Source organism: Carassius gibelio, chromosome B2, assembly GCF_023724105.1.
Source record: "Carassius gibelio isolate Cgi1373 ecotype wild population from Czech Republic chromosome B2, carGib1.2-hapl.c, whole genome shotgun sequence".
In the NCBI taxonomy this organism is placed as follows: domain Eukaryota; kingdom Metazoa; phylum Chordata; class Actinopteri; order Cypriniformes; family Cyprinidae; genus Carassius; species Carassius gibelio.
In genome coordinates, this window is record NC_068397.1 from 1223548 (window position 1) to 1363547 (window position 140000).

General features: G+C 40.7%; 4 protein-coding genes across 9 annotated transcripts in view; 1 reads left to right on the forward strand and 3 right to left on the reverse strand.

Moving 5' to 3' along the window:
* Positions 1–1306: 1306 nt before the first annotated feature.
* LOC127950444 (angiopoietin-related protein 1-like) lies at positions 1307–15321 on the reverse strand. The gene is made up of 5 exons (XM_052547504.1): positions 15197–15321; positions 10940–11760; positions 9867–10060; positions 2496–2766; positions 1307–2341 (listed from the first exon to the last, which is right to left on the reverse strand). Exons 2-5 carry the CDS (start codon positions 11727–11729, stop codon positions 2154–2156), a joined length of 1443 nt encoding a protein of 480 aa, XP_052403464.1. The 5' UTR covers positions 11730–11760; positions 15197–15321; the 3' UTR covers positions 1307–2153.
* Positions 15322–27322: 12001 nt separating this feature from the next.
* On the reverse strand, positions 27323–32578 carry LOC127950456 (insulin-like growth factor-binding protein 1). Of its 2 annotated transcripts, none has more exons than XM_052547533.1 (7): positions 32515–32578; positions 31755–31967; positions 31113–31335; positions 29507–30877; positions 28994–29136; positions 28107–28235; positions 27323–28035 (listed from the first exon to the last, which is right to left on the reverse strand). In XM_052547533.1, the coding sequence occupies exons 4-7, from the start codon at positions 30186–30188 to the stop codon at positions 27916–27918; spliced, it is 1074 nt and encodes a 357-aa protein (XP_052403493.1). In that variant the 5' UTR covers positions 30189–30877; positions 31113–31335; positions 31755–31967; positions 32515–32578; the 3' UTR covers positions 27323–27915. The 2 variants fall into 2 exon arrangements, with proteins under 2 accessions (XP_052403493.1, XP_052403492.1); XM_052547532.1 differs by having other exon boundaries at positions 31113–31390.
* Positions 32579–33840: 1262 nt separating this feature from the next.
* LOC127950468 (adenylate cyclase type 1-like) lies at positions 33841–84462 on the reverse strand. The gene is made up of 20 exons (XM_052547550.1): positions 83642–84462; positions 75975–76124; positions 74244–74362; positions 62893–63004; positions 54465–54592; positions 52796–52954; positions 52566–52707; positions 43469–43624; positions 43140–43334; positions 41503–41600; positions 40915–40999; positions 40440–40529; positions 39883–40142; positions 39643–39769; positions 38871–38987; positions 38647–38793; positions 38357–38455; positions 38160–38274; positions 37901–38025; positions 33841–37697 (listed from the first exon to the last, which is right to left on the reverse strand). The coding sequence occupies exons 1-20, from the start codon at positions 84458–84460 to the stop codon at positions 37458–37460; spliced, it is 3483 nt and encodes a 1160-aa protein (XP_052403510.1). The 5' UTR covers positions 84461–84462; the 3' UTR covers positions 33841–37457.
* Positions 84463–131314: 46852 nt separating this feature from the next.
* LOC127950441 (phosphatase and actin regulator 1) overlaps positions 131315–140000 on the forward strand; it is a 22067-nt gene continuing 13381 nt past the window's right edge. Inside the window, exons 1-3 of one of the 5 annotated variants that reach the window (XM_052547495.1) lie at positions 131315–131697; positions 136136–136267; positions 139650–139730. In XM_052547495.1, coding sequence (XP_052403455.1) covers positions 131442–131697; positions 136136–136267; positions 139650–139730 — 469 coding nt within the window. In that variant the 5' untranslated portion in view covers positions 131315–131441. Of the gene's footprint in view, positions 131698–136132; positions 136268–139649; positions 139731–140000 lie in introns of all 5 variants that reach the window. The other 4 variants (XR_008152467.1, XM_052547497.1, XM_052547496.1 and 1 more) reach the window with 4 other exon arrangements.

Consider the following 140000-nt stretch of genomic DNA (forward strand, 5'->3'; position numbering starts at 1 on the left):
GCATTGCATTGTCTTACTATGTGTAACACAAGTGAAACGTTCATATATGTAATTTCTCTGGTAACTGATGAGTGCAGGAAAGGAAGGACACCAGACTGTGTTTCTTATTCTTCTGCCATCAGATATCAGAAGCTTTATGACCAAAGTTCAAGAGTGAGCTAAACTGATAAGCGTCTCTGCGTACACATGCAGAATTAACAAATGTCTGGTTGGACTTTCCAGCTTCCGCAGGTTCCAAAGAGACCAGGGGGAAGGTTTTTCGCAGCATCTTTCCGATTGAGTTCTTTTCCACTCTGAGCTCACAGAAAGACTTCCTTCAGATGTCCAGGACAGGCGTGTGGTCTCTGCACGTGGGCCAAAGATGTCACCTTCACCCACAAGCACCTGGTGAGAGAGCAGTCCCAGCACGTGAACCGCTCTACAGGTCCTGGTCAAACGGTGCGACCGCCAGTCAGACTTCAGGCCGGCTCACGCTATGCCAGCGCTGAAAGAAGTCTTTTCCTTCAGGCCCAGAAACCAGAGCAGTTTCTGGAAACGCTGGATCACACTGGCTCCCTGTGCACCCAACACGTTTATGTTAATTTGAGGTTTGTATTTATGGATCTGGACGCTCTATACGTCTGTGAGAGTGACTTAGAGTATGTGCTGCGTACAGACAGGAGGAACATGACTGTGCTACAAAATACAGTTTACTGCTGTGAATAAGTCAAATGTATATGAACTGTGCATTTAACCTGATGCTTTTACCAAGTGCATCGTTTGTTCTCCAGCCATGAGCCCTACTTCTGCTACTGCACTATGTGACCAGACGGACCGTTTTCATCTGTTGAACCAGAAAACAGAGTCTCATCTACAGACCAGAAGACCAGGAGTTACTCTTTTAATGCCAGACTGGAGGGAAACACCTAGAAACCCCCCAGAATGACCAAAAACACACATGTGCCACACAACGAGATGAACAAACACTGCGATGAAAAAAGGCAAATTAAAGAGGAGAATCTATAAACATTGGCTGATTTTTTTCTTCATTTATATGGCAATAAACACTCCATAAAGAGCTATTAAAGTTGTTATGGTGGTGTGCTATTGGTCTCCTGGCTGTTTCTTTTTTTGTAGTTTTTTACTCGTTGTTTGTTTTTAGGAAGAAGTCTTTAAAACTAGGTTTGATGGATGCTCCGTCCATTCAGACACTGGGATAGATGTGGAGAATGATAGAGGGATGGACTTTAAATCTGTGAGCCTTCCAGAAGACAAAAAGCTGTTATTCTTGCTCCTTTCTGTTAGCTCCATTTTTTAGACAACAAACTGAGGTAAAAATATATATATATTTTCAAATGCTTTTTGTGTCATGATTATAGCAGCAATGAAGCGAGCTAATTAACGGCAAAAGCAGTAGATGCACAGTTTCATGCACTGATGAAGCAGAAGCTAATCTCAGCTAAAGTCAGTTAAACGTCTGCACAGAGAACATTAGCCAGTAGCTGGAGAAGGAAAAACACACAACAACCACAGACATTTGGCCTGTTTCCATCGGTCGCTCTCACCCGCTCTCTCCCCGTCCAGCGCCGTCTGGAGCCCAGCAATATGTTTCTCATTGTGCTTCTGTGCTCTGTTCTTCTGCCCCGTAACGTCTAAAAAGCCACCAAAATAAACGTGAGGTTGGAGAAACTGTGGCGTATGGAGGGCTGTGTTTCACCTAAATGTGTTTTAAATCTATTTTTGAACGAGTCTCTGTGTTTGATCCGATTGAGAGAATGATCAAAACCTTTAAACGAAGCTTCCGATGTTAAATCAAAATCTTATTAAATTACGTTCCCACTGGAAAGCTCATGATGCTTTGCAAAAAAAAAAAAAAAAAAAAAAAATTAACCTAAATACATTCATTTATACCAACAAACTTATTTTTTATGGGTTAAATTATGTAGAAATAGCTCTTTAACATAGAACTTAAATGTAACACTTGTTGCCGTGTAGTCATCACAGATGTCTTTTTAGGATTTATTTCTAATCATAAAAAAAAAAACCTTATCAAACATTGTTTTGGACAATGTAAAATGTGCTCAAAGCATGACACTGAGAAGACTGAAATAAAGTTTCAGCGATGATACACTTTCATTTGTTTCTCTGTCACATCATTTGTAAATCCGTCAGCTTCAGTCGATGGGTCTGATCATCATCCGCACAGACTTCATGGAGTAAAAGCCTCCTCCATAGTCGGCCCAGAAGATGCCGTCCTGGAAGCGGCTGCGATACACTCCTCCGGAGTACCACACACCGTTCAGATTGGCCTGACCGCAGGCGCTGTACCACCAGCCAGCCTTGTGGAAGTGAGCACAGTTCCCTGAGAGACAATCGAGAATCAATATCACTCAATTCATGTTTCTTTATTTATGAATGTTTAGATATTTGCACTGGAAAACAGTTAGAATGAGCCACAGTGACCCTGGGTTTATAATGACATGTGATGGACGATCTCACGTGTGGTGAAGGATCACCTGAGAAGCCGTCGTTGTCGTGGTCCAGCGTGGTGAACTGTTTGCCGTTGTGGCTGCTCAGTGAGTCTCCAGCGTTGCCCTGGTAGGTTCCCAGACGCAGACGGTACGACTGGCTCTCCGGCTCCAGGTAGAAGCTGCTGTAGGCCGCGTAAACCTTCTTCCCCATCCAGTCCTCCAGCTCAACCAGCAGCTTGTAGTCTTCTTGTTTACCCAGGTTATAGATGGTTTCCAGACCCAGCCAGTGTTCCCCGTCCACATCACCAAAGCCTTTCTGGAGGACAAGAAAAAGAGAGCTGAACGTAGCTTTTTACTGCTTTTACCACTGCATTTTACCTTTAAAATACCAGAAATACAAAGTAACCTCAGGCTTCATTGAACAACAGGGCTTTGGGCTGATGAGGGAGGTTAAAGACATCCCTTCTGATTTCAGCTCGTACCGCAGATGATTGTTATTATTTCACTACAGCAATAAGCTTTCGTGAGTTTAGTTACTGCGCAAACACACCTGCAGCTGGAAAGTGTATGATGTTTAGGAGGCTTTGCTGTGTGTCTGTGTGTATGTGTGTGTGTGTGAGTGTGTGGGGGGCTCAGAATGAAAGAACCATTGGCACACGGGTATGAATGCAATCAAAACAAATGGACGTGACTCGCAGATCCTGAGAACCAGATCCAGCTGTTTAGGGGCTCCAAAGTCTTCACCCTCATTACTAGTGTTTCTCTGAGACACGTTCACCAACAACGTCAGTCTGATTCTCTGAGAGCTACTCACAGAGGTCTGCTTGCTGAAGAAAATCATAGAGGTCTAACTCATATAATCGTTCAACTGTCTGTATAGAGGGCTGCGGGTATGAGATGTTTTTGTATGCCAAAACTTGGAAACCAGTTGCAGTTTAGCACCTCCAGTTCCATCATCAAGTCAGTTTTTTCTTTTTTCTTTTTTTTTTTCTTTTAAATGATGGATTTTTGGGTAAATGCCTGAAATGAGGTCTGTGTTGAACACAAGATCAAGATATTTCCATGTTTTATTCTATGGCATAAAATACATCATGATTTTTTAAAGATTTTACTTGTCTTAAGTGTCTGAATGCCATACAGATGAACTTATCCACTAGTCACTGTGTTTCAAATCAAAATATTCTTACACAAACTTTCAGAAATATTTGTCAAAGTTTAATGCTGGTGATGTTGAAGTCATGTGACTGTGGTGTAGTTTGTTTGATTGTTGTTTAGCCAATTGCCTTTAGGCTTAAAAAGTTGTGTTCATTTGTGAATATTATAATGTTGAACAAGCAACCCAGGCTCACTGAAAACATGTGCTTGTGGCAAAGTTTCTGCAGCATTGATATAATGTGTCTTATAGCATGTTTTGTGGAAGTTTTAGAGTAAAATACATTTTAAAATGAAATATCTCGCAACTGGTGCTAAAACACGCACTCAATATGTGACTGTGGCCATGTTTTGAGCTGTTTTGTTGAACCATAGTTTCACATCATACCTACTACATTAGAAAACCCATATATGAGAAGCTGGATAGGCAATGCTTATGTTCAAAACTGCATGTTATCAAATTTCGCAGCATGCTAAAATCATAATATAGGTCATAATATAATATTGTGCATGGGATTGGGTAAAATGAGGCTTTCTTAAAAAAAATCTGGACCTTAGGGGTTAGGGTTAGGTTAGGGTTAACTGTAACCTTGTTCCCTGCGTGCCCGCAACACGGGGCTATAAATAGATACGCCACAGGTGCATCAACAGGAATTTTTGTCTGAAGAGCAGTCCTGGGACATATTCAGTACGGCAATGCAGCGCAGCATCTCATTCTGCTTTCTCAGGGAACAAGGTTACAGTTAAGTAACCAGGAACGTTCCCTTTCGAAAGCTTCAGTTGATGCTGCACTGCTCAGCCCATTGGGAACGAGAATACCCACGCCGCCATGCTTGAAAAATGTCTGGACCCCTAAGGTTTTGAAGGTGTGCTATCAAACCACAAGAAGGCCTCAGACATTAGCTTGTGAAGTTGACTCAAGGACATGAGAGCCCAGAGTAGCATGGACATCCAAACTATAAAATCTTGTGTGCGGAGAGGACCAACCTGCCCCATCACAAACCTGTTGTAAGGGGCGCCCCCTATTGCCATGAGAAAAAAAAAATTTAGAATCAGAAGTCTTATCAGATGCTGATTCTTAAGTTTCATAGGGGGTTTCAACCAGACCCTCGAGAACTATAGCTAAGTCCCAAGAAGGCATCTTGATTTTCACTGTAGGCATCAGTCGTCTGGCCCCACGAAGGAGGCGAGAGAGCAGAGGGTGTCTCCCGAGTGTCAACCCTTCAATCAAGGCGTGGCAAGCCAAAAGAGCAGCCACATAAACCTTAAGAGTAGCAGGGCATGGAGAGCAGGAAGACTGGAAGAAACGCATAAAGGCACATTTTGGGCCATGTGTGCGCCATCGCATCTAGACCCGGGGGGTCTAGGACTGATATTTCACTTGAACGCACTGACTGTACAGTTTAAGCCTAAAAGACATTCTGAACTCTATTGGTGTTAGACAACACGTTTCAGGACCTACTCATTGTCGAAATCATACTCTAGATTTAATACTGTCACATGGAATTGATGTTGATAGTGTTGAAATTATTCAGCCAAGTGATGATATCTCAGATCATTATTTAGTTCTGTGTAAAATTCATATAGCCAAAATTGTAAATTCTACTTCTTGTTACAAGTATCGAAGAACCATCACTTCTACCACAAAAGACTGCTTTTTAAGTTATCTTCCTGATGTATCCGAATTCCTTAGCATATCCAAAACCTCAGAACAACTTGATGATGTAACAGAAACTATGGACTCTCTCTTTTCTAGCACTTTAAATACAGTTGCTCCTTTACGCTTAAGAAAGGTTAAGGAAAACAGTTTGACACCATGGTATAATGAGCATACTCGCACCCTAAAGAGAGCAGCCCGAAAAATGGAGCGCAGCTGGAGGAAAACAAAACTAGAGGTATTTCGTATTGCTTGGCGGGAAAGTAGCATATCCTACCGAAAAGCATTAAAAACTGCTAGATCTGATTACTTTTCTTCTCTTTTAGAAGAAAACAAACATAACCCCAGGTATTTATTCAATACAGTGGCTAAATTAACGAAAAATAAAGCCTCAACAAGTGTTGACATTTCCCAACACCACAGCAGTAATGACTTTATGAACTACTTTACTTCTAAAATCGATACTATTAGAGATAAAATTGCAACCATTCAGCCGTCAGCTACAGTTTCGCATCAGACAGTGCACTATAGACCCCCTGAGGAACAGTTCCACTCATTCTCTACTATAGGAGAGGAAGAATTGTATAAACTTGTTAAATCATCTAAACTTACAACATGTATGTTAGACCCTATACCATCTAAGCTCTTAAAAGAGGTGCTTCCAGAAGTCATAGGTCCTCTTCTGACTATTATTAATTCCTCATTGTTATTAGGACATGTCCCCAAAACCTTCAAACTGGCTGTTATTAAGCCTCTCATAAAAAAGCCACAACTTGACCCCAGAGAACTAGTTAATTATAGACCAATCTCGAATCTCCCTTTTCTGTCCAAGATACTAGAAAAGGTGGTATCCTCACAATTATATTCCTTCTTAGAGAAAAATGGTATATGTGAGGATTTCCAGTCAGGATTTAGACCATATCATAGTACTGAAACTGCTCTCCTTAGAGTTACAAATGATCTGCTCTTATCATCTGATCGTAGGTGTATCTCTCTATTAGTTTTATTGGATCTTAGTGCTGCGTTTGACACAATTGACCACAACATTCTTTTGCATAGACTTGAACACTTTGTTGGCATCAGTGGAAGTGCATTAGCATGGTTTAAATCGTACTTATATGACCGCCATCAGTTCGTAGCAGTGAATGAAGATGTATCATATCGATCACAAGTGCAGTATGGAGTACCTCAAGGCTCAGTTCTAGGGCCGCTACTCTTCACGCTTTATATGTTACCCTTGGGAGATATCATCAGGAAACATGGTGTTAGCTTTCACTGTTATGCTGATGATACGCAGCTCTATATTTCCTCGCAGCCCGGTGAAACACACCAATTTGAAAAACTAATGGAATGCATAGTCGATATAAAAAATTGGATCACGAGTAATTTCTTACTGCTAAATTCTGAAAAAACAGAGGTGTTAATCATAGGGCCTAAAAACTCTACTTGTAATAACCTAGAACACTGTCTAAGACTTGATGGTTGCTCTGTCAATTCTTCGTCATCAGTTAGGAACCTAGGTGTGCTACTTGATCGCAATCTTTCCTTAGAAAGCCACGTTTCTAGCATTTGTAAAACTGCATTTTTCCATCTCAAAAATATATCTAAATTACGGCCTATGCTCTCAATGTCAAATGCAGAAATGTTAATCCATGCATTTATGACTTCAAGGTTAGACTACTGTAATGCTTTATTGGGTGGTTGTTCTGCACGCTTGGTAAACAAACTACAGCTAGTCCAAAATGCAGCAGCAAGAGTTCTTACTAGAACCAGGAAGTATGACCATATTAGCCCGGTCCTGTCCACACTGCACTGGCTCCCTATCAAACATCGTATAGATTTTAAAATATTGCTTATTACTTATAAAGCCCTGAATGGTTTAGCACCTCAGTATTTGAATGAGCTCCTTTTACATTATACTCCTCTACGTCCGCTACGTTCTCAAAACTCAGGCAATTTGATAATACCTAGAATATCAAAATCAACTGCGGGCGGCAGATCCTTTTCCTATTTGGCGCCTAAACTCTGGAATAACCTACCTAACATTGTTCGGGAGGCAGACACACTCTTGCAGTTTAAATCTAGATTAAAGACCCATCTCTTTAACCTGGCATACACATAACATACTAATATACTTTTAATATCCAAATCCGTTAAAGGATTTTTAGGCTGCATTAATTAGGTAAACTGGAACCGGAACACTTCACATAACACCGTACTTTCTACATCATAAGAAGAATGGCATCTACGCTAATATTTGTCTGCTTCTCTCTTGTTCCGAGGTCACCGTGGCCACCAGATCCAGTCTGTGTCCAGATCAGAGGGTCACTGCAGTCACCCGGATCCAGTACGTATCCAGACCAGATGGTGGATCAGCACCTAGAAAGGACCTCTACTGCCCTGAAAGACAGCGGAGACCAGGACAACTAGAGCCCCAGATACAGATCCCCTGTAAAGACCTTGTCTCAGAGGAGCACCAGGACAAGACCACAGGAAACAGATGATTCTTCTGCACAATCTGACTTTGCTGCAGTCTGGAATTGAACTACTGGTTTCGTCTGGTCAGAGGAGAACTGGCCCCCCAACTGAGCCTGGTTTCTCCCAAGGTTTTTTTCTCCATTCTGTCACCGATGGAGTTTCGGTTCCTTGCCGCTGTCGCCTCTGGCTTGCTTAGTTGGGGTCACTTCATCTACAGCGATATCGTTGACTTGATTGCAAATTAAAACAGACACTATTTCAACTGAACAGAGATGACATCAATGAATTCAATGATGAACTGCCTTTAACTATCATTTTGCATTATTGAGACACTGTTTTCCAAATGAATGTTGTTCAGTGCTTTGGCGCAATGTATTTTGTTTAAAGCACTATATAAATAAAGGTGATTGATTGATTGATTGAAAAGACCCAAGATTGGGCGCACTCCCCCACCCTTTTTGGGAACCAGGAAGTATCTACTGTAATAGACCAACTCTCTCCTTGGACGAGGAACATGTTCTATGGCCTCTTTGCCCAGAAGAGTCTGAGCTCTCAAGACAGTACCTGCATCAGCTGGAAGTGGAGACCACGCTGTTGAAACGTGGAGGCTGACGAATAAATTGGATCCTGTATCCTATCCGTACTGTGCTCAATACCCATGCAGAAATGCCTGCCAGAAGTTCTACGCTGCCAGACTCTCTGAGAGTGGTACCAATTTTAACATTTCCTTTCAAGAGGATGTTAGATGTTCCATGTCTTTTTTTTCAGGTTTTGTGAGTGTAACGGGGAGGGTTGAACACTCCCTTGTGCGCCTAGAGCCACTATCTCAGTGCCCTGAATCGGTGGACTGGCAGGGGAAGACCGTACTAGCTGCTCTAGAGACCTCCGTAGAGGTAGTGAGCCTCTTAGCACCGCTAGTTTCCAGGAGGCAACTGAGAGATACGCTCACTGGAGATTGCTCCGCCTGAAACACCGGCAGGGTTGGCAGAATGGTCTGAAGGCACTGTGGAGAGATGTGCACTGTGTTATACGGTGCCAATGGCCCCTCCCCATGAGACAAATTCATGTCTTGACGAAGCTCAGCAACCACTTCCTCATGTGCCCAGAGCCACTAGCTTAGTGCCCTGAAGGCAGCGGACTGGCAGGGGATGACTGTGCTAGCTGCTCTAGAGACCTCTGTAGAGGTAGCGAGCCCCTTAGCACCGCTAGTTTCCAGGCAGTAACTGAGAAAATCGCTCATTGGAGATTGCTGCGCCCTGAAATTCCAATAGGGTTTTTGCAGAACAATCTGCTGTTTTTATCTAATACCTTGTTGGAAATCACCTCCCCCCGAATCACACAAAGTGGCGGGGATGGAGGAGTTTTGTGAGGGTAATAGGGCGGGGCGAAATGATCTCAAGCATGCAACATTCCCGTGAGGGAATACTCCACCAGCAAGGGCGCCACAGCATCAGGACTTCCTCTTCTTATCAAGGACAGTCCTGATGTCTGGCCTGGGAGGTTGCTGAGCATGGCGAACCTATGCCCAATCTCTACGAGGGGGAGCACGGTTCGCCATGCTCTGCTTCTTAACCTCCCTGGTTTTTGAAGGACTGGGGCCTGGCTGGGTGGCTGACAGCCCCTCCCTTTGAGTGCGGCGAGGAAGGATCTGAATGAACGCTTCTTCATGTTTCTTCACCTCCCTAAACCTGTTGACAACCATATTAACTGAATTGCCAACAGGCCCGATGGAGAAATAGGAGAGTCTAAAAAAAACAAATGTTTGTCAAATTAAACCACAGATGCCTCTCCGTGCTGACTAAAGCTGACAATGTTCGGCCAATGGCATGAGCCATCTGCTTGGTCACAGCCTCCTCGAGCAGTTCCTCAACCGATTTCCTCTCACGAGAGGAACGCTCAGAGGCGGGCTGCCCATGGCCGAAGACCCAAGAGATATATCATCCTCCTCATGAACCGAAGAAGCACCGGAGCGCGCTTCGAGATCATGAGAGAGGATTGCCAGATCCGGTGAAATTTTCATTGTAATATTGACAATTATATCTCTGTTTTTAATGACAATGTAATGATGACCGAATCATTCAAAACAACTGGTCCAAAAGAGTGATTCATTGTGAATCAAACATCGCTACCTTATAGCTGTCCCAGTTCCTGAAGAAGTTTACAGATCCATCTTTCCTCCTCTGGATAAGCGTCCAGCCACCTCTGTCCACGTCATGCTCACACCAGGCCTGTACAGCTGTTTCCGTCCCGTCCGGCTTCAGAAGATACGTCCCACTGGTGGAGTGTCCAGCCTGCATCACCTGAAGACAGTCCCGAAAGGGACCTCGAGACACCAGCACACACAAGTGAGTGAACACAAGCCACTGATCAGCATCAGTAGAGCTCTAAAATACTGACATATATCTTCAGTTATGGTCTTCTGCCTTTCAGATTTAGATTACCAGATATCTGTTAGCGGCTAACTAGAGAGAACTAGCTCAGTTTTCTTGACTGAGTAATATTCTTCACAGGCCTATGGTTTAAATGTTTTATTGTCCTACTGGGCTTTTGTATGTTACATATTGCACATTTCTGATATGCTCTTGATTTACATTTATTCATTTGGCAAATTTTTTATCCAATTAATTAAAAGTAAACATTTTATTAGTTTTTCCTGGGAATTGAACTGATGAACTTGACATTGCAAGCAACTTGACATTTCTCTACTCTTTGAGGTACATAAGTTTGAAAAACAGAGTTTTGCACAGCTAAAACAACTGGAAGCTACAAACACCAAAAGCCTTGCACATCAAAGTAACAAATGGCTGTGCTTCTCTTACATAAAGAACAACTACAAAAAAACAGAAATGAGATGAGAAGACTATTTAAAATATAAAACTAATGGGTCTAGTCTTTGCACCTGTTTGTTTCAGGTTAGACACAGGACTGATGGAGTAGAATTGACTTGGTGGCACTGTTACAAATAAACAAGGGTCCTAGAAATACAGTCCTGATACAGCAGCCTCTGGTATTTCAGGACGATTCTACTGCTTAAACTAATTCTTTAAATGTTATGTGTTCGGTGTGCATATGAGTGTTAATGTTACATTTTCATACATTTTCATTTTCATTCATACAATACATTTTCAAATAGTGGAAATGATGAGAGTTTTGGTTGGTAAACACAGATGCTGTGTGTTTTGCTGTGTAATAGCTTCATTACCCTCCAAGCTGACGTTCCCCTGGGGAGAACCTCCTGTGGGTGCCGGAGCCGTTCTGGGAGTCCTGTCCTCTGGAATGGGCCAGCTTTGACTCTTCTGGATCTCATTGGAGAAGCGAGGAACATACACAGGGATGTTCTCAGGTACGACCTGCACAAGAGGTGGAGGCAGCGGCTCTCGTCTGTGATTTCCATACACCTGCAGACATCGCTCCTCCAAAGTTGCGATCAGCAGTGACTGGCTATTGACCAGCGCGGCCAGCGAGGAGAAGCGCACCTCCAGCTCCTTGTAGAGAGCGGACAGCCTCAGTGCCTCGGCCGTGCTGTTGAGGATCCGTGCCTCCAGCTGTGTCAGCTCCAGGGAATTATCACGCTTACGAATAATTTCGTGCAGCAGCTGCATGTACAGCTGGGTGACGCGGGAGTTCATGTTGCGTGACTCTTTGCGTAAAAGTTTCATTTCATTGACCATGTTTCCATCCACGTCCACAATCATCCGGAGCGTGTCCGTTTCACGTCTCTGCTTGCTCAGGAGCTCCCGGACGTCAGCTATATCCAACTTTGTCACGCGCTCTTTATCTGGCAGAGAAGGGCCCTGGCTGGCACAGATCGGCCCCGTGATCTTCTGCTCTGGGACCAAGAATGTATAAGAGCACTTCCTCTGGGCCCCATCGGCTGCATCCTCTACCAGTCTCCGCTTTCGGCTCAGGAAAGGCCCTTTATATGCACTCTTGCTCCGTTCAAAAGTGAGGACACAGAGAAGGGCACAAAAGATCCAGGCATGAGGACTCATAGCAGCAGAGAGCAGATCTGACCCATGAACCCTGAGACAAAACAACAGCACAGAGTCATATACAGTAGACTGTGATTTGACAGGGTTGGATGGTAACACAATAATTACAAACATTATCGTAAATTATAATTCATCATTATACATTTAATTCCAAAAATTAGGGTCTGTAAACAATATTCATGCTATGTTTTCATGCAATGACAACATTTTTGTCAAGCTCCAAAATTGGTGACTTGTGCTAACAGCCAATTGATTCTTGGGGATTTTAACACCAGTCCAACTGTGGTCATACACTAGACCTTGTGTGTTAGGGTTTTTTTTTTTTTTTTTGAGAAGATTTTAGAAGGTTATTGAGCCATATATGTTTGACCCCTATCCAGTTGTGTTTGAATCTGACTGCTCTCACCCTTTCTCTCCCTTAATCCAACAGTTCCTAACTTTGTGCTATTCTAAATTAGATTTTTAACCTGTCCAGTTAGCTAATGCTGTCTAAGTATTCTGGCTCCAAGTTTGATATTGTTATTGTTGGATATTAAACATGTTTATTCTATTATTAGTCATATGGTGACAGCTGTAGTAAAGATATATCTCTAGTCAAAGTTTTTTGTGCCAGCTAGATTTAAACATGCAGTTGTGTACTTGATTCTGCATCCGAAAGAAATGTGTTTGAAAATATTTTTGTCTTTTAAAATTCTTTTAACTTTTTGGTTGTTTCAATCTGGTTTTAGATTCCTATATAACCACAAATTATATTGTGATTGCTCTGGATTCAAACTCATGCGCTGCTTTAGTTTTGTTGGATCTGAGCATGGCATTTGATACCACTGACCTTTATATTCTTCACTAATGTCATATGTTAGGTATCTAGGGCATTGCACAGGGCTTGCTTTTTACCTTGTGAACAGGACCTTTTTTGTACATTTTCCTCATCATCTGCTGTATTACTGTGTGGCTTACCCCAGGGATCAATTTTGGGACCTTTATTATTCCCCCTTTATATACTTCCTTTTTGGCTACATTCTTCAGGGAAATTATTTTGATTATCTCTGTTATGCTAACGATTCCCAGTTGCACCTTCCAGTAAGGCCTGGCACTACATTTTCATTTAACTTCTTGTTCAAATGCATTAATTATAGTGAGAGTTGGATGGTGAACATTTTTTGGCAGCTTAATGAAGATAAAACAACTCTATGATTTTAGGTTGTCCCATCTCTTCTTCCCCTTTCTTTCTTTAGAGTTAGTTCCTTTACTTTACTTTACTTTATTGGTTTATAGTACAATGTGGACAATGTAGTACAACCTCTTTTAATGAAAAGAGCAGCTTTAGCCTCTACGGCTAATTTCCAGCTGTAAATGTAAATTGTACCAAAAATGGAGTGATCTTTGAATTCTTTGACAGGACTCTATTGCAAAACTAAAGCATATTCTGCCAAGCAAAGATTTGGAATTAGTCATTCTTTACTGTAATCCAATCTACATCATCTCGCTGGCAAGTTATTCAAAATCCAGACACAAGGCGTCTGTCACATTCTAAAAACAGGGACCATACATTCCTTTTATTAATGTTCCTCTACTGGCTTAAATTCAGGGTTGAGTAGGCCAGATTTTCTTATTATTTACATCTATCTGTTCCACTTTGAATCAGTTTTTTTTAAGGTGCTGTATAAATGCGGCTGTTCAACACTGTTATCGGTCAACAGTGTTTAGCGTCATTAACACTAGTGTAAGTCTGAATATGCTCAGGCACAAATGAGATCTGACAGCTGGGGTGGATGGTGTTATTTTTAGTTTAACAAACAGAGACATTTTTGCACAACATCATCTTTTGTGTTTCACAGAAATACAAAGCTCAAATGATGACAGAATGTTTATTTGAACTATTTGTGTTTGAGGGTAGATTTGGTGCCAGACAGTTCTGCAGACTTGATTCTGTGGTTTGTTTCCCGGTCACGCCACACTCTACCTCACAGCTCAGGGTCAGGTGAATTTGCTTTCCATCTCATTAGTGGCCCAGTTTTTCCCTTCTAAGCCCCTCAACCATGAATAGTTGGGTTTCTCTATAATAAACTGAGTGACATCTTCAGCGTACATATGGATTTGAGTCTTTCAAAAATAGAAATTTGTCTTCAAAATGATTCCTAGTTCATATTCTGTATTTAATATGTAATATTTCACTGCTTAATGCTGCTTCACTTATAAGAACTGGGTTTTAAACGTCAGTAATGATTTAGCATCTATAATGCAGATTTACTTAGAGATGAATTTAAAAAGTACAGGCTCACTGAGCCTTTGAGAGAAATGAGAAAAGGAGAAGGTGATGTAGTTGCAAGCAGAAATGCAGCCTTAAATAGAGCAGGACTATCATGACTGATGATTCAGTCCCAATGTTACAAACACTGAGCAGCATTATTCCTGTGGTTTGGTGAAAATGTTCAGGACTGGCTGCTTTAGCATTTTCCATTATATAAACTGTTTTGGCAGCAGTGTGTGTTCTTACACAAATTCAAGAAAACAGGAGGAGTGAGGAAAGTGTTCTGTTACCATCTTGGGTCAAAGAAAATAAGTTAGGTCAGATTTTCTATAACGTATTTCTCTGTCCTGGGGCAGTAAATCAAAAGCTTCTTAGCTTATAGGAATACATGAACTATTAAAGTGTTTCTCAGACATGAACAGTTTGAGTCTCAGAAGCTTTAGTAACACGATCAGTTTTGGAGCCTAACTGCTGCTGAATTAGGACAATCACATGAAAAAGGCCGTATTTGCAGCAAATAAAGGAGGGTTGTGATTGTCAGCAGTACAGCACGTATGGGGTGGATATTATAAGACTACTATGAGAATATGAACCAAATTCAACATGAACACTGACTTTTCAGACTTTGTTTCACTAGTTGAATTTGACAGAACTCTGATGGAAACTAAACTGTGATTCTACCAAACAGCCTTTCAGAAGTTTTGTAATGGCACATTTTTATTATTATTCAACAATACCAGAATGCAAACAGGCTTCCAAACCAAGACAAAACATTGGAAAAAGTTACTCAGGGTAACAGAAGTTGAGAATTAGATGAAGAATCTGCGGTCTCAGTGGAAAATACCCAATCGCATAATATTACATCATTCTGAAGCTACTTTCTTCTGATTTCTGAGGATCATGCGATACAACAGTTTGTTTAGTAACACTTCAGCCTAGATTGAGGCTTATACATAATACACTTACAGATGTTTTAATAGTGCATAATAGTTATAATGCTTTATCAGATTTTCTTTCTATGTATTAAAGTCATGAAGCATGAACCAAATAACTACTAATAAATAGAATTAAGCTTTTAATGAGCAAATGTTTTAGCTCTTACTTTATAAAGCATTGTAGATATACAATCTTTAATTTCTTTGTCTATTACAAAAGCAAAAGAAGTATGAATAGACCAGTTGTGTAAAATCAGCAGAATAAAGTTCCAGTCACTGACCTCTGCGTTCTTTCTGACAGACTGACAATCCTACGACTGTTGGAGTCTCTCCTTCTGCAGATGAGCGGCAGACGCCTGCCTCTTATACTGCTCTGTGTGTGTGTGTGTGTGTGTGTGTGTGTGTGTGTGTGTGTGAGAGAGAGAGAGAGAGAGAGACCTTTCAACATACTCCATAACCACTCTACTTTTTACCAGAGCTCTAAACATGTTCAAAGGATCAGTATCACTGTTAAGCAGCATTTTTCTCATTCTTCTCAGCCAAACTGCCATTTTTGCCTTACCAAATAAAAAAAAAAAGAATCAAAACAATTGTTCTTTTGTTTGAGGCACTAGATTCTGGTCTAAAAATGAATAAACTATTGGTAAAAAATAAAACCAAAATTATTGCTCAAGTCTCTCAACACACAAAGAATTCCTAATAGCCTTGAGTTCACTCTTCCGTGACTGCAGCACACCTGCAAAGCGTTAGCACTCGTTAGCTTGTCATTAGCGTTTTCTTTTCTCCTCTCCTCTCCTCTCTCACGCTGCAGTTTTCCACAAGTTCATCAAACAACCGCAGTAAGAATATTTCATCAAGCACGGTGAGTAATGGCTTCTCCTACAATTGTTATTTGCACCTCTTGCCACATGTACAGTTTATCTATCTCTGTCGCTGATGAGGGATTCACATGTGATAAATGCAGGGAAACAGTTAGGCTGACAGAGAAGATTTCAGAATTAGAGACACGCATCCAAACTTTAATTGAGGACAGTAAGAATGTTAGGGCTCTAGATATGGTTTTGGATGCGTCTAGCTCAGGGATTCCTGTACATTGTCCGGTTCCAGCAGAGCCCCTGCAGCAGGGCAACTGGGTGACGGTGAGGCAGCGTAGTCGTGGGTCAAAACACCGCTCTTCTGTTCCGATCAAAACATTAAACAGGTTCTCCCCACTCAGTGATGCACCCACTGAGAAACCTGATGAAAGTGCTCTAGTTATTGGCGATTCTATTGTACGGAACGTGAATATAGAGACACCAGCCACCATAGTCAAATGTTTACCGGGAGCCAGAGCGCCTGACATCTTGGCAAATTTAAAAGTGCTGGCTAATGCTAAACGTAAATACAGTAAGATTGTTATTCATGCCGGCGCTAATGATGTTCGACTTCGCCAGTCGGAGATCACTAAAAATAACTTTAAAGAGGTGTGTGAACTTGCAAGCACGATGTCAGACACTGTAATATGCTCTGGTCCCCTCCCTGCTTACCGTGGTGATGAGATGCATAGCAGATTGTCATCACTCAATGGCTGGATGTCTAAGTGGTGCCCACAGAATAACATAGGTTATATAGACAATTGGACGAGCTTTTGGGGCAGACCTGACCTGTTTAAAAGAGATGGTCTTCATCCCTCCTGGGGTGGTGCCACTCTTCTGTCTAGAAATATGGCAAATAGTCTTAGTGTTTATACTTGACTAACTGGGGCCCAGGTCAGGAAGCAGACAGACTGGCTAAACCGACCGTCTGCTAGCTGCCTCCCGTCACAGAGGTCAGTTAATTCTCAGCACATAGAGACTCTTTCACCTAGATATCACACTATAGAGACTGTGTCTGTTCCACGAACTAGAAAATACAAAAAACGTCCTAACCAAGTTAAGGTTAACAATTTAATTGAGGTTCAACAAATAAAAAACAAATGCACTATGGATAAACAAATGATAAAGATTGGCTTATTGAATATCAGATCCATTTCTACGAAAACACTTTTTGTAAATAATATGATAACTGATCATAATATAGATGTGCTCTGCTTGACAGAAACCTGGCTAAAACCTGATGATTACATTATTTTAAATGAGTCCACCCCCCAAGATTACTGTTATAAACACGAGCCGCGTCTAAAAGGCAAAGGGGGAGGTGTTGCTTCAATTTATAATAACGTTTTCAGGATTTCTCAGAGGGCAGGCTTCAAGTATAACTCGTTTGAAGTAATGGTGCTTCATATAACATTATCCAGAGAAACCAATGTTAATGATAAATCCCCTGTTATGTTTGTACTGGCTACTGTATACAGGCCACCAGGGCACCATACAGACTTTATTAAAGAGTTTGGTGATTTTACATCCGAGTTAGTTCTGGCTGCAGATAAAGTCTTAATAGTTGGTGATTTTAATATCCATGTCGATAATGAAAAAGATGTATTGGGATCAGCATTTATAGACATTCTGAACTCTATTGGTGTTAGACAACACGTTTCAGGACCTACTCATTGTCGAAATCATACTCTAGATTTAATACTGTCACATGGAATTGATGTTGATAGTGTTGAAATTATTCAGCCAAGTGATGATATCTCAGATCATTATTTAGTTCTGTGTAAACTTCATATAGCCAAAATTGTAAATTCTACTTCTTGTTACAAGTATCGAAGAACCATCACTTCTACCACAAAAGACTGCTTTTTAAGTTATCTTCCTGATGTATCCGAATTCCTTAGCATATCCAAAACCTCAGAACAACTTGATGATGTAACAGAAACTATGGACTCTCTCTTTTCTAGCACTTTAAATACAGTTGCTCCTTTACGCTTAAGAAAGGTTAAGGAAAACAGTTTGACACCATGGTATAATGAGCATACTCGCACCCTAAAGAGAGCAGCCCGAAAAATGGAGCGCAGCTGGAGGAAAACAAAACTAGAGGTATTTCGTATTGCTTGGCGGGAAAGTAGCATATCCTACAGAAAAGCATTAAAAACTGCTAGATCTGATTACTTTTCTTCTCTTTTAGAAGAAAACAAACATAACCCCATGTATTTATTCAATACAGTGGCTAAATTAACGAAAAATAAAGCCTCAACAAGTGTTGACATTTCCCAACACCACAGCAGTAATGACTTTATGAACTACTTTACTTCTAAAATCGATACTATTAGAGATAAAATTGCAACCATTCAGCCGTCAGCTACAGTTTCGCATCAGACAGTGCACTATAGACCCCCTGAGGAACAGTTCCACTCATTCTCTACTATAGGAGAGGAAGAATTGTATAAACTTGTTAAATCATCTAAACTTACAACATGTATGTTAGACCCTATACCATCTAAGCTCTTAAAAGAGGTGCTTCCAGAAGTCATAGGTCCTCTTCTGACTATTATTAATTCCTCATTGTTATTAGGACATGTCCCCAAAACCTTCAAACTGGCTGTTATTAAGCCTCTCATAAAAAAGCCACAACTTGACCCCAGAGAACTAGTTAATTATAGACCAATCTCGAATCTCCCTTTTCTGTCCAAGATACTAGAAAAGGTGGTATCCTCACAATTATATTCCTTCTTAGAGAAAAATGGTATATGTGAGGATTTCCAGTCAGGATTTAGACCATATCATAGTACTGAAACTGCTCTCCTTAGAGTTACAAATGATCTGCTCTTATCATCTGATCGTGGGTGTATCTCTCTATTAGTTTTATTGGATCTTAGTGCTGCGTTTGACACAATTGACCACAACATTCTTTTGCATAGACTTGAACACTTTGTTGGCATCAGTGGAAGTGCATTAGCATGGTTTAAATCGTACTTATATGACCGCCATCAGTTCGTAGCAGTGAATGAAGATGTATCATATCGATCACAAGTGCAGTATGGAGTACCTCAAGGCTCAGTTCTAGGGCCGCTACTCTTCACGCTTTATATGTTACCCTTGGGAGATATCATCAGGAAACATGGTGTTAGCTTTCACTGTTATGCTGATGATACGCAGCTCTATATTTCCTCGCAGCCCGGTGAAACACACCAATTTGAAAAACTAATGGAATGCATAGTCGATATAAAAAATTGGATGACGAGTAATTTCTTACTGCTAAATTCTGAAAAAACAGAGGTGTTAATCATAGGGCCTAAAAACTCTACTTGTAATAACCTAGAACACTGTCTAAGACTTGATGGTTGCTCTGTCAATTCTTCGTCATCAGTTAGGAACCTAGGTGTGCTACTTGATCGCAATCTTTCCTTAGAAAGCCACGTTTCTAGCATTTGTAAAACTGCATTTTTCCATCTCAAAAATATATCTAAATTACGGCCTATGCTCTCAATGTCAAATGCAGAAATGTTAATCCATGCATTTATGACTTCAAGGTTAGACTACTGTAATGCTTTATTGGGTGGTTGTTCTGCACGCTTGGTAAACAAACTACAGCTAGTCCAAAATGCAGCAGCAAGAGTTCTTACTAGAACCAGGAAGTATGACCATATTAGCCCGGTCCTGTCCACACTGCACTGGCTCCCTATCAAACATCGTATAGATTTTAAAATATTGCTTATTACTTATAAAGCCCTGAATGGTTTAGCACCTCAGTATTTGAATGAGCTCCTTTTACATTATACTCCTCTACGTCCGCTACGTTCTCAAAACTCAGGCAATTTGATAATACCTAGAATATCAAAATCAACTGCGGGCGGCAGATCCTTTTCCTATTTGGCGCCTAAACTCTGGAATAACCTACCTAACATTGTTCGGGAGGCAGACACACTCTTGCAGTTTAAATCTAGATTAAAGACCCATCTCTTTAACCTGGCATACACATAACATACTAATATGCTTTTAATATCCAAATCCGTTAAAGGATTTTTAGGCTGCATTAATTAGGTAAACTGGAACCGGAACACTTCACATAACACCGTACTTTCTACATCATAAGAAGAATGGCATCTACGCTAATATTTGTCTGCTTCTCTCTTGTTCCGAGGTCACCGTGGCCACCAGATCCAGTCTGTGTCCAGATCAGAGGGTCACTGCAGTCACCCGGATCCAGTACGTATCCAGACCAGATGGTGGATCAGCACCTAGAAAGGACCTCTACTGCCCTGAAAGACAGCGGAGACCAGGACAACTAGAGCCCCAGATACAGATCCCCTGTAAAGACCTTGTCTCAGAGGAGCACCAGGACAAGACCACAGGAAACAGATGATTCTTCTGCACAATCTGACTTTGCTGCAGTCTGGAATTGAACTACTGGTTTCGTCTGGTCAGAGGAGAACTGGCCCCCCAACTGAGCCTGGTTTCTCCCAAGGTTTTTTTCTCCATTCTGTCACCGATGGAGTTTCGGTTCCTTGCCGCTGTCGCCTCTGGCTTGCTTAGTTGGGGTCACTTCATCTACAGCGATATCGTTGACTTGATTGCAAATTAAAACAGACACTATTTCAACTGAACAGAGATGACATCAATGAATTCAATGATGAACTGCCTTTAACTATCATTTTGCATTATTGAGACACTGTTTTCCAAATGAATGTTGTTCAGTGCTTTGGCGCAATGTATTTTGTTTAAAGCACTATATAAATAAAGGTGATTGAACATCCAATGAATATATGAAATAATGTCCTCTGAGGGGTTGGCATCATCACTTCTCAGGTGTTCTGGATCCAGACTGTAGCTTGTGGCAAAACAGAGAAATAGATAGAGATACAGTATTGTTCAAAATAATAGCAGTACAATGTGACTAACCAGAATAATCAAGGTTTTTCGTATATTTTTTATTGCTACGTGGCAAACAAGTTACCAGTAGGTTCAGTAGATTGTCAGAAAACAAACAAGACCCAGCATTCATGATATGCACGCTCTTAAGGCTGTGCAATTGGGCAATTAGTTGAATTAGTTGAAAGGGGTGTGTTCAAAAAAATAGCAGTGTGGCATTCAATCACTGAGGTCATCAATTTTGTGAAGAAACAGGTGTGAATCAGGTGGCCCCTATTTAAGGATGAAGCCAACACTTGTTGAACATGCATTTGAAAGCTGAGGAAAATGGGTCGTTCAAGACATTGTTCAGAAGAACAGCGTACTTTGATTAAAAAGTTGATTAGAGAGGGGAAAACCTATAAAGAGGTGCAAAAAATGATAGGCTGTTCAGCTAAAATGATCTCCAATGCCTTAAAATGGAGAGCAAAACCAGAGAGACGTGGAAGAAAACGGAAGACAACCATCAAAATGGATAGAAGAATAACCAGAATGGCAAAGGCTCAGCCAATGATCACCTCCAGGATGATCAAAGACAGTCTGGAGTTACCTGTAAGTACTGTGACAGTTAGAAGACGTCTGTGTGAAGCTAATCTATTTTCAACAGGCAGTTTGTGAGACGACCCCCAAACTCTGAATTCAAGCCACAGTACACAGTGAAGACAGTGAAGCATGGAGGTGCAAGCATCATGATATGGGCATGTTTCTCCTACTATGGTGTTGGGCCTATTTATCGCATACCAGGGATCATGGATCAGTTTGCATATGTTAAAATACTTGAAGAGGTCATGTTGCCCTATGCTGAAGAGGACATGCCCTTGAAATGGTTGTTTCTACAAGACAATGACCCAAAACACACTAGTAAACGGGCAAAGTCTTGGTTCCAAACCAACAAAATTAATGTTATGGAGTGGCCAGCCCAATCTCCAGACCTTAATCCAATTGAGAACTTGTGGGGTGATATCAAAAATGCTGTTTCTGAAGCAAAACCAAGAAATGTGAATGAATTGTGGAATGTTGTTAAAGAATCATGGAGTGGAATAACAGCTGAGAGGTGCCACAAGTTGGTTGACTCCATGCCACACAGATGTCAAGCAGTTTTCAAAAACTGTGGTCATACAACTAAATATTAGTTTAGTGATTCACAGGATTGCTAAATCCCAGAAAAAAAAAAATGTTTGTACAAAATAGTTTTGAGTTTGTACAGTCAAAGGTAGACACTGCTATTTTTTTGAACACACCCCTTTCAACTAATTGCCCAATTGCACAGCCTTAAGAGCGTGCATATCATGAATGCTGGGTCTTGTTTGTTTTCTGACAATCTACTGAACCTACTGGTAACTTGTTTGCCACGTAGCAATAAAAAATATACTAAAAACCTTGATTATTCTGGTTAGTCACATTGTACTGCTATTATTTTGAACAATACTTTATAATTAGCGTAGCTGCTGTTCCACCAGAGTAAAATTAATAAGTTTAACCCAAGCTAAAGAATAAGAACGTGCATTTGATCAGATACAACTGCAGTCACAAATTATGAAATGTATTTTTCGAATGCTTGGCGAAAGAGATGCGTTTTTAATCTAGATTTAAACAGAGAGAGTGTGTCTGAACCCCGAACATTATCAGGAAGGCTATTCCAGAGTTTGGGAGCCAAATGTGAGAAAGCTCTACCTCCTTTAGTGGACTTTGCTATCCTAGGAACGACCAAAAGTCCAGCGTTTTGTGACCTTAGGGTGCGTGATGGGTTGTAGCGTGGTAGAAGGCTAGTTAGGTACGCAGGAGCTAAACCATTTAGGGCCTTATAGGCAAGTAATGATAATTTGTAACTGATACGGAACTTAATAGGTAGCCAGTGCAGAGACTGTAAAATTGGGGTAATCTGATCATATTTTCTTGACCTGGTAAGGACTCTAGCTGCTGCATTTTGGACGACCTGTAGCTTGTTTATTGACGAAGCAGGACAACCACCTAGAAGTGCATTACAATAGTCCAGTCTAGAGGTCATGAATGCATGAACTATCTTTTCTGCATCAGAAACAGATAACATGTTTCGTAGCTTGGCAATGTTTCTAAGATGGAAGAATGCAGTTTTTGTAACATTGGAAATATGATTTTCAAAAGACAAATTGCTGTCTAATATAACACCCAGATTTCTGACTGTAGAGGAAGTAACAGTACATCCGTCTAGTTGCAGATTGTAATCTACAAGATTCTGTGTAGTGTTTTTTGGTCTAATAAGTAATATCTCTGTCTCCATCCAAATTTAACAGGTGAAAATTATTGGTCATTCAATCTTTTACATTTTTAACGCATTGTTAACTTATAGATAATTTAAAGTTTCATTTGGTCTCGTTGAGATATATAGTTGAGTATCATCAGCATAACAGGGCAAACTAATTCCGTATATTACCAAGGGGCAACATGTATATTCGAAAATAGAAGAGGACCTAGGACAGATACTTGTGGCACTCCATATGTTGTTGGTGATAAATGACATGACTCCCCATTTAAATAAACAAAATGGTAGCGATCGGACAGGTAGGATCTAAACCATCTTAGAGCCTGCCCTTGAATACCTGTATAGTTTTGTAATCGATTTATGAGTATGTCATGATCTATGGTGTCGAACACAGCACTAAGATCAAGTAAGACTAGAAATGAGATGCAGCCTTGATCTGACGCAAGAAGCAGGCCATTTGTAATTTTAACAAGTACAGTTTCTGTGCTATGGTGGGGCCTAAAACCTGACTGAATTTCTTCATATAGGTTTTTTTTTAATTTTTTGCAGGAAGGAGCTCATTTGAGCAGACTCAACTTTTTCAAAACATTTTGACATAAATGGAAGATTTGAAATGGGCCTATAACTGGCCAGTTCACTAGGATCTAGTTGCGTTTTTTTAATAAGGGACTTAATTTTATTTTGGTTATTTTCAATGAGTTTGTGGATATGCTCATCCCTGGCAGTTTTTAGGGCCTGTCTATAGCTGGACATACTGTTTTTCCATGCAATTCTAAAAACATAAAAAAAGTTAGTTTATTTTACTTTATTTGGTTGAATCACGATAAGATTTTTTCTAGATCCTACATTCAATTTATATTTTGACCTCACTATTCGGGGAACAGACACAGTCTGATAGATTGGACAGTGCAAGTACTTCTATAATTTAAGTGGGTGGAACAAAAGTCATCATAATAGTTATTTGAGAATTGACTTACTAGTCACCTGGAGCGAAGTGTCCTGGAGATGTTGACAGAGAGCAGCTCCGCTCCGACTCTGCTGGGGGTGCAAGCTCTGGGTCTCTCGTCCGCCTTCAGGATCGCGGGTATCTGCGCATCGAGAAACATCGAGAACACGAGCACCAGGGAAACAATAAGTGTGCACTTTACCTTCGGCTAACGTAGCACGGACGTCACGGACGTGTTGGACGATGGAGTCTCCGATGATCACAGCGTTGTGTCCCGTCTCGCGGAGGGGAGCGAAGCGGTGTCTGGGTGGAGATCTCAAAGACCGGAGGGGGAGAAGTCATCGCCCAGGGCCTGGCTCACATCCTCCGCTGTGGATGCACCCAGGGTCTGTGGTGTCCCAGCGCCGGAGTGAAGGACATCTGGGAAGATCGCATTCTGGATGCACCGGGCCTGTGCAGAGAAACACATGGAGTAGACGTGGTGGGACTGTTAGCAGCACGCTATATACTTACCCCGGACTTGTGATCATCAGCCCGAGAGGTTTCCAGTGTGGCTCTCCGGTCTCTCAGCTAGGCCTGCCTCACCTTCACGTCACGCACGAGTCCTTACCTGCAATCAAAGGTAGACATACATCTGCAATTAAAGCAAGTAACAGTAAGTAAAGCAATGGTAATGTGTGGGGATAGTGTATTAGCAATGCAAGCAGGATTTGCGTCAACCACGCTGGCAATGATAATGCTCTATAAGCTAAATAGTGGACCCTGGAAATCAAAATAAAACTAGTGATAACAAGGCACTCAGATTTTTTTTGTTGTAGAATACGATAGAGGATATATTATTTTTGCTTTGATCGGTTTGCTCATCATCATTTCTAGCACTGTCTTCATTTTCTGATTGCTTCTTATGCAGACATGTGAACTTCTTGTGCCCCAAATCAACACATTCAAAACAATGTAAACTATCTGTCGTTGCAAAATTTAAATTTAATCATTTAGCAGATGCTTTTATCCAAAGCGACTTACAAATGAGAACAATAGAAGGAATCAAACCAACAAGAGAACAACAACCGGATTACTAGTTTCCTGACAAGTCTCAGTTAGTCTAGCACAGAACCCATAGCTAGGTTTTTTTTTTTCCTTTTTCTTTTCAAGAATAGGATAGACAAGAAAATGTCCTGGAAGGAGTTATGGTTGACGAACCCAGCTGTATAGAGAAGTTGAAATTATGGGTTAGCTGGAACCACCAACAGTTCTGTCTTAGTAAGGTTGAGCTGAAGGTGATGGTCATTCGTCCAGCTAGAAATGTCACTCAGACAGGCTGCAATGCGAGCAGCTTCCATCTGATTATCTGGCTGGAATGAGAAGTAGAGTTGAGTGCCATCAGTATAGCAGTGATAAGAAAAGCCATGCTTCTGAATGACAGATCCTAACAACATCATGTAGATGGAGAAGAGAAGTGGTCCAGGTACTGAGCCTTGAGGAACCCCAGTAGCAAGTTGTTGTGACTTAGAAACATCACCCCTCCAAGACATGCTGAAGGACTTCAACCACAGGAGTGCGGTTCCAGAGATGCTCATCTTTCTGAGGGTGGACAGTAGAATCTGGTGTTTAACTGTGTCCGAAACAACAGACAGATCCAGCAAGATGAATACCAATGATTTGGAAGCTGCTTTTGCCAGTCGTAGGGCTTAAATTGTAAATTTATTTTGTGGTAGTATGATGTTTTAGCAGTGAAGACATTTGTAGATAAGGAAGAGAGGAGAGACTGATACACACTGAGGTCTGTAGAGTTTCTTGATTTATGCCATTTCCTCTCTGCATCCCTGAGCTTAGAGCGATGTTCACGGAGAACCTCGGACAGCCAGGGGGCAGATGGGGTGGTGCGTGCTGGTCTAGATGACAGTGGGCAAAAATCATATAGGAACCGTCACTGTGTTGAATAAGAAATTAGATATCCACAGACCCAGACTGCGCATTTAAAAACATGAAAACTTGCCTTCGAAAAGACATGTTTTAAAATGGCATTTTTACATCTGAGAAGAACCATCTTAATGGATTCAGCAACCTTTCCAAAACGAATCAGTTCTTTTTGAATTTGCTCATTAGAAATGAATGTAGGCGCGTTTGAAATGGTGACCTTAGTAGCAGGTGCACACAAATGCATTACTTGCAGCAGTGTATCGTAAACAACAATTCCTTTTTCAGCAAGGCTGTTTACGAGTTTCTCATCTTTAAAAAAAAACACCACCACAGCCTTGTTCATTCTAGAGACCGACACCATATTTGCATGCCCGACCAACTTATTGGTATTAGCATGTCTTCTACTGTAACTGCTTGATCCGAAAAAACTTTACATCCATTCCTGATAGAGAACCGCAGCATTCCCTCACCTGAACGAGATGCCATGGCTTCCCTTATAATGAAAGGAAAACATACCAGTGTTTTTCATAAACTAAATAATAAACCAAAAACGTGATAAATTAACCCCCCCCCCAAAAAAAAAACACAAATAGAAAAACAAAAGATATTAACCCTGAAAGCCAATTCAAGCATACCACTCTCACACCCGACTCCCCATTTCTTCTCCCAGCATGCAATCCACACACAAGAGAGAGAGAGAGAGAGAGAGAGAGAGAGAAATCAGAAGAGAGAGAGAGAGAGAGAGAGAGAGAGATATCAGAAGAAGCTTGGCAAAGATCTACCTTTATTGCTATTAATTTCTCAGCAAAACTAATGAGAAATAAACGGACATATTATGCCTCTTCATCTTCAGAGAGTAATAATAATGGTAACGAGTGACTATGAGGAACAGATTGGAGAGACTGAGGGTTAGCAGATCTTCTAATCAACTTCCAGAGAAACAGGACATTAGTAAACATCCTGAGCCCCCTCATCAACAGAAATCTTTATGCTACAGCAAATTAACTTCAGGATTAGCTAACAGAAGCCTTGTTAATACATACTTCAGTAGATCAAAACATCCATAAACCTGAGGTCATCACAATGCCCAAAATTTCCCCGTCACCTGTAGTTTTATTAACTCACTCCATGCACATGACTATGTTTAGCTTGAAATGTTATAAGCAGCAGCTATGCAAACTATTTTCCATTTGCTTTTCTGTTTCTATCTCAGGACGTCTAGAACTAGAGATCAGAAAGGTAATATCATTTCATCCAGTGATCTTTGTGTTTTCTGTCTTATGAGGTGTACTGCACAATGACTTATGTTCAGAAACTGTGAGACCACTGCGACTGCTGAACTCACAGCAGGTGAAATGAAAGGAATGATTTCATCAATATTTTCATTAATATCTGATAGTATTGACAATTTTAAAATAATTGCAGTGGTACAATAGTTTATGCTTGTGTTGTGCATATCTTCTTAGACCATCTAATATGTATTTCAGAATGAATGTGTAATATACCAAAAAAAGATTAAAACTCCTGTGCAATCTGTACAATCTCACACTTTATTGAAATAAACTCATGGGGTTATATGTACACATTACATTTATATCCAATAAATTAATAGTTTGAGAATAAATAGAGCAGCACTCTTAAATATGTGAAATGCATACAGGGAGTCCATAAAGACATCATGTCTAAAGTGAGGTAGACAACTTATTTTAAACACATAGTCAAATAAAATAGCAATTAAAACTGGGTTTACGGAAAACAAACCGATGAAACTGTTTACAGACTATCCATGTCCAAATAGGTTCACTCTGGACATATGCTGTGCAAAAATGGTTATACGGAACTAAAGTGGTCAGGAAAAACCACAGCGAACAAAGAGAATCACAGATTTGTCGTAAAATATCATACTGTTGAATAAACGTCATCGTGGAGCACAGATTTAATCTGAGTTTGTCAAGTTCCAGATCTGGATCTCGCTGAGGTGGAGTTTGAAAAACATCATGTTTTCTAGTGTCTGTTTCATTCATTCTGGTAGAATTCGGTCAAAAACTAGTTCAGAAATATTAATTAGGTAAGAGCCATATACATAATAAATATGGTACATGAGTGAAGTGGTTGCAGTTTGGTTCAGTGCGTGAGCTCCTGAGGACACTGGGACTCAGACGCCAGATCCTCATGGATTCTCTTCCCGTTCCAGGACGACACACACCAGCAGCGGGGGGGCTGGCCCACCAGAGACGTCTCACACTGACAGACAGACAGAGGAGAGTTAGTGTGCTGTTTCAGCTCAGGTCGGGTCAGTCGGGACACACACACACCTGTTTGGTCTTGAAGAACCCGTGCTGGTCACAGTTGGGCAGGTAGAAGCTGGTGAACTTCTCTCCTAACGTCTGCTGGGCTTCAGTGATCAGATTCAGAGACGCTCGCAGCTCAGTGTGACACGGACCCTAAATCACAAACACAGCACGAGTCAACCAATCACAGATGGCCAGTACACTTAGATATATCAGGCCAACACTCAAGATCTGTGTATCTGAATTAGATATCCAACAATCTGGAGTAACAGAGACTTATTTCTTCAGCACTGAGTTCTGTAATAGTACTAATGAACTGAATAGTCTTAAAATACACAATAACCAGGTTTATATATTTATCATCAATAAATCAAATTTGTTTCCATCTCATACATTGTAGCTAATTGACCTCACAATGAACATTTGTTGATTCTTAACAAATGAATAAATGAATTTATATTATATATATATACTTTATATATATTAAATATGATTTAAAAACTTTATATATTTTAAAGATTAATAATAAACCATAAGCCATATTTTTTGTATGACTGATTAAACAGTGCTATGTTAATATATAACTATAGATATTCAATATTTGAATTACATTTAATAAACAAATACATTTTAAAGTAATTTAGTTTTTGTCATTTTTATTATGTTTTGTTGTTTTAAAATGTCTATAGTTATTTTTTTATTTCGGTTTCAGTTTTTTTTATTGTAGTTTATATTAGATATTAGTGGTAGTTAACTGTAGTAACCCTGTGGCAAAAGGTAACATTTAAATTTATTGGTGTATTTTAAAACGGTGTAATTCAAATGGATGAACATTTTACATATGACTCAGAAACTGAACCGTGCATGTGAGGCTGTTCCTGGAGCATTACTGGATCTGCTGGTTTCAGTACCTGTGGGATCAGTTTCTTCTGGATGGCGTTGACTTTGGCCTTGATGCTCTCCTGAGCCTCCGCTGCGTCCTGCGCGTCCAGAGACCGGTGGAGCCCCAGCAGCTGAAGCAGGGAGCCCTGGTCAGACGTGATGTCCAGCTCATCTAGAGACAACACATGAGTCCTCTATCACCATCGTAAATACTCAATTTTGATATATATGACGGAGTTGCTGAATCCAACCGTCAAACGGTTGACCCCTGCCACGTGTGTATGCGGTCACAAAATACAGTGAAAAGTCCTACATGACAGTACTCGTGTGATTAAGGTGTGATCAAGTCTATACTGCACTTCAATAATGCGACGGAAATATTAATCCTCCACATATTGTGTTTACTCTGAGTATGACTTCAGCCGGATTGAGGTAATCAAAAATCTGTTGACATGGTAGCTTCTTAATCAGAGTAGTGTCTTGATGGTGATAAAATCTGAATATATGTGTCCATGTAAATGTACTGGCTGATGAGAACGCACCTGCTGTCGGGTCGTCCTCGGTGCAGACGGCGTGTCCGCGGGTCAGAGCGTGCAGCGGCCGTGGGTCACCGGGTCTCGGGACACAGCGCAGGCCAGCGCCGCAGGGAGCCGTATAAACACCGCAGGACTCTCCTTTCTTCAGCGCACAGGACATACAGCATCCACAGCCCGGCTCTCGCAGCACCTCTGGACAGTCCGAGGACACGGTGGGGCAGGAGTCCAGCTGCTCACGAGAGCATGGAGCGCAGCGGATGGGTTCAGACCCGATGACCGGAGAAAGATCCGCCGGACAGACGAGGACGCTCACCAACAACACAAACACACACAGCCTTCTCATAGCAGAAGCAGAGGTGTGCTGCTGTGTGTCAGATCTGCTCTCGCTGCGTGTGTGCTGGGCTTTATACCCTGACACGATGACCTCAGAGGAGCACAGGTTTGCTCTGGTTGCGCAGACATCAATATTTACTCTAGATGACTCAACATCTGTGACCGGTTTCACCAGAAACAGGTTCATGATGCTGCTGTTTATCATCTGCACTCTCTGAGGAGGTGAAACAAGTGCTAAAATGTAACTACAGTAATACGCACCTTTAGGGCTTAGTAATGTACCAAGGTGTATCTTTTGAAAATGTTTCATCCCAGTGACAGCTCTTGTAGTCGGATTTCTGAGCATATATAACATTAACGTAGCGTGTAAACACACATTTGCTGGTCACACAGCAGGAGTTATGCGAGCATATCTCAACCATGTGTTTGACCACACTTTGAGTTGGGTCACAAAAACAAGGTCATGTGGTCATTGCATAACAGGACGGGTTAATCTGAGGTCTTCCGCCATCATAACATGTTTATCTTCAGGTGCCTGAGCAGTTATTAAGAGTTCCTGGTGTAGTATTAGTTCAACTTTGGACACTTTGGAGGTCAACCAATAGTTCAAGTCAGTTTTTCAGACACTACAGGATTGTGACTCCAGAAGCATTAATTAAATCAAGCTTTAATGGTAAGCATATCTTATGAAATCAAGCTTTGTTTGCCTGCTGGAACAAACACGGCGGATGTTGTTCAGGATCGCTTTAGGTCCATCGCTGCCTATACGCACACGCCACGAGCAAATCATTTACATCCCACCCACACTAGTCCAGCCATAGATTGTGCAAGAAGAACAAAAACAGACCCCCGGAGATGGAGAATTCAACTTCAGAAAAAGGCATTTAAAAAAAAAAAAAACACCAACGATGACCTCAGGTGTCGAGAGCGCTGAAGATGTGCAGAAGCTCACTGTCTGAGGGATGTTCACTCAACGGTCAGCTCGTGTGTCGTGGCCTCCTCGATGTCTCGCATCAGATTCACCAGCCACGGAGACAGATTCATCTGTGAGACACGGAGTCAACCATCAAACCAGGACCATGCCATGATAGCACAAGACCAGAGGAAATACATACATTCTACTATAAACTTTTACAAATATTATTCCTCACAGCATTTGGCTAAGCTTTTTAACCCCTAGATATTGCTGTACAGCGTGTACACTAACAGAGGTGAAGCTGTTACCGTTGGGTTACGTGTGTTTCTATATGAATAGCGCAGCTGGTTTTAAACTCTTCACCTTATGAGACGGTGACTTGCTTGTTCGTTTAGTTGTCTGTCTATCATGGTGTCTGGTAGGCACTCGAAGCTCTTCGAGGGTTAAACTCCAGTCTGTGCTGGTCTGATGGATGCTCTGAGCTCCAGACACCAGCTCCAGAGACTCGTCAGGCTCCACCAGCTCTGAGATGGTGTGTAAGGAGCTCATGAAGAACACCGCGAGTCTGTTCTTCAACAAGAACCTCCTTTAGCCACGGAGCAGATGGATAAAGTCAAAAACTTCAGGGTGAAATGACTGTCCTGAAATTATCAAATTAAAAGTTAAATTCCTGAGAATGATAGAATTCATTATTGGCATAATCATTTATTTTTAATTCTTGAAAAAATAGAATAAAAAAGATAATAATAATGTTGCAGACTCAAAGTCATGTGCTGCAACTACTTGAAAGATGCCTAAAACACAGCATGCACAAAAAGTGATTTGAAGGAAAAGAGCTATTTATGACTCGGCAAATGAAGCTCAGTTAAGAGGGTTGTGCAACATTTTCTTAAAAATGTTATAAAAGCATTTCAAAACCACAGTGAAAACAAAAAGTGCATTTCTGAGAACTTGGCACATAAAAAGGTTCTAGTTTTAGCATGGAGGCTTGTATAAATCACTGACCGGATTGCTCTCTGTCTAATCTTGCTTCTGTCTAGAAGAAACAGTTGAGATAATCCAGAGATACTTTTCCACCAGGCCACACAGATCCTGGATGTGCTGTAGGTTACTCTGTTACCTGCTACTAACACACATCACCTGACATCACCTGATGACCGTGGTCACCTGGGGACATCATCAGATGCAGACAGAAGAAGAAACACTGCGTCCACTGGCCTGGATGAAGGAAAACACACAGGTGAGTCAGGACTGTGTACATGCTTTTGATGACTGACACAAGATACATTTACAAATAGCCTTTTCTTCTGTATTCATTTCAAATTTAATAATGCATGCAGAATCTAATTAAATGTGACCCTGGAGCACAAAACCAGTCTTAAGTGTCAGTTTTTCGAAATTGAGATCTATGCATCATCTGGAGCTGAATAAATGATCTCTCCATTGATGTGTGGTTTGTTCGGAGGACAATATTTGTCTGAGATACAACTATCTGAAAATCTGGAATCTTGAGGGAGCAAAACAATCTAAATAATGAGAAATTCATCTTTAAAGTTGTTCAAATTAAGTTCTTAGCAATGCATATTACTAATCAGTTTTTATATATTTATGGTAGGAAATTGACAAACTATCTTCATGGAACATGATCTTTACTTAATATCCTAATGATTTTTGGCATAAAATAAAAAAATTATAATTTTGATTAAGAAGAGGTTGTTATTTTTATTTATTTATTTATTTTTTGACTATTGCTACAAATATACACCTGTGCTACTTATGAGAGCTTCTGTGCTACAGGACACAAATATCTGCAACATCACAGCATGATCATTTCTGATTTAGTGCAGTGGTTCTTAACTCTGTTCCTGGGAACACATGTCTCTCTTATAAGACACACCTGATTTAGATCCTCAGCTCGTTAGGAGAGTCTCCATCTCAAGAACATCTCTCTGCAGGAAAGTAATGGGAGTTACCAGATCAGGGTGTTCTTGCACATGATACCTGATTGGCTGAAGTCATAGTGATGTTAGGTTTAGGGGGTGGGGTTGGGTAAGGGGGATCATTTTGATTGCATGATTTAGAAACACCCAGCAGTTTGAAAACACCCACAAGGTTATAAACGCCCACTTCTGCTCTGCAGAGACCTAAGTCTCATCTCCATGAACTGATCTGAGTGTGTCAAATAATGCAGACCGGAGCCTTGTCCAAATACTCACTCGTCTCTGCACTAGACTACTTCTGTGATGTGTTTCCTGTATTTGACCAAGTGTTCAAGTGAGCATGAAGACCACAAGTGTGTGTAGAACTGTTCATCACCTGATAGGATGCACTTATAGTACTGTAAAAATGCAAGTGTTTACATAGCTTTACTTTAATTTTAATTCTAAATGTCTTTTCAGTGGTCTCTATAACATGACCATTTTAATTTGTGGTGTTTTGAATTAAATGATAAAAAGCAGTTCCAAATGTTGTACAAAATAAATAATTAAGCAAAAAACGTGTAGCACTTTGTTTTACTACCAATTCATAAGTAATACCTAATTATTATTAATATTTAACAAAAAATGGAAAGGTTTCGTGACCTCTCGCAATCTTGGCAAAAAGTTTTTTTTAAATTTATTTCCACAGCATGATGCATGATGGGATACACTAAGCCTTGAATACCGCTCCGGAGATAGTGTGGATGTAGTGTGTGTTAAGGGCAATGCGCTTTGGAGTTTTTAAGATCTGGAAAGTCTTGCACGCTCACTTCCTGTCGCACGCAAACACACTCTCAAGTGACCAAGAGCCCATGTGTGGGTATTTGGACAAGGCACAGGATTAAAAACCACTGATCATGTTCTCATTAGGAATGTGGAAGGATGTTATCTAATGACTAGCAGAAGAATCCCTGACATTAATGCAGAGCAGATGACCAAATTGAGCTCGAGGAGAAGATCAAGACAGGACCAGGACAGAACAAGTGACTAGGGGAACTCCAGAGAGACCTCGAGGTTTAGGATTGCTGGACTGGACTGGGACCTCAAAGAACGCCCCCCCACCCCTTTTATGAGCATCAGCACATAAAAAATACAAATACAATGGTCAAAAGTTGAGAACAGTTGTACTTTAATACTTTCTTTATTACAAACTTGTTTTGCTCAGGTTTACACTGTACAAAGGACAGTATATCATTCATCGCTGTATTTACAAATACACTTCTGTATATCAAAGAGCTAAAAGGCAAATGACTTTAAGCACCACAAGCGTGTCAAATAAGGCAAGAATACTGTTTCGACAGTACAGAGAGCGACTGAGAGATCGATTCATACCCTGAAGAAGAAAAGCATCATGATTCAAAACATCAGAATGAAAATAAACATCTGCCATAGAAATATAAAAAGAGTCATTGTTTCTCCTCACAAACAGTCTCAGAAATGTACAGAATCAGAGAATGAGTTTGTGCTTGTAAACACACACCAGTCTACAGAGATCTATACACTGTGTGTGAGTGTTTTCCTCGTGGACGGGTTGTTGACCTCAGTGTCAGTAGATGGTCACTGTACTCTTGTGCCCACATAGACTACACATTACTGACCTCTTTAACATCAAACCATCCGCCTGGCTCAGGTAGAAGCCCCAGAAACACACCACACATTCATGAGTGAAGTCCTCTTGTGCACAGAGTATTTGATCGTGTCAGTCATGTCACACTGTTATTATTACGGTGAGTGCTGATGACAAAATCAGATCCAATCAATACACCTACATTTACATTTAGTCATTTAGCAGATGCTTTTATCCAAAGCGACTTACAAATTAGGACAATGGAAGCAATCAAAAACAAGAGAGCAATGATACAAATGCTATAACATGTCTCTGTTACCTTAAACGCAGTGCATGGAACAAGGGCTTTTAAATAATAAACAACACAATAAACAAGATCTTCTTGATGTTGAATAAAGCAAATCTGCAGGATCGGACAGTTTTAGCAATGTGGTCTGAGAAAGTCAGCTGATCATCAATCATAACTCCAAGGCTTCTAGCTGTTTTTGAACAAGTTATGGTTGATGTGCCTAACTTGATGAAACAACGGGTTTGCTGGAACCAGAAGCAGTTCTGTCTTGGCAAGGTTGAGTTGAAGGTGATGGTCCTTCATCCAGCAAGTATGAAGATGCGAGTAGTTACCGTCGGATCATCAGGATGGAATGAGAGGTAGAGTTGAGTGTCATCAGCATAGCAGTGGTATGAAAAGCCATGTTTCTGAATGACAGAACCTAATGATGCCATGTAGACAGAGAAGAGAAGTGGTCCAAGAACTGAGCCCTGAGGCACCCCAGTAGTTAGATGTTGAGACTTGGACACCTCACCTCTCCAAGATACTTTGAAGAACCTATCTGATAGGTAAGACTCAAACCATTGAAGTGTTGTTCCTGAGATGCCTTTTGCCAGTAGGGTTGATAGGAGGATCTGGTGGTTAACTGTGTCAAAAGCAGCGGACAGATCAAGCAAGATAAGTACTGAAGATTTGGATTCTGCTCTTGCCAGTCTTAGAGCTTCAACAACTGAGAGCAAGGCTTCACACTTCAGACTGAGATTTAATTTCATTGGCACATATTCAGCACGTTGAGGTTTGTCCCTGTTAATCACACACTTTATCACAGCACACACACACAGTGGGGTCCACATGCCTGACACCACACTGACAGTCTAAGACACAAAATATAGTTTAAATCTGCAAAGAAACATTGTTTAATAAATCAGCAGCTGACAAAAGCTAACTACATCTCTGTGACGAGTGGGGCGGGGCTGAGAGCTGTGGGAATGGTGCGAGGCCGGTGGAGTGATTGGAAATGAGCGACACCTGCTCGACCCACCACCGATCTCGAGTCCCATGGAGGAGATGGAAGGATATAAAACAGGAGAGAGAGGACCAGACCTGGATTTTAATTTAGTTTTGATTTTGTTTGTGCGTTGCAGTCGTCTGTGAGGGGCTGCCGCGCTGCTTTGTCTATTTTTTTATTATTTACATTTTTTTCTTTTTTTGTCCACCAGTTCCCGCCTCCTTCTTCCCATGAAAGAACATTGTTACATTGGTGCCGAAGCCCGGGAGGAAGGTGGGACGTGCTGCCGAAGATCCCTCGCCGCTGAAGTGAACCCGTGGTGCCATCGAGCGAGCGTAGCAGCGTATTCAGTCATGAGAATGTGAAACTGAAGCTTTTTCAGTGCAGTGTCATATGATTTGGACTCCACTTTATAAATTAATATAAATATCAGGTTGTTATTTATAGTGTCAGGACAGTCTATCAGTGTGACTACAGCTGAGGATGATGATGAGGATAAAGCTGTTATCAAACTCCCTGATTTCTCTAGTTCTATATACACAAATAGTGTATTGATATATAATGTCAGTATATGATATAACTGCAATTTTGGAACACCATGAATATGAATTAGAATGTGCTTTTAACATACCATCTCTGTATTTAAAAACAAACTGTATTTAGTCACACTTGAGTGTACTAGTGTATGAAAGATGGTTCACTTGTACTACAAGTGGTAAATTATTATATATTTTTTATAAAACAAAAAGATACTGGACCTTTCATACACCCGGCGCAATGTGATGCAAGGTGCAGTGCAAGTGTGTTAGCTAGTTTCAGTCCGGCGCCGTTCGCATTTTCCTGTCCAGAGCCACGTCGTTTAATTAGCAAATGCATTAAACAATGCAATGCTTAAAAAGAGGTGTGTTCAGGCGCTTTTCTATTTTAAGGAGCTGAAAATAGACTGTGCCATAGACCAACTCAAACCAACTCAAAACTCTGAAGTCTAAAGTCAATGGCACAATATTTTTTTGTTATTTAAAGAGCGTGTTGGTAGAAAATGCACGTCTGGGCGGGTCCACAGTGTGCACTAACTTTGCTTATTACACACAGGGATGCACATCACACAAACATGCCAAAAATTAAAAACAAAAGGATTACAGTGTAAAAGAATATTATTGTGTAGGCTACATAAATACAAAAATGATTAAAAATACAGACATTGCGTGTATTAGAATTAGGCTACCTATTTGCAATTCAGCCTATTACTACTTATAATAATGAATTAAATTCTACTTCATCCTATAACTTCTTCACCTCGGAAAGATTTGGTGGATTCCTGCTTGTCCGGTAGATGATCTGCTCGAGCGCTTTAACTTCGCACATGAGCAGATCGGTTTCTTCGTTCAGCTTTTACGCCAACATATTCCGCCATTTAAATAGGAAGAATTGGAGATGACACTCTGATTGGTTTATTGAACGTTATGCCCCGGCACACGGACTGCTTTTGCGTCGTTAAAATAGCAGAAGTGGATTTGGACGGCCTGAGTGCACCTGCGCCATGCACTTTACACTTTGCATTTAGATCGTTAAAATAGGGCCCACTATGTTAAAAGCACATTTTAGTTCATATTCATAGTGTCCCAAAATAGCACAGTAGAGTACACTTAGATGACCTTAAGTTTATAATAAGAAGCACTAAAGAATCATTTTTTAGTATATTAAGTAAAAAATTATTGCATAAAGTACATTATGGAAGTGAACATAGGTGTTCCTGAATAAAGGGAAGAGGGTTAATTCTTTCCTCCTGCAGATGATTGGTCCTACATCCCCCCCTTGACCTCCTGTTCTTCTCTTAGCATAGGCACATTAGCGGTGGTGCTTCATGACCCCGGAGTGCTGCTTCTCACGCTGACCCGGCCACGGACACGGTACCGTCGTCTTTGGTGTGTGTGCTGCTGGAGCGGGCGATGGCGTGAACCCTGCGCTCCAGGCCCCCGGTGTGATGCGGCGCTCGGCTCCCAGGGTCCTGCGCTTTACCCTCCAGGAAATATGTGAGCATCTGACCTTTGCCCTTCACGCTGACATTGCCACGGCACACCAGATCATAGTCGCTCTGAAGCAGACGGTTGACTTCCTCCGTCACCTGGAAGATCAGCCATGCTCAAATCAATATACTGTACATACACATTTGCATCGCATCAAATTGCATAGAAAAAAATAAAATAAAATAAAAAAAACTAGTTAAGACGTATACAAGGATGTTTCTAATGCAATAACAATCACTTGCATTACAGAGTGTATGAATTATTGTGATATTTCGACAGTCACAGAATTATCTAGGCGTACCTGTATCTTCCCAGGCTCTCCGGTGCTGTCCATGCGGCTGGCTACGTTCACCGTGTTTCCCCAGATATCATACTGTGGCCGACGGGCCCCGATGACCCCAGCCACCACCGGACCCACATTAATACCTGAACAATCAGAAATAAATAATCAGAAAACATCATCCACCACCGCTTCTGTATTCACTGAGAATAAGACGTGACGACACAGAGCTAGAAACAGGTTCGGAGTCAAACACAGCAGTACATGCGTGGAAACATACCCACTCTCAAGACGAAGTCATTATATGACTGGTAGTTGATTTCATCCAGAACGTCAAACATCTCGATGGCGAAGTCTGCGATGGTGCTCAGGTGCTCTGATGTGGATTTCTTTTCCTGTAAAGGAGTAAACGAATGCTGTTCTTAGATGTTCTGTATGTATTACTCTCATCGTGTCCTGTGTTGCTGGTTTATTGACCTTGGTTCCGATGGTGGGCACCAAACCCACCGCTGCCATGTACGTGCTGCCGATGGTCTTGATCTTCTCAATGTCTTTATAACACTCTTTATCCAGGAGCTGCAATGAAATGGACATAGATTGGATCATCATTGCTTGAGATAAAAAAAGCAATAATCGAAACAGTATTATTTTAATATAACTGAGATAGTATTATAATTTGTAATATTTTGGAAAAAAATATATTTGTATATTTTCTGCTTCATGTAAATTTTTAGTTAAATTTTAAGTCTATGTTTAGGAGCAATGACCTCGTCGAAGTCGGCGATGATCTCGTTGAGCAGCCGCAGACACTCCACACCCATGTTGTTTCCATCCAGCTCGATGTAGAAGTCATTAAAGTTGGGGATGGAAGCGAACAGAACACCAACCTGAGCGTAGGACTGGTAATACAGATCCTGTAACACCAGAAGCACACCGTCAGCTCGTGTTCATGACACACATCACGTCACACAGCGCTGCGGCGAACTCTCACCATGTCTCTGGGGTTAGACAGCAGGAAGTGTTGAGCCACGTGAACCGGCAGCAGGTTGAACAGGATCCTCTTGTTGTCCAGTTTAACTTTCTCCATGCCATCTCTCTCCTCCTCCGCCTGAACACACACACACACACACACACACACACACACATGTTTGTTTTTGTGTAAAGTGTGTTCATCCCATAGGTGTAATGGTTTTTATTCTGTACAAACTGTATATTCTATGTCCCTTCACCAACCCTACACCTAACCCTAACCCTCACAGGAAACTTTCTGCATTTTTACTTTCTCAAAAAAACTCATTCTGTATGATTTATAAGTGTTTTGAGAAATGGGGACATGGGTTATGTGCTCATAAGTCACACTCTCCTTGTAATACCTGTGTCATCCCCATGTCATTATACAGAGTTGAGTCCTGATATGATACACACACACACACACACACACACTCACACACACACTCTCACACACACAAACACACACACACTCACACACACACACATGTTGGTTCTTATGGTTTATGAGGACTCTCCTTGGCGTAATGGTTGTTATGCTGTACAAACTGTATTTTCTATCACTCTATACCAACCTGTTCATTTTTTGTTTCAACTATAATACCCTGGTTTTTACAGCATGTTTGATCAATGATTACAGTCTTGGTAAGCAGAAGAGACTTCTTTTCAAAAAGATTCAAACATTTTAATGTCCCAGCGACCCTACAGAGGATGAGTGTGACTGCAGTATCAGGTTCGGTGATGTTCTCCTGTACCTGTGTGGCCCAGAGGAAGTCCAGGCGCAGCTTGAGCTCCATCAGTCTGGAGTGAAGGGCGAGAGCGGTGGAGAACAGCAGCAGAGAGAGGATGGGCTCCAGACCGCGAGCGCTCATCAACACCGTCCTGCACACACAAACACACAGCATCTCAGAGAAAGGCTTATGTTCTGAGCTTATCTTTCACTGATAGTAGTTGTGATGGTGTGTGTATCCAGTGCTCTGTGGAGTGTGTCTCACCCCGAGGAGCGTCTGAATCCGCTGAGCTCCAGCACGGTGATGTACAGCAGCAGCAGCAGCAGCAGCAGAAAGAGTTTGGACAGCCAGGACACTCGCAGGAACAGCACCACGGTCAGCGTCCCCAGCATGCAGCACAGCAGGGCGTACGGCGCTCCTTCACACGGCAGCTCCGCCATGGTGCAGTTCAGCCCTGCGGACACATCGATGATCACGATGGAGTGTGTGGAGTTAGACGGCCAGAGCCACGGCATGCAGCCCACCTGACACACACACACACACACAGAGATGGGTTTAATGCACTGAGAATGAAAAGAAAACTGCGCTCATCAAGATATTTCATGTGTTGTGAATCTCTGTGATACTTCAGTCTGGATTAACTGAACCTGAGCACTAATGTTAAGTCAAGTCACCATTATTTATATTGCACTTTTTACAATGCAGCTTTACAGTATTAAAGAGGTAAATAGTGCCTCAGGACAGACGAGAGCAGCAGTTTAACTCTAGGTTCTGAGTATGCAGCAGGTTCAGCTCCAGTAAAGTGATGTTAGAGTGATTACCACACAGGCCTGGGCCACGGCGTGTATTAAGAGCACTATAGACACACACAGGACGGTGCGGATCCGTACGCTGAGGCACCCTGGAAAACACTGACACACACAGAGATTAATGACGACTCGCACAGTGGAAGATCAGCTTACAGATAGGAATTAGTCAGCTTCTGAAAAAAATATACAATGAAATAAAATCAAATAAAAACTTTTACCACAGTACATGCTAAGGAAATCTTAATATTTGCAAATGTTAACATATTTATGGCCAGATTTACTAAGAGCATGCTCCAAAACAAACCTTTTGGTGTTAAAAACCCAGTGTCAGGATTCACTGAAGACACACAGTGAAACATCAGTGATGAAGAGACGTGCTCACAGATATTATTGCTTCTGCATAGTTAGTATACTCCCTTTCAGAGGAGAGGGAATCTAAAATGAGGTGACACTGAAGATGACACATGATGGTGTTGAGTGATCTTACCTGAACTCTAGAGATGTGCAGGTACATGATGCACACGACCAGGAAACAGATGCAGAAGACCAGCAGCACCAACACGAGCCTCCGCCTGAGAACAGATGATAACAGTCAACACGCTGTGTGACGAGGACGCCTGCTCATCTCACTCCAACTCTCAATAGGAACGTCCACACATCAGCATGAACACACATTATTCATCTTTAGTCAAACTATCTGGCTTCAGTATCACTGTGCGATTGAACATTTTTAGAGTTGAATTAATTATTAAATAAATATATAAAGTGTGATTTTTGTCATGCAATTCTGACTTTTCTCAGATTTTTTAGTTTACATCATGCAATGGAATACAAATTAAAAAGTTGTAATAAGCAAATTTATATCTAAAAATTCAGACTTTTTTCTCTTCCAAATTATTACTTCACATCATGCAATTCAGTTTTTCTTTCTTTCAAAACATGGATAAAAAATAAAAGGCAATCCTCTACAAACTACGGTTTGAATGTCTGAAACACTGCATTCTCTAGGATATCACTGTCTGGTGTATGTTGTGGGTGTTGTTTTTATTCTCCTCGGTGTGATGGAGGGACGTACTGAGGCATGATGAGCAGGTAGAGGATGGCGATCAGAGCCGTGAGGACGAGAGACAGAAGCACAGCGCCGGTGAAGTACTCGTCATTCAGCTGATGATACTGGAGAAACACAGCACACAACACACTCAAACACACACAGCTTACACTGCTGAACAACCCTGAGCTCTTACAGCTGATCAAATACACACGCTCATCCCAGCCAACATTCACATATGGTTATTTTTGGGGAACCAAAAAGGGATGTTCTGGGAACATTCTCAGGAGCTTCTTTTAATTTTGACCTAAAACCAACCTTTCCAGAATATTGCAGGGAGCTTGTTTTTACATTTTATGATGTTGTTGTTTTTGTTTTTGTTTTGTTTTTTGTTGTAAAAAACTTTTAAAAACCCATACAAAAACTTTATAACCTACAGTTCAAACACTGTAGATGGGAATGTTCTGCACACCTAAAAATAACTTTACTCACTAATCAGAAACAAATATTTTGTTCTGAACCAAAACATTTAGCCGGGATGTCCTAACCCAGGGGTAGGCAAGTTCGGTCCTAGAGAGCCACAGACCTGCAGAGTTCAGTTTCAACCCTAATCAAACACACATGAACAACTCATCAGTCCATTCAGGATTTTAATGTTGAAATCATTTTAATTAGTTTTAACTAGGCCTGAATAATGGGAGCAAAATTATACAGTGCCTCACATTTTACTAAAATGAAGGAAATAATTTATAAAACACGCAACCATTTCTTAATCAGAGTACAGACAGATGTATTTTCCCCAATAAGTTATTTGATAAAATAACGGAAAAGTAACGAATAACAAAATTAGTGCATGACAAAAATGCATGTTGTTTTATTAAAGGGATTTTAAAATATAAATTTAAATATAGGCCTAATATGTGAGAATATTGACATTTTGCATATTAATCCATGTAGCCTAGCTCACTAAAATAGGCTACCACTTTTAATGCTCGATGCAAAGTAAACCACAATTTCTTTAGAATAATATAACACATAATTCATATTATATAAATAATACGGCACACCTATTAAATGTGTCGAATCTAAAATATGGTGTAATACTGTGCAGCTTAGAGATGATATAAGCACAGGCTCACAGGCTTGACATTTATCCTGCTTGAATTCGTTCTAAGAAACGTACATAACTTCATAAGTACTAAACTTTCATCTTTGAATATTAAATATTTTAACTACAGTGTTTTTCTTTCATTTTCCGTGACTGAAGCCGTCAAATGAAACACATCGGTGAGGCAAAACTGGCGTCTATTTGTGAAAATGTGCTTTGATGCGTTTGTTTGGTAACTTGTGGTTAAAGCGCCACTCAGTGGTCAAAAGCTGCAAATGCACTTTGCACTCGTGGCCGCAGAAAGCTCTTTTTGGTTGGCCATCTACTGTATGATTACACATTTAGCAGATGCATTTATCCAAAGTGACTTACAGTGCATTCAGGCTATACATTTTTTTCACCAGTATGTGTGTTCCCTGGGAATTGAACCCACAACCTTTTGCGCTGCTAACACAATGCTCTGTGGTCACAAATCATCAGTGCTTCATACACTGGGGTCAAAACCAGGCCTGTTTACCACAGTAACTCCAGGTTAAGCTCAGCACAGGACTCTCACCCTGCGCTCTCGCTCCGGGTCTCTGTAGGTGAGCGTGAGGTAGTGCAGGTCAGATGTGTGGGACTCCGTCTGCCGGGCCTCGATCAGACGGCTGATGTAGCGGTTGACCCGTGTCCCCGGGCTGCTCTGGGTCGTGTTAGCCGTCGTGGAGGTCCGGTTCCTGAGCTTCTCCGGCACCAAGCGCAGCAACCTCCTCTGCCAATCACAGACATGATCACATGACCACATGATGAGGCTGTGAGAGTGACAGCATCAGCTGCAGATCTCAGACACATCAGTATCAGCATGATTCATTCAGCAAGATGTGTTTTCTCAGAGTCTCATCATACCTTGTCCCCGTCCTCACAGTTCATGACATTGGAGAAGGGAATCTCAGCCTTGAACATCTTGCGGCAGTGCATGAGCTGCACCAACAAGAAACACACCGTCTTAAACTTCATCTTTTTGGCAGGTTTAATGTCTGACAGGATCAGACCAGGAATAATCTGGAAAAAAAACACACTCAAACCGCTCAAATTATGTCAGCCATGTTGAACAATGGCATATATTTACAATAAAAACAGACTGTAAAGCGCTGCCATCATTTATATACATACGAGCTTTATTCTGAAATGACAAATTACTTTATTCATAGAATGTATAATGAAGCCAAATGTGTCCCTGGAGCACAAAAGCAGTCATAGGTAGCACAGGTATATTTGTAGCAATAGACAACAAAACATTGTATGAGTCAAAAAAAAATTATGCCAACAATTATTAGCATATTAAGGAAAGATCATGTTGATATTTTGTAAATTTCCTACAGAAAATAAATCAAAACTTATTTTTGATTAGTAATATACATCGCTAAGAACTTCATTTGGTCAACTTTAAAGATGTTTTTCTCTATATTTAGATATAGATATAGATTTTTTTTTTTTTTTTTTTTTTTTAGATTCTAGATTTTCAAATAGTTGTATCTTGGCCAAATAGTTTCCTCCTGACAAACTAGACATCAATGGAGAGATGATTTATTCAGCTTTGAAATGATGCATAAAACTTAATAAATAAAAAAATGACCCTTATGACTGGTTTTGTCTAGGGAAACAAACAGGGGCATCATGCACTCATTATTTCAGTGGGGCGGGGGGGGGGGCTGAGGGGGATTACTGGGGGGGGGGGGGGGGGGTGGTCAGCAAATAGTATAGAAGACCAAGCAGCAAAACGCTGATGTTTTTTGGGTAACAGCCACTAGGTGACGCCTCTGTAGTGCGGGCGCCATTCTGGGGTGAAAATTCCATCTTGACAACAACACAGATACAGAAATAGAATAACAATGAAAGAGAGGTCAAATTGGAAGACAAGAACACAATGTTTGGCAATCCACTGCAAAAACTATCAGTGAGACTAAAAATCTCACCTTTCATCGTCTTCCCAAAGACCCTCACAGGCAATTGTTCATAGTGTAAAGAATATTTTGTTTTGAAGTGAGACTGAAGTGTCATATGCACCTGCTAAGTTTAACTGTTTTTAGTCTAGAAGTAAACTTAAATCGTTTTAGGAACTGCCATAGAATCCATTATAATGATTTATATGGATATGACACTAAGTAATGAGCTTCCAAAACTTTACACATTCACAAAACTTACATGGTTTCTAGACAACAAAAGGTTTTGTGAAAAAAGGGAAGCGATTAAAATAAAGTCTGTAAAATAAACTGTTAAAAGGATTAGATGATCACTAGTCTAGTGATTGTACGTTATTGTTGTCATTATTCAGGCTGTATTTCAGCTTCAGTGTACAGTACAGACCAAAAAATTGGAAACACCTTCTCATTCAAAGAGGTTTCTTTATTTCCGTAGGGGTGCGCTGGACCACAGACAGAAGGTAAAAGGGCCAACAAGTGCTAAGCCTCTCTCGGGGAACTCCTTCAAGACTGTTGGAAGACCATTTCAGGTGACTAGCTGAATGCCAAGAGTGTGCAAAGCAGTAATCAAAGCAAAAGGTGGCTACTTTGAAGAACCTACAATATGACATATTTTCAGTTGTTTCACACTTTTTTGTTATGTATATAATTTCATATATAATTCCACATGTGTTAATTCATAGTTTTGATGCTTTCAGGGTGAATCTACAATTTTCATAGTCATGAAAATAAAGAAAGCTCTTTGAATGAGAAGGTGTGTCCACACTTTTGGTCTGTACTGTCTGTTTTTTAATGTGCTGATATTTGCCATAGCGACAGCTAGAATCGAGTGGAGTGGCGAATCTCTTTCACTCCAGAATGGCTGAAGCGTAGGGCTGCTGCTGGGCACTTTCACTTGGCTTTCATTTCTTGTCAGTATAAGTTCTTTGGGGTCAGTGGCTTGTCATGCATGTCATGTGACACATAGCAGCCACGATAGCAGTGTATAATTGATATAGGCTTATGTTTTATTTCATTTCTTTTTTCCTTTTTATTCGAAATATTGCCAAATGTGTTAACTATTTCATGAAATATCTCAATTCTGTGTAAGTAAATTTTGCACCATTATACATTATTGTTAGTTAATATAACATATAATGTGCGATGGGCAAAGTAGTCTAATACTGTAATCTATAAACTACACATAAAAACCCGTCTTTTTACTTAAGTACCAGATATGGGTGCATGCCATAAAATATTTTTAATAAGACTGACTTTGTATTTAATGTGAATTTAATAAAAACATTTTAAGTTACTAATTAGAACACTTTCATTGTACAGAAAGAAAGCAAAGAATGTTTACATGATCAAACAGCAGTTTCATTCATTCTAGACAGAGTTCTAGCACTCTCAAAAACTCCTATTATAATCACTAAAGCTGTGTACAGTTTGAAATGAATATCTTACTTACATTCGTACGCACATCTGCACTTTGTTTCTGATGAGAGAATTTGCGAGAGAATTCAGTCAGCGAGCAAGTGAACAAATCAGTGGCATTTCAGCGATGACTCATCTGAACGCCTCTGATTGGTCATTGCATTCATAAGCTTAACAGAATCATGTGTGATTGGTTGTAATGCGGAGCACTGTAAAAACACCTGTGTTTCTGGCTCAACGCCAGCCAGCGAATGCAGTTTTTAATTTAGCAGCTGATGATAAATGTTCTAATCACACCAGTGTGATTATAACAAAATAAATAATATTATTTATAATATTTTTTTGGCTTTTGAAAGCTGCATCCAAAATCCACTCTGGCCCCTCAGTTCTAATGGGAATGACGCCTCTGGTCACCACTGTACATTTAGCAGTTCTTTGTAATTTTTGTAGTCTATGTATAGTTGACCGCTGTTAATTCTGTTGTTCGTTTGGTAATATACAATGGCATGAATAAATGCACCCAAGTGACAAATTTTGATTATAAAAACATTGTGAACATTGTTTTTAAAAATTACAGTCACACTTTTGTTTATGCTCCAATTCTCACTATTGACTATTACTTTTGCCTCAATAAAATCCTAATTTGCTGCTTATTAATTGTTAGTAAGGTAGTTGTTAGGTTTGGGAATGGGTTTTAAGGATAAAGGGATCTAAACTATGCTCATGCAGAATAAGACATTAATATTGTTACGGATCACTCGGGAAGCTGAGGAGTAACAGAATGAAGATGTTTATTGAACAGACACAAGCAGAGGAGCAGGTAGCGATGAGTGAGTACGAGGAAGGATCCGTGCAGGTTGGTAGAAGACTTCTTGGAGGGAAGGTGAGCCACACACACGCACACTGGGGATCTGGGTCTTCGGAAGAAACGCTGGAGAGAGTAGAAGAGGAGTTAGTCCTTATATTAAGCATAAAGGAATGATCTTGTCGCAAACGTGAATGGACAAAGCTTGAGTGCGTGTGTGTGGCTTATATGGTGCTGAGGTGATGGGATAGTGATGTGGATCAGGTGGGTATGATTAGAACTCCGTGCGTCGTGATTGAGTAGAGGTGGAACCTGGCGTGTTTGTAAGAGTACCTCCCTCCCCACGACCTGCTCCTGAGGGCCGGGGACCCCGACGACGTGGTGGGCGTCCTCTTCCCCTGGGAGCTGGTCGGTTGGGATGATTGTAGTGGAAGGTATCGAGTAAGATAGGATCCAGGATGTCATTGCGTGGGACCCAGGAATGTTCCTCTGGACCGTATCCTTCCCAATCCACTAGGTATTCCAGCTGCCCATCACTCCGCCGGGAGTCCAGGATGTCTTTGACTGTGTAGGCTGCGTCGTCATCTAGGAGGAGAGGAGGGGGGCTTCGGCTTAGCCAGGTTCTGTGGAGGGAGAGACAGAAGGATGGTGAGGTTTTAGAAGTGACACATGGAATGTAGGGTGAATCCGGTATTCAGGGGGAAGCTGGAGTTTATAAGTGACCGGATTGATCTGCTGGGTGATGGTGAATGGGCCAATGAATCTGGGACTGAGCTTGCGGTAGGGTAGATGCAGGCGGATGTCCTGGGTGGACAGCCAGACCTTCTGACAGGGTAGGTAGTTAGATAGGTAGCTCAGATCGGCGAAGGTCGGTTGTCATCCTACGTCTGCAAAGTGCCCGCTGAAGTTGGTGATGTGCCACGTCCCAGACCCTCTCGCTCTCCCGGAACCAGTAGTCGATGGCAGGGACATCCGAGGGTTCACCTGACCAGGGGAATAGAGGTGGTTGGTAGCCGAGTACGGACTGGAAAGGAGTGAGTCCGGTGGTGGGTTGGCGGAGGGAGTTTTGTGCGTACTCGACCCACCCCAGGAATTGGTTCCAGGAGTTCTGGTGGCCGTGACAGAAGGTACGGAGGAAGCGTCCAATCTCCTGAACCCTCCTTTCCATCTGCCCGTTCGATTGAGGATGATACCCGGAAGACAGGCTGATGGCCACACCTAGGAGGGAATTGAAGGCTTTCCACACCCAGGAGATGAACTGGGGGCCTTGGTCCGATACGATATCTGCCGAAAGCCGAAGTACCTGAAGACATGGTTGAACAGTAATTCAGCCATTTCCATGGCTGTGGGTAGGCCCTTTAGAGGAAGAAGACGACAGGATTTAGAAAATCTATCCACTATGACTAGAATACAGGTATTGTTATCTGAAGGCGGGAGATCTGTAATGAAATCCACCCCTAGGTGTGACCACGGGTGATTGGGAACGGGCAGAGGATGGAGCTTGCCAGATGGTAGATGGCGAGGGCTTTTGGACATGGCAGAGCTGGTACATCCATTCACGTACCTCCTGACATCCGAGGCCATGTTGGGCCACCAGAAGCATTCCTTCAGCAAAGAGAGGGTTTCATTGACCCCCGGGTGACCAGTGCCAAGTGACGTATGAGTGGAGTGGATGAGTGGAGTGCGCCGTGTCCTGGGGATGTATTGGTGTCCTGGTGGGCAACCTGGCGGGGTGTTGGTAGGAGGCTCGGTTGGAGGAAGAGTTTCAGAAGACCAAGTTATAGGAGAGACATTGATACTTTCGTGAAGGATGGTTTACGGAGTTTCAGATTTCTCTTCGAGAGCGTAGCATCTGGATAGTGCATCACCCTTTACATTTTTCACCCCTGGGCGGTACGAGATGGTGAATTGGAAGCGAGTGAAGAATAATGCCCGGCGGGCCTGTCTGGGATTGAGTCTTTTGGCTACTTGAAGGTACTCTAGCTTCTTATGGTCAGTGAGGACCTGAAATGGGTGTTTGGCTCCCTCTAGCCAATGCCTCCATTCCTCCAGAGCTAGTTTGATGGCCTGCAGTTCCTGATTTCCTATGTCGTAATTTACCTCCGCCGGGTTGAGTTTCCGGGAGAAGAAGGCACATGGATGGAGGCGGCTGGGGTTCCCCTGCTGCTGAGACAGGACCGCTCCCACTCCGGTGGTTGGGGCGTCCACTTCTACAACGAAGGGCCGATCGGGATGGAAATGGAGTGGGGCAGTCGTAAAGGCCTCTTTCAGGGTTTGGAAGGCTTCTGTGGCGGTAGGAGTACAGGAGAGAGACTTAGGTTTCTGGCAGAGTAGACTGGTAAGAGGACTGGTGATGGAACTGAAGTTGCGTATAAACCGCCTGTAGAAATTGGCAAAGCCTAGGAAACGCTGTAACTCCTTGATGGTGGTTGGAGTGGGCCAATTCTTGACTGCGCTCACCTTCCCCTTGTCCATCCGAATGCCACTGCTATTGATGGTATAGCCAAGGAACTGCACTGAGGGCTGATGGAAGGAACATTTTTCAGCCTTGAGGTAGAGCTGGTAGTCCCTCAGGCGTTGCAGGACCTCCGCAACGTGGCGTTGATGTTCTGCCAGGCTCCGGGAGTAGATGAGGATATCATCGATATAGACCAAGACGAACTTGTGGAGGAAATCCTGGAGCACTTCGTGAATGAAATCCTGGAATACGGAGGGGGCGTTAACAAGTCCATATGGCATGACACAATATTCGTAGTGACCAGTAAGGGTGATGAAGGCGGTCTTCCACTCATCCCCCTCACGTATCCGGATGATGTTGTAAGCGCTACTGAGGTTCAACTTGGTGAACACAGTGGCACCACGGAGATGTTCCAAGGCAGCAGGGATGAGGGGAAGTGGGTATCTAAATTTAACTGTGATGTTATTGAGAGCTCGGTAGTCTATACATGGCCTCAAGCCTCCGTCCTTCTTCTCCACGAAGAAAAAGCTTGAAGCAGCAGGGGAGGTGGATGGACAAATATAATCTTGGGCCAGCGCCTCCTTGATGTAATCCTCCATGGCCTTCTCCTCGGGAATGGATACTGGATAAATCCTTCCTTTTGGCACTGGTTCAACCGGCAGCAGATCGATGACACGGCCGGTGTGGAGGCAGCTTGGAGGCCCGTTTAGGGAAGAAGACGTCGCTGAAGGGGCCGTAGGATTGAGGAATAGCGATGGACTGATTTTCAACTGGGCTCTCTATGGACGCGGTGTAGACTGGGAGAGGTTCAGGGGAAGGTGTAACTGGAACTGGACAACCGAGATACATGATTGGAAACAGGCCTCGCCCCACTTCTGGATATCGCCCGTCTTCCAGGAAATCACGGCGTTGTGCTGCTCCAGCCAAGGATGCCCTAGAATTAAGTCAGCGGTGGATTCCTCCAGAACCAGCAGATGGATCTCCTCGTGATGGAGTAGTCCAGTTTGGAGGGATATGTGGCCCACACTATGGCGCACGCACCTCCTGCTTAGCGGCCTAGCGGTGATTGTGTGGACCTGGTAGGCTGATGGCATGGCCGTGGTAGGGAGTTTGAGCTGACGGCAGAGGGCGTTGGAGATGAAGTTGCTGGCTGACCCAGAATCTGGTCGGCAGAGTGGTGTGGAGGAATGCGGCAGAGTGGTGTGTGGAATGACTGAAGCCTTTTCAATAAGGCAGTGTAACTGCACAGCCATTGGTTCATGTAGTGAATTAAAAAACGAACCAATGGCTTGGTGGCAGAGCTGCACGAGCCTATAGTGACGAAGCCCACCAGAATGGGGGGGGGGGCTATCTGGCTATATAGGGGGACATATCGCCATAGGATCATCAGATTTCTTCTCCTTCAGCAAAGACAATTATATTTGCTGATACTACGAGACTTGAAGCTTCGCCATAGAAACACCTCGCAGTGGATCAAGAGCCCTCTCTGCTTAGCTGATTTGCCGCTTCCACAGCCGCCTTCAGCATCCGCAGCAGCACTGGTCTTCCAGATCCAGAAACTGACTCCGCCTCTAACACCCTCCCATTTTATTCCTCCAAGGAACCTGCTAGGAAAAAACAGCAGGGCAGAGGACCTTGGTGCCCTGAGATGAGCGATCTCATGCTGACCCCACTCCAGACCGTATGTACCTGTGTTCCCAGACCACGTCCTGGTCAGATCAGAAAGCATGACGGTAGTGTCCTGCATCGCCGGGAATGACTCTCCTCAAAGCGCTTCTTTGTTCTAGTAGAGCTCCTCTTGGAATGGGCTCAGATGAACTTGCATTTGCAGAGAGCGACGTATGTGCTGGGCAAGTTGAACCAAGGAGCGGATATGCTGTCCCAGAGCAATGTCCCCTCAGAAGAGGGGATGCTCCACCCACAAACAGTTCCGAAAATATGGGAGATTTTTGGCAAGGCGGAGGTTGACCTCTTCACCTCAAAAGACAACTCTCATTGCCCAACTTATTTCTTGAAGAGACCCGCAACTGTCCCAACCTCCTCCTTTACGCTTTACACCCAATCACCCGGAAAAGGATGTTCATGACCAGAGGTGCACTTGCTGCATTCTGAAAAGTTTAGATGTATCTACACCTAGATAGCTTTAAACTTATCCTTTACAATAATGAAATACTAATTAATGTTGGACAGTATGACTGTGTGTATGCTGTGTGCATGCCCAGTAAAGCCAAACATATCCCTTATAGACTTAACCGTGCACATTTTTCATATCGCAAGCTTTGTGTGTGTGTGTGTGTGTGTGTGTGTGTGTTGTGCCATGGCATCAGTGATTTTAATTTTGACCACAGACATAATGTCAGCAAAATGAAGCATTATAAAGTAAATAAAATGTAAATAAAGTACATAAAAAATAATTTGATCCTGCAGCTCCAAACTCCCAGTGTCATTTAGAGTTTAGCTCGAACCCTAATTAAGCACACTTGAAGCAGCTAATCAAGCTCTAACTAGACACACTAGAATCTTCCAGATAGGTGTGTTAAGGCCAGTTGGAGCTAAACTCTGCAGGACATTGGCCATCCAGGATCTAGTTTGGAGACCTCTGTCCTACATGTTAATTTGCACAGGCTTTTTGATCGTAACAAATAATGTAAAATTATTTTCTTAGAACAGGAGATATGCTGTCTCTCGCATCACATTATCAGTAGTTTATGTGGTCTTGAAGAGGATTCTTTTTTTTTTCTCTCTCATCTGGACACGGCCTTGACTTGGACTCAAAACTTTCGGTCTCGACTAATCCTGGTCTTGGACTTGTCTTGGACTCGACAAAGCTGGACTTGACTACAGCTCTTTTAGTTAGTAACCGAGTTAGTTAGTAAGCTGTAACTACAGAGTAAGATAGTAACTAAACGGGTAAGTTAGTAACCGAGTAAATTTTTATTGTGATTGTAACTTTAATTAAAACTTAGAAAATAATTCTTAAATTCTTCTTCTAACTTTATTTTCACCCAAAATCTAAAATTATTTGAGTGTGGTTTATTTTTACTATCCTAAGAGTGTTTTCTCTCAACATTGAGAATGTTCATTAACTAATAAACAACATCTTAAAGATGCTTTGAGAATGCTGATATAACATTTTTATCTCTCAACACTACAAGAGCATTCACTGAGTAAAAATAACATCATAAAGCCGATCAAAGAATGTTGTTCTAAGAATGCTTTTCTCTACATTATGAGAATGTATATCAAATATTAAATAATGTTTACTAAACAAAACGTCTAAAGGATCTCTGGAAATATGTTAGTGGAACTTGTGGGAATGTTTCCTGTTATCTGCAGACACACCTTCCTGCGGTGAGATGGCACTATGAAGAAGGTCTCGATGTCGTGTTTGAGCAGGAACGAGTGTCTCTCGCGGCCGTTTCCCGGCTCCACCTCGTAATCTCCATTCAGACAGTCCAGCGTGGAGCGAGTGATGTGCACCTTCCTGTAGAGCGAGCAGACGAGAGGAGAAACAGCTCTTAACAGCTCAGGGTCTGGAGAGGAGTGTGATGATGAGTGTTTGGGATCCTCACCCCGGCAGTCCTCCAGCCTCCATCATGTTAGCCAGCGTCACATCATTCGACCACACGTCATACTGCCACTTCCTGAGACCCAACACGCCACAGAGCACCCGTCCCGTGTGCAGACCCACACGCATGTTCAGATCCACCTCTGTAGCTTCAGCCACCGACCTGAACAACACAATCATGCCCAACAGCTCCATAAAACAAGATTTACATGAAAAGTAGTTTAAAGAGCCTTAAATCCAGCTGTTTACACTAGCTGTCAGAAGACTTTTTACACGGTTTTAAAAGAAGTCTCTTCTGCTCACCAAGGCTGCATTTATTTGATCAAAGATACAGTACAAACATCAATACTGTAAAATATTATAACAATTTATTATAACTTTTTTTCTGATCATTGTCTGTGTTGAAAACAGTTGTGCTCTGAATATTGTTGTGGAAACTGTGATACATTTGATTTTTTGAAGAATAGAAAGATGAATAGAGTTCAGAACAGCATTTATCTGAAATAGAAATGTTTTGTAACACTGTAAATGTATTTACTGACACTTTTTATCAATTTAATACATCCTTGATCACAAAAAAAAAAAAAAGGAATCAAAAAAGTATTTTGAATGGAACTGTATCACGGTTTCCACAAAAATATCATGCAGTAAATCAGTATATTAGAATAAATGTGACACTGAAGACTGGAGTAATAAAAAATTAAAATACAGCTGCGCATCACAGAAATAAATTACAGTTTAACACATATTAACATAGTAAACAGCTGTTTGAAATTGAATTATAATTTCACAATATTACTGTTTTTGATTATATAAATGCAGCCTTGACAAGCAGGAGAGTTGTGGCCAGTTGTGTCCAGTATATTGTAATATGTTTATGTCTAACTGTAACCAGTAGGTGGTGCTGCACGTATACACTTTTGTGTGATAACTCCAGAAGATGCAGATTTTCACCTTTTTGTTGCTTTGCCATCGGATTTGTTGTTGGGTAAGAGAATAACTCTAAAGTATATAAAAATAGTTATGAACAAAATATGTAAAGAGTTCCTGGAGGATAAAGTGACTCTACTTTTTTAAATCATGACTGTGGTGATTTGAAATAAAAAATCTAATCCACACACAGATGTGTTGTGGCCAAAAAATCTTCATCAGGGATAGTTTACCCAAATTAATTTGCTCACCCTCAGTTTGTTGCACTGTTTATTATCCAACTTATCCCTTCAGAAGACATGCAGGTAAAGGACACACGAGGGAGACTAAACGATGACGGAAGGATCATTTTTGAGTGAGTTTACAATTTAAGAAGTAAAAAGCCAAATAAATAAATAAATAAGAATAAAATTCAATTTTAAGAAGGGCATGTTGCTAAGTTTTATTTCAAAAGTTCAAATGGTTTTCATCAGACATCTTTAAACGGTTTTGTCCACATGGTTCTGAAGATGATTTGGGGAAGATTCAGTTATCACAAGGAAAAGTACATAATATTCATAATCATAATTCAGATGTCTGAGACTTTGACTGAGACGAGCCAGAGTATTCCTCAGCACATATCCTCACAGGAGGACTGGGGAAGCAGCGCTGGATATAGTACACACTGGAGTCAAGTGTGTGTGATTGAACACTCGTCACCCAGCTGCCCTTGAGAAGAGCCTTCATCAGCGGCACACACTCACGTGATGGTGTCGATCATGTCCAGACCCATCTCCACGCAGCAGTGAGCGTGATCCGTCTTGGGCTGCGTCAGGCCGGACACACAGTAGTAGCAGTCGCCCAGAATCTTGATCCGCCGACAGTGATTCTCCTGCAGATGAAGAAAACATGAAGCATGAGGCCTGTTTCACACAGGAAACCCAGTCCCTACCCCTACACCAAACCTTACCCATAATTTATTCCTAAAATCAGTTCCTAACCTCACTGAGATAACACAGACATAAGTTTCGTGCAATTATTCTGGCAGGATCAATTCATTTATGGAAATATTTCATCATTCACTGGTGCGCTCACTCAGTATTTATCAAAAATGCAACTGTGCTTGTGTTTTGCCCCAGGACAGCATTTCTGAGTAATTTTTTTAATTATTTATTTTAGTTTTTAGGACCGTATTATGAAGAGCGTGCAAAATAAATATCTCTAGCAGCAGTGTGAAAGTGAATAGCACAACTGCAATTAACGTTATTGGTATAAACATGTCTACTGGTACAATGCGTTACAAGACTAAACATGCTTCATCTTTTTCAAAAGCCTCCGTTTCCACAATCCATACTACAACGTAAAAACCACATGTTCAAATGCATCTGCTCTGATTTAAAGATGCATTTTCAACGGAAACTGTTTAATGTGAACAAGGCTTGAGGAATTGTCAAAGTCAGCAACACTGTAGGCTACTCAGGCAATTTCAGCGTGTCCCATTTAATGTCACTCACCCTTCCACTTTCCCACGGCCTACAGCTAAAGCAGACAAAGCAACATGAAGCTGCTTCTACTTGCCACAGGTCCACACATCTCAGTTTTTCCATCTTCTTACTTCTAACCCCCTTTGTTTCTTTCAGTGGCTCTTCAGGACATCACACCCCACTCCCTTCTTGTACAGGGTTTATATGAGCGTAGTTAATTTGAGTCCTGCAGTACGAGTTCAACACAGTCTAGTGCAGGAATTTATACCTATGATATGATACCTTGTAAAATATCAATAGTCAATTAAATTTCCAATACCATGGTGACATCTGCTACAACATTAAGGGCATAACATTGAAACAGTTTTAGAAATGTCTGTATGTTTAAAAAGTTAAATGCAGACCAACCTGGTGCAATCTGATGTGATCTCAGTCATCCAGACCACATCACATTCACAGAGAGATTTTATGAAGCCAAATAAATTAAATACAACAAAAAATATAGTAATATATATATAATAAATAATCTTATATTTGTGTTATTACTATTATTATCTCTAAGACAGAAATATTTTATATTGTAATACAATTATATTTTAACTGCACTTTAAAAAAATGAATATTTAAACTTACAGTATAAAAAAAAAAATACAATTCTTATGTCTTAATTACGGAGCCCCTAAAAGGACATTTATGGTTATTTTTTTTTTTTTCATCAAAAAAATATTTTTACTTTTTTTTTTTTTTTTTGCATTCTCTCACAAAAATTTTTTGTTTCCTTGCGGTGGTTCATAGTTTAGTATGTTCACAATGGAATGGTTCGTAGAGTTTCATTTTAAACTTGGACTCAAGTATAAAGAAATACAGTCAATGTTTAGTTCAAGGCACGGGACATTCACAACACTTAATGTGCCCTAATGTTTTAAAACAGTGACAGAGGAGGAACAAATTTGATAATAATAAATATCGATAACATTATAAAGCTAATATAAATGACCTTATTAATAATATTACTGTGATAAGGTTCAAAGAGTGGAAGGAAGAAGACAGGATTAGTCTTAGAACTCGTGGTTTTATTAAATTTCTTTTTGGTACAAACAAATAAAAGTTGTGCTCACAAAAGCAGATGAGCCCAGAAATGAGTGTACTATTTGTGTTTTCACCCTCACCCTCATATAGAGAGAACATTTGAACAAATGAGTAAATGAGTAATGAATAAATCTCTCATTCACATCATGTCTGGGGCTGGTTCATTATACCCGAAGGGCTCTAGCTCTTTCCTTTTACTTGACGTGTTTATTAGGTGTCACACAATCTACATTACAATCCAATCCAAACTAAATCCAGAGCTTTTCACTTGATTTTTGCAGCTGAGGTTTTCATTTTCAGACTCATCAGGATGGCTGTCATTACTGAAAATTTGAGACTGGGCTGTCTTTCCCGAAACCTTAATGCTATGTCGTTATTAAGTTATACATTAAGTTCTACCTTACGTTAATACATGTTTCCCATACGCTCTTAGTTAAGTATACCTTCTGTAAGTCATTAGTTCATAGGGTTAGTCTGGACCACTCTTAGCTGTACCTATCACTGTTCACAGTTCAAGCCGCTAGTGGCCACCACAGTGAAAGAAGCTTCTTCACATTTCAGTCATTTACAATTCTGTGGCAAGAAAAAGTGCAAAACCAAATAAATATTAAAATTGTAAAGTTGTAATACATCCAGTGTTCAATTAGTGTTCAGTTAATTAAAAGTGTTTTTATGCAAAGAATTAAACTGTCATCAAACTGATGGCTGTTCTAATATAAAAAGGCACACTAGCTTGCAAACAATTAGGCAGCACATAATTAGGAGTCTATTTAAAATGAATGAATGTGATTGGGAGTTTGGTCAAACTATGGCAGGGAGACAGAAAATAGCTGTCCTTGTTCGAAATCAAAGACAGCTGCGTCTGCAGAGCCAGCTAGTGTACTGTGTATGCACTTGCATAATCATTTCTCATAATAGTATCAGAATAGCTATTGTGTCAAACGATACAGTTCTACAAAAAATGTGCCTGCCACAGGAGCAAATTCAGCATCTTTTACATCTTGTTGGTCCAGCTTTGTTGAGGCAAAGTCAACAGAGCAACCTGTCCTCCAACCAATAGGCTTGTATAGGTTGTTTGTCCAAATCCCTGAAATATACGACCCATCAGAGCTTATACTACAATTGTGCCCCTATCGGCACAAGCTCGTTTTCATATTAATGTTTTGTACTATTTTATTTGCCCTCTGGTTTGCGTTTCATGTAGCTCAGTTGTAGATTATTGCATTATACCTTGATATGTAATAAAGCTATCATGGGTTTGATCCCAGAGAACAGACGTGCACGAAAATGTATATTCTCAATAAATCATAATTTAGCATGATTTCTGTGAGGGTAAGGTTTAGGGGTGGGGTTAGGTGTTGGCAATCGAACGAATAAACCACCTACAGTAGTAAAATATGTAGGAAATACTGTGAGATCAGTGTAAAACGCCCACACATTGCTTTTAAATAAACCTGAGTTTTGATTGGTAATGACGTTATAGGTCAATTCATGACGACAGATGCAACGCAATACTGTCATTATTTTTTTTCAATTAAAGCTTCTTTAAAATGTAAATATAGGTCGTAATGAATGCTTGCACAAACGACCTATATGGTCGTTTTTTGTTGGAGGACAGGCTCCAACAGAGCTACCCCCTATAAGCCCTGAAATTTGGCTGCTGTGCTATCCATTTTTAAACTCGCAGTTATTGGATGTTGAAGCAGATTTTGTTTCAGAGCTTGTCTAAACAATAAAAAGAAGAAAGTGGATCCTTAATGTCCAAGATCAACATGTGTCATTGCTCCAATAAAATGCATATGCTTTACAGTAGGAACATGTCAAACCTTTACAATAATCACAGGTCTTGAGTATGCTTAGTGAAGTGGTCTTGTGAAACACAGCCTCACTCTAATCCTGATCCATAACTGATCCTGGGTCAGCTACAATCACAACTGCTTTCCCATGATGCAAAGTCGGTGAGTCTGCACGTCACACCATATAAACTCTTAATTGGATTAAACTGAATCTTCTGAAGTGGTTTTGCCAAATGAAGAGCGTTCCACTCCACAATCCTCTTACATGTCTTATTATTGGGATCTTTCCCACAACTCGATTAAGCTGATGACTATACTATATAAAACAATACTTAACCCTATAGATCGGTCCCTCTCCTGTCAAAACTGTGTTCATTCAACTCTCTCTTTTTTCTTTTATAAGACATTCAGGAGAGGAGTAAAGGAGCAGCTAAAACTCTGCAGCTGGCATAAGGTCACTCCAAATCATCATTCTAGACCTGTCCACTGCCTTCAACAGGGGAAACATAAGATGCTTCTTGCTGTTAGAGGATCTGTAGTTCACTGACATAAGCAGATCCTTTGAGGGTTTGTTGAGGCAAAGGGTAAACACTGGGGTGCCACAGGGTTCAGTGCTTGGTCCCCTCCAATTGTCCATATACACAACCTCTACTGTCACTACACAGATGATACACAGCTCTAATCAGGGCTGATTAAATGAGCTTATCTCATATAACCATTATAACCAGGTCAAAACGATGCCAACTACAATATTAACTCTTTCTGTGCCTGCAAAACACCACCAGACCTGCTGAGACCATCACAACTCTCAAGAGCCAGCTCAAGATACTCATCTCCCACAGGCACTTATTCACCCACAACCACCAAAAATACAGGCACTGCTCATGTTTTATATTTCCATAGTAACCTGCTTTGTCCTTCCTGTTTTATTCACTTCGACACAAGTTCAGGTTTATCTTGGAACTACAATAAAAAGGTTCTGTTAATACTGTTGACATCTCTAGGATAAATTGCTTCTGTTTTTTTTTTCAGTTTTTTTTTTGCCTCTCTCATTCATAAGTGTGTGTTTGTTTTGGAAATTTGGATAAAAGCATTGGATAAAAGGTGCTTTTAGTACGTTTTTCTTCTAATAAAAAAAAAAAAAATTGTACACTTAAAGAAACAGTGCTATTGGATATTTTTTGTCAACCCCACTTCAGAAACTTCCCTGGCTGAAAATATGTGATTTTGATGTAGACTTTTTTTCCTGAATGAGGACAAACATAAAGACTTCATGAAAGCTAAAATATTAAACATCTCAGATGTCTATATACTGAGTAATCTACTATATTGTAATGGAGGGTCAAAATGACAATTTTCACCTGGGATTCAGAGCAAATACCTTTTGGTGGTTCCCAAACTTTTTCGACTCGCAGCCCACACAAACAAACGCATATGTTTGTGCGGCCCACTGCAAAAAAATTAACTGACCCCACTATTGTTGGGTTAATAACTTAGAAGCTAGATTGTTAACTGTCTTTATTGAATAAATTGGCAATGAACAGAAAATAACTCAAGCTGGCAGCACCGCTTGGTGAAACTGCTGTTGTTCTGTAGCATATGCAGCAAAAATATCTAACATAAATTGGCGGTTTATTCTTAAACCAATCAGCGAGCTCGAATAGTGGAAGCATTATTAGTTTAATATTTTTTTCTTATTTTATATATATATATATATATATATATATATATATATATATATATATATATATATATATATATATATATATATAGATATATATATATATATATATATAGATATATATATATAAAATAAGAATATGTATATAAATATATATATAAGAAATGATGTAATTATGTTATGACTTAGAAATTTTTACAAATGTGAACAATATTACTATTTCTTTTAATGGTAATTGGCGGACCACTTGCAATACCATCGCGCAGGTTGAAAACCACTGCTTTAGAGAAAAATTACTTTAGAAAGATAATTCATTATGTTATTGTCACACAGAGAACTTTTGCAATCTTTGTTGCAAAAAGTTATGTTTATATATAGTGTACCCCTACCAAAAGTGACACTTTTTTAAAAATATCAGTAAATATTTAGCAATACAATGCACAACAATTTAACAACAAATCTTGTACACATACTTCAGACACAGCATAAGAATGGAGATAGTGTCTAAAGTGATTATATGGATGAGTATGTGTGAGATTCAGCAGACAAACACAAGGAGTATAAGTGGATCAAACGAAACGTGGAACTAAGAGACCTGCAAGGAAACAAACTCATACCACAGATCGACAATCACACTGAAAACGGAGCACAGACCTGCTGAAAGACCTTCTGATGCTGACAGAAACATGTCTGTGTAATCCATGGATTAAAGGATTTCATAGGCACATGTGAATGTAAGCTATTCTAATGTCTAGATTACATTGAGATACATCTACATGTTTACTTGAACAGGCACACGTCTTCACGTTTGAGCACCTTCACAAACCCTAATGAAGACAGTAAGGAGAGATTTAACTGGTGAGAGCATACAAGACACTGAAAATGACCCTGAATGAAACACCCTGATATTTATCACTAAATAATATTCAGAAAAAAAAAAATATTCCCAAGAAAGAAAATATCTGACATTCAATATATATATATATATATATATATATATATATATATATATATATATATATATATATATAAATTGCTATTTTATAATCAACAGTAGGCTATATATGTTAAAAGAAGCCCAGATTCTATTGGGTCAAAAATGAAAAAGTTTACTGAAAGTTTGAATATGAAACTGGCAAAAACACATTATTTTCCACATAATGTACATTATTGTTTCTCCTCTATGCCCCCTCATGATTCTGAAAAGTAAGGTGTGCTCTGATTGGCCAGCTATTCAGTGTGTTCTGATTGGCCAAATGTTTTAAGCTTTTGACAGAAATGTTACGTTCCTCAACATAAACTGTTATGGCGTGTCCCGGCGTGAACCGGCATGACAGGACAAAAAACAATAAAACTCATTACAAACGAGGCAGTTGTTGTATCCAGTGGGGACAAAATTACAGATTATAATGACTTATACTGTCTTTCTATGTGTTGCATTGCATATCGCGCCACATAAACATTAAACCATGTCTGCATTTGTGATTGGAGAAATGACAAACAACAAGTCTACTCTACACTGCTCAAACTCATGTATGAATCATCAGTGACAAATTCTTTAAATATGAAAACTTGCTTACAGACTGTGAGTCAATAATGCCTGAATGTCCTTACAAAGATTGAGGAATAGCCCACGGATTCGAAGAAGGAGCGGTCGGGGGCTTGCTGTCACCACACGTGACGACCCAGGGCTGGACTCTGCTTCACTCGCTATGAAATGTATTTCCTCAGTGAACAGCACGGATCAGCTCCAGGCATGAGAAAGCAGATATCATGCTCTTTTGGATGGCCAAACAAAGTAGTTTAATTTTCACAATGAAACACGCAGCTTCTCCACAAAATGGCGCTGGCGGCAACAGAGAGAAGAAAAGGTACGTCTTCTTTTTTTTTGCGTGAACATTTGGCCCGCGTTATGCAAATCTTCCCACATAGTGACGTAGAGATGTGGGGGCGTGTTTTATAAAAATATCTCTTTGGATTTGAGACTTTAGTCTTTGCAACTTTAGATCTTCTTTATGCACCAAGAGCTTGTAAAACTCAGAAGAGAAAGTGATTTCAAAACATTTCAGCCGGTTTATATATATCGTGGATATATTATTTACCTGATATTAGATGCATTCAAGCGCTTCATACTACGGTGATTATCTCTTCAGCACGCAGTGCAAGCAGGACAAACAACAATGGAGAATATTAATAACTATGAGTGGTACTGTCATACACATAATTATATATAATGAGAACACCATTCCAATAAACCCTGGTGAGTTTTTATAGTTTAGTTGACAGTGTTTCTGAACGTCATTCAGAGCCCCGCGGATTTGTTCATGTGCATTCGGGTCCTTTTTCCAGATAGCCTATAATCCTAATATTAATGTTATGTTGTATAAATAACGAAGTGTATTCTACATGAAATTATGAGTTTAATCCCATTGATTAAAAACTTGCTATAAAATAATGTTGTAAAAAGAGCACTATGGTAAAAAAATAAATAAATAATAATAATAATAATAATAATAATAATAAATAAGTGTGAATTGTTGTGAATTGAACTGACATTTTGTGTTAACTATCTTTTAAGCAAAACATAAAACATTATTTACCCCGTTTGTATCTGTGAGGCGTTCCTTACATGTTTTCTCTGTATTAAAGTCAGTAATTCAGGCTGTCTAACGTCTGACTTGACCTATACAGTCCATAGACTTGACTCAATGTATTTTCCCCTGCACCCAAACATATGATTTGACTATCAGTCGAATATCAGCAAGATTCGAAAATCCTTTCTCGGGGACACCCCTAATATACATAGAATAGTCATAGTATAATAGAAATATTCTAAAATAGAATAGTAGTAAAATAGCACTTGTGTGCATACACAATATCATATTGACAATTAATTCCTAAACCCCCAATTTTTGTATTTATTTTATGAAAACACTTAAAGTTCATTTACAAATAACACTGTAATTGTTCTTTTAAATAAAGATAAATCTCCATTTATAAAATACTTTATTGAATACCGCATTATCACCAGTAAGATAAGTGATTACACAGCTATATTTATTCACACGTAATGCAGAGAAAGCCAGAAAAACCTCTCAAACTGAAGAAGTATTCCTAAAATCTGAGAAAATGTGCAACTCACCGTGGCGAGCTCATCAAACTTGCCGAAGAGCTCGTTGAGGAGTTTAACGAGTTCCTGCGCTGTGCACTGCGACGCCAGACTTGTGAAGCCCACGATATCCGCAAACAGGATACTGCAGGAAGAAACACACAGAAAACCATTAGATGCTTCCTAACACTTCACATGAGGAAAAACACAGACATGTATTTCTCTCTTAAGAATCTGCTGTTTGTCCATCAGGACTAAAAGAGACGTATATTGTATTTATACTCTATATGTGCAGTTATATTTAGTGAAGTGAAATTCAGCAAAGTATGGTGACCCATACTCAGAATTTGTGCTCTGCATTTAACCCATCCGAAGTGCACACACTTCGGAAAACACACATTGTTAACACACACCCGGAGCAGTGGGCAGCCATTTTTGCTGCGGTGCCTGTGGAGCAGTTGGGGGTTCGATGCCTTCCTCAAGGGCACCTAAGTCATGGTACTGAAGGTGGAGAGAGAAATGTACATGCACTCCCCCCACCCACAATTCCTGCTGGCCCGGGACTCGAACTCACAACCTTTCGATTGGGAGTCCGACTCTCTAACCATTAGGCCACGACTTCCCTGGGTTTAAATCTGGGTGTCAGAGTTTTATTGATTGCTCATCTGATTAAGCTTGCAGTGAATTGTGTAATGTAAGAAGTGTACTGTCAGGAGACTTTAGCTCAGGTGTGTGTGAAGGTTCAGTCACAGAGGGTCTGTCCCGTAATACATGATCTAAACCGAGTCATTGTTCAGTTTCATTCAGTTGAGTGTTGATTCATCCATCCAACCATCCATCCATCATCTTCCGCTTATCCGGGGCCAGGTAGCGGGGGCAACAGTCTAAGCAGAGAGGCCCAGACTTCCCTCTCCCTAGCCACTTCTTCCAGCTCTTCTGGGGGGACCCCGAGGCATTCCCAGGCCAGCCGGGAAACATAGTCCCTCCAGCGTGTTCTAGGTCTTCCCCGGGGCCTCCTCCCGGTGAGACGTGCCTGGAACACTTCCCTGGGAAAGCGTCCAGGAGGCATCCGAAATAGATGCCCGAGCCACCTCAGCTCGATGTGGAGGAGCAACGGCTCTACTCTGAGCTCCTCCCGAGTGACCGAGCTTCTCACCCTATCTCTAAGGGAGCGCCCAGCCATCCGACGGAGAAAGCTCATTTCGGCCGCCTATATCCGGGATCTTGTCCTTTCGGTCATGACCCACAGCTCATGACCATAGGTGAGAGTAGGAACGTAGATTGACCGGTAAAACGAGAGCTTTTCCTTACAGCTCAGCTCCTTCTTTACCACGACAGACCGGTACAGCGACCACATTACTGCAGAAGCTGCACCGATCCATCTGTCAATCTCACGTTCCATCATTCCCTCACTCGTGAACAAGACCCCAAGATACCTGAAGTCCTCCACTTGAGGCAGGAACTCTCCACCAACCTGAAGTGGGCAATCCACCCTTTTCCGACTGAGAACCATGGCCTCGGACTTGGAGGTGCTGATTCTCATCCCAGCCGATTCACACTCGGCTGCAAACCGTCCCAGTGCACGCTGAAGGTCCTGGTCTGAGGATGCCAACACGACAACATCATCCGCAAAAAGCAGCAACGAAATCGTATGGTCCCACACTCTCCGGCCCTTGGCTGCGCCTAGAAATTCTGTCCATAAAAATTATGAACAGAACCAGTGACAAAGGGCAGCCCTGCCGGAGTCCAACATGCACCGGGAACAGGTCTGACTTACTGCCGGCGATGCGAACCAAGCTCTTGCTCCGGTTGTACAGGGACCGAACAGCCCTAAGTAGGGAGCTGCCGACCCCATACTCCCGGAACACCCTCCACAGGATGTCGCGAGGAACACGGTCGAATGCCTTCTCCAAGTCCACAAAACACATGTGGACTGGTTGGACAAACTCCCATGAACCCTCCAGCAGCCTGGAAAGGGTATAGAGCTGGTCCAGTGTTCCACGACCGGGACGAAAACCACACTGTTCCTCCTGAATCCGAGGTTCCACTATCGGCCGAATTCTCCCCTCCAGTACCCTGGAATTGACTTTCCCAGGGAGGCTGAGAAGTGTGATCCCCCTATAGTTGGAACACACTCTCCGGTCCCCCTTCTTGAAAAGAGGGACCACCACCCCGGTCTGCCAGTCCAGAGGTACTGTCCCCAACCGCCATGCGATGGTGCAGAGGCGTGTCAGCCAAGACAGCCCCACAACATCCAGAGACTTGAGGTACTCGGGGCGGATCTCATCCACCCCCGGTGCTTTGCCACCGAGGAGCTTTTTAACTACCTCAATGACTTCAGCCCGAGTGTTCCTCCGAGTCCCCAGCCACTGCTTCCTCAACGGAACACAAGTCGGTGGGATTGAGGAGATCCTCTAAATATTCCTTCCACCGCCCGACGATATCCCCAGTTGAGGTCAACAGGTGCCCATCTCTACTGTAAACAGTGTTGGTAGGGCACTGCTTCCCCCTCCTGAGGCGTCGAACAGTTTGCCAGAATCTCTTCGAGGACAACCGATAGTCTTTCTCCATGGCCTCACCGAACTCCTCCCAGGCCCGAGTTTTTGCCTCCACGACTACCCGGGCTGCAGTCCGCTTGGCCTGTCAGCTGCCTCCGGAGTCCCACAAGCCATCCAGGCCCAATAGGACTCCTTCTTCAGCTTGACAGGATCCCTTACTTCTGGTGTCCACCACTGGGTTTGGGGATTGCCGCCTCGACAGGCACCGGAGACCTTACGGCCACAGCTCCGAGCAGCCGCAGCGACAATGGAGGTGGAGAACATGGTCCACTCGGACTCAATATCTCCAGACTCCCTCGGGATCCGGTCGAAGCTCTGCCGGAGGTGGGAGTTGAAGATCTCTCTGACAGGGGGCTCGGCCAAACGTTCCCAACAGACCCTCACAGTACGTTTGGGTCTGCCAAGTCTGTCCAGCTTCCTCCCCCGCCATCGGATCCAACTCACCACCAGGTGGTGATCAGTTGACAGCTCCGCCCCTCTCTTCACCCGAGTGTCCAAGACATATGGCCGAAGGTCTGATGACACGATCACAAAGTCGATCATTGACCTCCGACCCTTGGTGTCCTGGTGCCACGTGCACTGATGGACACCCTTATGCTTGAACATGGTGTTTATTATGGACAAACCGTGGTTAGCACAGAAATCCAATAACAGAACACCGCTCGGGTTCAGGTCAGGGGGGCCGTTCCTCCCAATCACGCCCCTCCAGGTGTCACTGTAACTGCCCATGTGAGCGTTGAAGTCCCCCAGTAGAACGACGGAGTCTCCAGTCGGAGCCCTTTCCAGCACCCCTCCCAGAGACTCCAAGAAGGCTGGGTAGTCCGCACTATGGCTGTGCCATGCTGGGCGACGTCACGTTCCTTGATTTTAATTTTGCCATAAGGGGTTTTGTGAACTGTTCTTAGTCTGGCCCGTCACCAAGGAGCTGTTTGCCTTGGGAGACCCTACCAGGAGCATATAGCCCCAGACAACATAGCTCCCAGGATCATTCGGGTACTCAAACCTCTCCACCACGATAAGGTGACAGTTCAAGGAGAGTGTTGATTCAGTTCAGTTTAATATCAGACTAGATGTTGAAAAAAATCATAAATTATGGTCTATACAATGAATTAATGTTTTAATTATGAACTTTCTTAATTGTATTAATATTTTTTTTTCTCAGAAAACAAAAGTTAATATGAACAGATTTAAGTAAGTTAGTTAAGTAAGACTTAAGTAACTCCTCCTCGGTTTCACAGACAAGACTTAAGCCTAATTGTAAGTTTGAGCTATTTCAACTGAAAGAAACTTGTACTGACTGATCTTAAAATATATCAGTGCCTTTGTATTGTCTGAAGATGCACACCATTGATGTTTTTATCAAAGGCACTTTAAACATCAATGGTGTGCATCTTCAGACAATACAAAGGCACTGGTAAACATTACTTAAATGTCCTAATTGAACTACGGTCTGATCCTGGCTTTTTCTAAGCCCTGTTTAGTGAAACTAGGCTATTGTTTCTCAGGTAAATACTGTATATCTTGATAAAATATGATCATGCTGAGGATGAGCAGAATCATTCAGTCAATCAAGATGCTGAGTGACAGATCATGTGATTGCTAAGTTATTTAAGTGATTGTTAACCTGTTGCTGTGGTTGCTAGGGTGTTAACCTGTTGCTGTGGTTGCTAGGGTGTTATGAATGCATCTGAGCAGGGAGTGAAAAAGTTCAGTATTGATTAATACTCTCTCTCTAGCAGGTGTGTTTCATGCTGGGAAGCCAGAGTGTGGCGTGGGGTGTGAGAGCGGTGCACTTGAATTTGTTTCAACTTTCCCGTTTTAGATGGTGGGGTTTTCTTTTGTCTCATTTATCACTTTTTATCTCTTATTTTTTGTTATTATTTTTGAAAAAAAGAAGAAAAACAAATCGTTCCAATCCGTTTGTTGATTTAGAAAACTATCTCCCTAACGCCGGTTTTCTCAATCATAATCGATGTAAAGTTGCTCCGGATCAAGTGTTTATGGTAGATGTTCTACAAGCAATGGGAGAAATTGTGGGGCATTGCATCTTTGGTCAATACATCTCTCAGCTCAGGGTGTGTACCATCTGTTGTGCATGCTGTTGTGCAACCACTACTGAAAAAGAACTTCCAATTTGTCTAATTTTAGACCTATATTTAAACCCCCGTTTTAACGAAAGTCTTGGAGAGAGTTGTTTTGAGTTGTCATTTATCGCATAACCCTTAAATGGTTTCAATCATAATTGACAGACAGAAGTTTTTCTGTTCACCTTGGTGAATTTTCATAATCTGCCCACCCTCTTTTTTGTGGCGTCCCTCAAGGGTCAGTATTGGGCCCTATGTTGTTTTCTTTGTATATGCTGCCCTTGGGATATATTTTTAGAAAGCACAATATCACTTTTCACTGTTATGCAGATGATGTACAGATTTATTTGCCTGTCCAAACTAATGACAAAGCTTTGTTTCTGTCGTTAATGAATTGCCTGAAAGATTAAAAAATATGGTTGGATCAGAACTTTCTTTGTCTTAATGAAAATAAGATTGTTGTGTTTGGTCGTCTTGAGGGTTTGAGTGCTTGTGTAGATGCATTTGGTAATTTAGGGTTATATGTTCCTCCATTTACCAAGAATCTCGTTGTGATTTTTGACAGTTTCTTTCAACTAAGACTGTTGGCTAAAGTCAAGCCCTACTTGCCACGTAAGGAATTTGAAAGTGTAATTCATGCTTTTATAACATCTAGACTAGACTACTGTAACTCTTTATATGTTGGTCTGGATAAGTCATCTCTTCAATGTTTACAGTTAGTCCAAAATGCAGCAGCTCGGCTTTTGACTGGGACTAAAAAGTATGAGCACATTACCCCTGTCCTAGCACTACACTGGCTTCCTGTCCGCTTCAGGGTTGATTTCAAGATTTAATTGTTTGTTTTTAAGATTTTAAATGGGTTGGCGCCTGCGTATTTATCAGAGCTTTTACATGTCCATGCCCCAGTTAATGCACTGAGGTCATCCAATCAGGTGCTCCTCAGTGTTCCAAGAACTAGGTTAAAAAATAAAGGTGACCGGGCTTTTTCAATTTGTGAAATAGTTTACAATAGTTTACAGCTTAAAATACTTCGCTGATGGTAACACATTTGTTGAATCGGTAATGATTGCTCAGAAGTCTGTTGGTTACGAAGTGACTTCGAAACAAAAAAGATTTAGGCTGAAAAAAATTCATGACGGCTGAACGTAAAGCTCAAAATGATCAGGTAAAAATGTCAAGGCGGAAAAAATAAAAAGCACATGGGTGTGGGATCTATTTTTACATTTTCTTTTTTCTGCTTTTTCTTTTTCTGTTTCTTTTTTCTCTTTCCTATTATGCAGATTCTAAGAGTGGGATCTTTAAATGTTAATGGGTTGAGGGATGGTGGAAAAAGAGCTTTACTATCTGAATTTCTTAGGCTTAAAGAAAATAATGTAATATTTTTACAAGAAACACATAGTCATTCCAATAATGAATCAGCGTTGAATTTGTGGTGGGAGGGGGAAAGCATTCTAAGCCATGGCACTAATATCAATGCTGGAGTAGGGATCCTGTTTTCAGATAATATTGATGTTCATATTTTATCAGTAACAGAATTGGAGAAAGGGCGGGTTTTGATTGTGAAAGCTGAAATTCATAATAAAATATTTGTTTTTACAAATATTTATGCTCCAAATAGAGGTACAGAAAGAACCTTGTTATTCAAAAAGTTGGGAGATGTTTTAAAATATTTTACCCTGGATGAATTTATAATTGTCGGTGGTGATTGGAACTGTGCTCTTAACTTTCTTTAAGACAAAAATAATGAGGAACCAGATAGTGTTTCAGCTTCTTTCTTAAAAAGTGTTATTGTTCAACACGAATTTATTGTTTTATTGTTTAAGTTTTATGACTATTCATGACATGGATGCTCCCACTGCATTTTTTTTTTTAATTTAGAAAAGGTCTTAAAGAAACAAAATGAAATGCACTGTTTAACAACACCAGATGGACTAAAGACCTTTGATTCAAGAAAAATGCAGAAGATTGCAGAGGATTTTTATCCAGAACTATATAAAAAGGAGGACACCGATACTGGATGCATTTCACAATTATTACAACAACTTCCTACCATCTCTAAAGAGCAGAGTCAGTCTCTGGACAGTGGTTTCTTTTAAGGAGTTAACTGATGCAGTAATGCAGATGAATGCTGGCCGTGCACCTGGAATTGATGGACTACCAGTGGACTTTTATAAGACTTTTTGGAAGATCATTGGAAGAGACTTTTATGGGGTGGTTCAAGAATGTTTTTAAGATAAACAATAGTTTCCCAATAGTTGTCAATGGGCAGTATTGTCACTGATACCTAAGAAAGGAGACTTGAGTTTCCTAAAAAAGTGGAGGCCTGTTTCAATTCTAACATCTGACTATAAGATAATAGCTAAGTTATTGGCCAGTAGAATGAAATCTGTTTTGGGGGATATAATACATCAAGACCATTCCTATTGTATTCCAGAAAAAATGATACATGATAACATTTTTCTGATAATTTTTTGGAGATATTTTGGACTACTCTAAACTTTATGAAGTAGATGTAGGTTTTTTGTGCCTGGATCAAGAAAAAGCCTTTGATAGAGTTGACCATGGTTTTCTGTTCGAAACATTGTATGCGTCTGGGTTTGGAAATGTTTTTATATCTTGGATCAAACTCTCGTATATGAATGTATCTTATATTTTACCGATAGGGGGTGGTTTAAGTCAACCTATAAGAATACAGAAGGGTATTAGGCAGGGGTGTCCACTGTCAGGTCAGCTTTATGCTTTAGTAGTGGAACTACTTTTATGTCTACTAAGAAAAAAATCTGTCTGGTTTAAAGATTGGTGATGATATGTATTCTGTTAAACTGACTGCGTATGCGGATGACATTACTGTAATTGTGAAAGAACAAAATGATATTGATATTATTAATTACAGTATTGGATTGTATGAGAGAGCATCTTCCGCAAAATGCCGTGTAATGATAAAACAAAAATGCATTTACCAGTTATCCCTGAGAATGTTAAGTGGGTAAAAACTGGTTTTAAGTTTTTAAGAATTATTATGGGTTCTGAAAACTACCAAAGAAAAGAACTGGGAAGGTGTGAAGGACAAAGTTTGTGCCAGATTGTCAAAATGGAGCTGGATTTTGCCTCAACTCTCCTAAAGAGGAAGAGTGCTGGTCATAAATAATATTGCCGCCTCTATCCTATGGCATCGATTAATTGTATTGAATCCACCAGAAGATTTTATTGGAGGAGTCCAAAAATTTTTTGTAATTTTTTTCTGGTCTGGACAACATTGGCTACGAGAGTCAGTTTTGTATCTGCAGGTTCATGAAGGAGGTCAAGGTCTTATGGATATTAAGTCTAAAGTGGCTGCTTTTAGACTGCAAACTGCTCAGAAACTACTTTATCATCAGTCTCAGAGCTGGATAAGAGTGGCTTGTGCCTTACTGAATCGAGTGAGATGGTTGAATTTGGATCGGCATCTCTTTTTAATGAATTTAAAGGAGATGGATCTTAGTGGGCTCCCATCTTTTTATGCCTCAGTACTCAATGCATGGCAGATTTTTATTGTCAAAAAGGGAGACTTCTGAAACACAGACTCTTTGGGATCTTGAAGAACCCTTAATTTTTAACTCTCATCTACCCAGTGCGATATTGGATTCTCAGACTGTACGCACGAGTTTGGTGAGAGCAGGAATATATAAGATCTGCCATCTTAGGTTAAATGACCAGTGGATTAGTGCAGAAAAACTGGCCATAAAGACTGGTATACGTTCTGTTCGAATTGTCCAAAAGCTGCTAGCTGAAATGAAAGTCTTTTTTCCTCTTCTGCCACTAAAAGCTGTAAAGTCAAAGAATGTATTCCCCAAGATCAGTGTGACTGTGGATGTAAGAGACTGCAAGAATTTGAAGGAAGTCTGCTCTCTTTCAGGACGCCTGAACTTGGTGTTTTTAATAGTACTTCTAAGAAAGCTCTTTATTGTGTTTGTGTAAAATATCTCAATTTAAGAGCGTTAAAAGAACTTTCAGAAACTAATTGGACTGAATTTGTTGATTCTGGTACTTCCCCAAAAGGTAGTTGGATGTCCTTATAAGAAACCAATTGAAAAACAAAATGGAGATTTGCAATGGCGAATTTCACATAGGATAATAGCAAGGAATAAGGAATAAGGAATAAGGCACGTTTGAAATATGTTTAAGGCTTTGGTAAAAAGTAGGTTAATTATGGATTATATATTTTATGAATTTGTAAATGATACTGATTCTTTTTTTCTTTGTGGGGTACTAAAGGTATTTTATGTCAACCAAGTAAAGAGAGAGGTTGTGTTATAATGTTATGAAATGAAATTAATTTTAATGTGAGCTAATAACCTATTCATGTATATGTAGGTAGGATTTTATTTGGTCTTGTGTAATATAATATTTATTGTTTTTTATTAAGTGTCTGTGAATAAAAGAAGCTTAAATGTCAAAGTCTCTCTCTAGCTCTCTCACGCACACACACATACACCCCCCCCCCCACACACACACTCTTTCTTTCTCTCTCTCTCTCTCGCTCACTCACACACACACACACAGACACACACACACACACACAATATATGGTATATGTGGTTTATGGGGGCTCTCCATAGATGTAATGATTTTTATAAATATAATTAGTATAAGCTGTTCTTGACAGCTGAAAATGAATAATATTCAACAATCAGTGCCTCATTGAGGTCCCCGTGTCTCTGGGACTGAATGATGTAGGGCCTTGGAAATGAAGATTCTAAAAGAAAAGTTTATTAAGGACTAGAATCTAAAATCATATTGCGATATCTTTTAGACTTCTTCAGTTGTAGCCACACAAACTTTTAAAAATAATACTTATGGCACTCAGACAGTTATGTTCAATGCCGTTGTTCTGACAGAAGGAAACAAGATACATTTTTAGTTTCAGAATTATTTGTTCTTCAGACCTTCTTCTTTAAAAGAAAAGTATCATATTTTTGCAAAGTGACCCACATTTGGTTTTTGACCAGTGAAAATGTGAAAATTTCAGTGATAATTTCTCCTGGAGCCATATTGAGATCCCAGTATCTCTGGAACTGAACCATATAGGGCCTACAATGATAAAAGGAACATTTTTCAAGACCCGATATCTAAAAGGGCATTAATTAATATATATATATATATATATATATATATATATATATATATATATATATATATATATATATATATATATATATATATATACTTTTTGAGTTGCAGGCTTGCAAACTTTGGAGAAAAAACTTGAGAAGTGCTCTTTCCCCATTTTTGAATGGTCACCATTGGCACATAATGCAATAAAGATGGCTCAAGTCAACAGAATTTACTAAAATAGCTAACAATCTCTGTGTAATGATAACATTATGATGCAGCCATCTTTCTTAAGTCAAGTTTACCCCCCTGTAATCTCAGGTGAAAATTGCCAAACGTTACAAAATTACAAAATACTGGATTACTCAGTCAATATTCATCCATGACATTTAAAATTTGGGCTTTCATTACTGTACATGTCTATCTTTCTTCAGAAAAAAAAATTGAGCAAATTAAAAAATTTGAGCCGTGAACATCTGGTTGAGCTGACACAAAATGACTCTATAATGACTTAACCATGATAATGCTTTGTAATTATTAAATATAGCAAATAATATCCTTTACCACTGACATGCAGAAATGTGTTATTATGTTTATCTTATTGTCAAATTAAAATGATGATGTGTAAGAAAGCTAATGAAATTAAATCATCTCAAGTCTTTGTCTAAATTAATGCCTCTTTTGAATGGCATTGTATATATTTCATATCCATGTGTCCTGTATATTTTAAAGTTACTGTTATACAGTCGATCAGATACAGAGGAATAAAACTATCAGCATCTAACACTGATTTGTTCTGATGTCCAAAAGCAACTATCAGTGCAGTGAAACTATATAACGATCAGCTTCTGTACTGATTTCATGTTGGCTAAGGTCCAAACAATCTGATGTCAGGCCAGTGATCGGGTCATCATGTTTGAGCTAACATCAGTGCTGCTGGGTTTAGTTTCATGAGTTCTGCAGTGACATGTCTGCTCAATACTCTTATGATCCAGGATTATTCACAAATATAATGTCCAGTTACTTGCAGATTAAACCAAACCAAAATCAACTCTAGGTTTAAGACTCATGCTCTGAATGTATAAATGCTATCCAGAACAAGACCAGACATGATCATCCAAGGATCACAGGCAATGAGGAAAACAACACAGTTACAAACACAATAGAGCCAATGAGTAAGGTTTGGTTCAAATCTTATATTTTTATTTAGTATTAATCAAAAAATACATACCATATTTTTATCAAAAACAAGAATTTTCATGCAAATAAAATACTGTATTAATATTTTTATTTTTCTGATTTTACGTAGTTCTATGTATTACTTTTTACTCCTTATAACATTAAATGGTAAAAGTAAAACAGTCTGTTGGTAAATATTTTATTTAGTTCTCTTACTAATTAAAGACAACTTTCGAAAGACTTTAATGTTTATTGTGATGTCTTTTTAAATAAAAATAATCTGTTTTCCTTTAGATTTGTGTGATTAGACTTGCTTGACTGTGTACTGATGAATGATATGAAAAATCTCTCCTGATCAAGATTCTCGCTCAGACAGCAACTGTGATCATTAAAGCTGCTGAAGCAGCTACTCTTTTCACAGGAAACCATCGCATTTACACAGACCCTAGAAATAGAGGGAAGTCCGTGTTACCTGACGTGATCATGCCGCTGGATGTAGATCTTGTGGAAGATCCTCTCTGGAGGTTTCAGGAAGTCCTCCTTCATCTCCATGGCCACGTTTCTGGGCAGCAGACTCATCAGCAGACGCTCCTGCATCATCATCACCAACATCATCATCACCATCATCATCATCATCATCACCAACATCATCATCATCATCACCATCATCACCATCATCATCACCATCATCACCATCATCATCACCATCATCATCATCACCGTCATCATCATCACCGTCATCATCATCATCATCATCACCATCATCATCATCATCTCCATCTTCATCTTCATCATCTCCATCACCATCATCATCATCATCATCATCATCATCATCATCATCATCACCATCATCATCACAATCATCATCATCACAATCATCATCACCATCATCATCATCATCATCATCATCACAATCATCATCACCATCATCATCATCATCATCATCATCATCATCACAATCATCATCATCACCATCATCACCATAATCACCATCATCATTATCATCATCATCATATCCATCTTCATCATCATCATAATCACCATCATCATCTCCATCATCATCATCATCACCATCACCATCATCATCATAACCAATATCATCTCCATCATCACCATCATCATCTCCATCATCACTATCATCATCACTATCATCATCATCATCATCATCACCATCATCATCACCATCATCATCATCACCGTCATCATCATCATCATCTCCATCTTCATCATCTCCATCACCATCATCATCATCATCATCATCATCACAATCATCATCATCACAATCATCATCACCATCATCATCATCATCATCACAATCATCATCATCACCATCATCATCATCATCACCATCATCATTATCATCATCATCATCACTATCATCATCACCATCATCATCATCATCATCACCATATCCATCATCATCATCATCATCACCATCCTCACCTTCATTCATCATCATCATCACCATCATCATCATCATCATCATCATCACCATCCTCACCTTCATCATCATTATCAGAGACACATGAGACAGTAAGAACTTCAAAACAAACCTTTCCCAGGAAATGTATTTAATTTGATACACTCTACAGTGATGTTCATGGGACCTGTTACCATAAAAAAATGATTGCATGGTTGCAAGTTTATGAATTAAAATTTACTGATTTAATTCTAGATAATAAACTGAAAACAGTTGTGTTGAAATTATATTGTTGATCATTACATTAACTTAATATTGTTTCTAATTTAAACTTAACTTCTGTGTTGAATTGATTGGTTTTAAATAAACAAGCAAATAAATAAAAGTTAGTAACTTAATTAAATTGTCTTGATAACTTTGTAAGATGATCAGTGAATGTCAAGTTTCAAGCATGCTTTGCAGGTTAGGTTAGAACAAGGAGAATGAAAATTGAAATTAAGTGTTATTTGATGCAGTTTTAGTAAAGGGAATGATCTGCTGTTGAATTCATCTATGTTTATCACAACTATATCAGATTCATTGGCTCCATTGTCATCCCTCAGTTAAAACACTATACATCTTGTAAGTAATGAACTGAAAATGTGTTTATGCTAATTCAGTTCCTCTAACATGGTTGGAATATTTCATTAGTTGTTTTTTAATTAAACAGTGTTTTTAGAGTGCAGTTTTATGTATTTACAGTGAGGTTTTGATAGTGTTTATTGTGTATCTTCTGAATGTGACCTGTTTCTCGTTCTCGTCCTCCATGCGCAGTTTCTCCTCGAGGCAGTCTCGAGCCTGCAGGAAGGATCTGCGTTGGGCTCTCTCCATCAAGATCCGCACAAACAGACCCGACAGATTCACTCCGGTGAAGAGCAGCGTGTTCACAGCCAGCTGGAAAACACAAACACTACAGCTGAAACCACACGCTGAACACAATACACGCTCACAGGACACACTTCTGAGTGACTGTCTCAGTATAAATGATGAGCATAGATCACTGCTGTCCGTACAGATACAGTACACTCTAAGAAATGCTGGGTTAAAAACAACCCCAGCTACTGGTTGTGTTAAATGTTTGACCATACTACTGGGTACATTTACATTCAGTCATTTAGCAGATGCTTTTATCAGAAGTGACTTACAAATGAGGACAATGGAAGCAATCAAAAACAACAAAAGAGCGATGACATAAAAATGCTATTACAAGTCTCAGTTAGCTTAAACACAGTCCACATAGCAAGGCTTATATATATATATATATATATATATATATATATATATATATATATATATATATATATATATATATATATATATATATATATATATATATATATATAATAAAAAGAAAACAGATAGATTAAAAAAGATTCAAAAAAACGTGGGTTGATTTATTTAACTCAACTATTCAAATAGATAAAAAGTAGTATATGGCTGGTTTAAAATTAACCCAAAGGTTGAAAATTACAAATCAGACAGTTAATTACTAGAGGTATTAGTAATAATCAAAAGTTGAATATTTATCTATAAACTGTTTAATTAGTTTATTAATAAATTATTATGTATTAAACTTATTAATGCATGTTAATTAAATAAGCATATTAATATATGTTAATTTCCAATATATGTTGGGTTAGTTTTAAGCAAGAAATATAGTAATTTTAAAACAAATTTGAGTTAAATCTAAATATCCAGCAGGTTGGGTTAGACATTGGGTTAAGTGTTTGTCTACACTGTTAAAAATCGCTGTAAAAAAAAAAAAAGAAAGAAAAAACCGCCAAGTTTTGACAGTTACATGCTGTTTTTCATTAAAACAGTGCATTATGGGTAATATTCGTCATTTCTAAGAAAGTATTTTAAGAAAGATCTTATTGAGAGTTACAGCAATTTAGATGATGATGTTTTATTGTTTTGTTTGACATTATCATTGTGGAGATCAGTGTTTGCTTTAGTTTTGTTCCTGAACCTTTACTTTTGAAGGATCGTAGCTCCGACAAAGAATTTAGTAGAAACGTGTGAATCACCACATTTGGAGAGACTATCAGGCTGTGCGAGAACATACCCCGCAGTGGGTATAAGTTGTACCCCTGGGGCGCAAGAGCTTCCCAAAGTTGCCCCATAGACATAATATGGTGAGTGATCACCCATGGAACAGTGTGTTTTTCCTACTATGGGAAATTTCATAGGGTTTTTGTATTGAACATAACTCTGGATCACATAGTCATAGAGACAAGGGGGTGGGCTCATTTTAATCAGGCAACCAATCAGTCTCTCAGTGGTCATTATGAAGCCATCAAGCCACGCCCTAGCAACCATATAGAGCACCTTAGGAACAAGCTCCACAGACTTCCATTGCAAAAGATCAAATTAATATCTTTGGATAATGTGTTATAGAAACATGAGGATGGGCTCGTTTGACTCGGGGCAGCAAACAACCAATCACATATTACATTCAGACCTTCATAGCCAAAAAACAGCAATATACTGTAAAATGTAAGAGTCAGATTTACCAAATGAAAAAAAAAGTTAACTGGACCTGAATATTTGTGAAGATCCATAGGAAAAAAAGTTATGCAAAGTCATACACTGATAACACAAGCACAAGAAAGATCTGTTAAGTTTAATGTAGATTTGTTGTTCACCATTGTGCTGGAGAGTAGAGCCTGTGCTTCAGTGTTGAGCCACAAACACTCATCTTCTGCTGCTTTATATAAAGACAGTGAATGTGGAGTCCTGATACAAAGATGATCTCTGTGTTAAATACTTCAACAATTGCATGTGTGCTATAGCTGACTATGAACTGCAGTGATTTCAGTAGAAGTCATGCTTTTAGTTACTTTACTTTTACAAATTAAGACTCATATGAAATAAGTTCACAGTACTAACATTGAATGAATTCTAGTTTTTAAACTTACGGTAAAACACCACAAATTCAGAGTTGCAAATTACCGTTAGAGAGCAGTAAATTATCAGGACCTTACTGGCACCCCTGCTGCCAATAAATTACTGTTATTTAACAGCACAACCCAACTTGGGTTGTTTTTAACCCAGCAATTTTAAAAACTCTAGAGTGTGACTGATAGATGCTGTCCTTTGATTTCCATCACAGCCGTTCTGACACTAGTACAGTTTGTGTGTGTGTGTGTGTGTGTGTGTGTGTGTGTGTGACATATCAGGACACAACTCTGTATAATGACATGGGTATGACACAGGTATTACAAGGAGAGGGTGACTTATGAGCACATAACCCATGTCCCCATTTTTCAAAACACTTATAAATCATACAGAATGAGTGTTTTTGAGAAAGTAAAAATGCACAAAGTTTCCTGTGAGGGTTAGGGTTAGGTGTAGGGTTGGTGAAGGGCCATAGAATATACAGTTTGTACAGAATAAAAACCATTACACCTATGGGATGAACACACTTTACACAAAAACAAAAAAAATTTCTTCTGACGTGTTCGTCCTCTCCAGTGAGGATAGAGCTGGTTTGGGTTCAGGGACGTGAGTATATCTGCTCTTTATTGGATTAGATTTGTCAGAGGACACACGCACACTCAGAGCCTTTATTTAGCCGGCCTTACTCTCTCTCTCCCTCTCTCTCTCTCTCTCTCTCTCTGTCTCTCTCTCTGTCTCCCTCTCTCTCTCTCTCTGTCTCTCTCTCTCTCTCTCTCTCTCTCTCTCTCTCTCTCTCTCTCTCTCTGTCTCTCTCTCTCTCTCTCTCTCTCTCTCTCTCTCTCGTGCATGCTGGGAGTGAGTGGGCGGAGCTTGGTGAGTGTGGATGTGAGTGGTAGCCAGCTGTGGCTGGTAAGAGTGCTTTTTTCCAAACTTTTTCTTGTATTTTGTTTGTTTTTTTGTTTTGAGGTATTTAATTTTTCTCAATTTCGTGAGGATAGTCTGCTTCCAGCATTTATGCTGGGAAGCATGGCGACTCCAAACACAATGGTTTTTGCAAATTTAACTCGGCGTTGTGGAGTAAAAATTGATTCAAACACTAACGTGGAAGATGTTTGTTTGGCTGTTTTTGCACTATTGAGAAGGTGAACAAAATAGTGCAAAATGGTGTTGTAATCAAAGTTTCACTCACGCAGGTGTTTCCTCTGAGCACTCCCACCAAGAATATAATGATTTCAAACGTCTCTCCGTTTGTGAAAGATGAGATGATCGTGCAGGAATTGACACGATATGGAAAGATAGTTTCCCCCATTAAAAAAATTCCACTTGGATGTAAATCGCCTTTAGTGAATAATCTCGTGTCTTTTAGGAGACAGGTGTTTATGATTCTGAAGAATGACGAGGATGAACTTGATCTGGTTTTCATTTTTTAAGTAGAAGGCTTTGATTATGCTGTCTTCGTATCATCTGATATGACGATCAAATGTTTTAATTGCTCGAAAATCGGGCATCTTGCCCTGATAATCTGAACAAGAACACTGAGCAGATTGAGCAGACAGTAGATGAAGCGGGGAGCGCTGTTGGTGAATCCAGTGCAGCGGTGAATCCCGTGAATACACCGCTCGAGCCGCTCGAGGGAGTGAACAGTGTGGAGACGTGTGTGTCGTGTTCAACTGGTGTTGATGGGGTTGATGCGGTGGAGCCCGCGGTACCAGAGAACGCGGTGGGGTTGAGTTCATTGTCTTCTGTAGACATTGTAAAGGAAGATCCGAGATTGAATGACTGTGGATTGGACATGGAAGTTTAATCAACTTTCAAAACACCAATTAAAAGAAGAAAGACTCGAAACGATAAAGTCAGTAAACAAGTCAAAATAGGTGATGCTGTTGAAGATGACATCATAGCCTCAGACAACAGTGACTCTGATTCTAGTGTTTCTGTGTGTTCAGAGTTCTCTGCTTGTTCTCAAAATGAAGCAGTAAATGTTTTGTACAAAGCTGAAGACATAAGTGATTTTCTTCATGAAACGAAAGGGATAAAAGATATGTAGATTGATGATTATTTTCCCAATTGTGCGCAATTTGTGAAAGACACTAGATATTTGATAAAAGAAGGGGCTTTTGCAGATCTCGAAGTGTACCATTTACGGAAATTTGTAAACAAGTTAAAAAAACAAATACCTAGAGACAAGAATGCCATGGTTTAAATCCATAAACTTGTTTTTGTTGACCATGTGCATAATTTCTGTCTTTTCCTACCTGAGTTTCTTGTTGAACCTAAATAAAATTATGAGTCAGCAAAAATTTGGAACTGTCAATTTAAATGGAGCTAGAGATAATCATAAAAGGATAATGTTATATAAATTTATAAATCAGAAGTCTATTGACGTCATGTTCATACAAGAAACGTATAGTGATCAAAGAAATGAGGTCACAAATCTTCTGTAAGTGGAGGCGTTGCAATCTTATTTTCTAAAAATATGACTCCAGTATCTTATGAATTTGCTGAAATTTAAAAAGGTTGTTTCTTAAAAGTTATTGTTAAATTTGAAAAAAAAAAAATGTATGCTCCTAATAGTGGAAAGGAAAGGGTTTTGTTTTTAAATTTAGTCAGCACTACTCTTAAAAGCTTAAATACAGATGATCTCCTGTTTTTAGGTGGAGATTTTAACAGAGAATGATAAAATAGACCGGAATCATTTAGATCCACATGTTGCATCTCAAAGAGTTGTTAAAAAACTTGTTCAAACTTTTGATCTCTGTGACATATGGAGAAATATGCATAACACATTAAGACAATACACATGGGTTCACTGTAAAGATAATTCTTTGTCTTTGGCACGTCTTGATCAGTTTTACAGCTTTAAGAACCAGTTCAATATTTTTAAATCTTGACAAAAGAATCTTGTAGGTTTTTTCAGATCACAGCGCGGTTCTTTGTTCTGTATTAGTGAATTATGTGAAGTCAAGCAGTGCCTATTGGCATTTTAATACATCTTTGCTTGATGACAAACATTTTAAAGATTATTTTACTTTATTCTGGGATGTTTAAAAAATAAAAATAAAAAGTATTTATATAGCTCTCTACAACAGTGGTGGGAAAGTGCAAATCATTTTTTTTGCCAGCAATACACTCCTAATGTTACTAGAGAAATAACTCGATCGATCTACAGGCAAAAAAGAACATATTGAAGCTCTGACAAAGAAAACTTTATTCAAACCTGTTGGACATTAAAGCACAGGGAGCGCTGGTTCGCTCACGTTTCCAGAATATCACACAAATGGATGCTCCTTCCAGATTCTTCTTCAGTATGGAGAAAGAAATAGTCAGAGCAGAATAATCACTCTTTGGTCTCTGATACAGGACAGGAATTAACTAAAACGTCTGAAATAAGAGAAGTTGCTGCACAGTTTTGTAAAAAAATATATACTGCTGATCTGATAAATGAGAAGATGACTACTAGTAGTTTTTTTGAAGGTCTGCCAAAACTTGATGATGAGAGTAATGAAAGTTTGCAACAACCATTGACAGAACAAGAACTTTATACCGCAATGATGGGTATGGAGAATAGGAAGTCCTCCGGGATTGATGGGTTACCCATTGAGTTCTATAAAACTTTCTGGCCCATTTTAAGAGAAGATCTCTTGGTATTTTTTGATGAAAGCCTTATTAATGGGGTTCTTCCCCTTTATATAACACACCTCTGCACAATTTTACACAACAGTACAAATTAACTTAATTTAAGTTCAGCTAAATCATTTCATCTGTGTGGAAATAGGCATCATAATTATATTACAGTTTCCCAAATTAAACAAGAGAACTGTTCGTTTTGAGTGATGTGTGTAATGTGGAGAACTGTGTTTATAGTTATGCAAAAAGTTAGTTTTACTCAGCAAACTGAGTTGAAAGCATGTAATGTGCTTGTAGTTTTGCAGATGTGGTCTAAATATTAGGAATATGAGTGAATGATTTCACTAAGTGGGCCTTAAGTATCACTTTTAGTGTCTAAATTATAAAAAGAAAACTGTAAGTTAGATCAACAAGGTATTTTTGAGGGTATGTAAACTCGCGCTAAATGAATATCTTTGATCATTCATTGCACTCACATCTCATTTCTTTTGCAGTGCCTTATGCATGACACAAGCAAAATGTGTTCTGTGTGAACGGCCCTTACAGCAGAAGTGTGTTTCTGTCTCTTTTGTGAAGGCATCAGAATAAGATCAGAAGTATATGTCATGCAAACACATTCTTGAAGATTTGACAACAGACTACAAGTGCTCAGTCCCACATACTCAACCTGTTCCAGAAAAAAACGGTCAAAACTAGCCATCCACAGTGATTACGATATAACATTAGTTCTGATGCTGTGTTCCAGGCAGGTTTTGAGCCTGTACGTCACAACTTCAAACCATGATTCACGACTTCGTAGCGTTCCAAACAAGTCATGCCATGAAACTTCCTGAGCGCAAGGAATTGTAGCTAGATTATTTATTTTATTGCAGTGTTATATTGTCCTAAAACCTATTTTTCAATGTGTACCACTTGAATAAACACTGCATCTGTAGGCAATATTATCCATAGGGGCTGCTATTGTTGTTTCGCGTGCTGTGTGACGTCAGAGCTTGCAACTGAGAGTACATCGATGTAATACAAGTTTACGGCTGAAAAGTTTATCTGCTTTTCCAGTGCACTTTCACAAGTAGAAGGTTGGAAAAACATGGGTTATGGTTGCCTTTAACGTGGCGTAAGAGTCAAGGGGATCTAAACTTTTGAACGGGTCATTTTTATAAATTCAACTATTGTTTTCTCTTGTGGACTATATGTAAACGTCTTTTATGTGAAATATCTTATTCAGGTCAGTAAACAATAGCATGTGTTTTGTGTGATCTTTTATTTTGGAAAAATAATTAACATTTTGCAGATTCTGCAAGGTTTATGTGAACTTTTGACTTCAACTTTATATATGAGCCTGAATGCTCTTCGTGATTGATCGCTGATCGCTGTCCAGTGCTGAAAAACAGTACACCGTTTTGAATGCATTATAAGGGTTAGATGTGTGTATATGTGACCCTGGGGCACAAAAAAGGTCAATTTTTTGAAACTGAGATTTAAACATCATCTGAAAGCTGAATAAATGATCTCTCCATTGATGTCTGGTTTGTCAGGAGGACAATATTTGTCTGAGATACAACTATTTGAAAATCTGGAATCTGAGCAAATAAATGTAAATATTGAGAAAATCATCTTTAAAGTTGAATGAAGAATGAAGTTCTTAGCAATGCATATTACTAATCAAAAATTTAGTTTTTTTATGTATTTAAGGTAGGAAACGTACAAACTATTTTCAAGGAACATGATCTTTACATAATATCCTAGTGATTTTTGGCATATCATTTTGACCCCTACAAGGTATTGTTGTCTAATGCTACAAATACACCTGTGCTACTGATGACTGCTTCTGTGCTATATGTGTCTCGCTCTCTGTGTAACTGCTCGCTGTCCAGTGCTGAACTCACCGCTCTCCACAGCCGCTGTGTCCTCGCCGTCACCGACGCAGCTGTGACGATGATGTGCGCCAGGGACACCAGCACACCGAACAGCAGCGCGAGCAGCGTGCGCACCGGCAGCAGCGCATACGACACGAACGTCAGCAGCAGAAGCTGCCACACACCGTGCTCCGGAGCCGCGGCGAACGGGCAGCACAGCAGCGAGAAGCTGAAGCAGAAGAGCAGGCTCAGGTGCGAGATCTGCTGCAGCTGAACCGCCCGCAGGTACTTGACGTTGGTGACAATGAAGAGCGAGACGAAGACGACGGAGTGCACCGGGTACGAGCCCTTGGCGACGGTGAGGCTGGCGCCGGACAGCAGCAGCTCCAGCAGGCTGAGACTGGACGCCAGCAGCGCGAGCACCGTCAGCGCCGTCAGCGTGCGCGTCTGCTCCAGCTTCAGACTGTAGCTGCGGAAGAGCAACTCGAGCTCCTTGCAGTCGAACTCGTCCTCGCACGCGATGACCCCGGGCGGGCAGTGGCTCCTCCTGCGCCGCGTCTTGACTTTCTGGAACGGCGTTTCGTCCATGGCGGGGGGCCATTCACGCGCCGGGCAGAGGCGCGGAGCGTCGCCGGGGTCCGGAGGGCATGTCCGGCGGGAGAGGTGGAGCTCAGGATACGGAAGATACGCGCTGCACGAGTGACTGGTCTCCAGCTCGCGCGGCTCAGACTGGATCACGCCTGCGCGCTGCGCGCCGCGATAATTCTGCTGATCTCCAAGGAGCGCGCGTCTGACGCACTGAGCTTCAGCAAAACAAACACGTGAAGAGTGTAAATTAATGCATGCCATTCAGAAACGAAATGCCTTAGGATGTGTTTGCACTAAGGATCATTCAGTATTAACCCTACGTGGTTTCAGTTGCAGCGTTTTTTTATTCTTGACCCAATCAATGACAATAAATCAGGATTTAAGATTTGTATTATGACATGTAATGTGTAAGTCAAATAAAGTGTTACCAAAATAAATCAATAAATGTAATCCTGGATCACAAAAACAGTCATGCATGTGTCATGTAATTCACCATGACTTCAGATGAGATAAATGTTAATTTGATGATTTATAATAGCATCTATATCAGCACAGGTAACACTTCATGTTAAGGTGACGTTTGTTACAGTGTAATTACACAAATAATCCTGAGCAATTCTAATGAACTATGTGTGTGGTTAATAGACTTTGGGTTAGGTTAGGATTAGCTGCTTATGATTATGCATCATTGTCATTAAAGTTCATGCAACGTGTAATTACAAACAGTAGATCTAAAATAAATTGTTGGTTGTTATATATTTCTCAACATGTAATAATCTGCCTTGTTATTAAATCATGATGAAACCATATTTGTTGGAATAATAGTGCAGTCATGTGAAAATCACACAGATGAAGCTCTGCAGCAGCAACATTACTTTGTGAACAGTGAGTTCATTAAAACGAAAACTAAATCCTTTAGATTTGTCTACAAACCCAGTGTTCAAGCAGAAGCTTTCTGCTGATTTTCTGCACTGATGATCAGAGGACTGAAGCTCAATCACTGATAAGATGAGATATTGACATGTGTGCAGTGCTAAGAGCACACTGTGTCTGTGTCAGTCTGTGACTGTCACCTGTTCTCACACCTGCCTCATCTCTCCTGAAAAAAACAGCTCAACAGGTTCAAGTGATGCACTGAAGAGATGCTATAAATAGAGCTGTCACTGCAGCCTGTGAAACATGTGACATGAGTGCGGACCAGTCGGTTTTATTCACTCTGTTGCATAAGAATGATTTCTGTTGCTAAACCCACACCAGTCAACAATTTTTATACCAGAAGGTTTTTTTTGTGCCCCTTATAATATATATAAATAATAAATAAAAAAAATAGGCCATTATTATTATTAATATAAAATATAAAATAACTAAATAAATAACCTCACAATAATTTGTGTAAATTAAGTAAAATACTATTTAAACAACAAAATTGTTTCTTTTCACAGGACAGTGCTGTTTCTTCAGTCTCACAGACTCTTGTGATTGCCAATGAAACCAGTCTCTCTCACACACACACACCGGCGGCGCCAGGGGGGGTCTTGGGGGGTCTCAAGACCCTGCCAAAAAATGCCTTGACCCCCCATTTGACCCCCCAGCCTCTTCCTGATAAAAAAATATATATATTCGGGATAAAGACCCAAAAATGTTTCTCTTCAAACTACGCAGAACAATAATAAATAATAATTATTTCGACATTTATTCATACACTGAACCGAGAACCGTTTCTGTCGGACGCGTCCGATTCGAGAACCGATGAGCTGATGATAACTGCGCATGCGTGATTCAGCGTGAAGCAGACTGACACAGAGCGCATCTGAACCGAACTGATTCTTTTGGTGATTGATTCTGAACTGATTCTGTGCTAATGTTATAAGCGGGGGTAAACCAAAGGCTTGAATGAAGGGCAATCATCGCCAATGACGGCATTACATCGAGCGCAAAAGAACCGGTTCACTTGAGCACCTGCTCCTTTGCCCCTTAAGTGCCCTTTTGTCAAAGCAAAATTTCCTCATTTTTTTTTGTAATAACATAAACTTTTGTAAATGCCTGCCCACGCCCAATCATCATATTAGTACAATTTATTAATAATAATTTAGCCGTAAATAAAATGACCAACATGATGACCGTTCACCTGACTACGACCTCATCGAACCAGGAAGATACCTCATGCTGCACGCGCATTTTTTAATTGCTAGAGGATATTTTCAAAATCGTGGCATCTGGTAAGTGGTGTTTCATTCTCAGCGAAGTGATTTTGGTGTTTATTTACTTTGGTGTTTATTTTAGAAGAACGATGTGATGTGAGAACATGCAGATACGTTGTTTATATTGCAGTGTGTAGCCTGTAGTCAAAGAGTATAGAAGTAACTTCTATACTCTTTGCTGTAGTGTAGAAGTAACACTAGCGTGCTGTTTGAGGGAGAAAAGTTTCACATGCATCGAGGGGTCTGGTCTTTTTTATGTTATTTGAATAAACTTTTATTATATTACAGTACTTATTTATTTTTAACACGTAAAAATGATTATCACAACACTGGTAAGGCTTATACAGATTTTCTCATTCTCTGAATTATCATTATAAAAATAAAAACAATTCAGAAATGAATTAAAATATAATTATATTTTAAATGTGATGCAAATATTTTTTCTACAATAGCAACAGTGTTTACAACAGCAAGACCACTTTAGCCTGTAAACTCAATAATATCTATCTGGAAATAAATGTAAAAATATCAATGTCAATAAAAATGCATAATATACCTGACATGAAAGTGCAGTGTGAAGGATATGAATAACAAATATAGCCTGTCATTTGTTTACATTGCAAAGGTGTTTTTGTTGTTTAGTAGCAGAAATATGCAGTTATTAGCCATGTCCACTGTATTTTTTGTTGGTTTTCATGAGACCCCCCTTGAAAAGACCAGGACCCCCCCATTGCCCCCCCAATCAAAATTGTCTGGAGCCGCCACTGCACACACATACATAAAAATATTTCCATTTACATTTATATAATGGACATTAGAGATGTTATGATCCGGCTATCACCATATCATCACTTGATCACTAGTACTGTACCTTTCATACTGTTGCACCACACCCGAACTACATCCCCCATGAGTCACTGCATCAGCCAATCTCCTTGCCACACCTGCACCTCATTCACACACATATACACTGTAAAAAACAATTCCGTTAAATAACAGTAATTTTCTGGCAGCAGGGGTGCCAGTAAAGTACTGTTAATTTACAGCTCTTAACCATTAATTTACCACTCTTATTTTTTAACAGTATTTTACCGTAAATTCTACCATGGAAATTAACTCCACTCCCACTGCTTCAAACAGTTCGAGTTTTTAAAATAGCATTCCTACGATGTTAGTACTATGAACATATTTCATTTGAGTCCACTGAGAAGGAATATTTCTTACACTTAATGTGCAGTAATAAAGTAACTAAATACATGACTTTTACTCAAATCACTGCAGCTCATTGTCAGCTGTATTACACATGTATGTGCTGAAGTAATTAACACAGAGATCATCACTGTATCAGCGACTCCACATTCACTGCCTTTATATAAAACAGCAGAAAATCAGAATTTGTGGCTCATCATTGACTGAAGCACCGGCTCTACTCTCCAGCACAATGGTGAACTACAAAACTACATTAAACTAAACGATCTCTCTTGTGCAAACACACATTAATACAGTCAAGTTCAGTATTTACTCTCATTATCAGTGTATGACTTTGCCTAATTTTTTTTCTATGAATGTTCACAAATATTTTAGTTAAATTAACTTTTTTTTCATTTGGTAAATCTGACGTTTACATTTTACAGTATATTACTGTTTTTCCTTGACTTGACGGCAAAAAACTGTAGAAAAACATTTTTTTTGCTGGCAACCATTAATTTACGGCAAGAAACAGTAGAAAAACAGTTATTTACTGGCAGCAGGGGTGCCAGTAAATAACTGTTTTTTACAGTTTGTTTCCTGTAAATTAATTACAGTTTATTACTGTTAAATTATGTTTCATGCTGTTTTTTCTTCATCTTAAATCTTTAACCCTTTAAACCCCACAAGAAAATCCTCAGTTTTAAATGAACACTTATAATGTGTGCACACTACAGAGTGTTAGAGTAAGACTGAATCAGTGAAGTTAATGAGATAATTCGGTGATTAATTGATGATTGAGCATTATTGATAAACACCTGCAGAATCACTGAAGGAAAGAGAAACACAAGAAATACAAATGACTTCAGCCACAGCCTTAGATGAAATCAACTGAATAAAAGAATACATCAAATCTCTCAAGATCTGATTAAACAACTACTAAAACAGCTTCACCAGATTCACATTACTTACCAGACTGACTTTATTTCTGTCAGATGTCTACAGAAGAACTTATGGAGAGTTAAATAGGTTTAGGTGTTTTTTTCACTACCATGATGGAGATCAGTGTTTACTTTAGTTGGGCTCTTGAACGTGACTTTTCAACAACTAAGGTTTTTTTTTTTTCATGCTGTAACAATGCGCCTTTGGAACCTTTTATAGCAAAACAAAAGTACACAGAAGAAAAAAAAATCTGATATTGTTGTTTATAGATTGACAAGAACAAATACTATTATTTCTGATCTAATCCCGTGTCTCTTCTCTTATTGAATATTGATACTACAGCATGAGAAGGAACACTGCTGAGCCATAAGTTATGAAAGACTGTTAAGAAAATTTCACTCATAATAAAAAAACCTTTGCTGAAATTTAGACAGAAACATCAAGAATCAGCGTATGAATCACAACAATGGTGACAATCCACAAAATAAATGAACAGATCAGTTATGAACATCACAACACATGCTACTAAAACTTAAAACAAATGCAAAATTATAAGCACATAAGAATTCAAGAAAATAAGTGAACAATTCAGGGGCATAATTTATTCATGCCGCAATGCATGCTGGGAATCATGGATGAGTTTTATCCTGTGCTGGTACCCAGCATGCATTGCATCATGAACCTTTTGATTGTCACCATTGTTGAGATTCATATGCTGATTGTTGATTTCTCTCTTTGAGTGTTGTGGGGACTGCTGCCCGAAATACTTTTTAACTAAAACTAGTCGTTAAATCCATAAATACTGGTTATCACACAACTTTTCAATCTTACAAAATTTAAGTGTCTTTCACTCAAATATTTCAACACCAAATTAATATTTGATTATTATAGCAACACTTTAAGTCAGTCTAGTAGATCATGCCTGTTAGAAACAACCATAATCACTTGACTATCAAAATTAATGCTGCTGTAACAGATGCATCATAAAGATACAAATAAAGCAATAAAACAAAATTTAAAGTGCAAAAGTCAATGGTCAGGAGCCCAACTAAAGCAAACACTGATCTCCACAATGGTGACGCTAAACGAAACAGTAACATTATCATCTAAATCTCTTTAATTCTCAAAAAGATCTTTTGATCTCTGTTCTCTGATCTGACAGAAATAAAGTCAGTCTGGTTAGTAATGTGTGAAGTTGGTGAAGCTGTTTGTTGATCGTTTAAATCTTCAGTTGATTTCATCTAAGGCTGTGGCTGAAGTCAGTTGTATTTCATGTGTTTGTCTTGTTATGTTTTTTTTTCTTCAGTGATTCTACTCATTAACAGCAGCTGTTGATCAGTGTCTGAATTCACTCATTAGTGTTCATTCTCTCTGTGAGGTGGACTATATTAGTAAACTCATGTAAGGAATAGTGAATGAGGGTGTAGGGTGTGATTTGAAACACAGCCGCTGAGTGTCGACTTTGAACGTTGTTAATTTACGATATATAGCAGCAGGCTACTTCTCGAAAATGATGAATATTACCCAGAATGCACTGTTTTAATGAAAAAAACAGTATTTTACTGTCGAGATTTGGCCGTTTTTTTACAGCGATTTTTAACAGTGTATAAGCAGCTCTCACACCCAGACACTTCACGAAGTCTTGATTTGCTAGTCAGTCATTTCCGAGCGATTTCTCCCCGTCACCTGGTTCTCCTTCTAGTTTCCTGTTTGGCTCCCTGACCTTGGACTGTGTACTCAGTTTATGATCGTTCTCTGCCTGCCTCGATCCTCAGCCCAAGCCCTGTGTTTTGACATTGCTTTTTTTGTCTAATAAAAACCTGTGAACGGATTTGTATGCCTCTGACTCTGTTACAAGAAACAAACACATACAATTGTGTATAAACGGTATGTACACTGTAAAAAATTGTGCCATTACATAACCATAATTTACTGGCAGCAGGTGTGGCAGCAGGGGTGCCAGTAAACAACTGTTTTTCTAGTTTCCTGTAAATTAATTACAGTTTATTACTGTTAAATTATGTTTCATGCTGTATTTTTCTTCATCTTAAATCTTTAATCCTTTAAACCCCACAACAAAATTCTCAGTTTTAATTGAACATTCCTATTGTGTGCACACTAGCTTTAGAGTAACACTGAATCCGTGAAGTTAATGAGATAATTCTGTGATTAATTGATGATTGAGCATTAGTGATGAACACTGATATTAACAAACAGAATCACTGAAGAAAAGAGAAACACAAGAACTACAACTGACTTCAGACACAGCCTTAGATGAAATCAACTGAAATAAAATAATTCAATAAAATCTCTCAAGATCTGATTAAACAACTCCTAAAACAGCTTCACCAGATTCACATTACTACCAGACTGACTTAATTTCTGTCAGATGTCTACAGAAGATCTTTTTGAGAGTTACAGAGGTTTAGGTATTTGTTTGTTTTTTTCACTACCACTACCACTACCAAAAAATTCTTTCAAAAATGTATTTTCCACTCCATTGGTTTTGTGTGAATAAAACCCCACGTGACTGCACAAAGACCAGGGGCCAGTTAGTTAGTTGTTTTTGGAGGATAGTGGGGTGTGGCACCTGTACTTAACACAGACTCGAAGCAGGTAAGTTGTTTATATTTCTCTTTCAGCATTTGTAGTTGTATTGGTTGAGAAAAATGTCTTCTATGCTGAGTAGTTTTGTGCAAGCTCCTTCAGAGGTAGTTTTAGAGGTGTGTACTAAGGAGCAGTTAATTGAAATTGCTGACCATTATCAGATTGAGATTGCTGATAAAAAAAAAAAAACAAAGAGACTATTAAAGCCAGATTAGAGCAGTGTCTGAGGGAGCTGTTGCAAATGCAGTTAGAAATAGCGCGGTTGCGAAATGTCAATATACTGGAAGTACCACGGTTTGATGTTTCACAGAATCTTTGTTTATTGCTTAAATTTGAGTCAGATCCAGATACATATTTTACTTTATTTGAAGGTGAGGCTTTTCCAGTACTGAGTGTAGCTGACAGTAAATTTTATGCTAAAGTTAAATCAGCACTTCTGAAGGTCTACGAGATGGTGCTGGAGGCATATCGTCAACGTTTTTTTGTTACAGAAAAAAGCTAGATTCACAAACCTATTCTGAGCTTTATGAAGTTATTCATTTTGAGGGTCTGTCTAACTTGATTGTGTTAGAACAGTTCAAAAATTCTGCGTTTGACTAGATTGCTACATTATAACGATAGATAGAGAGAGATAGATCCAATTGCAGGTATGATTTATTATTGGGGTAATCCAAATCGTCATGAAAACAAGCCAGGGTCAAAACCAGAATACAGTCCAAAAAACAAACAAACAAGAATGGAACAGGAAAGGGAACGAAACGGGAAGTCAGAATATGAGGAATCTCGGAGGACGAGAAGACTGGGATACGAAAGGAAAGGAGTCCATACAGACTAGAGTTGTTCCGATTCCGATACTAGTATCGGAAATATCTCCGATACCACAACAAATTCTGGCATCGGCATCGGCGAGTACATGAACCCATATACCGATCCGATACCATTTTCTTAAAAAAGACCTAGTTATGACCGCAAGCTTTGCCTAACCGCTGCACGGTTCTTCTTCGCTGCTCAAAATGCATTGAAAACACAGGAAGTTTTGCTGTGTTGCCACAAGCAACCCCTGTTTAGAGCAGCGAAGAAGAAATGAAAACGCGTTAGCAGCCCTTATCTATATATGACTGGATCACTCATCACATTCTAAACTGCCAAAAGACAGTGAAGCCGCTACTATATTATAGATCAGTGGTTAGCAGTATGTCTCTGTAGTACCGGTAGTTACAGACTCTCGAGTATATTCAGTACCGGCAGCTGCGTTCAGTCGCTTCCGTGTAAGTCAAAGCGCAGGGCTCCAGACAGTAGCCGAATATATACTAGTGTCTGTGAATATTAAACTGCAAAATACTATTTAAATATTACTCCCGCAAAATCTACATCTCTGTGGGTGACTGGCACAGATGCGCGAGAGCTCGCTGTTTTGTAGTCTCTGCTGTGTGTCATGAGGACACGAACGCATAAACCGTCACTTCATGAGAATTTACCGTTTCATTTGAGAATACTGTCATATCATAAACACAGACACTCAAAGATCTTCATGGCAGCCCATTAAAATAAATGTTTGGTTTACATGAGTAAATTGACAATATATAAAGCTACTGTTGTAGCCTACAGTAATAATAATACGTCTCTATAATAATAATAATTATGCCTAGATGGTTGCTTGTTTTTTACTTGTTTTGTTGTAAAGAGATTATCTGATTAATAGATCTTTTTTTTATATTCCTAGACTTATTTGTTGCAGTTTTTTTATACAGTTATATTGTAAAACTTAAATACCTTTTTTAGTTTGCGGTGTTAGATTTTTGGCTGCATATGCATATGCAAGTTCTTTTTTGCATATGAAAATAAATAATACTGTCAAATTCATGTTAGATAATAAAAATACTGTAATAAATACAGTAGTTCACCATGTATTTGTTCATGTTTTATTGAGGGATCTGTCTGAAGCACACCATAAAAAGAATTCTAGCAATTTACACAGGGCTAGTAGTATATACAGCTGTATATACAGATACACACCCAGGTATCGGATCAGTACTCGGTATCGGCCGATACCCTGAGCCCAGGTATCGGAATCGGTATCGGGAAGAGAAAAAGGGTATCGGAACATCTCTAATACAGACAACAGGAAAAGACTGGTAAATATAGGGAGGCTAATGACAATTAAGTGAAGGTACCTGGTGCAATCAGCAGGAGTGCAATTACTGTGATGAAGGGACAAGACTAGTGGAATTTTAGTGCCTATGGTGAAGTGCCTAAGGGGAAGTGGGCCCACTTGTGGACACCCAGGGAAACAGAGACTAGACAGTGTGACATTACCCCCTCCTCCACGGAGCAGCTACCAGATGCTCCACCCGAACCCAAGAAGAGACCAAAGACATAAAGAGACCAGGAGGGAGGTGGAGTGGAGGAGGACCAGGGGGAGGGACGGAGGGCCAGGTAAAATGGGGAAACAGAGACAAGAGGACCAGGTAAAATGGGGAAACAGAGACAACACAAAACAAGGAGTCCAGGAGGGAGGTGTCACAGTGTCTGGGTTGTGTTCCCTGGGGTTCCACTAGATGTCCTCCTTTCTCACGGTGTCTGTCACCAGATCACTTCCTGTTCCCTTATTTGGTCACATTCCTCCTTGTTGTGTAATTGATTGTTTCCCCACCTGTCTCCTGTTTCCTCATTATCCTTCTGTGTATAAATACCCAGTCTGTCTTAGTCTGAAGATGGCCGCAAGCCCAGCGCCACAGCCCAAGATGGTCGCAAGCACAGCGCCACAGCCCAAGATGGCCGCCAGCCTAGCGCCACAACACAAGATGGCCGCCAGCCTAGCACCACAGCACAAGATGGCCACCAGCCTAGCACCACAGCACAAGATGGCCACCAGCCTAGCGCCACACCACAAGATGGCCGCCAGCCCAGCGCCACAGCCCAAGATGGCCGCCAGCCTAGCGCCACAACACAAGATGGCCGCCAGCCTAGCACCACAGCACAAGATGGCCGCCAGCTTAGAGCCACAGCACAAGATGGTCGCCAGCCCAGTGCCACAGCACAAGATGGCCGACTCAACGCCGGAGTTGCCAGTCCAGGTGCCACCGACTCGCTGTCATAGAGGACGGAGGACGAGGAGACGGGCGTCTACCGTTCCTCAAGACCTGGAGAACGTTCCCAAGTGGGCCGCTGTCGTCCAGGAGGAAATTCCCTAGCGGGCCGCTGCCGTCCAGGAGGACGTTCCTGAGTGGGACGCTGTTGTCCAGGAGGACATTCCCGAGCGGATCGCTGCCGTCCCCGAGGCGATGCCCGAGGCGGTGCCCGAGGTGGTGCCCGAGGCTGTGCCTGATGCTGTTCCGGAGACCGAGGCGGTGCCCGATGCTGTACCGGAGGCCGAGGCCCTGCCCGATGCTGTTCCGGAGACCGAGGTGGTGCCCGACGCCGAGGCGGTGACCGATGCTGTTCCGGAGGCCGAGGCGGTGCCCGATGTTGAGGCGGTGCCCGAGGCAGTTCTGGAGGCCGTTACTGAGGCGGTGTCCGAGGCCATTCCCGATGCAGTGTCCGAGGCCGTTCCCGATGCCTTGACCGAGGTGGTGCCCGAGACCGTTCCAGAGACAGTGCCCGAACCCAAGGTGTCTCAGGTCTTCACAGACAGTCCAGAGTCGGGTCAGGTTCCCGTGGACTCTCCGGAGTCGGGTCAGGTACCGGTGGACTCTCCGGAGTCGGGTCAGGTACCGGTGGACTCTCCGGAGTTGGGTCAGGTTCCGGTGGACTCGCCGTAGTCGAGTCGTGTTCCCGTAGACTCTCAGGAGTCAAGTCGTGTTCCCGTAGACTCTCCGGAGTAGGGTCAGGTACCGGTGGACTCTCCGGAGTCGGGTCAGGTACAGGTGGACTCTCCGGAGTCGGGTCAGGTACCGGTGGACTCTCCGGAGTCGGGTCAGGTTCCGGTGGACTCTCCGGAGTCGGGTCAGGTTGCGGTGGACTCTCCGGAGTCGGGTCAGGTTCCGGTGGACTCTCTGGAGTCGAGTCAGGTACCGGTGGACTCTCCGGAGTCGAGTCATGTTCCTGTAGACTCTCAGGAGTCGAGTAAGGTTCCGGCGGACCCTCCGGAGTCAAGTCGGGTTCCAGCGGACCCTCCAGAGTCGAGTCGGGTGCCAGTGGACACTCCAGAGTCGAGTCAGGTGTTTGTGGACCTTCCAGAGCCAGGACCAGTCACCGTGGACCTTCCAGAGCCAGGACCAGTCACCGATGACCCTCTAGAGCCAAGTCAAGTCACTGGGTGGTCTGCTGCTCCGTTCTGGGGGACTCCTGTCTCAACCACAGGGGCGTGTTGGTCATCTGCTCCACCCTGGGAGACTCTGACGACCACGAGGACGTGGTGGTCATCCGCTCCGCCCTGGAGGGCTCTGGCTTTGACCACAAGGCCGTGGTGGTCTTCCGCTCCACCCTGGAGGGCTCTGGCCTTGACCACAAGACTGTGGTGGTCTTCCGCTCCGCCCTGTAGGGCTCTGACTTTGACCACAAAGCTGTGGTGGTCTTCCGCTCCGCCCTGGAGGGCTCTGACTTTGACCACAAGGCCGTGGTGGTCTTCCGCTCCGCCCTGGAGGGCTCTGGCCTTGACCACATGGCTGTGGTGGTCCTCTGCTCCGCCCTGGGGGGCGCCTCAACATGCCCTTTATGGACTTCTGTTTTTTGTTTTGAGTTCTGTGATGTTCCTGTCTGTTCCCCTTAGTTTGTCTGGCCCTCCATCCCTCCCCCTGAACCTCCTCCGTTCCTCCTCCCTCCTGGTTCTCCCTGTTTTATGTTACATTTCTGGTGTTTATTCTCCATGTTTTTCTTTTCCGACCCTCCGTCCCTCCCCCTGAGCCTCCACCTGTCCGCCTCCCTCCTGGTCTCTGTGTTGTGTCTTGTCTTGGAGCGTCTGGGAGCCGCTCCGTAGAGGGGGGGTACTGTCACAGTGTCTGGGTTGTGTTCCCTGGGGTTCCACTAGATGTCCTCCTTTCTCACGGTGTCTGTCACCAGATCACTTCCTGTTCCCTTATTTGGTCACCTTCCTCCTTGTTGTGTATAAATACCCAGTCTGTCTTAGTCTGTGTTACGGAGTCCTTGTCTAATGTCTTTGCGTCTTACAGGTCCGTCAATTCTTGCCCTTGTCTTGCCTTTGTCTTGCCTTGTGTTTGTGTGTTGTTTATGTGGATTGATGTTTTGGTTTCGACCCCTGCCTGGACTGTTTACCCCGATTGGATTGGATCGGCCATCTTGTGATGTGGCACTGGGCTGGCGGCCATCTTGTGCTGTGGCGCTGGGCTGGCGGCCATCTTGTGCAGTGGGGCTGGGCTGACGGCCATCATGGGCAATGGCGCTGGGCTGGTGGCCATCCTGGACAGCGGCGCTAGTTTCTGGGTTGTCTTTGAGAAGTTTCTGCTTATAGTGTTTTCTTGCAGAGTCAGTTGTGATGTCAGAGGGGTACTGTATGGACACACAGTCTGTGCAGAGTGGGGAGCTCATTTGCATATGGCAGTGGGGTGACTGCGTCTGCTCCTCTGATTGGTAAATGTTCTCTGGCTCAATAGAATTGATACATTGAGGAATGTCAGAGTGTAGGGTAGCCATAGCTTTAGCTTTTTAGCATTTCTAGCAGCTTCGGTTTATAAAAACTATAACAAAGGTCAATTTTAAACTGTATATCCTTGAAGTTGAGAATAAATATTGTCCAGTTCAGTTAGCTGTACTCACTGCTTCTCCCTCTCTGAACTGTTGAGGTTTATCTGGAAGGATTGTCCTGTTTTTGGATTTCCCTCCAAATTATCCTGTAGGTCTGTGCTGCTACAAACTGATACTCTGTGCTGAATATTTGGTTTTGAAAAAAAAATTAAAAACCTTTTTCAGATTTCCTTTTGTGAAAATTCATTTCAGAATTTGATATTTCAGATTTTAAAAGATTTTCGTCTAACTCTCATCTTAAAATAGCAAACAAAAGTAAATTCTAAGAGCTCATACAGATCATGTCTCTCTCTCTCTCTCTCTCTCTCTCTCTCTGTCCCAGTGGAGCAGCGGCCGCTGATGGAGGTTGATGGCGGTCTGTCTGGAGGATGAAGCCAAATGCAGAGCCGTCCAGAGAGCACTGTACCTGCACCGCAACGGGAGATCCGTCAGCCTCCGGACAGGTACATGGTCACACACACACACACACACACACATTTGACTGATACCACTCTGCAGTAATGATGCTCTTGTGAAACAGCAGCATCTCTTGTTGCCATGGTGACCTGCCATAGTTTTCAGCTGAGTCAGCACTAACAAGGGCACTAACTGTACTACACTGAGGGAGTTACTGAGAACTGAGACCATGATGCTGCAGGATCAGACGTGGACATAAAGTGCTGCAGGTACAGGAGCACTGATCAGTGTGTGTGTGTGTGTGTGTGTGTGTGTGTATCATATCAGGACACAGCTCTGTATAATGACATTGGTATGACACAGGTATTACAAGGAGAGGGTGACTTATGACGACATAACCCATGTCCCCATTTTTCAAAACACTTATAAATCATACAGAATGAGTTTTTTTGAGAAAGTAAAAATGCAGAAAGTTTCCTGTGAGGGTTAGGGTTAGGTGTAGGGTTGGTGAAGGGCCACAGAATATACAGTTTCTACAGAATAAAAACCATTACACCTATGGGATGAACACATTTTACATAAAAACAAACGTGTGTGTGTGTGTGTGTGTGTGTGTGTGTGCGCTAACTGTACTTACACACCCATCACAGATGTGTTAGCATTAATCACTGATTAATGTTTTTTTATTACATACAATTAAGCGAAGATTCCATTTGATCATTTTGTAGATATTGTAGGAACATGTCTTTTTAATGTTAGTGTTCTATTTTCTCTGAACGTTCTGAAACAAACAGTAATGTTATATGAATGTCGTCAATGTCCAACTGAAACATTTCAGAAATAAATATTTGAGTATAAACAATATGTTCTTGCTAACGTTTTGCAAACATATTAAAGACCAGATCATGTTCATAACCTAGTCAGTGTTAGATCTGAGGAGCTTCATCTTAGCTTGGATCTCAGATTACTGAATGAGATTTAACATTCAGTGAAGCTGACAGGCTGGAGTACACTCTTAACACACTTTTAAAGCATTAGTCTACACACACTTGCAGACTTTGTGAATAGATACAGAGGAAAAACTGTCCATCACACACTAAACCACTGAGGATCACACACTTTGCTTCTGGAGGGCTGTTGTGTTTATGTGCAGTGAATGAACAGTAGGGGGCAGAAATGATGAGAGTGAACAGCAGGTGATCTAGTGCACTACACTCCGGCTGAGTCTCAAATCACACAATGTTGGAGTATAGACTGCTTTTCAATAAGTACTTGGCATCTGTTAAATAGGTATGTACTACAGCATAATCTAGACACATGCATTGGTTACATCAGTGTTCATTCACGCACTGCCTCATGGTACAGTAAAGTGTGCAGCTGCTGTTTTATTATTGCTGTGATTCTGACATACTACTCGTGCACATACTGTTTTTGTGTGCATTATGGAAGTATGCATATTGGTATTGGTTATTGTGTTCATTAGATTGATGATGTGTGGCTGTGAATGAGCAGCTCCTCACAGCTCCTTAGCAACTGCGTCAAGAGCCTAGCAACCATCAGCGCGTGTGTAATATGAAGCAGCTGATGCTGTGGTGAGATGATGGTCATCTTCAGGTGTTTGTGAGCTCTTCATGTTGAAGCTTCAGTCTGAGGATGTTCTTTATGTTGATCATGAAGTGTATTGTGAGTGTTTGTGTAGTGATGAGGGCGTGCTGAGCCTGTGTTCACTGTGTTTGCAGATGCTTTTATCCAAAGCGACTTACAAATGAGAACAATAGAAGCAGTCAGACCAACAAGAGAACAACAACAGTGTACAAGTGCCATGACAAGTCTCAGTTAGTCTAGTATAGAACACATAGCCAGTTTTTTATTTTATTTTATTTATTTTAATAAATTAAAAGACAGGAAAAGTGCTAGTGTTAGTTGGTTAAGTGCAGGCGAAAAAGAGGAGTCTTTAGATGTTTCTTGAAAATGAGTAAAGATTCAGCTGTACGAATTGAGATTGGGAGGTCATTCCACCAGCTGGGCACAGTCCAGGAAAAGGTCCGTGAGAGTAATTGTGAATTTCTTTGGGATGGCACCACAAGGCATCCTTCACTTGAAGAGCGCAAACCTCTGGAGGACACAAAAGATTGAACCAGTTAGTTTAGGTAAGTTGGTGCAGTGCCAGTGGTCGTCTTGTAGGCAATTTGATGCGATAAGCAGTTTGACCTGGAAATATCATTCATAATTTCTGTTTAATGCTTTAATTCTTTCTTGTTTATGCAAATGAAAATGTACGTCCAGTCCGAGTGTTTTAAATAGCTTTCCTACCTGTCTGTCAGCATATGTATCTGCACACCTCTGTGCTCCATGTTCACACAGACAGAATACGTCATTAGTGCATTCACACACGCTGTTCAGACAGAGCTAGAACAGCAATCAACAACCCAGTCTTCCTTCCTGGTATTGTAGTACTTTAAAGGTCAACTCTGTTAACTTTTGAATAAACACCCATTTATTTTTTATTATAGCATAATTTGTGAATTATTTAAGCTCTTGAATATGTTTTTTTTTTTTTTCACACGCAAAGATTATTATTTTATTTTATTTTTTTGTTATCTTCCACTGTCCATTCAAAAATGAATTCTGATTCATTTACTGAAAATAACATTTAAATAAAAGTATTAAATTATATTTATTCATCTCATTATATCTTTCCAGTGCTCAGTTTGTCTCTCTGCTGACCTCACAGCTCGAATCAGTTGTCTGATCCTTCTAGAAAAACAAGCGACTTGACAATTAAGTAGAATGTCGATGATCTTTCAAACCAGCAGTTTATTCATAAATTAAATTAAACAAGCACAATATTCAGTAAGATTTTGCATATTGACATTCATTGAAAATTTTTTTAGAATTTCAGTCGAGGGCAGTATGCACCAAAATGCACCCATGGCACTGTGGAAATATCAGAAATTATCAAAGCTCTGAAAACAATCACATACTATGGACAGTCTCAAACTAAGACAATGTAATATTTTTATGGTGTTTTTATCGCTCTTGGTGTATTGATGGCAGTGGTGTATAAAGTACCTGAAAGTCATACTCAAGTACAGATATCTTACCAGAAAATGACGCTGATAGAAGTTGAAGTCACCGTTTACAATATGACTTGAGTAAAATTTTTAAAGCATTTGATATTTATTGTACTTAAGTAGAAAAAAATATTATTTAAATCTTAAAGTACAAGTAAAATTTACAAGTAAATGTAAAATGAAAAAAAAAAAATATATATATATATATATATATATTTTTTTTTTTTCATTTTACATATACTATATTACTGTAAATATATATATATATATAAATGTTCATATACAGCTTGAGATTGTGTGCAGTCCTAACATTTTCTTCCATTTTGTATTTTTGAGTAAGAATAAGAAGCACTTGTACCAGAACTCGGTGTCTTTCATTCCAACAGAAGAAAACATTTCTGAAATCTGCATCTGAAATAGCATGTATTTACAGTTTATGTATATCAGAGGGGACATGGATTCATTTAAACTGCAGTTACAGATGTATGAATAGACTAAATGATTTGTTTTTACATAAAACATTGAATACTGATATTTTATATAATTTAAAACAGTTGAAATGTGAAATTAAAACCGTCAGTAGGTGACAGCAAGAGCATGTGAATGAGTGAGTCATTGAGATTCAACCGATTCATTCAAACGGCTGATTCATTCAGAAACAAAGCATTTGACCATGTTACTGAGTTAATCACTGAATCATTTATTCAACCAATAAAAGATGATTCATTCAATAAGTAAACACCGTTCATCGCTCACAGATGCAAACAGTGCTGTGATCTTTGTTTGGAACTACTTTCATAGTAACCCTACAAACAATATTATGTATACAATGTAATTCACTTATTGCTATACTTGTATAAAATTATTATTAAATGTGTTAATGCATCTGAAGAAAAACTGTACTTTTTGTGTGGTATAGATTAAGTTAACTAGGCCTACATTAAATTATATAAATATTATAAGCATACGAAAGCATTTTTGCCGTCTACAATTTGTTGTCTACAAAACCTAGAAGATTGAGTTTTAATAGACTAATAAAAACAATAGTGTGCACTCTGTGTATGATTCAGTGATATAGACTAACTTGATAACGTCAGATTGCACATCATTACAACAACACTTACCATATTATCGCAGATGATGCTGTATATCGTACACCCTGCCTCGACTTGAGGGGAAAAGTTAAATCATTTGCAGTTTTGTGCGATGCCCATTTGTCTGCATGTGAGCAAATGTGTTTTTAGGAGTCTAACTATTAAACACCAGACCACTGATTCGTCAAACCTGCTTTCCTGTAGTCTGTGTTTTCTGACTATTTTGAGATACCTTCTTTCTTTTAATGAGGAGGAGGAAGACGCGATGGCCTTCAGTGCAGACTCAGAGGTTCTTGAGTTCATGAGATCAGGCTCAGAGTTAGAAGTTCTCAACCGTTTCTCCCGAGTGAAAGCTGTGTTCATGAAGTACAACACTGCCACACCATCCAGTGCACCGGTGGAAAGGCTGTTCAGCCCGGGAGGTCTTGTGCTTACCCCCAGAAGAAACAGACTTTCAGATAAACGTTTTAAAAGACTGCTGCTGATGAGGTATAATCACCCATTTAGTGCTGATGTGGAATAGGTTGTCTGCCACCCATGTTATAGACAACTCAAGCCTATGCCTAATATCCTCTTCTCTATCTGCTCATCATACTGTGAAGAAGTGCCAGCATACACAACTCAGCCTTTTTAATTCTGAGGCTAGTCATGCTTTAAGTTGTGCTTGATTTTATTTTGGCTAAAATGTCTTTGCCGCTAAGCTGTATTATGGCATTTTATTTTATTTATACAAGCCATCGACATCAAGCCATTTTTAAGTTATTCTTTTTTCTGTTGGATTTATATGAGGCATGCATGTTTTATTTTGAGACCTATAACCCATTTTGAGGTTACCATGTTGTTCCTTAGGAATTTATTATACTATTTTGTTTTTTACAATAAAGAGCACAAAAGAAATACCTGTGATGTCCTCCATAGTATAACTTTATGTAGAACTACACATTTAGGAACAGATATTCGGTTCTGCCCAAAGTCAAGCAACATAAAAGTAAAAGTAACGAGTAACGTAAAAAGTTACTTTCCAAAGGGGATAACTATGTAAAGTAACGGATTACTTTTTTAAAAAGTAACAAGTAACTAACAGATAACTTCCCCACACTGTTCGTTACATTACAACACTGACTGATGGTCAGAAAGTGCCAAGTCGCTGTTCTGGGCGTCCCCACAGCTGCTTATCAGATATGTTTCAAACGGAGACCGGAGAAAGATCACACTTGACACAGAGGTCACAGGAAGTGTCAGTGATATCAAGAGGAGTTTGTAAGTTTGCAAGTCCATAAACACAGCTTCATATGGTCCCATTCACGAGTTCACACTTACATACAATTGGGAGGGTAAGATTTAATGCGTATTTGGCGTGCTGTCCGGAGGGAGGGCTCCGAGCTCGGAGTTCGGCCCGAACCCAGAGTACTCCCCCCTACCCTATGTAAGTGGTTTACGATTAGAAGTGTGGAGAAGGGGTGGTGGGGGGATGCTGCGAGACTGTCAAATGAATTGAGGTGAGACTGCTGTATATATACACCTCTTACCATTGATTGCTGAGTGCTCTCCACCTGTGTTAATTATCTGCTCGTGCTTCTCCCGAACTTTGTTAATAAAACATCATTTCACGAGTTCACACTTACATACAATTGGGAGGGTAAGATTTAATGCGTATTTGGCGTGCTGTCCGGAGGGAGGGCTCCGAGCTCGGAGTTCGGCCCGAACCCAGAGTACTCCCCCAAAAAGCTAAATAGCAGAGGACAGCCGCCGAACTAAAAGACCCCCCAAATGAGTGCCGCGTTTGGCGTGCTGGCGTCTCTAGAAAGGGTCTGAAAGTTTGGCCAGTGGGCCTGTGGTGGCGGCTCATTGTGCCTGGACTGATAGGCCCTGCCGACTTGCAACGGGGACCGATCAGGCGTTTTATTTATTTATTTATTATTAGTATTATTATTAGTTTTATTAAATTTTTTTTTTTTTTTTTTTTTTTTTTTTTTTTTTTTTTTTTTGGACAGAAAGAGAAAAACAGGAAAGAGAGAAAATGAGAGCTTGACCGGGAGATTTTCTCACACTGCGTCCGCTGTGAGACCAATGCTCGCTGGACGAAAGAGAAAACGTAAGTGCTCTACCGGAAAAGTTTTCGCTTTGTCCGCTGTGAGACCGAATGCTCGCTGGACAGAAAGAGAAACAGAAAAGAGAGAAAATGAGACCTTGACCGGGAGATTTTCTCACACTGCGTCCGCTGTGAGACCAATGCTCGCTGGACGAAAGAGAAAACGTAAGTGCTCTACCGGAAAAGTTCTCGCTTTGTCCGCTGTGAGACCGAATGCTCGCTGGACAGAAAGAGAAACAGAAAAGAGAAAAATGAGAGCTTGACCGGGAGATTTTCTCACACTGCGTCCGCTTTGAGACCAATGCTCGCTGGACGAAAGAGAAAACGTAAGTGCTCTACCGGAAAAGTTCTCGCTTTGTCCGCTGTGAGACCGAATGCTCGCTGGACAGAAAGAGAAACAGAAAAGAGAGAAAATGAGACCTTGACCGGGAGATTTTCTCACACTGCGTCCGCTTTGAGACCAATGCTCGCTGGACGAAAGAGAAAACGTAAGTGCTCTACCGGAAAAGTTCTCGCTGCGTCCGCTGTGAGACCGAATGCTCGCTGGACAGAAAGAGAAACAGAAAAGAGAGAAAAATGAGACCTTGACCGGGAGATTTTCTCACACTGCGTCCGCTTTGAGACCAATGCTCGCTGGACGAAAGAGAAAACGTAAGTGCTCTACCGGAAAAGTTCTCGCTTTGTCCGCTGTGAGACCGAATGCTCGCTGGACAGAAAGAGAAACAGAAAAGAGAGAAAATGAGACCTTGACCGGGAGATTTTCTCACACTGCGTCCGCTTTGAGACCAATGCTCGCTGGACGAAAGAGAAAACGTAAGTGCTCTACCGGAAAAGTTCTTGCTGCGTCCGCTGTGAGACCGAATGCTCGCTGGACAGAAAGAGAAACAGAAAAGAGAGAAAATGAGACCTTGACCGGGAGATTTTCTCACACTGCGTCCGCTTTGAGACCAATGCTCGCTGGACGAAAGAGAAAACGTAAGTGCTCTACCGGAAAAGTTCTCGCTGCGTCCGCTGTGAGACCGAATGCTCGCTGGACAGAAAGAGAAACAGAAAAGAGAGAAAATGAGACCTTGACCGGGAGATTTTCTCACACTGCGTCCGCTTTGAGACCAATGCTCGCTGGACGAAAGAGAAAACGTAAGTGCTCTACCGGAAAAGTTCTTGCTGCGTCCGCTGTGAGACCGAATGCTCGATGGACAGAAAAAAAAACAGAAAAGAGAGAAAATGAGACCTTGACCGGGAGATTTTCTCACACTGCGTCCGCTTTGAGACCAATGCTCGCTGGACGAAAGAGAAAACGTAAGTGCTCTACCGGAAAAGTTCTCGCTGCGTCCGCTGTGAGACCGAATGCTCGCTGGACAGAAAGAGAAACAGAAAAGAGAGAAAATGAGACCTTGACCGGGAGATTTTCTCACACTGCGTCCGCTTTGAGACCAATGCTCGCTGGGCGAAAGAAAAATTTTAACCATAGCCCGAGTTCGTCGCGACATGCTTGATTTATGGAAATAGGTTCCTCTAGTGAGTGAACGGAGGACGCGAGTGAGAGGAGATGTGATATAAAGGGGCGGCCCTGCGGAATGATGCGCATTGCGAAATTTAAATGTCCAAGTAGGGATAGGAGTTCGCGTTTTGAACAATTTGATTTTTTTTTTTTTTTTTTTAAGGAAAGCAGAGGAGATGAGAATTATTCGGTCAATTTTCTCTTTGGGCAGGGATGCTTGGAATTTGTCTGAATCTAAATTAATTCCTAGGAACTCGATTGATGTAGCAGGGCCCATGGTTTTTTTCTTCTGCGATGGGAATTCCTAGCTCAGAAAAAACGTTTTGGACTGTGAGCATGTGCGCGGCTGGGATGGCATTGGGAGGCGAGACTATTAAAAAATCGTCTAGCAAGTGAATGAGGTGGGGAATGGCTTAGTTGTTCGCCAAAATCCAGCAGACGGCTTCTGATAGCATGTCGAAAATTTTTGGGCTGCTTTTGCATCCGAAAGTTAGACGCACTGCGAAGTAATATTTCCCGAGCCAGCAAACTCCAAATAGATGCCATGAATCTGGATGTATAGGCATTACTTTGAAAGCAGATGTAATGTCAATTTTTGCAAGCCAAGCACCCCGACCTACGATTTTGATTAAGTCGATAGCCTGATCTATGTCGTGGTATTTCAACGAAAATTCATCGAGAGGGATCAAGCTGTTTATGCTTGGGAACGGGGAATTGTGCGGGGCTGACAGGTCGATTATTAGGCGTTTTTTACCCGAGAATTTCCTTGTAGCCACTCCAATGGGGCTAATACGAAACAGATCAAATGGAGGATTGTCAAACGGACCGATCATGAAGCCTGACTCAACTTCTCTTTTGATCAGTTTGTTTACGACTTCAGGTTCTATGAGGGCAGATTGAAGATTATTACATGTGATGTTTTTGGGAGAGTGGGCACTCTACGCCGGGTTTAAAGCCATTTTTTAGGCCTGATAGCAGATAATGAGTAAATTCGGCATCTGGATGATGAGCTAGTTCGAAGTGCATGCGCAGAATATTTACAGGAGTCGCCAAATAATTTTTTGATTTTTTATTCACAGATTTGTAAACTGGACATACAATGCGGGCATGAGCACCGCCACAGAAATTACAGATGTGCATAAACCGGCAGCGCGCTCGGTGACATTTACCCTTGTTAAAATGGTTACAGGGCTGTCGGCTTTCGTCGAAGGGAGAATCCTGGTTTGCGTGGGTGGTTGCTGCCCGAGGCACGTAGCTGGTGGATTTAGCGGTGTTTGTTCCCTCGTAGGGAAGAGTCGAAGGGTTAACCTGCGGGCACGATGCGGTTGCGTGCGTAACTGACCTGCAAACTGCGCAAGTGATGTTTTTGCAGCCTAAAAACACTCTGCTGTGGAGATCGGAGTCGAGTGCGCCCCAGTATGCGCTTTGATTCCACTGTGCGACTCGCACTGCACTTTTTGCTGAAAATAGTTTATGGTACGTGTAGAAATGCCCACCCCCATAGGACAGCGCGAGCTCAGCTATGATTGCTTGATAATCGTTCAGTTCGCGCCGCCTGTGGGGGAAAGCTGAACAGATGATTTCAGTGAAACGGGAAAAAGCAATTGCAAACTCAGGAAATGAAAGAACGCGAGATGAGTGTGTGTTTGTATTTTTTAGGGTAACTGAAAAATCACCGCAATCTATACGGCGGTCTGGTTCCGCTGCGGGGAGTAGAGGGAGAAGAGAGGAAAGATCTATGTCCGCACCTGATAAGATCTGTGCTCGGATGCTTTGGGATACCGGTGGTGGTTCCATGACGACTGCGTTGGATGGCACGGGCATCGGAGTCGCTGTGAAGAGAGAATAAGGTGATTTATTTTGTATGAGAGAGCTAGGAAGGGTATGATCCGGGGCTGCGAATGTCGGCGGCGGCCTCACGCTTAGATGACCTGCTGTGGTTTGAAAAGGAAAGTTAGTTGGAGGGTATGACGAACAGGGAGCATAATAATTTGAAGCGTGGGCTTGAACTGCAAGCGGAGGCGGGCCTGCGCTTGTTTGAGCTACTGGAGCCGCAGGCCACTGGAAGTGGGCGGGGTTATAACCTGGTGGGTAGAATTGTTGGTATCCTTGGGTCTGTGCTGGTAGCAGCGATGGCCTCGCGCTAGTGTCTCCAAAGGGGGCTGTCGGCCACTGAAAAGAAAAAGGGTTATGTATAGCAGGATTATGAAACTGAGTGGCTGTGGGGGGGCCGCTGGGCCTGGCTGCATGCGGCACTGTGGCAGCAGAAACCGTGGTGGAGGGCTGGGCCTCATCGGGAGGTGGGTGTGGACCTGCCATGGCGGAATCTGGGGCGCGGCCTAGGCTCGCTGAAGACCGGTTTCTGCGGCTCGATGGGCGAAGCGAGCCGGATCCTGTGCGGGAACACGACGGTGGTACCTGGGCAGGCGAATTTTGGGCCCTGCGGGCTTTGCTCTGCCTGTGGGTCGTTTTTGGAGTCGACTGTAGGGAAACGTACAGATCATACAGCTCCGCTTTGTTCATTTTTCGCGAAGCCTGTATGTCTGAGTTGCCGAGCGCTTCCCTCAATCCAGCTACGGTCCACTTCCCGATAGGTGGGATCGTCGGGACGGCCGAGCGGTAGGAGGAGGCCGGGGAAGAAGGTGGAAGCCTTGCCGGGGGCGGTGAAGACTGGCCTCGACGTCTTGGTGAGCGTAGGGCTGTTCGGGCCGGTGTGCGGCCGCGTGAAGAAGCCTGGGGCTCAGGTGCGACGTCCGGCGTTGGAGGGATGGTCGTTGGACCGGCGGAATGTGAACGTGCATCCTTGGTGGTGTTTCCGTTCTCATCAGATGAAGAGCTCGATTGTGACATAATGGCAGAGCTGGAACCAAAAGCTACTAACTGCTGCGAGACTGTCAAATGAATTGAGGTGAGACTGCTGTATATATACACCTCTTACCATTGATTGCTGAGTGCTCTCCACCTGTGTTAATTATCTGCTCGTGCTTCTCCCGAACTTTGTTAATAAAACATCATTAAGTAACAGCAATTCAGAAATGTTTTTAATCCAGTTTTCTTTAAAGAAAACAGCGGACTTGGTGCATCTCTGCCTTTACATTTTTTTCAGTGATGCCGTAAAACTGTGCCGTGGGCAATAGACAGTCCTTATCTAAGAATGACTTGTGATGAGGGCTGAGACCACCATCAACACAGAGTCTGCATCTTTAGAGAAGTGTCCTGTCAAATCACCTTTCAATAACTTGATAAAAGCAGTCAGTGTGCAGATCATCATCAGAGCTGCGAGCGCATAGGAGCCTCATTGATGAAGTCCTTCAGTTGCTGTCTTTGTCGGGCATCTCTCCTTTGTGTGTTGTGCTCCCAGATGCTAGGCCAACCTCGCCACACTGTTAATTTGCACGGTTTGTATGTCGCTCAAGGATTCCACTGAATGTTTTTCAGATAATGCTGTGACAACAGATTGGATCAGATCACTTGCTGAAGAGATGTCCAGATTGAGTGACTGAAGCAAATTTGGTGACCCAGAAAATGTCCTCAAATAAAACTAGGTGCAAAACAAACTGTTGATCGATAAGCCCCTGCAGACTTGACAGAATGACAGGGAGTGATTCTTTTAATTGCCCATAATGCAGAGTGCTTTCACTAAGTTTCTTCAACTCAAATAGCTGTTCAGATGGTTCAAGCTCCTTTGTTTTTGTGTTTTTTTTCTTAAAAAGGCCAAGGACCAACGAACCAGAAAAAAAAATTGTAGAGCATTTGCACAATCTCAAAAAAAAAAAAAAAGTCTGCAAGCTGGATATTTTATACACAGTAAACTTGAATACAATTAAGTCTTGTGTGTGATAGTGGGCATATAATGCAGGAGGCACCTCTATTCAGAACTTTTCCTGCACCCCGTTGTTGCCCCCCCACATCACTGCCACGACATCATAGCATTGCCCAATGCAGGTGCTGACATAAATGTTGCACTGACTGACACCATAGAATCCACATCCCATCCAGCAGCTGGTGTAAAGTTGAAAAATTCCCCTATAACATTCCTAGCATGTAGGTAGTGGACTACTACTGAAATGTGTGCTTTTTTTGCTGATGTCAGTGAAACAGGTCAATTTAGCTCAAAGGGAATTATTTATGGTTTTATAGGGAATTTGGACAGAATCACAGTTTTACAGCTGATCAATAAGTCGTTCAGCAATTCACTGAACGAGCCGTATAACATTAACTCTGCAAGGAATATAAAAATCCAAAATATAGTGAAACACTATTAATTAGCACAGTAACAACATTACCAGTTTAAGACATAAACTTATAAGCACAAAACACAAGATTCTTCTCTTTTAAATATAAATAAGACTTTATTGGATAAATCTAGGACATATAAACTAATCTTACACAAACACACTCACGCAGTTGCAGAAAGAGAGAAAGTGAGGAAAAAAATGAGTATAAGAGAGTTCAAATCTGAAAACCCAAGTTTATAGCAGTTTATCAACATCCTTCCTGTGCCCCATTTCCTCACTATGAATTAATTCCACACTTATATGGGGAGGGGGGATACTCTAGGTACGAGCCATTCCCAAGCTCGGACCCCTTCCCTGGACAGCACACCAAATATACATTACCACACTTCAGCTAATTGTATTTAAGCATAAACTCGTGAAGTGCAATTGCTTAGACTTAGAATCTTTTAATTAACCTTTGCATTGAGTTCTTCAATGAAACTATTAAACAGTATATTAAATGCACCAATTCAGCTAGAATGTGGAGGTTGTACTTGCGTTGCCTTTGTGTTAAGGAAATTCCTTTGTTTTTGTAGTTTTTTATGATTTAGTGGAACAGCTGGTATGTAAGCCAGAGCACACTCAAAGAGCAATGGCGAAAAGCGGTGTTGGCAAAAAGCAGCGGCAAATAAAAGCATGAGTAAGCCAAATTTGATGGTGTTCTGAGCTTTTAAACTGGGCTATTGAACACTGTAAGGGAGTCTCAGTCACCACAGTCATCAGCCCCAGTGCACATCAGATCCCAATCACCCAAAAACTGGCTGCCCGCAACTTTCTCCGCTCATTAATTCAAGATTTGTTTTATTCGTCACATACACAATTATGTAGAGCATATATCACCAGCAGTGAAATGTGAGAGCTCCCTATCACTGCACTTTCTCCACTGCCTCATCTTCTGGTCTACAGTTTTCAATGGCAATGCCTAACTAGCTTGACTACTTTCCTGTGTTTACTTTCCCCTATATACACCTTCACTCCACCACTCCTCTTCTCCTGTGTCAGAGCCATTCATCCTTGCTTCCATCAACCCCTCCATCTGACTCTGCCACTCCCATGGCCTTCCCTGCTTCCTATTCGGGTGAGGCAGTTGAGTGCAGTGACTTTCTGCTCCAAGTGGCCCTGTTTATTGAAATGCAGCCACAAAAATTCCCCAAGGAACGAACCAAAGTGGCTTTCCTGATCTCACTCCTGATGGGCAGAGCATTGTTGTGGGCCCACATCGGCCATGGGACTGTGCGATCGATCTGCTGCCTGGAGCAACCCCCCCTAAGGGTAGAGTGTATCCATTGTCCATCCTGGAGTGCAAGGCAATGGAGGAGTACATCCAGTAGGCTCTACAGCAACATTCATCCAACCTTCCACTTCACCCGTCGCCTCCAGCGTCTTCTTCGTGGGGAAGAAGGATGGAGGCTTGAGGCCCTGCATGAACTCCTGCGCCCTGAACTTACCAGTGGAAGGCAGCTTTCATCACTCCGTCAGGCCACTACAATTGTCCGGTGATGCCATATGGCCTAGCCAACTCCCCATCCATCTTACAGGGGTTCATGAACGAAGTGTTCCAGTAGTTCCTCCATCGCTTCCTGAAAGTTTACATCGATGACATCCTGATATCCTCCTGGAACCTGGCCGAACACCGCCACCACGTAACACACGTTCTCCAGCAACTCAGGAAGTAACTGTCTGAAGCTTGAGAAATGAGAGATCCACTGTATCACTGTGCAGTTCCCTGGCTATATCATCCACCCTGAAGGGATCAAGATGTCCAGGGAAAGGTGCAAGCCATCCAGGCGTGGCCATTGCCTCCGTCAGGTAAGGAACTGCAAAGATTCCATGGATCCTCCAATATCTACTGACATTTCGTGAACTATTTCAGTCTCTATACAGCACCCCTCACCTCCATGCTCCATGGTATGTCCAAATCTCTGTCGTGGACCCCTGACGTTCACAAATCCTTTTCACAACTCATGGAAGCCTTTAACACTGCCCCAATCTTTCATCATCTCATCCCGCAAATACCAGTTGTAGTGGAGGTAATTGCAGTTTTTTGCACTTAAGTCACCAAATACACACAAAATAACATCAAAATGGCTTTCCTGGTTAGTGTCCTAGTAAACACAGTCAGTTTTGTCTTAAGTGAATTTAAACAGCTGTTGAGAAAGAAAACCATTGTGTATCAGTATTGGATCTGTGTATTGTGTCTTGTGACACCAACCTAATAAAACTGTGCTAATAACTTTGGTAACTTTAATTTGTTTTTCATTCACAATTTATTCCATCTTTGTATATTTTTGAGACTTAAGCAGTTTCAAAACAAAATTCAGGTCCTAAAATTTTACAGATAATAATAGTTAAGAAAATTACAGTATTCAGTGATGTGATAATAGTTTCTCTGAATATGTCTCAAAGTCAAGGAAATTTACTGGTAAAAATGGGATTGAACCCTGACACAGTTTCACTGATCCATTATAAACCCCAAACCCAGGATAGAGCGTCTGAGTGAATGTGGTCTGGACTGTGTGGATGAGGCTCATTGTGTTTCTGGAGACGCTGTAGAAGGACAGAGTTCCTGCACTGTGATCCACAAACACTCCTATTCTCCTGATGATGGGCTTCACAGAGAGATCAGTCTCTATGTCATTGTGTATGAATGAGTAACTGTCAGGAGAACAGATCAAACTCCAGGATTGATCATTAGATCCAAACACACATTCTTTACCTCCTCCCTTCCTGCTGATGCTCTTATATGACACTGATATAAACACACCTTTGTCTCCACTCCATTCAATCTCCCAGTAACAGCGTCCACACACACTCTCTCTACACAACACCTGACACACATCAAATCTGTCTGGATGATCAGGATACGACTGGACTGATTTAGTGTCAGTAATCACTCTGTTTCTCTCAGACAGACGGAGGTATTTATTCACTGTGTTCAGATCCAGAGTTAGCCGATGGAAATCTGATGGAGATAAAACACATTAGAATCAGGAATTATGAATCTGGGCCCGTATGTATGAAATTTTTCAGAAATTCTCTTAAATCTTTTTAACTGAATTAAGTCTTAAGAATTAATTCATAATTCTTAATAAAAACTAGCACTTTTCTAAGTATAGGAGAGTTTTATAAAGAAGCTAAAAGCAACTTTTTGTGTTCACTGTAGTGAACTAATGGCCTCCCTCGACCTCTGAATCAGCCAATAGTGAGCCTGCTCATGTGAAGTCACAGCAGCACAACACCAATCGTTTGATATATCTTCTTAAAAATACTTTAAGAAGATATATATATAAAAGTGCCCCTCAGATAGTCCCTGCTCAAGAGGTGGTACTTTTTCAAGGGTCTGGAACTTTCGAGGGTGGGACTTGGGCACTTAACATGTTGATTGGTTGAGTTCACAAAGCACTGCATTTCAACCACCATATTCACATAATTTTCAAAATATTACAGTTACTGTGTCATGAAATTTCAGATGAGAATGATGTTGTTTTAAACTCAAATCTGCGGTTTATTTATAAAGACCGCATCTATTTAAAAATATGCTTCACCGATTTTGGAGACGTGAGTTTAAAGCAAAAACACACATGTCCTGCACTCAGGGCTGAGGATTTTCCTGGCGATAGGATCTGTAGAAATGGTTCCCCCAGCTCAGAGAGAGAGGCTTCCACAGCGGCTACTTGCTCATCCCAGAAAGGATAGTGGCCTATGGCCCATCCTCGAGCTCTGACAACTGAATCACTTCCTCATAAAGAGGTCATTCAGGATGACTACGCTGAAACAGATCATTGTGCAAATTCACTCAGGAGACTGGTTCTTTTTAATGGATGCATACTTTCTGGTCCCCGCACTAGTGCATGGAAGCAGCTCTCATCCCTATGAGACAGACTGGAATCTGCATTCTCAACTACCTCGACAAGGACATGTGCCGGTATTCGGTAATGCAATATATCACGGTATGCACAATATTGATATCGTGGGCACTTCTAAATACTGTGAATATATATATAAAGCATTTTAAGAATACTTTTCCCATCAACTGGTCAAAATGCACAACACCCCTGTATGCTGCTTGAAAGTTGTGTGTGTACTCTGATGTAAACAAGCATCAGTGTTGGGGTAGTTACTCAAAATTTTTTATTAGTTACTAGTTACTTCTGTAAATTGTAATGAGATTACTTTACTAGTTACGGCATTTGAAAAGTAACTTCACTAATTATTACTTTACTTTACTTTTTGTATTTTTTTATTTGTAAAATAACATTTTTTCCAAATTCGTTTTTCCGTAAAAAAATTTCTGGAATTTTCGTTTCTAATTTTTTTTCTCAGCTCCTTTTTAATGGTTACATTTAATTGTATTAATCAAAAAGCATATCTAATTAATTTAAATCAAAACACAAACATTTTCACAGCAATTTTTTAAAAGTTTTAAAAAAATTACGTTTAGGGCCCTATTAAATTTTTAATTTTTTCTTCACCATATGTTTTTTTTAGCATGTGTAATTATTTAAATGCATAAAAACAACTTTATTTGTTCAATTTTTCTTAAAATTGCCTTATGAAATGTTTTTTAATTCTGTTGTGTATTTACATTTTTCTGGTTATCAAATGAAGATATAAAGCATTCATTTATATTTTCTTTTAAATATTGAAAATTAAGCAAACTTTATTTTTTGGTAAACAAAGGGGATTTACTATTAAAAATAAAACATGGAAGAAATGTTAAGCAGGAGATGCTTTAAAGATTGAGAGGTTTCCCCAGTAACAGCTGTAAACAAACCAGCGCTGAGCTCACAAACGCTGCTTTATCAGGCATATAACATACAAGTCTTCCTTCAGAAATACAGGGATATAAAAACACCTGCGTCTCATTTTGATATTTAAACATATAAATGTAAGGAATTCTTATAATTATTAAACATGCAGTATGTGCTCATGTTTTTTCAACAAAGCCTTTTGGAAAATCGTTTAGTTTTAAAATCGTGACGAGTCTCCAAACATAAATAAATGTATGGGAAACACATCCCACATCACAACCACCTGAGCCCAACTTCAGTCTTCTCATAACCCTAACTTTAACTGCATTTGTAGACGGCACCGCAGCCAGACCGATATACACAACACAGATCAGAAGTAAAGTTATCAGGCACGTGCGCCCGATGAAACCGTCTGTAAGATGACATTTCAGCACTTGACAAACGGAGAGCGACTCCTATGTAGCACTTGAAGCACTGCTTTGCGATTGCTTTGCGTGCAATGTTGGGAAATGCATGTCAAACAATAACAAACGATCGTAAAATTACTCGTAGAAAACACTCTTAAGCGCTAAGATCAATCGTTATAGGGAAACCTGGCCCAGATCTTTACACACAGGCAAACACGGCATGTGTAACGCAGAAAAGCATGTTCCTATAGTCTAGTAAAGTAGTGTAGTTACCAATATTATTAGTGTAATTTGTTACTTTACTTCGTTACCCAAAAAAGTTATATAGTTACTGTAATCCGTTACTTTGTAACTCATTACCCCCAACACTGACAAGCATGCATGAGAAGCAGGAACAATATTCGCTGGCTGGGGAGCAACCTGCTCTTGGCAAAATGGACCCTGAGTCCCAGGCACTCCACATGGCTGAGGAGAAGGGTCCTGTGTGATACTAGTTCTGTCTCCGACTGGGCCAGTGGTGGCCATATCAGCCTCTCATGCCCCTATTGTGGGCCAATTGGTGGGCAGAAACAGCACTGTTGTCCACTTCTTAAGGTGTGCCAGGTCTGCCTTGTCCCTCTACCGTCCATTCATTGAATCCATCCACTGTGTTAAGGGCCCTGAAGGGCCCCACTTTCTAACTGCTACAGTCTGGCAACATTCAGTTGCTATTGCTGAAGACTGCTGTGCTACTGGCAACAGCATCAGTAAAGTAAATAGGGGACCTGCAGGCTCTCACCATTAGCCCTGCATGCGTGGAATTCGGGCATAATGACTAAAGCCATCCTGAAACCAAGGCACGGTTGCGTACCTAAGGTGCTCTCCGCTCAGAGCACAGGTCCTTACAATCTCTGTGCTTCCTCCCTCTGAAAAGGACAGAGATTTATATCTGCTCTGTCCCGTCAGAGCTCTGAGAATGTACATTGAGTATTCCGCCCCTTATAGGTGTTCGGAACAACTCTTTGTCAACTTCAGTTACCACACCAAAGGGTTTCTGATCACGAAGCAAAGACTCTCTAGATGTATAGTAGACTCTATCGCGCTAGCATACTCTTCTTTGGAGAATGGGCCCATTTGACTAGAGGCATTGGGCATGGTCCAGTGGTGTGTGCATTGCAGATATTTGTGAGGTGGCCGGCTGGGCCTCACCGTCCACATTTGCAAGGTTTTATAACCTGGAAGTCCTGGCCTTACCGACTAGGATCCTTTCTGCTTGAAGAAACATGCGCTGTTTAAACAGATCTGGCAGAGAGCCCTTAGCCGTATTGAGCTATTGAGCCTCTCGACCCCTGGGTGTCAAAGTTACAGGAGTACTCTGGAACGATTAACCAAGCCAGGTGTATTCTCAGCTTGAGACATCACACCCACGGACCGTTGGCTAAACATCTGATGCATACAGGTATGGGACACAAAAGTGGAAACACTTCAGGAGTGTTGAAATTTTCATCAAATTGGTTGAATTCTACAGAATTTTCGCAAGACGTGTGTGCCGTGTTCTTTATTGTACCGCCCGGAAACAAAAATGCTGTGGAGCCAACCCCAATCCCCCCCCCCCCCCCCACATTAAAGAAGAAAGCCATCGAGTTTATAAAGGATCAACTAAACACTGGATTCTCAAAAGTATGTCAAATATTTAAAGTTTGTGGCACAAAATCTTTAAAATACGTCCGAGAGTTTTACTCACTGGTCTGTTATTGTGGCGACATGTCCACACCATGAATTGTGACGCTGAACAAAACAAACTGTGATTGGTTGTTAGAAATTTCCGTCAAATGGCCTTATGGGCAGGCCTTGGCCAATAAAAGCTGCCATAAATTCCAGACCTACAGCCGTCAGTCTGAAGGTTTGGCTATGAGAGACAAAGCCAGGTGTGACCTCAAGAAGCTCAGCCCATTTTAGCCTTAGGTTATTAATAATCACTATATGGACATTGGTTGCTAACCAATGAGACTAGACAGCGTGACAATAAGCCCTGCCCGTGTGAGGCACAATGCTTCTGGCTCGTGCTGTTCGGTAGTTTTTTCAAAGTTTATTCATTCTGAATGTGCCACGTTCATTCATCCTTGGATTATATTAAATTGATTATTCTCTTTAATCATCATTGTGAGCCTTTTGTGTTTGCACAGCACAGAACCTGTAACAGAATAACTGACTCTAAAAAGGAAAGTATAGTGGCATGCTTCCCCTCTTTTTGCTTTCCATTTTTTATTTTTTGTTATAGATGACCCTGTCGTCCTTGTCCTCCTGTTGGAGCAGAGGGATCGCTCTCTCGAGGACCACACTACAGACTTTGTGTTCATCATCAACCTCACGCACTACCCAGACAACTGCTTCTGCTTGTTCTATCAGGTTGGAGTTAACGTCACCTCATGACCGGGATGGTCCTCGAGAGACCCTTGCCGCCTTCATTGACTGGGTGCTGGTGTCCTACAAGTCGAAACTTACAGAGGATATTGTGGATGACGACACCAGCCAAAAACCAGACCCAGTGCCCAGTCAACTTCCACCCTCTGGCTCTGCCTTGGCCCTCCTGATCCTATGCTTCACCCTGGCTCTTTGGCTTTCTGTCGTTGTCTCAGGTTCCACCGCTACCTGCTCCACTGAAGGTGGTCAGCCCCCTGGAGCCGTCCTACACCAGAGCCTTCACCTGTCTTGTCTGCCTGCCAGCCCTTTGCCTTCCCCTGTCACCATCCCACATCTACTCCTTTGTCCTCCTAAGTCCCCTTCTGTCCCTCCCTTTGTCTCTATGGCACAAGGATGAGCCTTCCGAGTGGGGTGCGAACTGTCACAGTTATGGACTTTTATTTGTGTTCCTGTTCTCGTTATTAGTTAATGACCTTCATTGTAATCCCCTGTCTCCCCCTCGTTATTTGCCCTATATTATTTCCTATATTATCGTCAGTTATTCCCTATATTATTGTCAGTTATTGCTTATTTTACTCTTTGTGTGTTTGTGTGTGTTGGACTTCTTCATCCTTGGATTATATTAAACAGATTATTCTCTTCAACCTTTGTCATCTTTCCTTAGAAAGCCACGTTTCTAGCATTTGTAAAACTGCATTTTTCCATCTCAAAAATATATCTAAATTACGGCCTATGCTCTCAATGTCAAATGCAGAAATGTTAATCCATGCATTTATGACTTCAAGGTTAGATTATTGTAATGCTTTATTGGGTGTTTGTTCTGCACGCTTAGTAAACAAACTACAGCTAGTCCAAAATGCAGCAGCAAGAGTTCTTACTAGAACCAGGAAGTATAACCATATTAGCCCGGTCCTGTCCACACTGCACTGGCTCCCTATCAAACATCCTATAGATTTTAAAATATTGCTTATTACTTGTAAAGCCCTGAATGGTTTAACACCTCAGTATTTGAATGAGCTCCTTTTACATTATACTCCTCTACGTCCGCTACGTTCTCAAAACTCAGGCAATTTGATAATACCTAGAATATCAAAATCAACTGCGGGCGGCAGATCCTTTTCCTATTTGGCGCCTAAACTCTGGAATAACCTACCTAACATTGTTCGGGAGGCAGACACACTCTTGCAGTTTAAATCTAGATTAAAAACCCATCTCTTTAACCTGGCATACACATAACATACTAATATGCTTTTAATATCCAAATCCATTAAATGATTTTTAGGCTGCATTAATTAGGTAAACCGGAACCGGAAACACTTCACATAACACCGTACTTTCTACATCATTAGAAGAATGGCATCTACGCTAATATTAGTCTGTTTCTCTCTTGTTCCGAGGTCACCGTGGCCACCAGATCCAGTCTGTGTCCAGATCAGAGGGTCACTGCAGTCACCCGGATCCAGTACGTATCCAGACCAGATGGTGGATCAGCACCTAGAAAGGACCTCTACATCCCTGAAAGACAGCGGAGACCAGGACAACTAGAGCCCAGATACAGATCCCCTGTAAAGACCTTGTCTCAGAGGAGCACCAGGACAAGACCACAGGAAACAGATGATTCTTCTGCACAATCTGACTTTGCTGCAGTCTGGAATTGAACTACTGGTTTCGTCTGGTCAGAGGAGAACTGACCCCAACTGAGCCTGGTTTCTCCCAAGGTTTTTTTCTCCATTCTGTCACCGATGGAGTTTCGGTTCCTTGCCGCTGTCGCCTCTGGCTTGCTTAGTTGGGGTCACTTCATCTACAGCGATATCATTGACTTGATTGCAAATAAATGCACAGACACTATTTAAACTGAACAGAGATGACATCACTGAATTCAATGATGAACTGCCTTTAACTATCATTTTGCATTATTGAGACACTGTTTTCCTAATGAATGTTGTTCAGTTGCTTTGACGCAATGTATTTTGTTTAAAGCACTATATAAATAAAGGTGATTGATTGATTGATTGATTGAACCTTTTGTGTGTGCACAGCACAGAAACTGTAACAATTTGATTTTGCTGACTGATTATTGCTGGAACAATACCCATCTGAGGAGCCCTTGCGCAAGGCACTGAACCCCCAACTGCTGCCCGGGCAACGCAGCATGAATGGCTGCCCACTGCTCCGGGTGTGTGTTCACAGTGTGTGTGTGTGTGTGTGTGTGTGTGTGTGTGTGTGTGTGTGTGTGTGTGTGAGCGCACTTTGGATGGGGTAAGCACAAATTCTGAGTATGGGTCACCATACCTGGCTGTATGTCACTTCAATTCATATATTTCATTTTATTTCAGCTAATTAATAGATCATAATTATAAATAATATAATGTTTCATCGAGGAATTAGTCATTCATGCAGTCTCATTTGTAAATGAAAACACAACATGCTAATTCATCATCACACATGGGCATAAATACAGTCACAAAGTCAGTTTCAGGGCATTTTCAGTTAAATGGCAGGACAGAGACAGGTATGTAGCTCTCAGAAACAGAGGTGCCTAGTGTGTGTTTTTTAAGAAGGGGGGTTACTGCTTGAATGTGGTGGGGTAAATGCCTGTGAGAAGAGATGTATTGATGATGTGTGTGAATGGAGGCTTAAGTGCAGAGGAAATAGCTTGCAGGAGATCTGAGGGGATTGGGTCTAGAGGGCAGAAGAGGATTAGGCTTAGAGACTTCATCTTCTCTGAGAGAGGACGGTCAGCTGAGTGAGTCTTTGCTGTGAGTTCCTGGGTGAGTGGAGCCGAGAAGTGACTACTGATGGATGTGGTTTTGTTAATCGTCAGCAGTCAAAGAGGTTGTGTAGGGGGACAAAGGAGTGTATTGAATGTTTTGAAGCATTTGCGTGTGTCTGATGCACTTTTGATCTTATTGTGGAAAAAGGTAGTTTTGGCAGCCTGAACTTTGGAGGTAGCAATGACTGATACCTGCTGAGATCAGCTTGAGAAGGAGACCTCACACTTCGTCTAAACAAAAATGGCAGATGGGTTGGTGGTGTGGAAGAAGGTAAATGCAGAACAAAAGTAATAATGAAATGACCAGAAATATGCAAAGGTTCATAGAGCTGTAATCAAACCCAGCTTTGTCAAGTCCAAGACAAGTCCATGATCAAGACTAGTCGAGACTGAGTCCAAAGAGGTCAAAGTCCAAGTCAAGTCCAAGTCCAAGTGAGAGAAAAAAAAGAATCCTCTTCAAGACCACATAAACTACTGATAATGTGATGCGAGAGACAGCAAATTAACATCTCTGTAGGACATTGGTCTCCAAACTAGATCCTGGATGGCCAATGTCCTGCAGAGTTTAGCTCCAACTGGCCTTAACACACCTATCTGGAAGATTCTAGTGTGTCTAGAAATGACACTGGGAGTTTGGAGCTGTAGGATCAAATAATTTTTTATGCACTTTATTTAAATCTAATTTACTTTATAATGCTTCAGTTTGCTGACATTATGTCAGTGGTCAAAATTAAAATCACTGCACAGCGCACAAGCTTTGGATATGACAAATGCACATGGTTAAGGCTAGAAGGGATACATTTGGCTCTAGGGGGCATGCACATAAAAATACAGGGATATTTTTGTGATACTGTAAAGTGAGTGAGTGAGTGACATACAGCCAAGTATGGTGACCCATACTCAGAATTTGTGCTCTGCATTTAACCCATCCATCCATCCCCACCCACACACACACACACACACACACAGAGAGAGAGAGAGCGGTTGGGGGTTCAGTGTCTTGCTCAAAGGCACCTCAGTTGTGGGATTGCCAGCCCGAGACTCAAACCCACAACCCTAGGGTTGGGAGTCAATCTCTTTAACCACTAGGCCACAACTTGGACAAGACTTGGTCAAGACCAACACATTTTGCAGGACTTGGACAAGACCAACAAGAACATTTGGTGAGTCCAATTATCAAGTCTGAGACAAGTCAGAGTGCAAACACCAATGATTCCAAGACAAGTCCAAGACGATAGAAAAATGTCTAGAGTCCGAAACCAGAATCCGAGACCGGAATTGAGTACCACAGCTCTCCCAGACAAATAGGATTTTTTAAACTTTCATAGACACCTGGCTGAATGATGCCATAGTGGACAGTGCTTTAAATCTGCCAAGATTCCATCTGTTCAGACGCATAGTCAACAGGGAAATCATGTGGCGACAGGACATGCTTTCACATCAGTGAAAGGTGGTGCACAGAGGTAACAGTGTTAAAGATGATTTGCTGTTCTGATCTAGAAGCGATTTTCATCATCTGTAAGCCGTTCTATTTGCCACGGGAGTTTTCTTCATTAATTCTCTTGAGTGTTTACATTACACCTCAAGCACATGTGAGCTCAGTTTAACAGAAACTCACTGATCAGATCAGAGAAACAGAACAACAACACCCGGCCTCTATTATAATAATTCTCTGGGATTTTAACAAAGCAAATCTCTCACGTGAACTGCCAAATTACAGACAGCATGTTATATGTCCCAGTAGAGACAATAATATATGCACAAAAACCTCAAAACATCTCACCTGAAGCACTCAACTTCCATTCTTGGATATTTTAATCATGTGTCCCTAAAAATCACTGACATGTTTTTATCAATATGTGACTCTTACCAGACAGAATAGGACATTAGATCTTTGCTATGGGACTGTCAAGGGAGCATATAAATCTATCCTTGCCTTCCTTAGGTTTTGCTGACCATAATTGTGCATTGCTTCTTCCTACAAATAAATCTGTTCATAAGAGAGAGAAAAATCAGACCAAAGAGGTTAGAATCTGGTCTGAAGAATCCATTGCTTGTCTTCAGGGCTCTTTTGAGTGCACTGATTAGGAGATGTTCAAAGACGAAAATTGACCTTCATTGATGGTCATTGAGGTCAGTGGCATTGCACCTGGCATCTTGATCCGCCAGTCAAAGGTGAGTAAACCCATGGTAGGGTGGCATCTTTCTGTTACCTGAGAAAGTCTCCAGTCATGCGTTGATGTCCAGTAGTGAGCCTGCTGACAGGCCACACAAGCGGAGACCCAAAAACTGTTTATTAGTTGTGTTCTTGAAGTCAATACCTGAAAATTTGCTCAGAAGTATATAACAATAATGAAGTAAAATCAATTAAAACTTCTAGTTCATGCAGAATTTAAAGTCAGTATTTAGGGTTAATGGTTTAGGGAAGAATCGCATGTATTTTCAGCATCTGACGCCTTGAGTGTTGCGCTTTTAAGCCAATGTCAATTAAAAAACTTGGTAGAATAAGGGTTCCAACTGTTTATATTTAAGCTTTTTTTATGTATTAGTTTGTGAACACACAAGTAAAGTTTTGTTCCTACAGTGATGTGCAGCAACAACACAGCAGTTCGTTAGGACAATTTGTGTTGACAGTTTTCTTTTGACATCAACCATGTGAAAATGTTTTTGAGGTGGTTGTCTTTATGTTGTGTGCATGTTGTTGTTTTCATTTTTCCCTTCAGTGTGCCTAATGTCGGTTGTGAGCAGACGTGAAGGCCAAGTGCCATTGTTGTTGTGCTGACCAGGACTTTAAATATGGCATGAACCAAGAGTTTGTGTTACAAGTATGCTGTGAAAACTTTGCAGAAGTAAAAAAAAAAAAAAATTGAAGTGCCTTACTGCACTTACTACTGTTGAAAGCACTGCATTTCTGCTCATTAGGACTACAATAGAAAATAAATAAATAAAAAATTGAGCAAGTCACATCATTATTAGAATATTCAGGAATTCCAGAGTTAGCAGGATTGATTTTATAAAGGATTTGGCCATCGAAAATAAAGCATTGAAAATACATTATGCTCAAAAAATAGCAAAACCTACGACTTTATTCAGCATTATCTTCTCTTCCGTGTCTGTTGTGAGTGCGTTCAAAACAAAGCAGTTTCAATGTATTTTCGATGCTTCAAAATATTCTAACGGACCCTCTGATGTCACATGGACTACTTTGATGATGTTTTTCTTACCTTTCTGGACATGGACAGTAGACCGTACACACAGCTTCAATGGAGGGACTGAGAGCTCTCGGACTAAATCTAAAATATCTTAAACTGTGTTCTGAAGATAAACGGAGGTCTCACTGGTTTGGAACGACGTGAGGGTGAGTTATCAATGACATCATTTTCCTTTTTGGGTGAACTAACCCTTTAAACAAAGATGGAACTTTAATTTATTTACAATGTAGATTTATGATGGAAATGTTTTGGAATGGGATATTTGTCTGATTTGTACATATAATTATCCTAGTCAGTCTACTGCATCACTACAGTTTACAGTCATTACAGGTCAAAGCCATCTGATGTTCCATTTATTGATATTAGTCCTAACATACTGTATATGGCTCTTAAATCACTACTTACTTACTTATAAAATACATACATACTTATAAAAATTCAGTGTTGTCATATTTTTAATACCTCAAACTGAATCGAGGTCATTTGTTTTATAACTTTATTACTGACTGTGCACTTGTCTTTTTTTCTTTTCTTTTTTTTTTTTTTTTAAATTCAATTCAGTTTGAAAACAAATTTGTAATCAAGCTTCCTTGTGCTGTAAGTTACCCTATTTTAACACATCAAATATCCAGTGTTGAGGACGTTTAGAGTAATGTGTTAAAGTTGTGGTGTTTAATTTTAGAGGATTAACACTAGCTGGTGTAAACGCTACCCTCTGGCAGGGTAACACAGTTACCTTTATTAAACACTGTTGAGTGTTGATAGTCACATCCGGGACACTTGCTCGTGTGCATGCCTGACCCATTTGAAATATTTTTCACAGATGCCATTTTCTTTGCTCGCAATGTAGAACAAATGCGGAGTGTTTAATCTTACTCATATAATGTGTTTTGTAATATCATATCATTTTAAAACGTTAACGCTGTGTGCGCATAAACTTTTCTCAATGACACTGCCTTTCACTCATGACAGGACGTCATTTATTTTCTATAAGGGGAATCCGAAAATAAGTGTTTTTATCTCATTTAAAATATGCATTTATCAACATCATATTGATTTATAGCGTGCTCTCCAAAACTTTTTCTCACAGAGATATTTTCTTTCATTTACAATGCATTTCTCCGCATTTGAACAGTCAATGGCAAACGCTTAAACTAATAACACACTTCCAGTATCTGATTCAGAAGCATCAGCTTGTCGTGGTAAAGTCAGAATGACCTTCTCTGCTAGGTTCACGAAACGTTTGTCCATAAAATGTGTTGCTGTTCTGTTGTGAGTAATCCTATAGGTTTCTAATCACATCTACTTTCTGAAGAACAAATACAGTGCTTGTTCTTTCTCCTAGATACACACACATCTCCCTGACACGACTGCTTCATCACTAACTGTGTTACTGAAACCACGCTGTAGAGAGTTCGTGGGTGGAAAGGCAGAGGATGAGGGGTCAGCTTGACTGCTGATGATATTTTTAATACAAACACTTTGAATGCTCACAGTGTCCACTACACCAACACAAACACGCTATCTTAATTACTTCCAGGTTACTTCTTCCGGGGCAGATTCACTCGTCAGCAGTCCTTCTCTCTCTCACCTACTCCTGTTTCTCCTGCCGTTATATAGTGTCTCCACGCATATTACTGAAACAAGACACCGGTGCTGATTATTTCATTATACCCCTCACTCACCGTCGTCTCCTGCTTCTCTCTCCCGCTGAACTTCACTAAACCACGCCCCCCGACACACACGCCTTCTTTCTTTAGTGAACATCTGGGCGGCATTGCGAAAATATTTCCACATAGTGAAGTAAACATGTGGGGGCGTGTTTAAATGAGGCGTTTTAGAGGGGTGTGGACGAGTCTTTAACTTTGATAAAGAATATCTCTTTTGAATTGAGACTTTAGTCTTTTCATTTCAATTCAAGTTTATTTGTATAGCGCTTTTTACGATACAAATCATTACAAAGCAACTTCACAGAAAATTAAGTTTCTTCAATATTTAATAGTAGCTTATAAGTGGTGACTGTCAGTTTATGTGCAGAAGAGGGCAGAAGAGGATTAGGCTTAGAGACTTCATCTTCTCTGAGAGAGGACGGTCAGCTGAGTGAGTCTTTGCTGTGAGTTCCTGGGTGAGTGGAGCCGAGAAGTGACTACTGATGGATGTGGTTTTGTTAATCGTCAGCAGTCAAAGAGGTTGTGTAGGGGGACAAAGGAGTGTATTGAATGTTTTGAAGCATTTGCGTGTGTCTGATGCACTTTTGATCTTATTGTGGAAAAAGGTAGTTTTGGCAGCCTGAACTTTGGAGGTAGCAATGACTGATACCTGCTGAGATCAGCTTGAGAAGGAGACCTCACACTTCGTCTAAACAAAAATGGCAGATGGGTTGGTGGTGTGGAAGAAGGTAAATGCAGAACAAAAGTAATAATGAAATGACCAGAAATATGCAAAGGTTCATAGAGCTGTAATCAAACCCAGCTTTGTCAAGTCCAAGACAAGTCCATGATCAAGACTAGTCGAGACTGAGTCCAAAGAGGTCAAAGTCCAAGTCAAGTCCAAGTCCAAGTGAGAGAAAAAAAAGAATCCTCTTCAAGACCACATAAACTACTGATAATGTGATGCGAGAGACAGCAAATTAACATCTCTGTAGGACATTGGTCTCCAAACTAGATCCTGGATGGCCAATGTCCTGCAGAGTTTAGCTCCAACTGGCCTTAACACACCTATCTGGAAGATTCTAGTGTGTCTAGAAATGACACTGGGAGTTTGGAGCTGTAGGATCAAATAATTTTTTATGCACTTTATTTAAATCTAATTTACTTTATAATGCTTCAGTTTGCTGACATTATGTCAGTGGTCAAAATTAAAATCACTGCACAGCGCACAAGCTTTGGATATGACAAATGCACATGGTTAAGGCTAGAAGGGATACATTTGGCTCTAGGGGGCATGCACATAAAAATACAGGGATATTTTTGTGATACTGTAAAGTGAGTGAGTGAGTGACATACAGCCAAGTATGGTGACCCATACTCAGAATTTGTGCTCTGCATTTAACCCATCCATCCATCCCCACCCACACACACACACACACACACACAGAGAGAGAGAGAGCGGTTGGGGGTTCAGTGTCTTGCTCAAAGGCACCTCAGTTGTGGGATTGCCAGCCCGAGACTCAAACCCACAACCCTAGGGTTGGGAGTCAATCTCTTTAACCACTAGGCCACAACTTGGACAAGACTTGGTCAAGACCAACACATTTTGCAGGACTTGGACAAGACCAACAAGAACATTTGGTGAGTCCAATTATCAAGTCTGAGACAAGTCAGAGTGCAAACACCAATGATTCCAAGACAAGTCCAAGACGATAGAAAAATGTCTAGAGTCCGAAACCAGAATCCGAGACCGGAATTGAGTACCACAGCTCTCCCAGACAAATAGGATTTTTTAAACTTTCATAGACACCTGGCTGAATGATGCCATAGTGGACAGTGCTTTAAATCTGCCAAGATTCCATCTGTTCAGACGCATAGTCAACAGGGAAATCATGTGGCGACAGGACATGCTTTCACATCAGTGAAAGGTGGTGCACAGAGGTAACAGTGTTAAAGATGATTTGCTGTTCTGATCTAGAAGCGATTTTCATCATCTGTAAGCCGTTCTATTTGCCACGGGAGTTTTCTTCATTAATTCTCTTGAGTGTTTACATTACACCTCAAGCACATGTGAGCTCAGTTTAACAGAAACTCACTGATCAGATCAGAGAAACAGAACAACAACACCCGGCCTCTATTATAATAATTCTCTGGGATTTTAACAAAGCAAATCTCTCACGTGAACTGCCAAATTACAGACAGCATGTTATATGTCCCAGTAGAGACAATAATATATGCACAAAAACCTCAAAACATCTCACCTGAAGCACTCAACTTCCATTCTTGGATATTTTAATCATGTGTCCCTAAAAATCACTGACATGTTTTTATCAATATGTGACTCTTACCAGACAGAATAGGACATTAGATCTTTGCTATGGGACTGTCAAGGGAGCATATAAATCTATCCTTGCCTTCCTTAGGTTTTGCTGACCATAATTGTGCATTGCTTCTTCCTACAAATAAATCTGTTCATAAGAGAGAGAAAAATCAGACCAAAGAGGTTAGAATCTGGTCTGAAGAATCCATTGCTTGTCTTCAGGGCTCTTTTGAGTGCACTGATTAGGAGATGTTCAAAGACGAAAATTGACCTTCATTGATGGTCATTGAGGTCAGTGGCATTGCACCTGGCATCTTGATCCGCCAGTCAAAGGTGAGTAAACCCATGGTAGGGTGGCATCTTTCTGTTACCTGAGAAAGTCTCCAGTCATGCGTTGATGTCCAGTAGTGAGCCTGCTGACAGGCCACACAAGCGGAGACCCAAAAACTGTTTATTAGTTGTGTTCTTGAAGTCAATACCTGAAAATTTGCTCAGAAGTATATAACAATAATGAAGTAAAATCAATTAAAACTTCTAGTTCATGCAGAATTTAAAGTCAGTATTTAGGGTTAATGGTTTAGGGAAGAATCGCATGTATTTTCAGCATCTGACGCCTTGAGTGTTGCGCTTTTAAGCCAATGTCAATTAAAAAACTTGGTAGAATAAGGGTTCCAACTGTTTATATTTAAGCTTTTTTTATGTATTAGTTTGTGAACACACAAGTAAAGTTTTGTTCCTACAGTGATGTGCAGCAACAACACAGCAGTTCGTTAGGACAATTTGTGTTGACAGTTTTCTTTTGACATCAACCATGTGAAAATGTTTTTGAGGTGGTTGTCTTTATGTTGTGTGCATGTTGTTGTTTTCATTTTTCCCTTCAGTGTGCCTAATGTCGGTTGTGAGCAGACGTGAAGGCCAAGTGCCATTGTTGTTGTGCTGACCAGGACTTTAAATATGGCATGAACCAAGAGTTTGTGTTACAAGTATGCTGTGAAAACTTTGCAGAAGTAAAAAAAAAAAAAAATTGAAGTGCCTTACTGCACTTACTACTGTTGAAAGCACTGCATTTCTGCTCATTAGGACTACAATAGAAAATAAATAAATAAAAAATTGAGCAAGTCACATCATTATTAGAATATTCAGGAATTCCAGAGTTAGCAGGATTGATTTTATAAAGGATTTGGCCATCGAAAATAAAGCATTGAAAATACATTATGCTCAAAAAATAGCAAAACCTACGACTTTATTCAGCATTATCTTCTCTTCCGTGTCTGTTGTGAGTGCGTTCAAAACAAAGCAGTTTCAATGTATTTTCGATGCTTCAAAATATTCTAACGGACCCTCTGATGTCACATGGACTACTTTGATGATGTTTTTCTTACCTTTCTGGACATGGACAGTAGACCGTACACACAGCTTCAATGGAGGGACTGAGAGCTCTCGGACTAAATCTAAAATATCTTAAACTGTGTTCTGAAGATAAACGGAGGTCTCACTGGTTTGGAACGACGTGAGGGTGAGTTATCAATGACATCATTTTCCTTTTTGGGTGAACTAACCCTTTAAACAAAGATGGAACTTTAATTTATTTACAATGTAGATTTATGATGGAAATGTTTTGGAATGGGATATTTGTCTGATTTGTACATATAATTATCCTAGTCAGTCTACTGCATCACTACAGTTTACAGTCATTACAGGTCAAAGCCATCTGATGTTCCATTTATTGATATTAGTCCTAACATACTGTATATGGCTCTTAAATCACTACTTACTTACTTATAAAATACATACATACTTATAAAAATTCAGTGTTGTCATATTTTTAATACCTCAAACTGAATCGAGGTCATTTGTTTTATAACTTTATTACTGACTGTGCACTTGTCTTTTTTTCTTTTCTTTTTTTTTTTTTTTTAAATTCAATTCAGTTTGAAAACAAATTTGTAATCAAGCTTCCTTGTGCTGTAAGTTACCCTATTTTAACACATCAAATATCCAGTGTTGAGGACGTTTAGAGTAATGTGTTAAAGTTGTGGTGTTTAATTTTAGAGGATTAACACTAGCTGGTGTAAACGCTACCCTCTGGCAGGGTAACACAGTTACCTTTATTAAACACTGTTGAGTGTTGATAGTCACATCCGGGACACTTGCTCGTGTGCATGCCTGACCCATTTGAAATATTTTTCACAGATGCCATTTTCTTTGCTCGCAATGTAGAACAAATGCGGAGTGTTTAATCTTACTCATATAATGTGTTTTGTAATATCATATCATTTTAAAACGTTAACGCTGTGTGCGCATAAACTTTTCTCAATGACACTGCCTTTCACTCATGACAGGACGTCATTTATTTTCTATAAGGGGAATCCGAAAATAAGTGTTTTTATCTCATTTAAAATATGCATTTATCAACATCATATTGATTTATAGCGTGCTCTCCAAAACTTTTTCTCACAGAGATATTTTCTTTCATTTACAATGCATTTCTCCGCATTTGAACAGTCAATGGCAAACGCTTAAACTAATAACACACTTCCAGTATCTGATTCAGAAGCATCAGATTGTCGTGGTGAAGTCAGAATGACCTTCTCTGCTAGGTTCACGAAACGTTTGTCCATAAAATGTGTTGCTGTTCTGTTGTGAGTAATCCTATAGGTTTCTAATCACATCTACTTTCTGAAGAACAAATACAGTGCTTGTTCTTTCTCCTAGATACACACACATCTCCCTGACACGACTGCTTCATCACTAACTGTGTTACTGAAACCACGCTGTAGAGAGTTCGTGGGTGGAAAGGCAGAGGATGAGGGGTCAGCTTGACTGCTGATGATATTTTTAATACAAACACTTTGAATGCTCACAGTGTCCACTACACCAACACAAACACGCTATCTTAATTACTTCCAGGTTACTTCTTCCGGGGCAGATTCACTCGTCAGCAGTCCTTCTCTCTCTCACCTACTCCTGTTTCTCCTGCCGTTATATAGTGTCTCCACGCATATTACTGAAACAAGACACCGGTGCTGATTATTTCATTATACCCCTCACTCACCGTCGTCTCCTGCTTCTCTCTCCCGCTGAACTTCACTAAACCACGCCCCCCGACACACACGCCTTCTTTCTTTAGTGAACATCTGGGCGGCATTGCGAAAATATTTCCACATAGTGAAGTAAACATGTGGGGGCGTGTTTAAATGAGGCGTTTTAGAGGGGTGTGGACGAGTCTTTAACTTTGATAAAGAATATCTCTTTTGAATTGAGACTTTAGTCTTTTCATTTCAATTCAAGTTTATTTGTATAGCGCTTTTTACGATACAAATCATTACAAAGCAACTTCACAGAAAATTAAGTTTCTTCAATATTTAATAGTAGCTTATAAGTGGTGACTGTCAGTTTATGTGCCTATGACAGGAATTTGGCAAGGAACCGAAACTCCATCGGTGACAGAATGGAGAAAAAAACCTTTGGAGAAACCAGGCTCAGTTGGGGTCAGTTCTCCTCTGACCAGACGAAACCAGTAGTTCAATTCCAGGCTGCAGCAAAGTCAGATTGTGCAGAAGAATCATCTGTTCCCTGTGGTCTTGTCCTGGTGCTCCTCTGAGACAAGGTCTTTACAGGGGATCTGTATCTGGGCTCTAGTTGTCCTGGTCTCCGCTGTCTTTCAGGGCAGTAGAGGTCCTTTCTAGATGCTGATCCACCATCTGGTCTGGATACGTACTGGATCCGGGTGACTGCAGTGACCCTCTGATCTGGACACATGGTTTTATCAAATTGCCTGAGTTTTGAGAACGTAGCGGACGTAGAGGAGTATAATGTAAAAGGAGCTCATTCAAATACTGAGGTGCTAAACCATTCAGGGCTTTATAAGTAATAAGCAATATTTTAAAATCTATACGATGTATAAGACAAGCTTGTAACACTCCAAAGAGAAATACAACATTGAAATCACATCATATGACCCCTTTAACAAGCCAGCAATAGAAGGTGACCATTACAGTGTCCATTAAAAGCCAAATACATAATTTTGTTTTATTTTTGTTTGTTTGTTTGTTTTTCAGAAGGGTGGAGGCCGTATGCAGAACAAATGTTTCAAAGTAGTATTCAAGATTGTTGTCACATGAGATCATCACAGAAATGTTATATTATTTAGATCAGATTATTAATATTTTTATCTAGTTTTGTGTTAAATATCTTCACTTTTGGTGGTGTGAGTTAAATAAGATGGAATACAGGGATATAGTGCACATAGTGTGTACTGCACATTTCAGCAAATGTACTCCATGCATGCTAACATTTCACATGCTGCAGAAATAGCAGGACTGGTTTGCTAGTATGCTGTACACGTTTGTATATTTGAGTGTAACCAAACATCACAGTAGATCAAATATAATCCAGTAACATGTCAGTGTGTGTGAGAGTGTGTGTGTGTGTGTGTGTGTGTGTAGCGCATCACGGTAGTGTTTTATTAGCTGTGCTTTAAACCTAGAGATCTGCAATCATGTCTGGGGGTCAGTCAGCTCGCTGGGATTGAGACACGGCCCTGCTGCAGTTCAGTGTGTGGCCCACAGGAGGCGCAAGGACCGGCGTTCACTGCGCAGCTCAGCTGAGCTCGAGACTGAAGCGCGTTCATCATCATCATCATCATCATCATGTCCACGGCGGATCACACAGTCATGCGCGGCATCTGGGGCAGGAACGCGCCCGCGGGGAACGCGATGGAGAAGCCGAAGAACAAGGGCTTCAGTCTGATCAAGATGATGTCTCTGAATTACAGAAAGGAGAAGAATCCACAACAACAGCAGCAGCAGCATCACAACAACATGCCCTTCATGATCCACAGCCACATCGGCAAAGAGATCAAACACATATGCAGCAACTGCAGCCGCGTCAGCCACGCGCAGGACGGTGAGTAAACGGCGCGTTCAGCGAGCGACGCGACAGAGGGCCGTTCACACTGACGCGCGCTTCTGTTCCGCGTTCACTCCAGTTTAATCGTTGGGTCTAAACCGTATGTTCTTGTGCGTCCTTGGCCGTAGCGTCGCGTTAAAATCGTGACTGTTCTTAATGATTGGCCTAGCATGTGACCGACGCGTCGTAAGCGTCATGAGCGTTATTGCGTTTATAATAAGGTGTGTCAAGTTCAAATTATTGGGTTTTAAAAGCGCTTCTAGGGTTTCTGTTCTTGTCCTATGTGAACGCTTTTAAAAGTGACGTTCACAAGGGATTCAGGTTCGGTTCTGTGTTTGCTATATTTTTGTATATTTTAAATGATAAGCATACGCGATTGTAGTGCAAATAGTTATTTTATTTATTTTCCTATCACAGTTAATCAGAACTTACTAAAATTCAGGGAAAATAGCTTTCTTCAATGTTGCAAAATAAATAATCAAATCTTTAGCTAGATGTGTTGATTTGCTCAGAAGTACATCAGAGTACTGAAGTAAGTCACAATGTCTAGTTCATGTGTACTGTAAAGTTAGTGTTTAGAAAGTGTTAAGTGGAGAAAATCGTGTTTTTTCAGCATCTGACACATTGGTATAGAACAGGGGCCTGTTTCACAAAGGAGGTTAACCGAAAACTGAGTATGTTAACCCTGAAATGAGGGAAACTCTAGGTTTTCTGTTTCAGAATGGGAGGTTTGTCAAACCTGAGGAAGCAGGATAAGTTTAAGGCCATGTTGCAGGTTAAACACCACTTTCGATTAATGGGTACATAAATCACTCAAGATATGTATATCATTTTAAAAATGTCTCAAAAATGGTCATAAAGACCTATTTTTTAAGTTTTTGGTATTAACGTTTTTTTTACGCAACTCAGTGATGACGTCACGTTGGGGAGAAGTGGAGGAAAGGTAGCCTCAGTCTAGTATGATGCAGCGTTCCAGGCAACCCATAACCCGTGTTTTTCCAACCTTAAACCTGTGAAAGTGCACTGGAACGGCAATCAAACCCGTGACTTCCCACCCGTGAACTCGTACTAGATCGATGTACTCCGAGTTCTGATGTCACACAACACGCAAAACAAGGATGACAGCCCCTACGAATAATACTGCCTGCGGATGCAGTGTTTATGCAAGTGGTACACGTTGAAAAAACGATTTTAGGTCAATGTAACGTTGCATTAAAATAAATAATCTAGTTACAATTACTTGCGCTGAGAAAGTTTGGCGTAACTTGCCTGGAACGGTACAAAGTCGTTAGTAGTGGTATGATAAAGTGATTACGAGCTCAAAAACCTGCCAGGAACGCAGCATCAGAACTATAGCGACTGACTAGGATGAGGAAGAGATGGCGAGAGCAAACATGTATGATGACCCGCTGCCGTGTAATTTCAATCGAGCCAGTCGTGAGAGGGCAAATGAGGAATTGCCAAGAACTGATGTCCCTCAAAGCCTATGCATGGTCCGAGGAGAATGAGTGGAGAGTTGGTGAAGTGTCCTGGTGAGTTGCTATCATTTAGCATCGCAGCAATGAGCACTGGAGCTAGTCTACGAGCAGCAGTGCACAATAACCACACACACACACACACACACACACACATATATATATATATATATATTATTTATTTATTACTGTCATTGAATAGCACCGAGTGAAAAATCAATGTTTTCTTTCTATCTGGCACTGATCATGACGTTAGCTCAGATAGTACCGGTAACCTAGTGTCATAGTGTCGTAGAACTGGTAAATTTTGTCTTTGTCATCTAGAAATAGAAGGCATCATGCTAGCTATATGGATGTTTCTAAGCGTTTATCTCGTCATCCGGTGAAAATGTTGTTGCAAACGTAGCCGTGTGTCTGTCGCTGTGTTTGACAGGAGCTTGTGTGGGTGCCGTCCCATGTAAACTGCGTTAGAAAGCTTGTGCTGTAGGGAAGCGAGTGTGTTTGGGTCGCTGTTAGTCGCTATCTCACTATCTATCTGTCTGTCTATCTATCTATATACTGTATCTAGTCTATCTAGTCTATCTATATATGTATTTATCTATTTATCTATAATCTGCGTTCTGCGCTACCTGAATACTCTCGCCTCTCTCTAGTCACTCTCAATGCTCTCAAGGCGGCTTTGGTAAATTCTCTCCCCAACGTGACGTGATGCAATGCATTGTGGGGGAAAGGAGACCGCTGTAAGATAGTACCTATTTTTTCGTATTATATTCCATTTTGTGATACCCAACAACATAAAATAGATGGATAACAGTTTAAATGTTTATTACCAACAAGCAAATTGCACATATTCGTAAAAAAATTAACCTTGCAACACGGCCTTTAAGCTCATTCCTGAAAGAGAGCTAACGTATACTCAGAGTCAGTTACCGTTACTCTATGAACCTAACCTGGTCAGGAGCAGGTTTTCTTCGGTAAACCCAGAGTTTCTCTCGGTCTCCTCATTAATACAAGCTGGACAAATGCTCTTCTTACTAAGTGGTTTTTTTTTTCTTATTATTATTTTTTCCCCCAAAGTACAAATATAAAAAAATTGAATAAAATAAAGATTAATAAAGGGGGTCTAAATTAAGTGCATTTTACTTAAGTAAAATTATATGCCAGTGTGGTAATAAAAATAATCTTAATGCAAATGGAAATCAAGATTATTCTGAGTGTCTACTACTAAGAGCAGATCTACTGTAGCTCCGCCCTCCATCGACACATCAGGTTAAATACGACACATGTGAATGACGGCTTCAGTGGTGTAGCAGTAATGTTTTGGGCACGGAAAACTAGCTTGTAATGCGATTGATTGGGTCAGAGTCCGGCTTTTGCAGAGCTCGTTCTTATTACTTTTCCCATCACGTCACATTAGAATTTATTTTCTAATGTTATAAAAATGGAAGTAAAATGACTAATGCCTACTGAGTATTTAATAATGATACAACTATTTATAATTGTAATAAATATAATCATTTAGATTGTAATTTACAGATGCAAATGTATCTGCCAGTATAAAGTATAACTAGCATCTAATTATTATTTACACTTAACCTGTTGCAAAGAACTGCTACTTTTACATGGTAAATACAATATATCACAATTTTCACTGTACATCTTTACTGTAAATAGCATCTAGAGCTACTTGCACTTAGCCTACTGTAAATAGGATCTATAGCTAAGAAAGTATGTTAATTACACTAATAGCACTGCCATTTTTTCTTACGCTATTGGCAGATCATTTGTAAAATAAGAAAAATGCACTTAAAATATTATTATTAATATTATTATTTTATATATATATATTTTTTGCCCATGAGATACCATTAAATGATTAGCTATTAGTTCATTAATCTAACGTTCTGTCAGTTTTCACCAGTGATATTATAACACTTACCAATTAAATTAAATTACATTTGTATTGAGTCTGAAGTATGCAGACGTCTTTTTGGCGGGAGCTGTTGCCATGGTGAATCGTAACATCGCCACTCCATTGATAATGGCTTTTTATAGTTTTTTTTTTTTTTTATCAGGGTAAGTCAACTCAGAGTTCAAGTTTAAACTCAGAGTTGGTTGAACCTCCTTAGTGAAACGGGCCCCTGGTGTTCGTGTCGTTTATATTTAAGATTTTTTTAATGTATTAATTTATTAAATCATAAGTTCATACATACATAGTGATCTACAGCAACAGTTAATTGTGACAACTTGTGTTTGCCAACAACAGCGATCATGTGAACAGGGTTTTGAGATGGACGTCCTTGGTGTGTGTGTGTGTGTGTGTGTATGTATATGTGTTTGTGTTCTGCCATCAAACCATTCATCTTTGCAGCACACATCTCCAAATCATGCCTCTTAATGAGTTTTGAGGTGAAGCTGCAGAATGTGAGCAGTATGTTCTAACTTCATAACTTTTTTCATGTTTCAGAGTCCATAATTAGGATGGGTGTGTAGTGGGTGTCTAGCGGGTGTTGACTGTAAGGTTGCTCTGTCAGTGTAGAACACACAATCAGATCATCAGCAGACGTGCAGTAATATTAATCTGCTGGTTTAATCCTCTTCATTAATTCCTCTTTGATTAAGGTGTGTCAGGTGTCTCAATGTGATTAGGATGGAGCTATAAATACCCAGTGAGTGTGTGATCATCACTGTGTGTCTGTGTGTTTTCTCCTGACCCGAGTGTGCTCTGTTCAGCTGGAGCTGATGGTGTGTGTGTGTGTGTGTGTGTGTGAGAGCAGGGACTGTATCTGACCTAGTTCTGTGTGCTGCAGCTTCAGCAGTAGGTGCAGAAATGGCACAGAATGTGCCGTCTGAGAAACACTGCCCATCCGGCAGAAGTGCTGTGAAGCTGCTTGTTGCTGTGCATCGCTCGAGTCTCTGTGTGCTGTGCATCAGTTGAGTCTCTGTGTGCTGTGCAGCAGAGGAGGTGGAGAGGCTGGCCTCCGTGGTGTCCGGATCACACTGCAGGAGCAGGTTCGGCTCTCTGGGACGCCTCTTAAAACCCTGGAAGTGGAACAAGAAGAAGAGCCAGGACTTCACACAGATGTCAACCGGTAAATGTGAGCTCTGATGTAAACAAGCACGCATGAGAAGCACATGTGAGAGACTCTGAATGAAAGCACATTACCTCTCTGACAGCAGATGGCGCTAAACTACACAGAATACAGCCCGCACCCTGGAAACCCCATAAATAAAGCAGCTACTTTCTAAAACATATTTAAATAATTTAAATAGGCATTCAGATTTGTGTATATGATATGATGTTCATCACAGTGCCAAACACTTAATTTATTTTCAAACCTTTTTTTCCATTTTAATCTGGACTGCAACATGCTCTAGATGTTTGAAAGTGTTTTGATTCTTTGTTCGTTCACACTTTACTTTAGAGCTTCATTAGTTAACAAATGCCAATGAAAAATTATTGTGAACGTTCATTAATCTTAATTAAACATTTAATGACATGTTAAAATCTAAAGTTGCAACTGTGTTATTTAATGAGCTAACATGAACTAAGACTTATTTTTTAATGAAGATGGATAACTTCTGTAGTCTCATCACTCCTCCGGTTTGCTCATTCATGTATTCCCTTTGGATCAAACCCATGACCTCGGTGCTGTGATCTACTGTTTGAGCTATAATAACATTCATAAATCTTCATAAAACACTTAGACCTGAGTTTCACTGATGATGATGATGATGATGATGTGTCATTCAGATATATATTAGGAGGAATTAATGAGAACATTTGCTCATTTAGTTGTCATGGCACAAAACTGAAAATGAGGTCAAATGATAAGCATATCATGAATGTAAAATGCCAAATCAAGTATGTTAATCAATGCATCGTGATGATCAGAACATGTGAATATTCAGAGATCCCAGTCAGTGTGATGTTACAGAGACACACGTCAGCTTTCTGCTGCTCGTAAAAACTCTTCATTCATTCTTCTATAAGGTGTAAAAAGCTCTTACATTCAGAAAGTCATGGATATCTCCCTCAGTATTTTCCGATCTAAGTATCTAAACATCCTTAAATCAACACACATTTACCAGAGAAGCAAACATGAAGTCTTGTCTTCTGACAAACTGAACAAAACCGTGAGTTTTCACTTGAAACCAGAAAACGTATCTGCTAAAAGAACGTACTGTAAAACTCATTTTCTATTTAAGTTGATTTGTCTGATCCCACTGGCAGATATTTGATCTTGTTTTAATATCACATTTTATTAAAACCAGTTACAAAGCCAATAAATAGTTTCAAAAAACAATATAAATGTTCTAAAGTTTTGTATTAGTATATGATATAGATTTATACTGTAAAACATGAATTAAATGTCTAATACTTATAGGGGAGAGTGGGGTAAGATGAGTCATGTTTTAATGTGCTCCTCAAGATAAGGGAAATGATGCAGAAGTACAGTAAAGGGCCCTATTTTAACGATCTGAAACGCAAGTGTCAAAGTAAGTTTGTGGGCGGGTCTCGGCGCTGTTGCTATTTTCCCGGCGGGATAAATGGCTCTTGCGCCCGGCGCAAATCTAAAATGGGTTGGTCTGAAGTAGCTTCATTATTCATAGGTGTGGTTTGGGCGTAACGTGAAATAAACCAATCAGAGCATCATCCAACATTCCCTTTAAAAGCAGGTGCGCAAGTTCCATTATGGATTGCTATTATTATGGCGTATTTACCAGGCGCACGCCAGGAGCGGTTCACAGCCGAGGAGACTGATGTTCTTGTAAGAGCAGTGAAAGACAGAGAAGTTGTGTTGTATGGGGATGGGAGAATAATTAGCCTGAATAATTTGTAAGCTAGATTTATGCCTATTTTTTCACATCTTCGTGTCACACCACAATGATTTCCGTCATCTCATGTGTTAATATTTTTTTAGTATAACAATTTATGATTTGCAAAAATAACTGTTGCATCTGTGTAGATTACATGAGCAAAGTGTATGCGCGTTGTGCACGCTATACATTATGGTCAAGCATGCGCCCTTAAAATAGCATAATGAACAACGCGCAACGCGCCACTGACTTTAGACTAGGTTTTTTCTGGTCAGTGGCGCAATTGTTTAATGGAACAGCAAAATAGCACCAGGGATTGTTTGCGCCGGAACACGCCTCCTTTTTTGCGCTGAACCGCCCAGGGAGCGCAAGTTCATTCACTAGTTTAGCGACGTGCTTCTGTGGAGGGAAAAGCGCGCTTTGCGCAGGTGCAAAATAGGAATGACACATGCGTCGGTGTACAAAGTCAATTGCGCTGGGTGCAAGATAGGGTCCAAAGTGTCTGTCCTATCCTAATGAAAGTCTTCTTATCATTTAAATGATCAGAATGTGTCTGTGACAAAGGGCTCTAAAAATAAAGCTTCTTATAAAAGCGTTCTCATGACTCTGGTTTGGGGTAAGTTGACCCGGCTCGAGTCAGGGGGTAAAATGAACCATCTGAACCAATCTGATTCAAACCCATGTGAATTAAATAATCATTTAAAAACGTATTTAATAATTTCCTTTTAATAAACAGTCATGTTTATTTTCTTAAAGTTAACTTTAACAACATAAAACCAACCAAATTAAAGTTTCAATTTCAATATTTAATTATTTGTTTTATGAGACAATATGTTGAACACCAAAGTGGTTTCCTTCCCAAATCAGACTGAACCGAGTTGGTTGGCTGTTACTGATCTGATGATGATGTGAGAAAGCATGCTCTGGTTCTCATCAGAGAAGGATTTAGTGCACTGTTCTTATCAAATCAACTACAGATAATATGTGTATATGATAAACTAAACCAGGAATATACCGTTAAAATACCAGTTTATAATTATGATATTTAACTGAACTACAGTGTCCATGGTGAGGTAAGTTTAAATGTTGACTCAATTTACCCCACAGAATTGGCTCACTTTGCCCCATAGCTGCCAGATTGAGAAAAAATGAAAATCAACACCAGCTAGCTTACTAATTCACACTAGTGTTTAGCTAAATGATTTTCATGGTTTTGTATGTTGCTACATCACTCATTTGTATCATAAATACCTGAATAAATTTGCTTCGATGTAACAAACATCTGTAAGGCTAAATTGTTACTCACACAAGCCAAAAACCGTTTTTAAAGTAGATGGGTACCTTCCATTCCCTCCATCTGTTCCTCTTTTTCACAGTCTGGCAGAAATGATGTGTGTTTCCAAAAAACATGATCCCATATAAATGTGTATTTGACGGGGTGGCTCAACTTACCCCACTCTGCCCTACTTCCATTGAAGAAGAACTCTTACCCACTCTTATCAAAACATCTAAAACTCTTAAATTATCAGAGAGTGTGTTGTCTTCTGGGGTTTGGCCACTGTCCCTCAGAGAGTCTGTGCTCTGCTCTGTGTGTGTTCAGAAGATCTCCAGATGCTCTTCATCTCGTGTGTGTGTGTGTGTGTGTGTGTGCAGCTCTGGAGAGGAAGATGTCGGTGCGTCAGAGCCGAGAGGAGCTGATCAAACGAGGAGTGCTGAAGGAGATCTTTGAGAAAGGTACTCATGACCTCTGACCTCGGTGTGTTCACTGCAGCAGTGTTGAGTTCTGATCCGATCACACTTCACTTTCAGCGTCTGACGTGTCTCTGATCAGTGCTGATCTGAATATAACACAGTCAGCGCTCTTCATCACTGCTTCATCTCAGCAGCTGAAATAGTGAAGATCCACGTCTAATACTTATTTGATATGCAACGGTGTCAGCCAATCACAGCAGTGGGCGGTTACATTGAAGGCTTAAAGGAGACATTTAAACAGATTCTAAGAAT

What these genes read in the sequence shown, in the direction of transcription:
- LOC127950444 (XM_052547504.1), bottom strand. Translation starts at nt 11,729, where the DNA reads ATGAGTCCTCATGCCTGGATCTTTTGTGCCCTTCTCTGTGTCCTCACT. An exon ending in GGAACTGGGACAGCTATAAG is followed by an intron (nt 2,767 to 9,866) that starts GTAGCGATGTTT and finishes CTTGTCCTCCAG; the next exon opens with AAAGGCTTTGGTGATGTGGA. An exon ending in CGACAACGACGGCTTCTCAG is followed by an intron (nt 2,342 to 2,495) that starts GTGATCCTTCAC and finishes ATTGTCTCTCAG; the next exon opens with GGAACTGTGCTCACTTCCAC.
- LOC127950468 (XM_052547550.1), bottom strand. Translation starts at nt 84,460, where the DNA reads ATGGCATGCATTAATTTACACTCTTCACGTGTTTGTTTTGCTGAAGCT. An exon ending in CACAGCGGCTGTGGAGAGCG is followed by an intron (nt 76,125 to 83,641) that starts GTGAGTTCAGCA and finishes TGTGTTTTCCAG; the next exon opens with CTGGCTGTGAACACGCTGCT. An exon ending in AGTTTGATGAGCTCGCCACG is followed by an intron (nt 54,593 to 62,892) that starts GTGAGTTGCACA and finishes CTTCATCTGCAG; the next exon opens with GAGAATCACTGTCGGCGGAT.
- LOC127950456 (XM_052547533.1), bottom strand. Translation starts at nt 30,188, where the DNA reads ATGTTATATATGCTCAGAAATCCGACTACAAGAGCTGTCACTGGGATG. An exon ending in AGAAGAAACTGATCCCACAG is followed by an intron (nt 28,236 to 28,993) that starts GTACTGAAACCA and finishes TTTGTGATTTAG; the next exon opens with GGTCCGTGTCACACTGAGCT. An exon ending in GGTTCTTCAAGACCAAACAG is followed by an intron (nt 28,036 to 28,106) that starts GTGTGTGTGTGT and finishes TCTGTCTGTCAG; the next exon opens with TGTGAGACGTCTCTGGTGGG.